General features: G+C 40.4%; 1 protein-coding gene across 1 annotated transcript; it reads left to right on the top strand.

Moving 5' to 3' along the window:
* The first annotated feature begins 30247 nt into the window (after window positions 1–30247).
* Window positions 30248–141643, top strand: LOC136866556 (ETS-related transcription factor Elf-5). Its single transcript, XM_067143635.2, has 9 exons — window positions 30248–30267; window positions 56930–57129; window positions 107720–107754; window positions 114492–114675; window positions 120110–120412; window positions 123467–123577; window positions 123665–123787; window positions 126145–126340; window positions 138467–141643. The coding sequence occupies exons 2-9, from the start codon at window positions 57024–57026 to the stop codon at window positions 138591–138593; spliced, it is 1185 nt and encodes a 394-aa protein (XP_066999736.2). The 5' UTR covers window positions 30248–30267; window positions 56930–57023; the 3' UTR covers window positions 138594–141643.
* The last annotated feature ends 2536 nt before the right edge of the window (window positions 141644–144179 follow it).

Raw genomic sequence — 144179 nt, 5'->3', positions numbered from 1 at the left:
TTTTTATTATCATGGCATTTAGATACATAGCAGAACTTACCACAATACTTTTGTCTTCTGATGTTAATATTGAGATCAAGAGTCACTGTTCAATTAGAGTTTTAAAATTCTTCAAGCGCTGCTCTCAGGAAGGGGGCTGGACAAAACATAAGAGTCTTACTTTTTCCGCATTCGTTGTATGCAGAACATAAATATTTTGACTCAAACATGTTTAAATGATAATTTCAATATATATAGTTTCAGATTACATTTCATTCATATTAAATACCGGGCAAGCTAGCCATGCTAAATTCAGAAAATAAATTTTACTTGACATGCAGTAGGGTGGAACAAGTTGGCCGCGCGGCGTGCAGCTGTGAGTTTGCATCCGGGAGATAGTGGGTTCGAACCCCACTGTCGGCAGCTCTGGAGATGGTTTTCCGTGGTTTCCCATTTTCACGTCAGGCTGTACCTCAATTAAGGCCACGGCCGATTCCTTCCCCCTGCTAGCCCTTTCCTATTCCACCGGCGCCATAAGACCTATCTGTGTCGGTGCGACGTAAAACAAATAGCGAAAGAAGAAGAAGATTTTTAAATAAAAATTCAGTGAGAGAAAAGTATTTTGAGTAAATAAATTGTAAACTGTTCTCTGCTCGATGATGAAGCTTGTTGTCTAAAGGGGTCTAACATCTAGGTCATCGGCCCCATTGCTCAGGTAACAACACTTCATACGTTGGCCTTACCGTCATAGCAGTAGTGATTCTTACTTGTCAATGTTTAAATGTTAAAGTTCAGATTATCTTGAACAAAAATGTGTTGTGTTGCTGTCATATGGCAAATGCGACACCGCCTAAAGGATTATTCTATGAAAGAAAATTCATGGGTAGAAATACCTGATTAGCGTGATTAGCGGCCACTTACGGAGGCCCGGGTTCGATTCCTGGCCCTGCCACGAAATTTCAAAAGTGGTACGAAGGCTGGAACGGGGTCCACTCAGCCTTGGGAGGTCAATTGTGTAGAGGGGGGTATCGATTTCCACCTCAGACATCCTCGAAGTGGTTTTCCATAGCTTCCCACTTCTCCTCCAAGCAAATGCCTGGATGGTGACTAACTTAAGGCCAAAGCTGCTTCCTTCCCTCTTCCTTGGCTATGCCTTCCAATCTTCCCATCCCCAACACAAGGCCCCTGTTCAGCATAGAAGTTGCGGCCGCCTGGGCGTGGTACTGGTCATCCTTCCCAGTTGTATCCCCCGACCCGCAGTCTCACGCTCCAGGATACTACCCTTGAGGTGGTAGAGGTGGGATCCCTCACTGAGTCCGAGAGAAAAGCCAACGCTGGAGGGGTAAGCAGAGTAAGAAAAAAGAAAGTACGAAGGTAAATACCCGACATAGAAACGGAAAAATAAGACGAGAGTGTTACCTGCTTTTAGCCACTCCCTAGTTTTGTCGTGGTCTACAGAGAATTCGTGAAATGATAGTGTCCCTTTGCTTTTTTTCCTGTTCGGAATACAAAAAAAGGCACACAGCAATATGTATTCGAATATTTCTTAACACAGTTAAAGAAAAGCAAATCAACACACCATTAAAAAACGAATTAGCACATAAATTAAAATCCTTGTTCAGGACGAAGTTACAGCGAGAAATCACTTTGTTCTTGTTTCCATAAAATTTGTGCTCGAAGTACGAAAAGGTGCACAAGAATGTCTTAAATTCCAAGATTTGTAAACACAATTTAAAAAATATAATCACCACACTACACAATAAAAAATCTACTCACTAGCGCATAACTATCAGATCTCATTATCAAGCCAACAAGTACCTCATTGCGAACACATTGCCAACATTTACGACAGAAAAACCAAAAAATAAAACTGGAAATGCGACAATTTGCTATATACAGCTTCCTGTCAGTGGGTAGTAGGCCAGCGCTCCAGTGGCATTATGGTGAAACTTTCCAATTACAGCTTTATGCTGGGCTTCACAAGCGATTGTCAAGGCCGGTATAAGGAGCGCAGCGAGGTATCCAGTCGGCCGTGTTCCAATTAAAAGTCACTGCATTCACCTAAATCACGGCCATTTGGATTCCGTTGGTCTGTACTTTCTTACTTCACGTTTACGGCCTGTTTGATTCTATATGCTTGTATATTATAATTCGTATTTTCTGCCGCATGATTTCCGACACTTTATCGCGCTATTCACGGCAAAACGACGATTTTAACACCATGATTCGAAATTATCAGGGCAATGAAATGGTACAGTAGACTAGTGGCTATGAGACATCCCCTTATACATTGCTAGGAATAACGTCTTGATCAGAAATTCCGTGCATTAACTCATTAACACTGCTGAAAAAATAATTATTGCGGTTTCTTTGTTTGAGTTGTGTGTAAGATGAAGGGTTCTTAAACCATTTTAATGACCGGGCGAGTTGGCCGTGCGCGTAGAGGCGCGCGGCTGTGAGCTTGCATCCGGGAGATAGTAGGTTCGAATCCCACTATCGGCAGCCCTGAAGATGGTTTTCCGTGGTTTCCCATTTTCACACCAGGCAAATGCTGGGGCTGTACCTTAATTAAGGCTACGGCCGCTTCCTTCCAACTCCTAGGCCTTTCCTATCCCATCGTCGCCATAAGACCTATCTGTGTCGGTGCGACGTAAAGCCCCTAGCAAAAAAAAAAAAAACCATTTTAATGTTGAAAACATTTCTTAGCACACAAAGTAGGGGTCCTCGTACTACAAAAAAGGGACAAAGCAACCCTGGAGAGTGTTGTATGTCCAGCGCTCCCTTATCGCTCCGACAGCCAGCTGCTCGCGCGCCTGTGTATCATTCTGCTAGCTTCGACGCGCAGCCCTCAGTGCGCGTGCCTGACCATCGAGTGTACTATAAATAGGAGCTCCCGGCCTGCTCACTAGCCCACTTGCCCCGGTGTCCAGCTCCAGAATACACCCTACGTCGAGCACGGAGGCTACTCCTCTTGAAAATGTGCTTCGACCAGGTGGACTGAATTTCTGGCAGTACGAGGTTTCACCTCTGGTCACCGCTCCCTTACCTGTTTCCACTGCCTATGTTCCGTAATTCTTTTACAAGCCATTTTCATTCCCTAACTTATGCAAGCTCCCTTAGTTTCGCTAGGTGGAATTTCTTCAATCAATTGAACGTGCTTTTTAGGAATTCAGGCACTTCAATAAACAAGGACTCTCATGAACATTTATGTTAGTGTGCCAGATAGTTCTCGACTATCAACGTGTCAATTCACAAAGACTATCTTTTCAAGATAGAAGTGTATATAAAGACTGCAAACCTGTACATATTGTATAAAGACAGACTTTTTTTAAGATTCAATATTCCTTTTTGCTTCAAAATAAATTTCAGTTATTTGTGTAAATATCATAAAGTGAAGTAATAAAAGTTGTGTTCTGTAAACTTCAACCTTGGTTACAACACAACTCTATGGCGACGAGGTAAAAACGCGACACTCCAATTCATCGGCCCCAGTCGCCAACTCTATGGCGACGAGGTAAAAAAGCGACACTCCAATTCATCGGCCCCAGTCGCCAACTCTAGGGCGACGAGGTAAAAACAGCAACAAACTACAATTCTTCGGCCCCAGTTGACAACTCTATAGCGACGAGGTACACACGACACCAACACTACAATTCAACGGGCTCAGTTGTCAACTCTACGGCGACGTGCTAAACAACAACGACACTCCAACCAGTTCTGACACACAGCTTACCTTACTCTTTCTTGCACGCATCTCGCAATGGCTACTGCGGAACAACTCGCTACGATCTTCCAAGCCTTACAGCAGCAACAACAACAGTTTATGCAACAACAACAGGCAGCATTAATTCAGGCTATTCAAGCTATTTCTGTCTCTACACAGCCATCAGCTATTCCTCCGTTCTCTGCTTTTGATCCGGCTAAGGAAGAATGGTCAGTTTATTTAGCCCGCTTGCAACAGCATTTCATCTGCCATTCTGTCACAGATGATCAACGCCGCCGCGCACTATTTCTTAGTTCGGTTGGCAATGCTACGTGTGAATTACTACGTAAATTAAGTCCAGAAGAACACTTATCTGAGGTACCCTTCACGCAACTCTTGGCCCGTCTCACGGAACACTATGCCAAAGCTCCTCACATAGTGGCTGCTCGCTATAAATTTTTTCAGAGCAGAAAGCAACCCCATCAGACACATACTGAATGGATAACTGAATTGCGTGGTCTAGCTAAACCCTGCCAGTTCATCTGCTCCAAGGACGGTTGTGGTTCATCCTACACTGATTCTCTCATTCGGGACATGATAATTTTACATACTCCTGAAGACAAAATACGTTTTGACGCTGTCAAACAGAGTAACCCTTCTTTAGAAGACGTCCAGCGTATTGCTACGGTTTATGAGCTTACTACCAAGACTGCCGCAGCCATAGCTTCTCCACACGAAGTTGCACAAGTCTCGCCTCAGGCCCGCAAGTCCTCTGCTACAGTGAACCGTACGGATCAGGCGCTCTCCACCAAGCATTCTCGCCAGGTTCCCTCTCGTAATGCTACACGGAAGCCCAATTCTAAAAGCACCTCGAAACTCCTGCCTTCCTGCCGAGGTTGTTTCAAGCATCATGAACGTCGTGACTGTCGTTTTTTCAAAGCTACTTGTCAACGATGTAATAAACTTGGACACATTCAGACTGTCGGTCAAAGTTCGCCCCGCCCTGCTAAGACTACTGCAGCGCGCCGGAAGCATATACAGCCCCGCCAAGACATGGAAGTTGATCAGATCAATCTTATTCTTCCCACAAAGGATTCTCACAAGATCATCATTCCTCTATCATTCTCTGATCGATCTGTCGATTTTCAATTAGACACTGGATCACCTGTCTCTATTATTAACCTGACTACCTACCACGACTTAGGTTCACCTTCATGCTCTCCAGCTGACATCCAGCTCGTGACATTTAACAAGAAGAAAATTGACATCAAAGGTCAAATTCAGCTTCAGGCTAGTTATAAAGGAATTCAGAAGGCCATTCCTCTTCTCGTAGTTAACAACTACACTGCATCAAACATTATGGGCATGGATCTATTTAACTTATTTGGTTTCCAGATACATGACAACATTAACGTCGTATCTACATTGCATCCTACTTCTGACGTTACCGCTCTCCTAGCGCAGTTTCCTGAAGTCTTCGACTCTCAGCTCGGAACAGCAAAAGACTATACAGCTCACATACAGCTGAAATCCGGAGCTAAGCCTCGCTTTCTCAAAGCACGTCCAGTACCCCTAGCACTTCAAGACCAGGTCACGAAAGAATTAGAAAGATGGATACAAACTGGAATTGTAGTACCAGTTACTTCTAGTCAATGGGCTACTCCACTCGTGGTAATCAAGAAACCTGATGGTAATGTTCGACTTTGTGGCGATTTTCGATCTACAGTCAACGCACAACTCGAAACCGATATCTTTCCTATTCCACGTCCAGAAGACTTATTCCGTCGTCTCTCTGGTGGACAATTCTTCTCTCGAGTTGATCTTAAAGAAGCATATCTCCAGCTACTTTTAGACGAAGAATCTAAGAAATTTCTCACACTCAACACTCCTCTCGGACTGCTCCAGCTCCAGCGGCTCCCATTCGGTATTTCATCCTCAGCGGCTATTTTTCAGCGCTATTTGGCTCAACTCACCGCCTCAATTCCCGGTTGTGCTAACTACCTGGATGATATTATTGTTACTGGAAAAGATCATCAGGAACATCTCACCAATCTCCGCCTTCTTCTCCAGAAATTGAAAGACAATGGCCTACGAGCGAATCTCGCTAAATGTACCTTCTTTCAGCCTCAAGTTCACTACCTCGGACATATACTTGATAAGAATGGAATTCGTCCTAGTATGCAGAATGTCTCCGCGATAGTAAACATGCCAGCACCTCAGAACCTCAAGCAGCTTCAGTCCTTCATAGGCAAAGCGAACTATTATAATAAGTTCATTCCACGCTTCGCTACAGTGGCAGCTCCATTAAACGCTCTACGTAAAAAAGGTGTTAAGTTTCAGTGGACTCCGCAATGCCAACAGGCATGGAAAACAATCAACGACGCCTTAATTCAAGCTATACAACTCACTCATTTTCAGCCCGACAAGATCATCACGCTAGCTACTGACGCTTCAGACTACGGTGTCGGTGCTGTTCTCTCCCAGAAGGATCGTCATGGACAAGAACGCCCCATCGCCTTCGCTTCGAAAACACTTAATGACCATCAACGTCGATACTCACAGATAGAGAAAGAAGCTTTAGCCATCATCTTTGGTATTCGCCGTTTCAATGAATATCTTTATGGCAACCATTTCCTGATCATTACCGATCATAAGCCTCTCGTACACTTATTCCATCCTGGTAATAAGATCCCAGAGAATTCCCTCAGAAAGCTTCAAAGATGGTCCATGTTCCTTTCTGATTATTCCTATCAGATTGTATATCGAGCCACATCCCAGCATTGTAATGCTGATGCCCTCTCCCGCTTACCCGTTGGTCCTGATACTGCCTTCGATTCTCAAGAATCTGAATGTCTTCAGTTGGACATAGAACTTGAAGATACTGTATCCAGTTTTCCTATTGATGCTACCTGCATAGCTAAAGCTACGGATAAGGATAGTACACTTGCTACTGTACGTACTTACATCCGCAACGGTTGGCCTCTTCAGAGCACACTTCCTGCCCACCTGGCACCTTATCATCGTATGCAGCATCGTCTTACGACTCGTGCCGGAGTTGTACTACTAGAAGCAGGAACCATCTTCCGAGTGGTTATCCCACTTAGCCTACAGAAACAAGTTCTCGAATTATTACACCAAAGTCATTGGGGTATCTCCAGAACAAAGCAACTCGCCCGTCAACACTGCTACTGGCCCGGTATTGATGCCGCCATCGAAAAGCTAATACGTCATTGTGAGCAATGTCAAACGAATCAGAACGCCCCGTCTTCTGATCTTGCTTCATGGCCTCCTGCTACTACTCCATGGGAACGAGTTCACATCGATTTCGCAGGTCCTTTCCTCAATTCCATGTGGTTAATAGTCATCGATTCACTGTCAAACTTTCCATATGTCGTGGATATGCATTCGACTACTACAACCGAAGCTACCATTCGTGCTCTCCAGAAAATCTTTACTACAGAAGGTTTACCGCAAGTACTCATTTCGGACAACGGACCTCAATTTACAGCTACTGCTTTTCAGAACTTTTGTACACATAATGGCATTCGTCATATCCTAGCACCACCTTTTCACCCTCAATCTAATGGTGAAGCTGAACGCTTCGTACAAACATTTAAAAGAAGTATGAAGAAAGCTGTCTCTTCAGGCTTAACTAAAGACCAAGCCTTGCTCCAACTCTTAAACACCTACAGAACTCTACCCGGCGCTGATAATATCACTCCTGCACAGAAGCTCCATGGACGACCTCACAGAACTTTACTTTCTCTGTTACAGCCTCTTCCGGCCCAGCATAAGACCTCACCAACGAAGTTCTCCCTCAACGACAAGGTCTACACCAGGACATTCAAATCCAACCCACTCTGGATACCTGGAGTCATCTGCAGATCTTTGGGTCATCGTCTCTACGAGATACAGACTACGGAGAAACGTATCTGCCGCCATCAAGATCAGATACGTCTGCGCTACCGCCCCTGTCCAGCTATTGATGCTATTGCTAAACCAGATAAATCTATTGCTGAACGCGCTTTAGATCACTTAATAACAATGGGTTCCTTTCAGGACGAGACAGCGCCACTCCGCCCAGTTCCAGCTCCGGACAATACAACAGAGATATCAGCAGCTCCGCCCCAGCATCGCAGTCGCCGCCAGCGCCGCCGCCGTTTCACGCCGTACCGGCGTATTTAGGAGGGGAGGGTGTTGTATGTCCGGCGCTCCCTTATCGCTCCGACAGCCAGCTGCTCGCGCGCCTGTGTATCATTCTGCTAGCTTCGACGCGCAGCCCTCAGTGCGCGTGCCTGACCATCGAGTGTACTATAAATAGGAGCTCCCGGCCTGCTCACTAGCCCACTTGCCCCGGTGTCCAGCTCCAGAATACACCCTACGTCGAGCACGGAGGCTACTCCTCTTGAAAATGTGCTTCGACCAGGTGGACTGAATTTCTGGCAGTACGAGGTTTCACCTCTGGTCACCGCTCCCTTACCTGTTTCCACTGCCTATGTTCCGTAATTCTTTTACAAGCCATTTTCATTCCCTAACTTATGCAAGCTCCCTTAGTTTCGCTAGGTGGAATTTCTTCAATCAATTGAACGTGCTTTTTAGGAATTCAGGCACTTCAACAAACAAGGACTCTCATGAACATTTATGTTAGTGTGCCAGATAGTTCTCGACTATCAACGTGTCAATTCACAAAGACTATCTTTTCAAGATAGAAGTGTATATAAAGACTGCAAACCTGTACATATTGTATAAAGACAGACTTTTTTTAAGATTCAATATTCCTTTTTGCTTCAAAATAAATTTCAGTTATTTGTGTAAATATCATAAAGTGAAGTAATAAAAGTTGTGTTCTGTAAACTTCAACCTTGGTTACAACAGAGAGAGTCTTGGATAGCTCTATCAAATTTGTTTTTAAAAATTCGAAAGTCACTTACGGCCTAAATGCAGTTCCGGAAAAACAGCCTAAAATTGCTTGTTTCTTTACTCGTTTTCTTTTTTATTCAAATCGTAGCCAAATTACACAATTATTTCCGTAATGTGTTCCTTGGTCCAATACCCTCAGGCATTTTTTGATTTTTGAAAAATACCTTAACTCTCATTAGCGCTCGTAGTGGTGTTTAAGTGAAACAATATATTGACTCACTTCTTTTAAATCACATGTTTCATGAGTGGGTCGAAAGAAACCATGGAGATTTTATATGGTAATAATGGAAAAACAAGCACATTATTGATTATGTTTTACTTAAATTAATTAGAATCTTGATTTTAACATATATGCAATTGGTTATCTTACTCGGATTTGGTGGGCAACATATTTTAAAAACAGTAAATGATACAATGAGACATGAATGAGACATGACAAGAACAGCTGTTCTCCTTCACCTTACTCAATGCAATGTGTGCAATACACATTGACATGCTCCTGACACAAGAAAGCTTTGCAACAGCACATTTCGTTGTTGTTTTTCGGTCCTTCGTTGATCCACATACAGTGCAACTAGGTCGTTTTTTGTTGGTTACATCTTGAGAACTGGTCTCACCTTCACTGCTTGTGGAACATCTCTCTTGATTCTTTCTCTGCGTAGTTCCATCATTGATTTTCCTAGGTCTTTCAGGAACAAATGCCTTTTATAAAGTTCCTTTGCATTGTAATTTGGATTCACATGCATGTAGAGCACATGATCATTTATTGCTGCAAGGTCGATTAAATTGTAAAATAAAGCAGCAGGCCACCTTCTAGTCCCCCTCTTGCAAGTGTATGTGCTAGCTAATTTGTCTGCCGCGTCCACACCACCTTTCGAGGCGTTATAGTCCGATATCATGTTTGGCATCTTGTGGGGTGCATTAGAGATTCTGTTTTCATGGTACTTGGTAGACAGAAGTATCACAGCCTTGTTCTTCTTAGGCACATAAGACACTATGGCAATGTCTTACTGGAACCCAAAAGTTGATGGCAATGGAGATCGTGATGGCATAAATTCGCACGGAATTTCAGGCTTGTTCGTGCGGAGTGTACCAACCAGTGTTAGTTTCTTTTTCAGAAGCTCGCTAGCCAGAGTAACGTCGGTGAAGAAATTGTCTGTAGTGAAGTTTCTTCCTGTTACCTCAATATCATTGACTAGTCTCAATACCACATTCCTTCCCTGGCAATTCTCATTATGTTACCCAATCTGAAATACACATAATTGAAATTTACGTTTCTCTGAAGTATCATAAATATGTCCGGCTCCATGGCTAAATGGTTAGCGTGCTGGCCTTTGGTCACAGGAGTCCCGGGTTCGATTCCCGGCAGGGTCGGGAATTTTAACCTTAATTGGTTAATTTCGCTGGCACGGGGGCTGGGTGTATGTGTCGTCTTCATCATCATTTCATCGTCATCACGACGCGCAGGTCGCCTACGGGTGTCAGATCAAAAGACCTGCATCTGGCGAGCCGAACTTGTCCTCGGACACTACCGCCACTAAAAGCCATACGCCATTTCATTTCATCATAAATATGATCTACTGAAAGCTTGATGAGGTTATAGGTTGTAGGCCTATACATACAGGTATTATATCATGTAAATGGAGCAGTAACATAGCTCATATTATATGCTGAACGTACCTTACATGTGATTGTGAATAGGGTTGTATTCTCCACTCTGTCCCATTTCGAGATATGTACACTTCTTGTTGTACAGAGTCAACCTCATCTTGTAGTTCATTATCAGATACTTGAAGCTCGTCATTTTCTTCTCCTCCGAGAGAAACGTGATCTTCGTCATCAGTTTCGTCAGGAAACACAAAATCAGGATCAGCAAATATGTCATCAGCTTCCTCTTTATGTTCACTCTCACTAATTTCATGCAATATATTTCGTATAGAATTCTCACATAACCGCTGATGACCAGCCATATTTGAACGCGGAAACAATAAAGTGAACATCTTTTTACTTTCTTTACTGCAGCACTCCCTAGTGGTGGAGGTAGTCAACATTGTTTCTATAGTGACCGGCAGGTAGTGCAGCATTGAAAATGGATGGATCGATTAGACCCATTCATCATATATGTAATTTTTTTAACAGATCGAGTAGTCAGCAACCGAAGAATATTTTTAAAACATGTCAATAACTACTAAATGAGATGAACAAATACACACGATTTTGTGGATATACAGTCCATATTTTATCAGTTACAAGCAATTGAAAATGAAATCTGGGCCGATTAGACCCATTCAGAGTAGAAGAGTTAAGAAAAGGATTATAACATTTAGAAATAAATAAACAATATATTCTCATACTTTATTACATTTTATTACCTAAAACATACAAAATCCTCCGTTGTTCAGGCGGCCGCGCGCCGGCCTCTCATCGCTGGGTTCCGTGGTTCAAATCCCGGTCACCCCATGTGAGAATGGTGCTGGACAAAGCGGAGGCGGGACAGGTTTTTCTCCGGGTACTCCGGTTTTCCCTGTCATCTTTCATTCCAGCAACACTCTCGAATATCATTTCATTTCATCTGTCAGTCATTACTCGTTGCCCCAGAGGAGTGCGAAAGGCTTCAGCCGTCAGAATTCCTATCCTCACCGCTAGATGGGGGCTTCATTCATTCCATTCCTGACCCGGTCAAATGACTGGAAACAGGATTTGGATTTTCATTTTTTCGCCTAAAACTCGTAGATCATACCGCTAGGATGTAGGGGTAGAACTGTGGATTTGTGTTTATTTTTGTCACGGACCCCTTTCAAAATATAATGAAATTTATGGATGATTTTCCCTGTAAAAATGGGCATAAGCACAGCATTGGGCAATGAATATATTCTATTTTATTGATAACAGGTTGTTTTATACAGCGCATGACACACACACACAAAGTATGAATACAGTAAACAAACATAATAAGAAAATAAAACTTTGGAATAGTCGCTCACAGGGCAACATGGATGTTATTTCAACTATTTTCGCGGCAAACTTCCAGCGATGCCAGACTCACATTTCATGCTGATGATGTTTGTTGTTTAAAGGGACCTAACAGCTAGGTCACCGGCCTCTCATAATGGTCCTTGATCTGGGGTTTCCGTGGATCACAGAAGGATAAGAAGGGCCTGGAATGAATGGGTGGACAAGGAATTAACTAGAGCTGGACTGTCTTTCTTTCGTAACCTGTTCACCCTCTAGGGTAGGTTTTCCCTCGAACTCAGCGAGGGATCCCACCTCTACCGCCTCAAGGGCAGTGTCCTATACAGCGTGACACGTTGGGTCTGGGGATACAACAGTACCTCGCCCAGGCGGCCTCACCTGCTATGCTGAACAGGGGCCTTGCGGAGGTATGGGACCAAGGACCAAGGGGAATGTTTTCATTCGCCTTCCCGAAGGGAAGGGGCGGGTCACCTAGAAGGTTACGCCTTCTCTCTGGCCACGAGATTTGGTGGGGTTTGGGGATTTATGGAGTTGGAAGATGAAAAGGAGGAGCCTGTGTGTTTTTTAAGGAGATGTGAAGGTTGGGCCTCTTGACTAAGAGTGTATTCTGCTCTTGTGCTTTTTATTGAAAAATTACATTGTTTTCTTATGCACTTGTTACATACATTGTTTTACAAATACAATTGTTTACAGATTTGGTTTGCGATTGTGATTACATAGATGCTAGAAATAACGAATGTTTTGGAGGCTGGGAAAGGTGTGCGGGGTGATGTGAAGTGCTAGGATATGGAAAAGTGAGGAGAAATTCATCAGTGAGGTGAGGAGTAGACGGAGAAGTTGGGAGTTTGGTGGGTAGTGGTGAGGTGGACTGGTTAATGGTGGTTGGGGGAGCCGGGGACGTCGTCTGGATGTGGGAGGACGAGTTATATTGCGGATAGGGGAGCGAGAGTGTTGCACTCGGTGGTGGCGGCCGTTTAGCTGTATTCCGTGATTCACTAGGCTCGGGAGGTGGAGGCGTGCCAGGAAGGTGGGTCCATCTGCATTTCGTATCCTGAAGGCGCGTTGTACGGGGATGCCTGTTTTTTGTAGGTCTTCTATGATGTCAGCTGGTGAGAGACTGGGATCTACTCCCCGTATAACGCAGCTATAGGTGGCTCCATTGTCTGGTATTGTTGAGGGTGACGGTGATCTTCCTGTGTCAGCGGTATTTTCTTCTCTCGGGAGTTGCAGGGTTTCTTGCTGGGGATTCGGTGGCTGGGGGGTGGGGGGTACGGGGTGCCAGGAAGTCATGAGGGAGGATGGGTGGGTCGTGACCATGGTGGTGCTGTGAACAGGATAGGAGATTTATGCAGTGGAAGTAGTGGTGGTTAGGGTGGTAGTAGTGGTTGTTGTGATAGGAGGCGGGGGGGGGGGGGAGGGGGGGCTGTAGTTGCGGCTGTACCCAAGGTTAATAGAGAACAGTAGCTGTACCTGCACTGGCTGTGTCGCTTCTTGAGGTGGTGAGGTGTCCATTAGTTGAGCTTGGATGTGCGGTGGAGTCCTTTCGGTCCTGTGGAAGTTGCCGCGGAGCCTTGCTCCGTGACTTATAAGATATTGGTATTGCTGGGGGTCGGAGATGTGTATTTCTTCCTCAAGTACTTGTCTGGTTGGTTCTGTGCCTGCGAGGAGCCTGCCAGCATTGTATACACCGTACTTGCGTAGCTCTCTTTCCAATTCTTCGTTAGAAATTGAGAGGGGAATGTCGTGGACTGCCTACTTGGCGTCTGGCCTATATGCTTTGTTGTAGCTGTCTAGGCACAAAATATAGTTGAGGCGTCACCCGGCCAGCGAATAAAAATGTGATGTTGGTGTGTGACGAGAGAGGTGTGGAAGCGGCCGTAACCTTAAGTTAGGTACTATCCCGGCATTCGCCTGGAGGAGAAGTGGGAAACCACGGAAAACCACTTCCAGGATGGCTGAAGTAGTAATCGAACCCACCTCTACTCACTTGACCTCCCGAGGCTGAGTGGACCCCGTTCCAGTCCTCGTACCACTTAAATTTTGTGGCAGAGCCGGGAATCGAACCCGGGCCTCCGGGGATGGCAGCTAATCATGCTAACCACTACACCACAGAGGCGGACGAGCAGAACATAACACAACAAATTTTGAAACTTTATTTCTTTCCTTTTTTTTTTCCTGAGTTTAAAATTGGAGAAATATAAAATCTGATTGAATAATAACAATATTAGTGAGCCCGTCAGCTCTATCAATAACAAGGATTCAAAAGTTTGAAAATCAGTAATAAAATTGACAATTGTTAACCGTTCGGTTGATTTTCATAGAAAAGAGCGTTATTGCTCTTGACAGGAGCAATATTTTACAAAGAGCATGTTTTACTCCGACCATTTACACAACATAGGAGTCTGCGCTCCGAAAGGTACCATAGTCCAGCCTCGCACAGGCATCAATCAGTAGCGTATACGACTACAACACTCGGCCACCTGGATTCCTCGCTGCACATCCTCTTATCTGCACAACTTGTAAGCAAAGAGAATGCTTGTAAGGAGCGGTAAGGAGTCTCGATTTCAGTAATAGCCGTGTGAGCTCTAAAGGTGTGGTTTGTATGTGCCATCTGTCGGTTCAGTATTCAACTAAACTATTGAAATGGTTGCAATAGCCAGTAAGAATATATATGTATTATATTATCCAGTCCAACTCTAAGAATACGATTAATATAATGAAACCAAGGCAACAGACATCTACAATAAAGGCTGTACACTTTTCAAAAATAACAGTAAAATGCTGTATTTACCATACTTCGTGTACGTTTGAACGAAATAAGTGTTTTTTGTGGTTACGTTTTCTTGGTGGTGGGCGCTTCATTTCCTTTATTTGTAAATGTGAATGAAAATTAAATAGGGCTGGAAATGTACAGAGCATAAGCAACTGAATTGAGTGGGATACCATTTATCTCTTTTCGCCCTCACAACGCATTGTTCGGTTAATTCCTTGTTCATTAAACGAAATCTGAAACAAAATTCGACAAATAATTACCGTGGCTATCCGTACTTTCGCTAAGTAAACAATAAAATGGATTTAATTACAAACAGAAATTAAAAAAAGGAATCTCGGCTATAATTCAGTAATACTTACTTAAAGTACGATATATCCTTGGTTTTATTACTCCGATTAGTACAACCATACGCTGAGCTTACGGCTGGCATTCTTGAAAGCGAGAATCTATGTTTCCACTTCTTAAAACTTAGGGAATTAAACTGGCATGCACGATCTCCCTGTCACCTCAACATATGCTCTCGCGCCAATTCGCTTTGTTTTGACAACCGTTAACATGGCTACCCCTTATCAACTTGCTTCAAGCAGGGAGCGCTGATGTCAGGTATACAGCCCCTCTATGTTATTCTAGCTCGTTGAGTACGTCCCTCTAAAAATTCAAATCATCGACCCTTGCCGCCAAACGGTAGGAGGTAGAACGCGGCGAACATCCAAATTCGCTAGGAAGTAATACGCGACAGAAATGCAAATCGCCGGCTATTACCGCCATTCTAATAGTTTAGTTTTAGTTGAATGCTGACAGACGGCACATACAAAACACATCTTTAGGGCTCACACGCCTATTACTGAAATCGAGACTCCTTACCGCTCCTTACAAGCATTTTCTTTGCCTACAAGTTGTGCAGATAAGAGGACGTGCAGCGAGGAATCCAGGTGGCCGAGTGTTGGAGTCGTATACGCTACTCATCAAATCTCCTATGCAGTGTTGCCAACACTGTAAGCCTGAAATCAGCTAATTGACTGTGCCTTTTCCGCTAGAATTTTCACACTTATTTTAATTTTTTTTTTTTTTTTTGCTATGGGCTTTACGTCGCACCGACACAGATAGGTCTTATGGCGACGATGGGATAGGAAAGGCCTAGGAGTTGGAAGGAAGCGGCCGTGGCCTTAATTAAGGTACAGCCCCAGCATTTGCCTGGTGTGAAAATGGGAAACCACGGAAAACCATTTTCAGGGCTGCCGATAGTGTTATTTTAATTTAATCATAGATAAGTACCGTGCATTTCTTAACTTAAAAACACAGAATGCATGCACAACACACTGATGAAAGTCATTAAAAGGTAAATAATGGCCCCTGTGGTGCTGCAGTAGGAAGACTCAGCCCCGCAGAGACGCCAGTGAATAACTGAACTAATATACACACTCACAAAGGAAAACACATCTCATCCGGTAAAAAAAAAAAACTATACTTCCTAATTACATGAGAGGATTTACAGTCTCGGCCAAACACAACTGAGAAACAGGAGTAGTGGTACTTCCACCAGGAACAAGGTGCATTCTAATTTGCCCCGCTTATTTGATTCGGTGGTATTTATGCCATAAATGTGTGACATTTCATTTACATTTTACAAAGCCACTAGAAACTTCTTTGACATAGCAAAATTCAGCCAAAAATACCGCTAGCCGCTCAGTGGATTATTTCGCCGCTTGAAGGGTTTACAATCCGCCATATTTAGCGAGAAATCCGCTAAGTTGGCAACACTGCTCTTATGGCGCTCTTAAGTTACACCTGACAACCTATCGGTTGTCCTCAATTGAAGTATTTACACACAGTTGCCTCGGTGTGGGCTTATCTATTGCTCAACAGTAATAGGGGTCACTGTTCGCAAAGGGAACTAAAAACTCTACACACACACACACACCAATAAATGTAGGAGGGCATAACTGCCCATAATAAGTGGCCTTAGTGTATAAGAACAAGGTCCGACTCGTTGGCTGAATGGTCAGAGTACTGGTCTTCGGTTCAGATGGTCCCGGGTTCGATTCCCGGTCGGGTCGGAGATTTTAATCGCTTCTGATTAATTATTCTGGCTCGAGGACTTGGTTTTGTGTCCGTCCCAACACTCTCTTCTTCATATTCACACAACACACTACACTACCGACAGAGGGTCATCACTCTTTGTTCCCAGTAGGGAATAGGATAGAGTCCTCAGACTTGTCGAAAATTCTAGATTTAAACCACCAAATTTAGAAATTTACATTAGATAAAAGAGGTTGAAACCTTCCCCTCAAGCTATCGGCAGGAGCTATCACACAGCTATGAAAATTCTGCCATTACCTGGGTCTTTCTAACGCTGCCCGCGCCCCTGCCTCCTGGTTCACGTCAATTCACCCTCTTCACACTAGAGCAATTCAGAACATACGACCCTAAAGCGTCCTGCTTTTATAGTATTTTTAAGGGGAAGCTTCCAGAACGTTTTACTGATAAGCTAGATAGTACACATCCCGAATTTTAATTGGCTAGAGAAATATACATACAAGTTTCTGATACGTAGATTACGATTGCAGAAGGAACCAACTGAAGTGTTGACAAGTTCGATACAGAAAGAAAACTATCCTCAAAACCTAAGGTTTGCCAACTGCAAAAATAAATATTCCTTTATGAAATAATTAGAGTTCATCCCGCTAGAGGGAGCAATTAAACCGATGATGAAGACATCTAGCAGTTGAAGTCCAAAATATCTTGTAGTATAGCAGTTCAAGTTCGTTTGTATAGATGGTCTTATAGAAGGCACGCAGTTTAACTGTCCGGGGAAGGCGTACCCTGGTACAGTACTAATCACTAGTAGTGTAGACCCATGGTACGTCACATACAATGGCACCACTCAATGGTAACACAAACCCATGGTGTTTCGCACATGAAGGTACTAGTCACAAACAACGCAGATCCGTTGCGTTCTTCACATAGTGGTACTAACGACGGGCGTGGTGTTTCTCTCATAGCGGTACTAATCACAGGCAACGTAGACCCATGGTGTTCCTCAGAAAGTAGTACAACTCATAGGTAGCGCAGACCCATTCCGAAACAAGGGAACCCATACATTCCAGTGCAAAGTACGGCACATGGACAGTAGTTCGCTCCCCCACGCCAGGGTGGAATACACACGAAGTTACTAGCCACAGACCCGTGGTGTTCCTCACGTAATGGTACTAATCACAAGTAGTCTCATGGTTCTAATTTCATCATTCCTTGTTGCCCCCCATTAGGCCGCCTCTTACGACAGAAAGGATATACCGTGAGGATATTCTTCGTCTGCGTCTCCCATCCACAGGGGGTAGATTCACATTTCACGCATTTATAAAGTCCGTAGGTTGCTCTGACCTTAATATGTAAATTAATGGGCAGTCCATTCAAAAATTAAATATAATTGAACATAACAAAACAAACATTTTAATTTCAAACCAAACCCCATGGCGCAACAGCCCCGAAAGTCCATGGCCTACCAAGCGACCGCTGCTCAGCCCGAAGACCTGCAGATTACGACGTGTCGTGTGGTCAGCACGACGAATCTTCTCGGCCGTTATTCTGGGCTTTCTACACCGGGGCCGCTATCTCACCTTCAGGGGAAGTTGCGACGGCGAACGTATCTCCAGGCGACAACTTTTGATCACAAAACGTGCCCCGCCCTTGTCATAAGGAGGGATGTCAGTCGGTTTCTTTCCTCTGGACACAAGGGGCGCGTGTCGTTTAAAAGGCAAGTGAATCCTGTCTAGAGCAGGGCTGTCATATTTTGCGTCGATTATTTAAACATGTTAGCATTAAGAAAAGTATAAATACCTGATCATTCATGAAATACAACACAGACCAATATCACAGAATATTTTGTTTCGCGCATAACCCATGCGTTGGTCGCGCATGTTAGGAGGAAGGAAGGAAGAAAAAAGAAAGAAAGAAAGAAAGAAAGAAAGAAAGAAAGAAAGAAAAAGAAAGACAGGCACACAGAAGAAACTGACAAATAAACTCGACAAGGAATTTACAAATAGCCTTAAATTATCTCCATGAGCTATTAACGCATACAAAAAGCAGTTCTCCTTTTAAAAATACTAAAGTTAAATACACACCAAAGAAGGCCTATTAAAATATTACTTCAATGCTGCTCATATCAGTGTCTCGCTTTCAGTAAAGAAAGTAAAATCACGACTAGAGACTGGAATAATAATAATAATAATAATAATAATAATAATAATAATAATAATAATAATAATAATAATAATAATAATAATAATAATATGCCCCCATGTTGAAAAGGGGTAAGCAGATAATTTCCCAGCGGCTCAATTTCTTCTCAGGGTATCCATCTCTCGATGTAAAATCTTCAGATTTTACATTAGGTCTCGCTTAACGTGAGTTCGAAGAGAATGCCGGTTCACGAGGATGTAATACCAAATAATTAATTCACCTGACTAAAGTACCAACGATGTAAGTCCTTGATAAATTCAAATCGGGCATCAACTCAGTCAATTACTTTCTTGGCCTACCAACTAGCTTATCAACTACGTAAAAAGGGAAAGAATTCATCACACACAAATTCTAGAAAACATAATAATAATATTTATTTGAATAAACGATTGCCCTAGGAAAACGTAATGTGATTTAGGGTAGTATTCGCGTTGTTACTATGTACAGATAATAATTCAGAGTCACCGGTGGCTCGTAGAAAAGAAAAATAAATGCAATGTTAAGCTATTTACACCAATTCCGAAATGAAGTCAAAAATGAATATTACTATTTACAAATGAATATAAATATTAATCTGCTCATAAATCTGAACATAAGTTTGAACATAAATTTGAACGTAAATCTGAACTCATTTAATTTGGTCTTTCTTCTATGATGCGCTTCGGTAACGACTTACGGGCTAAGGCATATTTCCCTAATGCCTGTTAAATCTGGCTCCTAGCCTATCATTTCCCTATCCATTATTCTCTTAAAGAATGTAAATTCAAATAAACTCTGTGTCAGAATAAATAAGTTATCTATCTAGCTTTCCACATAATTTTTGATTCACATACACATCTATTTCAGGCTCTATGTGCTCTCCCTTTGTCATATTCCATAACATTTCTCATCTTCGCAAGTTACTCAATTAATTTGGGCAGTCAGAATGTAAATACTACGCATTTATGCTCGGAAATATATTACCGCATTTATAAATATCATATTTGCATTTGGCCATGAACACCGTTATAAAATACATCATAATATTCTCGTACTTGAAATACAGCATCTACTATTGTCATATAATCCCATCAAAATCTCAATTCTACTTCAATGTATATCACTCATACCTTAGTTTAGGTCATTCCCGCGGTGTGCTCAGTTTCATGCACATGTATCATTTCACACAAATCCTTCCTCTTATAAATGTGACATGGCATTTCCTCAGATGCAGGCAATCCTTGCCCTCTCCGTAACACATAAATAAACATCCGCATTTCATTATACATTGACTCTTTTCGCCGAGTTACTAATACTGTAACATGATTTAAACATTCAACTAACAACTTCATTATCATAACCTCCACTACAACATGTCGCGATTACTCTTATATTACCATGCCAAATATGTCACAGTTGCCTTTCTTATAAACACATCTCAATAACGTTATATATCATAACCCCAAACTGAGTTCCATACTCTTATGTTGCGGAGTAAAGAGTACGTGATTCTACACATTCATCTCAGACGCGCGGACCAAACATGACGTAAACATTTAGTATAACCAATACGAGATTTATCAAAATTCCACAATATGTCAAATCATTGCTATCAGCTGTTATAAAAGACACTTCCTTCAAATTCTCGTAACTCATTAGTTATTCTGACCAAAAAAATGCGGTGGCGTATATGTAATGTACTAGAATCTTATTCTACACTGCTCGATCGTATTACTATAGACTTAAATATCTCACACTTCACTTCCATTATTCACTTGCACTCTTAATTAAATGGTTTTTATCACCAACTTATCAGCACATGCTACAAGTAAATGTATACGCAAATCAAAAACTACGTAATTAAAAATGTAAAGACTTAGCTCGCTTGTCGTTACATTTGGTCCAGTTGTTCCGCCTCCACTCGGATGTCGTTAGCTCTGCGGTCAGGATGTGGGTTAGTCATCTGGTTGGCCGTTGCCTTCCTCATTGTGGGTTGGTCTTCTGGTGAGCCGTTGCCTTCCTCATCATGGGTTGGTCATCTCGTTGGCCGTTGCCTTCCTCATTATGGGTTGGTCATCTGGTTGGCCGTTGCCTTCCTCATTATGGGTTGGTCATCTGGTTGGGCGTTGCCTTCCTCATCATGGGTTGGTCATCTGGTTGGCCGTTGCCTTCCTCATTATGGGTTGGTCATCTGGTTAGCCGTTGCCTTCCACATCATGGGTTGGTCATTTGGTTGGCCGTTGCCTTCCTCATGGGTTGGTCATCTGGTTGGCCGTTGCCTTCCTCATTATGGGTTGGTCATCTGGTTAGCCGTTGCCTTCCTCATCATGGGTTGGTCATCTGGTTGGCCGTTGCCTTCCTCATTATGGGTTGGTCATCTGGTTAGGATGTACCGCTCCCCAGTTTGGTCCATCATGCATGCTTAGCAGGCACACATCATATTACTTCTGCTGATAACAAAAATATACATTTCGGAGCAGAAAATTGTCATGATATGATCCATCTGACAATAATAATTCTCCAGTTGTTATTCCTTTTTCTTGCTCTCTGAGATATAACTTTGATCTCGTCGGGATTAACTTCTCCGTACATATATATATATAGGCTCTTTCTGGGAAAATCTCGAAAGTTTATTCTTCTTCTTTCTTGAATTAGACCAAGGTAGTCTTCTTGCCGTATGAAAGTATTTCTCTTGGGTTTCAATTGGTCCGTCCTTACAGAATGCGACGCGATTGCCCTTGGGATCCTTCTAGGCGTATATCACCGTATCTTGCTTATTTTTTATATTTCAATTAACTCTGGTTCGTCGGCCGGTGAATTATATTATTTGTTTCACAACGACGATCCCTTTCTTTAAGAATCTCGTCTAAATTCTTGTATCTTCTTTCAATATATAGCTCGTTTACCGGTTACGTCTTCACTCTTGCGATGCAGATTTTTAAGTGAAGTTTTTTTAACAATCCCTTCACTTCTATTTTTTTGTAAAACAATTCACTTGACTCTCTACTGTCCCGTAGTGCCTTCAATATTTGTCCGTTCCCAGACATGCATGGCCTTCTATAATATCGCACTACATATATATTCCTTGTATCTCATAGATCGGATGGGCCATACCTTCCTTCGGCGCCATTTTGAATGCTGTCCACGAGATGTAAACGGGCACAATAATAATAATAATAATAATAATAATAATAATAATAATAATAATAATCATAATAATAATTGTTACGGGGTTACCCGTGGAGCAGAAAGAGGTTAAAGAAGGTGCCGGGGTGAATGGGTCAAACTACAATGTCAAGAATTAGATTAAAACTTTAACAAATGTTATATTTCTTTTAGGACTTCAAACTGAACAATTTTTCATAACAATGAAAGAACAGGTACAACGACAAATTTTAAACAAGACAAGGAAATCCAAAATTTAGTGATTTTTAAAAATCCTGAGCTTCACGCCCCTCGCCTTACAATTCCTCAGCTCCTAGCTCAAATTTACAAAAGAGCACAATTTTATTCCAGGAAAGAAACCCCCTAATTCATGGAGCACTTGTTCCCAAAATCGAATATCTAGCCTTCCGGAGGCACTCTTTACAATTACAAAATTTGGAAAAGAGCTAACAGTCTCTCAATTTCTTACTGCCTACTCAAGGCAACATTACGTTAATCTCGGGTCTCTCAAACCACCATTTACAAATGGAACACTATTTTTACAGGGGTATTAAATACCCAACCTACTGGGCCTACGTGGAATAAGAATAACAGGTTAAATTAATGGCCCGAACACAAAATAAGTGGAGGCGTGTACTTGCACTCATAGGTATGAACACTGAAAAAAACCTGAGGGGCTCTAGGCCAATGAAAACAGGGGCTAATCCCAAGCTACTGAAGTGACTCGTATAGGAATTGGTTTAACACCTTACAGAAGAAAAGTTACAAAACGTAGTCGCCTCAAACCAAGATGAAGGGGAGCTCGAAGGGATACATCACTCTCTATCCCCGATTTACAGTTAAAGATTTTATGAAGTTTTTACATTAGCCGGCAGAAAGTTACATTTTTAGAAAAGTAGGTTACATAGTTGACGATTCGGACCATTCCTTCGGATTAAACAGCGGAGGTAACAAGAAAGAAAGAAGTTATGTGGCAATTACCTTGTAGATGTTCTGTTGACCGATGAAAGAGGCCGCCCGCCTCCTGCTTTGACACAGACACTCAGTAAGATGACGATCAATTTGCCAAGAAACGAGAAAAGCCGCAGTTTATAAACCCTCAGGGAAGGTTCGAGATCATTCAAGAATAAACTAGCCACACTCTCTCAATTTTATTGGTAGGTTTCAAAAGTAACACTCAGAATCGAACAAGAAGCCTGTGATAGGTGGAAAATTAATTACAGAAATTAGGGATTGGTTAGATTCAAAACTGGTGGAAAGAAAAAAAGAAAATATTGCCAACCCAAAAATAAATGAACATCATTCAGTTACAAAAACCTAGAAATACAAAACTTCTTTAAATTAAAACTTCTTAGACCTCGCACCAGGGTGCATGATCATAGTTTTTAGTAGTGTCATCTGTGGAAGAATGTCCAAACTTCTTGATGAATGGCAAACAAAACAAGAATAAATTCACTCAGTTTAGGCAACTGCACAATAACAAAATTACATCATATTTTTGTGGTGACATCTTCTGAGTAAAGTTCTAAGTAGGTGTAGTCTCAGTTTCACTGTTTTACCAATAGAGGAGTTCATTTAGGCGCTGAATTTGAATGCGCGGCTTTGGGCTGTACCTCCCTGTACAATAATAATAATAATAATAATAATAATAATAATAATAATAATAATAATAATAATAATAATAATAGGGGATCCAATCCAACTTCGTTCTGAGTACTCAACATGCATACGGAATAAGAAAAAATAATCTAGTGCCGGAATTTAGTCCCGCAGGAGTTCGCGGCTTATCACGCATTTCAACATGTCTGGTATGCAACCTAATGATTTCCGAAAAATTGATGAATCGCCCAATTCCAATGAAACGCATATATACTTGGAGAGTTACAACACTGGCAAGCGGAGCGGTGGTCGCGGCGCTTGTCTACGAACGTTGATGACGTCAGTTCGAGTCCCATCATAGCTATTTGTTTGTGTAATATAAATAATTACTTGAGGGAACGTGAAGATAAAAATACCAATAAAAATATTAGGCGAACTGCAGTTAACTTTATTTTCTACCTCATATTAATATACAATCCGCCTCTGTGGTGTAGTGGTTAGCCAACCCCGGAGGCCCGGGTTGGTTTCCCGGCTCTGCCACGAAATTTGAAAAGTGGTACGAGGACTGGAACGGGATCCACTCAGCCTTGGTGGGTCAATTGAATAGTGGTGGGTTCGATTCCCACCTCAGCCATCCTCGAAGTGTTTTCCCGTGGTTTCCCATTTCTCTTCCAGGCAAATGCCGGGATGGTACCTAACTTAAGGCCACGGTCGCTTCCTTCCGTCTTCCTTGTCTATCCCTTCCAATCTTCCCATCCCCCCGCAAGGCCCCTGTTCAGCATAGCAGGTAAGGCCGCCTGGGCGAGGTACTGGTCATTCTCCCCAGTTTCATCCCCCGACCCAATGTCTCACGCTCCAGGACACTGTCCTTGAGGCGGTAGAGGTGGGATCCCTCGCTGAGTCCGAGGGAAAAATCCAACCCTGGAGGGTAAACAGATTAAGAAGAAGAAGAAAAATAAATATACACACGCACATGTATATATATCTATATATATAAAATAGCTTGTCCTGACTGACTGACTGACTGACTGACTGACTGACTGACTGATTCATCATCGCCGAGCCAAAACTACTGAACATAAAGAAATTAAATTTGGGGGATATATTCACATTATGATGTAGGTGCTCGCTAAGAGAGGATTTTTGGATATTCCTTCGGTAAGGGGGAGAAAAGGGGGGGTGAAATTTTAAAATGAGTGTATCTATATCTCAAAACTTTAAACGTTTATAGATGTGAAAATTGTGTATTTAGAATCTTCTTTAAAAATAAGGAAACACGTATTTTTTTGTTTTCAGAAAATCCCAATAGGAGGGGTGAAAAAGGGTGAAAATGGGGGAAAATGGGTTGAATGCCTTTAATTAGGATACCGGTACTTATATATCAGAAACTGAAGATATTACAGACCTCAAAATTGGTACTTATGATCTCTTTTAAAAATAAAGAAACACGTATTTTTTGTTTTTGGAAAATCAATTAATGGGAGGGTGAAAAGGGGGTGAATTTTTAAAATGAGTGAATCTATATCTCGAAACTTTTATAGTTTGCTGATGTAAAAATTGGTATTTAGAATCTTCATTAAATTCGGAAAATCGCAATAGGAGGAGTGAAAAGGGGTGGAAAATGGGTTGAATGCCTTTAATGAGGCTACATATATTTCAGAACCTGAAGATATTACAGACCTGAAAATTGGTGTTTGGGATCTCCTTTAAAAATAAAGAAACACGTATTTTTTTGTTTGTGGAAAATCCTATTAATGGGGGGGGTGAAAAGGGGGTGATTTTTTAAAATGAGTGTATCTATATCTCAAAACTTTTAAAGTTTATAGATGTAAAAATTGGTATTTAGAATCTCCTTTAAAAATAAAGAAACATGTATTCTTTTGTTTTCTGAAAATCCCAATAGGAAGGGTGTAAAAGGGTGAAAAATGGGTTGAATGCCTTTAATGAGGCTACTTATATTTCAGAACCTGAAGATATTACAGACCTGAAAATTGGTATTTTGGATCTACTTTAAAAGTAAAGAAACACGTATTTCTTTCGTTTTTGGAAAATCCAAATATTGGGGGGGGGGGTGAAAAGGGGGTGAATTATTTAAAATGAGTGCGTCTACATCTTCAAACTTTAAAATTTACAGATGTAAAAATTGGTAGTTAGAATCTCCTCTAAAAATAAAGGAACACGTATTTTTCTGTTTCCTGTAAATCCTAATAGGAGGGGTGTAAAAGGGGTGAAAAATGGGTTGAATGCCTTTAATGGGGATACATATATATCAGAAACGAAAGATATTACAGAACTGAAAATTTGTATATGGGATCTCCTTTAAAAATAAAGAAACACGTAATTCTTAGTTTTGGGGAAATCCAATTAATGGCGGTTAAACAGGAGTGACAAATTGGGGTGAATTTTTTTGAAAGACTATATCTACAGAATATCTTGGAAACGTAAAATGTTACAGACGTAAAAAGTGGGTGTTTGGAATCTCCTGTAAATGTAAATAAACATAGGTGATTTGTTTTTGGAAACTCCACTTAAGGGGAACTCAAAAGGGGTGAAATTTTAAAATGAGAATTTTTACAGTATATCTAAAAAAAACTTAACGTTGCAGAAGTTAAGGTATTTCTTTATCTCTATTAAACATAAAGAAACGTGTGTTTTTAGTTTTCGGAAATACCACTTGGGTGGAGCGGGGGGGGGGGGGGGGTAAAAGTGACTGAAAATGGTGTTGAATTCTTTTAATTAGGCTACTGATATCACAAAGATGAAGACGTTACAGACGTGAAATTTGATATTTGCAATCTGCTTTAAAAGTAAAGAAACACGTATTCTCGAAAAGTCCAATGAAGGGGGGGGGGGGGGGAAGAAGTGAAAAATTAATTAGCTTAATTGTATGAGAATACATACATCTAATAAAAACTAAAGTTGTTACAGACGTGAAAATTCGTATTTGGATTTCCTTTAAGAACAAAGAAAAGCGCGTTTTGGTGGGGAAACCATCTTGGAGGGCGGGAGTGTAAAGGAGTTGAATTCCTTTCATGAGGACACATAAATCAAAAACTGAAGAAGTTAGAGTCGTGATCATTGGTATTTAAGAAGATCCTTTACTATTAAAGAAACAAGTATTTTTTGCGGGAAAATTCACTTAGGGGGGGGGGGGGTATTGTGATATGAAGTGCAGAAAGTAAATTATTTTTATTGGGATACTTATATCTCAAAACTGAAGGTAATAGACGTGAACATTGGTGTTTGGAATCTCCCTTAAACATAAAGAAACAAGCATTCTTTCAATTTGGGGGGGGGGGGGGGGTGGCGGTAAATAAACTTAACGGCGGTGGGGTGTAGAAGGAGGTGAGACCAATTGATTTTACTGTTATTAAAGTACTTATAAGGATCCTCCGTTGCTCAGGCGGCAGCGCGCCGGCCTCTCACAGCTGGGTTCCGTGGTTCAAATCCCGGTCACTCCATGTGACATTCGTGCTGGACAAAACGGTGGCGGGACAGGTTTTTCTCCGGATACTCCGGTTTTCCCTGTCATCAGCCATTCCAGCAACACATAATAATAATAATAATATTCCGGACCGTCGTCAAATGTGCGGACCGCGCTGGAAACGGCTCCTGGACGGGTAATGACTAAGAATGCAGTCCGGCCGCGGGTTCAGTGCCGCCAAGGCACCCAATATGACACCACGCCGGATCTCCTGAAGGATTTTATCCTTATTAAAAATGATTATAGGAAAATATGGCAAAGATTTAGGGACCCAACTGACCGGGAGGAATACCTGAGCCTAGCTCGGGAAGTACGAAATCGACTGCTGGAAAGGAAGATTGAAAAATGGGAGGAGACATGCCGTAATCTAATAGAAAACGAGTCAGATCGGGAATATTGGTGGATTCTCGCTGAAAACGTGTCAGATCGCAAATTTCGGCGGATTATATATCTAAAACAATAAGCATTCAATTATAAATTTCAGTATAATACCGTAGCGAAGCACGGGTATCTTGCTAGTGTATATATATATATATATATAGAGAGAGAGAGAGAGAGAGAGAACTGTGGGAACGTTTAAACCGTCATTAATTCCATTAAAATTGTACTGCAATTTGCGTAATATGTTTGTTCCCATTTTTATCTTCACGTTCCCTCAAATATTAATATATTTTGTACAAGAAATATAGCTGCGACGAGACTCGAACTCCCGTCGTTGACGTTCGTAGAATAGTACGGTGACCACTAGGCCACCACTCCGGTTGACTGTGATATGACTCTCCAAATATATGTATACGTTGCATTGGAGGAGATTCATATATTTTTCGGAAATTGTTAGTTTCGGTCCTGACATGTTTAAGTAAAATTTGTTCGCTTTTAGTGTCGTATCACCTCCATTTTGTCCAGAGCGGTTCCTGCGTCATGGCATTTGACCATTAAAAAAAAACGAATTCGTATTAACGTAAACCCTTATACACGAGTTTCTGTTGAACAACCCCTCCCCCCACCCCCCACCCCCGCCACCCCGCGAGGTACACTGAAGCTCGTTGAAATCGGTTGGCCGCAAGGTGTGGCCTCTCCTTTTAAGTCTTGAAATGCACCATTAGCGATGTCAGAGGAAGTGACTGAGATGGAAATACCTTTGGTAAACTTCACTTATATCGGAAATTTCTTACGTAAGTTTGAATTTACGTACCGTATATCGAATGTACGTAACTCGAGGGACTTATTTTTCAAACTCTGTAGTTCAACTTAACAATGGTTTATGACGAATTTATGACCATGGCAGACTACACGCATGCGCTATACTGCTGTTGATTACGCTGTCGCTTTTTACCAATCAGGCCTTCAAAAAAAAAATTCTAGGTTAAAAGCCCTCTTGTGGCACGCACCGCAGGGCGTAGAGCTACGATGGTGATAAAATAATGATTTAACAAGTGAGCCTCATGGAGAGGTGAGATAGTTTAATAACATGATGTCCGCTCATAATGCATCTCTGGGGAAATAACTTCATCAGCATATCACATGAGCTCATTATTTCATTAGCTAATTGAGGCGTGTTATTTTATCTGCTGCCAACACGTCAAGGTGATCTACTGCCATAGGAACTCGTGAAGTGTCAACTTATCTTTCCCGGTAAATGTCTCAGAAGACGGCATTTAGGATTGGCAGATTTCAGAGAAGACAGATAGGAGCACCTGTATGTGGTACCGCAATGAATCAGTACGACAAAAGTTGCATTAACTGTTATACATACAGGGTCTCTCTTATAAATCCACCGGGCGAGTTGGCCGTGCGCGTAGAGGCGCGCGGCTGTGAGCTTGCATCCGGGAGATAGTAGGTTCGAGCCCCACTATCGGCAGCCCTGAAGATGGTTTTCCGTGGTTTCCCATTTTCACACCAGGCAAATGCTGAGGCTGTACCTTAATTAAGGCCACGGCCACTTCCTTCCAACTCCTAGGCCTTTCCTATCCCATCGTCGCCATAAGACCTATCTGTGTCGGTGCGACGTAAAGCCCCTAGCTTATAAATCCAGACCGTCCTGCGGCGTTTCTGCTCTCCGAGGCCTGACCAGCTGTACGGGAGGTGCGCGCATAGTTCTTGGCTTTGTAAGGAACATGCACGTTTTGGTTTTGTTTTGTTTTGCTAGTTGCTCTACGTCCCACTGACACAGATAGGTCTTACGGCGACGATGGGACGGGAAGGGGATAGGAGTGGGAAGGAACCGGCCGTGGCCTTTATTAAGGTACAGCCCCAGCATTTGCCTGGTGTGAAAATGGGAAGCCACGGAAAACCATCTTCAGGGCTATCGACAGTGGGGTCCGAACCTACTATCTCCCGAATACTGTCCGCACTTAAGCGACTGCAGCTATCAAGCTCGGTCGTGCACGTATTCGACCTGAATCTCAGCTGTTAACATGATGAGACACTTATCATTGCAACACCGCATTTTCGTGTGAACAGTCATAACTCTCGTTATTGGTGTTCATGAAGTTCCTCATTTTGAAGGACGACACCTCCAGCATCTTTTATAAGGTAAAATAAAATAAATGTCCGCCTCTGTCGTATAGTGTTTAGTGTGATTAGCTGCCACCCCCAAAGGCCCGGGATCGATTCCCGGCTCTGCCACGAAATTTTAAAAGTGGTACGAAGGCTGGATCAGGGTTCACTCAGCGTCGGGAGGTCAACTAGATAGAAGGGGTTCGATTCCCTCCTCAGCCATCCTGGAAGTGGTTTTCCGTGGTTTCCCAATTCTCCGGGATGGTGGCTAACTTAAGGCCACGGCCACTTCCTTCCCTCTTCCTTGTCTATCCCTTCCAAATTTCCCATCCCCTCACCAGGCCCCTGTTCAGCATAGCAGGTGAGGCCGCCTGGGCGAGGTACTGGTCATTCTCCCCAGTTGTATCTCCTGACCCAGAATCTGAAGTTCCACGACACGGCCCTTGAGGCGGTAGAGGTGGGATCCCTCGCTGAGTCCGAGGTAAAAACCGACCCTGCATCATTGCATCATTAACACTTTCCTTTCTTATTTTAATGATATTTATTTTTAACTGATTTTATGAAGTCGTTTATCAGTGACTGAACGTCAAAAAAATGCAAACCGAAGGCATTTTTACTAACCATTTCCTTTGAAATTGTAGTAAATAACTACAATATTTGCCCATATTTTCCTGTTTGAACGATTTCGTATCGTCTCGCAACATATTCTTGTAAGATGAAAAGGTCATTTCAACGAAACATGACGTCATTAGAGCATACCTCACTCCAGCCAACGTTGAAGATTCCAGCGTCAAATTTCCTTTAAACGTGTCTCCCTCTAGTACATGCTGTGCGTGTCCTCATTTCCAGGATGACATTGAATAATGTTCAGCGTTGAATCACATGCAGCTCCCACTGCTCCGGGTTCATCTTTTCTGAAGACACAGCGTGTGACATCGAGGACGTCTGTAATTGGTGAGGTTGTACTTTCCTAGTGGTGGTAGTATATTATAGCTAATATTCTGGTGTAGAATATGTTTTTAGCGCGGGAGCAGTCGTGCATGACTGAACAACATTAATAGGTGCATCATGTGTGAGTATTAAAAGATATCAAACCTTTGTGGATTAAATTAATTCCTATTACTATAACCATAGAAACACAAGTTTACATTTTTATTTTAAACTGGTAATCACGCACTCTTAAGCCCCATTCGCAATGCAAACGGAACGTAAACTTAAAATAATAGAAGTTTGCTGTCATGGTATCTGATGGAACCATTCACAATGTGCCGACGTAAACTTAAAATAATAGAAGGTTGCTGCCATGGTATCTGATGGAACCATTCACAATGTGCCGACGTAAACTTAAAATAATAGAAGGTTGCTGCCATGGTATCTGATGGAACCATTCACAATGTGCCGACGTAAACTTAAAATAATAGAAGGTTGCTGCCATGGTATCTGATGGAACCATTCACAAGTGCCGGCGTAAACTTAAAATAATAGAAGGTTGCTGCCATGGTATCTGATGGAACCATTCACAATGTGCCGACGTAAACTTAAAATAATAGAAGGTTGCTGCCATGGTATCTGCTGGAACCATTCACAACTTAACTGCTAGTCTGTGAAATTAAGGGATTGCAAACTCCAAGCTGGTCTCCTGTGCTCCAAGCTCTTGCTGTTAAAGAACCAATCAATCAGAACAGACGTAAACATTGTATTTTGTGCGCGATATAATGACTTCTTTCGATGAAACACTTGTAATTCTCTTTCAAAACAATCCTTGTTTGTATGTATGATAAAAGGAATAATAATTACAAAGACGCTGTGTTGAAAGGGAATACGAGGGGATAAATACGCTGTAGCAATGAAATCCGACGGTAAATGCTGGGAGACAAGCTCGCAGCGCTGGCGGCCGGGCGAGTGACAATCCCCGTCATAGATAAAACAGTGTCCCTGTATATTCCTTAACATTATGACAGACTACCAGTTTAAGAAAACCAATTCATACAAAAACACTTCATCTGAATGTGATAGCTAGGCGCACAGATGTCGGCAAATGAGACCTTACAATTCGTTTTATTAGAAACAAGCTATTGTACCCGTGCTTCGCTACGGAATTCTAGATGAAGTCGTGTACACGTTGTGAATAGGATTTTACTAAATTGATGTTCTTGTTTAAAGGGGCCTAACAGTTGAACTGCATAATGAAACAGGCATTTAAAAATTAAATTATAGGCGCCTTCCTCTAAACTAAACTTTCGTATAACATGAATGAAGTTATTTATAGCCTGTACTGTAGTGCCTTATTCCCAGACTTAACATACCGACTTTCATTACATTATGTTCACCCATTTTCTCGTCGCTCCACATTGCTATGGACTTAGTAACAAAAATCCAAATTCGTAAATATCTCTGTTATCATAGCCGATAGGGTAAAAATATGACATAAATGATCGGAAATTTAACTGTATATAACTTAAGTCATGTATTATTTATCGACAGACCATAATAACATAAATATTTGAGAATTGAATGTTAGGCGGTGCTCTAAACTACCATTTCACTCAGCGTGGATAAAATTATTTATAGCCTAGACCACAGTGCCTCACTCTCCGACTTTACATACTGATTTTCATTCAATTGTCTTCAGCCATTTTCTCGTGATGCGTGTATAATACGCGCACTTTATCTTGAGCCCTAGTTCCCATTCGTTACTATGGAGATCCGGGCTCATGATAAAGTGCGACCGACGAACAGATAGACAAAAATGGCGGAAAATAAAAAGTGCATTTCCTTGTTACTGTGGACACGATCGATACAGAAATACAATTCTTTTTTAAATTCTGAGCAATGTACAGACAAAACTCTTATTTTATAATATAGATGGGGACACAAATCGTAAGATATTGTCACACAGTTCAGGTGTCATCAGCATGTACAAAACGAACTGATGAGGGTCAGTCATTTCTTGAGCAGATTACTGAAATCGCCCTGAGATACAAGGGATGAACCCATTTTCTGCGCCGTTGTTTACCTCGCATTTCAGGTACACAGTTCCCAGGAGCAAAGCATGAGATGTTTCAAGTAACATGAATTCCGCTACCACGTCGTTTGATTCAAACGAGGTATTAAAATATAAAACTGCGAGATAGCCTAAAACCGGACTTCCGTGTTAATAACATGGCACCGGGCGAGTTGGCCGTGCGCGTAGAGGCGCGCGGCTGTGAGCTTGCATCCGGGAGATAGTAGGTTCGAATCCCACTATCGGCAGCCCTGAAAATGGTTTTCCGTGGTTTCCCATTTTCACACCAGGCAAATGCTGGGGCTGTACCTTAATTAAGGCCACGGCCGCTTCCTTCCAATTCCTAGGCCTTTCCTATCCCATCGTCGCCATAAGACCTATCTGTGTCGGTGCGACGTAAAATCCCCTAGCAAAAAAAATAACATGGCAGTGTTTTGATTGACTGCTGCGTACTCTTTACGTACATGTTACGTTCCACCATTGTGGATACCTCAAATATTCCGTTAATTTTACGGTTACGTTCGCATCGTGATTGGGGCTTAATGCATTAATAATGATAAAATTCAAGTATAGTACACAAGTTCAAAAAATATTGTTGTTGATGTTGTTTGAGTCATCAGTCCATAGACTGGTTTGATGCCACCCTTTCATTTCTACGTAACTATTGCATCCTACATCTGTTCTAATCTGGTTGTCATATTCATACCTTGGTCTGCCCCGACTGTTCTTACCACCTAGGCCTACACTTCCTCCAAAACCCAACTGTACAAGTCCTGGGTGTCTCAAGATGTGTCCTATCATTCTATCTCTTCTTCTCGTCAAATTTAGCCAAATCGATCTCCTCTCATCAATTCGATTCAGTGGAGGGACAGATATTTCAAGATTTCCAAACATAATGCAAAAAAAAAAAACCATTTAATATAACACATGTTTAATGGTTTTTTTATTCTCTGCAAGACACCCCCGCCTCTGTGGTGTAGTGGTTAGTGTGATTAGCTGCCACCCCCGGAGGTCCGGGTTCGATTCCCGCCTCTGCCACGAAATTTGAAAAAGTGGTACGAGGGCTGGAACGGGGTCCGCTCAACCTCGGGAGGTCAATTGAGTAGAGGTGGGTTCGATTCCCACCTCAGCCATCCTGGAAGTGGTTTTCCGTGGTTTCCCGGCAAATGCCGGGATAGTACCTGACTTAAGGATACGGCCGCTTCCTTCTCTCTTCCTTGTATATCCCTTCCAATCCCCCTGCAAAGCCCCTGTTCAGCATAGCAGGTGAGGCTGCCTGGGCGAGGTACTGGTCATCCTCCGCAGTTGTATCCCCCGGCCCAACGTCTCACGCTCCAGGACACTGCCCTTGGGGCGGTAGAGGCGGGATCGCTCGCTAATGTTGCTATCGATAAATACTACATAACTTAAATTATTTAGAATTAAATTTCCGATCATTTATATCAGTCATTTTTACCGCACCGGCTATGATAACAGTGATAACAGAGATTTTTTTTTCTTTTCTTTTTTGCTAAGACCATTATCGACGTCGAACGACGAGAAAATGGGTGAACAGAATTTAAGGAAAATTAGTATGTAAAGTCCGGGAAAAAGGCACTGCATTGTAAGCTGAAAATAATTTTTAATCACGCTGGATGAAATGGTAGTTTAAGGAAAGGTGCCTAAAATTTATATTTTTAATACTTATGTTATTGGTCCGCCGGCTCCGTGGTATAGGGATAACGTGCGTGCATTTCACCCGGAGGCCCCAGGTTCGATTCCCGGACAGGCCAGGGATTTTTACCTAGACCTGAGGGCTGGTTCGAGGTCCGCTCAGCCTACGTGATTACAATTGAGGAGCTATCTGACGGTCAGATAGCGGTCCCGGTCTAGAATGCCGAAAATAACGGCCGAAGATTCGTCGTGTTGACCACACGACACCTCGTAATTTGCAGGCCTTATGGCTGAGCAGCGGTCGCTTGGTAGGCCAAGGCCCTTCAGTGCTGTAGTGCCATGGGATTCGGTTTTTTTATGTTGTCCTATCAGAAAATACCACTTATAAGAAAAGTTCTACAGAATACAAGTTCCAGTCACTTATGTTTTAGACAGTGGTTATCGGTCCGTATCGACAAGGAAAATTGTGAAGATCATTATAAAAAATGAGAAAGAAACGTAAAGTAACGACCGCCTGAAGAATAAGACAAACTATCCCAGAGTAGGGGGGGAAAAAAACTAAATGTGAAGGCAGACAATACCGAAAGCTCATAAAACTGGTCAACAATAGCATTACACTGACCATTCTTGTGATGTGATTTGTCTCTTCTGCTGCCACTCTTCTCCGATAGATGGGATTACTGCTGCGTCCCGAGTACGTCCGAACATTGGCGGGAAGTAACTGGGGAAGTTAGATGGCTTTGCATATGCTGCTATGTGATTGTCGATGGCCAGACTACACTGGTCATGGATTGTCCCTTCAACGACAGCTACTACAGCAAGTTTTTTATACATTTCAGAATTTTACTAGAAGTTTCCCGCTGGCTCCGCCCATAATGTAGAAAGTATGGTGTTGTACGTTACTACCCTCACGGATGTATTTGCAAAGCTTCGAGTTAATGAAATAAAGCACATGATCTGCTGTGGTAATAGACTGTAATATTATGTCAACAAAACACTTGAAAATACATCAGGGCCGATGACCTTCGATGTTAGGCCCCTTAAAACAACAAGCATCATCAAAATACATCACACAAAGAAATTGAATTAAACGTTCCTTGGAACAACACTACGCGCCGAACTGTTAAAAAGTCCTTCAAAGATCTTCGTCATGGAGACAAATGTACTCATAACTATTCTCAGAATCTACCAATTTAAGTAGCTATTGCCTCAAAAGAAAGCGCTTGATCCACTGAGTGTTTTTAGACCAAAACGAACTGTGTACGTCAAATTGAATGTGCACTCATAACTTTCCTCAGAATCAACCAATTTGAATAGTTAAGAGCTGAAATAATATATATAATGGCGTATGGCCTCCGGAGAGGCCTGGTGCAGGTCTTTTTCTAGTAGACGGCCTATTAGGCGACCTGCATGTCTGTGAAGATGAGGGCCCTACCTAGGATGATTTCTAATGTGGAATACGCCACACACGCCCAGCCGCCGAGCCATTGGAATTAACCAATTAAGATTAAAATCCCCGACCCGGCCGGGAATCGAACCCGGGATCTCTGAACCGAAGGCCAGGACGCAGACCATTCAGACAGCGAGTAGGACAAGAGCTGAAATGAAGCACAGGAGAGCGAGCGAGTGGCTACTTGGTATGTGTCGTTTAGCTGAGAGCTTGCACTCGGGAGACGGTGGGAATGAACCCCACTGTCAGCAACCTTGACATAGTTCTTTACGCAATAGCAACGGGAGGGATCTTTTGCGTTATGAGTGAGATGTTTACGTCCTCGCCGCCGAAACGAGCAACGTAAACTTTTCACTTTATTGGCCATTGTGTACAATATTTTATTTCTTACTTACTTTTACATATTCTAAATGTCTTTCTTCCTTTCTTTCTTTCTTTCTTTCTTTCTTGCTTTCTTTCTTTCTTTCTTTCTTAATCCGTTTACCCTCCAGGGTTGGTTTTTCCCTCGGACTCAGCGAGGGATCCAACCTCTACCGCCTCAAGGGCAGTGTCCTGGAGCTTCAGACTCTGGGTCGGGGATAAAACTGGGGAGGAGGACCAGTATCTCGCTCAGGCGGCCTCACCTCACAGGGGCCTTGTGGGGGGGTATGGGAAGAATGGAAGGGACTGACAAGGAAAAGGAAAGGAAGCGGCCGGGGCCTTAAGTTAGGTACCATCCCGTCATTTGCGTGGAGGAGAAGTGGGAAACCACGGAAAACCACTTGGAGGATGGCTGAAGTGGGAAGCGAACCCTCCTCTACTCAGTTGGCCTCCGGAGGCTGAGTGGAGTCCTGTTCCAGCCCTCGTGCCACGTTTCAAATTTCGTAGCGGAGCCGGGAATTGAACCCGGGCCTCCGGGAAGCATGTTTGCTCCACTCACATCGTCTAGGAGTTTGAGCTCCAAAAGTTAATATAGTCCAGCCTCTGAGAGGCACCTATTTCTTACAAGGTTATGCATAACAAACTTCAACAGTTTGTTTCACATTGGTCAATAAATAATTACAGTTTAAACAGGGGCAGTGAGTGCCCATTCTAAATGGCCTTAATGAAAAAAGAAAGGGTTTAACATGATCGGCCATGAACAAAAGGCTAGGACGCGAAACTCTTGCAAAAACCCTCAAAACCCTAAGAGGGGATATGGTGTAACTTATTTGATGAATATGATAAATAAAATCATGAATAAAATATATATAAATAAAATTACTCAAAAACTTAATAAAATTAATAAGCATAATTAACCGAAATGTCCGTAGTATGGGCGCCAGAGTTCACCAGAATGGATCCCTCGAATTTAGATAAGAGCATGATAAACTGTATATCCCAGGGCGTGTACATAATGCTGCGTACTGGTACATCTGCTGCAGGCCTTACCTAACCTCCTGAAAACGACTAATTAGGTAGGAACTGCACCTAGGTTCATCAATAACACTGATTCTAAAATAGCTAACTATATTCTTAACAAATTCTGTGCATGAGCACCTCATCAACATACAACATTATACATATAATACACACATAAAATATTGCTGGAAGACTCCATATTTACAACAACAATAATAATGAAAATCGTGGGAAAACGAAAGCGAGAACTAAGCTACCATTTGTAGATAGTCCGATGAACAATGTACATGTATGAAGATAAATACCCTTCACTGTCTCTATATCAATTCGACTTACCGATTCTCATAATCGGCAGTTATCACATTACACAGATACTGTACCTTGTACTACTGTGTTCACATTTTTAACACTTGTTGTAAAGATATATACACACGTCTGTCGATCCTCAACATAAATTATGGAAAGTCTAAGATAGCTTTCACCAACATATAATGCTAGGCCGCCACAAGTGCTAACATACTTAATGCGCAAGCACTCTCCACAATCAGCCACTTTCCACGAACATAACAAGACTACGCTCCACGAACGTTTGAAGTCCAGTCCATTGCTGCCGTGTCGCTCCAGTACCGTGTATCAGCACTACTTCCTTCTCGTACAGTGTGTCAGTTGTCGTTCCTTCATACAGTGTTACTGCTTGTAGTTGTAGTAGTTGTCTTCCTTCTCGTTCCTTTACCATCACCCATACAATGTCCCATACAATGTTTCAGGTTGCCGCCGTATGATCAACCTTTATAGACATCAACATCCCCCTCCTCTCAGATGATACGTCTGGATTGGTGCTTGCCAGCCAATCATGGGTGGTCCTCTTCTCAAGCCCAAGCCCTGAACTACTTCTTCCTCCCAAGACAATAACAAACTCTGGGGTATATTCCATGAGTCACCAAATTTTCCTAATACAACAACAAGCTCATCTAATCAGGCTGGGATATATACATGACTCATGAATTTCCCGACACAAGTACATCACAACAAACACTGGGGTAGCCATATGACTCATTCAAATTACCAGAGTTATTAAAGCAATGTTTTCCCACTCGTGCAAAACAAATTACTCGTACCTACATATGTGGATATCTTCCAGCTTACCAATACAAATGGCAAAATATACAAATGAAATACTGATAATAATAATGATGATAATAATAATAAATCAAATACTGACAATAATATCTCTAACTTCTACATATAATTCTGGGGTGTGATATATGTACTATCACAATGGCCCAAAGTTGCAGAGGCTACACCTATTCTATAGAGGGGTGACTAAACGAGAAATATTAAATGCCAAAATGTGTTAAGGATTTAGAGGTTTAGAAAATTTTAGTCACCCCATACCAAGTTAAATGGGAATCAACAGAGTGTGAATACTCTTTGTTCCCTTTGTTTTCATGTTTCCCAGCAGGGATTTCAACAGAGTCCTCAGACTTGCCGAAAATCTACATTGAAACTATTGAATTGGAACTTTACATAAAATGAAAGAGGTTTGAAACCTTCCCCTCAAGTTATCTGTCGGAGCGATCACATGTTAAGAAAACTCTGCCATTACCTTGTTTAGCTGGGCCTTCCGAACGCCGAATAACACGCCACACTCGCTGAACTGGAGCGATGAAGATGACAATACGGCCTTAAAGAGCACAGCTTTTATAGCATTTCGAGGGGAAGTTTCCAGAACTATTTACAGATAGGCTGGATGCCTATACACACCCCCATTGTAATTGCCTAGAGAAAATTTCTGATTGGTTGCTAAGTAAGGAAGAAGGAAACAGTAGTAGTGTTGACAACTATGATACATGAACAAAACAATCTTCACAAACTAAGGTTATCCAACCTTAAAAAGATACTTTTTCCTTAAGAATTAGTTGTTCTTAACCTCACCAGAGGGGGCACTTACGCCGATGGTAGAGACATCTAAGTTCGTCGCCATAAGACATATCTGTGTCGGTGCGACGTAAAGCAAAAAAAAAAAAAAAAAAAAAAAAAAATAGATATCTAAAAGTTGCAACTCCAAGTATCTTACATCACATTAGTTCAAGTTCAGTTACATAGATGGCCTTATACGCACAGTTTAACTGGACGGAGAAGGTGTGCCCCTAGTATAATAATAATAATAATAATAATAATAATAATAATAATAATAATAATAATAATAATAATAATAATAATAATAATAATAATAATAGTGAAATGAAATGGCGTATGGCTTTTAGTGCCGGGAGTGTCCGAGGACATGTTCGGTTCACCAGGTGCAGGTCCTTTGATTTGACGCATGTAGGCGACTGCGCGTCGTGATGAGGATGAAATGATTATGAAGACGACACATACACCCAGTCCCCGTGCCAGCAAAATTAATCAATGATGGTTAAAATTCCCGACCCTGCCGGGAATCGAACCCGGGAACCCTGTAACCAAAGGCCAGAACGCTAACCATTTAGCCATGGAGCAACAATAATAATAATAATAATAATAATAATAATAATAATAATAATAATAATAATAATAATAATAATAATAATAATAATAATAATAATAATAATAATAATAATATGTTACTGCAACACTTGGTTATAGGTCGAGTTTTTGTTTTGGTTATATTAGTAATGAAATAATAGTGGTCTTGGTCTCCTTTATTCTTTAAGGACATATGGCAAGGACGTCAAAATTACAGTTAAAATTAGAGTGGAAGGATTAGTAAGTTTTCAAAAATCGATAGGTGTTACATTTATTATCACAGAATATTATTTAATATACACTGACTGACAGAGCAAATGCAACACCAAGAAGGAGTGGTCAGAACTTTATGCCAATTGCAGGGTAGACTGACGTCACTGAGGTATGCTCATGATGTGAAATGCGCCGCTGTGCTGCGCACGTAGCGAACGATAAATGGGACACGGCGTTGGCGAATGGCCCACTTCGTACCGTGATTTCTCAGCCGACAGTCATTGTAGAACGTGTTGTCGTGTGCCACAGGACACGTGTATAGCTAAGAATGCCAGGCCGCCGTCAACGGAGGCATTTCCAGCAGACAGACGACTTTACGAGGAGTATGGTGATCGGGCTGAGAAGGGCAGGTTGGTCGCTTCGTCAAATCGCAGCCGATACCCATAGGGATGTGTCCACGGTGCAGCGCCTGTGGCGAAGATGGTTGGCGCAGGGACATGTGGCACGTGCGAGGGGTCCAGGCGCAGCCCGAGTGACGTCAGCACGCGAGGATCGGCGCATCCGCCGCCAAGCGGTGGCAGCCCCGCACGCCACGTCAACCGCCATTCTTCAGCATGTGCAAGACACCCTGGCTGTTCCAATATCGACCAGAACAATTTCCCGTCGATTGGTTGAAGGAGGCCTGCACTCCCGGCGCCCGCTCAGAAGACTACCATTGACTCCACAGTATAGACGTGCACGCCTGGGATAGTGCCGGGCTAGAGCGACTTGGATGAGGGAATGGCGGAACGTCGTGTTCTCCGATGAGTCACGCTTCTGTTCTGTCAGTGATAGTCACCGCAGACGAGTGTGGCGTCGGCGTGGAGAAAGGTCAAATCCGGCAGTAACTGTGGAGCGCCCTACCGCTAGACAACGCGGCATCATGGTTTGGGGCGCTATTGCGTATGATTCCACGTCACCTCTAGTGCGTATTCAAGGCACGTTAAATGCCCACTGCTACGTGCAGCATGTGCTGCGGCCGGTGGCACTCCCGTACCTTCAGGGGCTGCACAATGCTCTGTTTCAGCAGGATAATGCCCGCCCACACACTGCTCGCATCTCCCAACAGGCTCTACGAGGTGTACAGATGCTTCCGTGGCCAGCGTACTCTCCGGATCTCTCACCAATCGAACACGTGTGGGATCTCATTGGACGCCGTTTGCAAACTCTGCCCCAGCCTCGTACGGACGACCAATTGTGGCAAATGGTTGACAGAGAATGGAGAACCATCCCTCAGGACACCATCTGCACTCTTATTGACTCTGTACCTCGACGTGTTTCTGCGTGCATCGCCGCTCTCGGTGGTCCTACATCCTACTGAGTCGACGCCGTGCGCATTGTGTAACCTGCATATCGGTTTGAAATAAACATCAATTATTCGTCCGTGCCGTCTCTGTGTTTTCCCCAACTTTCATCCCTTTCGAACCACTCCTTCTTGGTGTTGCATTTGCTCTGTCAGTCAGTGTATCTCAGAATTTTTGGTAAAGGTGTTAGTCAATTCCCTACAATGTGATACTTGTAAGGAAGCTGCTGTACAGAAGAAAAAATCCTTATCTATTCATTTCTTTGATGAATAGGGGTAATATCTATGTTCCTACTAAAGATGTTGTTCACGTGTAAAAATTTACTGAGATGTATTTTAGAGAGAATACATATGATTTAAGCTCAGTGAATAAATGAAACATACCTAATGAAGCCACAACTCATTTGTATGAAATAAATTTGTTTTCAAGTTTAGGCTCACAGAGATAAGTGTCTGTGTATTGAAATATTTCAATGTGTATCCACAATAGTTTTGATTATTATGTCATTGCTTATATATTTGTGATTTATTTTATGTCTGATGATGACATTTTAAGTGTCGAAACCGGTCCCATGTTAAATAAAAGTTATTAGACATCAATACGTAATTAGTTTTGAATAGGTTGAACCTAATACATATCTCATCTCTGTGATCTCAGTTCAGTACGGAAACATCAATGAAGCTCATATATTTGAACAAGGTTAAGCTCACACGCAGTGGACTCGCATATTTATCGCCTTGTTAGCATAATTTCATCACCGTTCTTGTCAATATGCGTGAATCATGCTGTAAGAGAGTTGGATGGAAACAGAACCATAGATCGGTCTTAAGAGCTTGGCTATTTTCAAGCATTTGTAAATTGACATATCAATGATAATTTTTTGACAGTAAAATAAAGGACCTAATAGGTCCAATTAACCAGCATTATTGTTATAATTTAGATGTGCTTTTAATTCTTTTAATTGTCTCCTGTCCAATATTCCCGTTTGGGATATTATTTTATGTACCGGTAGATACACCCCTACGCCGCACTTTTAAATCTTGCGCCAATAAAACCTCCTCTATAGGAGAAACACTGAACTTAAAACTAGACCTCCTTTAACTTTTGCTCAGATGATGTCACTACCTTAATCTTGTGATTATGTAGTTGGCGGTACTGTGTGAATTTCAACTTGTTTTGTTTTCCGTTATTCAAGAAGTGTGGACATTCTCTCATAGATGTCTCTGCTAAAAAACTATGATCGTTCACCCTGGTGCGAAGTAAAGGAACTTTGTTGAAGAAATTTCGTACTCATAAGTTTTTTTTTCGTTCATTCTTTTGTGGGTTGGCAATATTTAGCTTTTCCTTCCGCGTGTTTTGAATTTAGCCAATCCAGAATTTCTGTAATTAATTTCCTACCAATCACAGGCTTCTTCTTCGATTTGGTGTGTAACTTTAAGCTAGCCAATAAAATTGAGAGGGTGTGGCTGTTTTATTCATGAAAGGTCTCGAACTTTCCCCGAGGGTTTATAAACTGCTGATTTTCACGTCTCTTGGCCCTTTGATCAACATCTATGTAAGTATGTGGATGTGAAGCAGGAGGCGGGTGGTGCCTCTTTCGTCAGGCAGCATATCTTCAGTAAGGTAATGGCCATTTAACATTTTTTATTTCTTGCTAGCTCAGCAGTTTAACCCGCGGGAAAGGTACGAAACCTTAATATGTAACCAACATCTCTAAAATGTAAGTTCTGCCGGCTAATTTGCAAATATCATAAAATCTGTAACTGTAATTCGGGGATAGAGAGTGATTTACCCTCTTGAGCTCCCCTTCATTTTGATTTGAGGAGACTATGTTTTGGTAACTGATTTTCTTCTCTTCCTTAGTGTTTTAAAATTTCTTTCTTATACGGGTCACCTCCATAGTTTGGGAATAGCCCCTGTTTCTTCGGCCTGGTGCCCTTTAGGTTTTAGGAAGCTACATAGAGGAGTGCAAGTATTCGCCTCCTTCCTTTTGTTCGGGCCATTTATTTAACGGTTATTTGTTTTACTCGAAAGCCCTGTAGGTTGGGTACGAGATACCCCTGTTTCAATTTGTAAGCTGGGCCATGGAAGACCAGAAAGTGTAAGATATTTTTGGTGTTGCCTTGACTAGGCTTGTAAAACTGAGAGCGGGTCTGCTATTTTCAGGTATTGTAAAAGTGCCTCTAGGAGGCTTGACATTGTAAATTACGGAGCTAGTGCTCCATGTATTGAGGGGTGTTCTGCCCTTACATAATATTGTGATCTTTGTAAAAATTAGTGCGAAGCTCAGGAATTGTTAAATGAGGACGTAAAGCACAAGTTCTGTTTATACCAACAATCTTGTCTTAACTAGGCTTGTCTTTTGCTACTAGTACCTGTGATTTTGTTACTTCTTGTAATTTTTAAAAAAGAAAAAAATTATAACCTTTGTTAAAATTTTAAATTAACTTTGACTCCGTAGTTAGACCCATTCATCCCGGCACCTTCTTTCACCTCTGCTGATCCACCAACCTCGGTAACATTTTACATTAATGCAACGTGATAGTGTAGTGACGTAAGATGGCGGCGACCGCACGCTTCCGGCTTCAGAATCCTGCTGCTCATTGTCAGTCTAAATCTAATGTCTGTGTTTGACACTGTCTGGTGCGAAAATTTAATAGTAAAACTACTGGAAACGTATAAAGTACCCACTCAATCTTATTTAACTAACAGGAACTTTTATGCCTCCTGTGAGGAGGAGAAATCCACCCCACGGGCCCTCCGAGCTGGAGGCCTATCTGAGAATGATCTTCCAACCCATCAAGTAGTAGACGTCCAACGGTACGCTGATGACATAGCCATTTATACCTCTCACAGGAGAAATGACTATGCCGTCAGAGAGCTGCAAAAATGGATTTCTGATTCATGATCCCTATATCCGTGTTTATATCACTGGAAAGCTGAGTGTAAAGTAAAGTGTCTTTTTCCATACTGTATTGAATACGGGAAGAAGGCAATTACGTCCATAGTATGAAATAAAAATGTCCGTGGTTTCCAATTTTCTCACCAGGCAAATGTTTGGGTTGTACTTCACTCAAAACCATGGTCGCTTCCTTCTCAGTCCTAGACCTGCCCTGTCACATCGTCGCCATAAGACCTGTGTGAGTGGGTGCCACGATAAGACCACTAGCAAAAATCAATTAATGGGCCTACCGGCAATTTAATTCATGGTAGAACTTATGAGCCTTGTTTTTACTCTTGTTTTGCCATAAATGGGAATGTCAAAACGACTAAGCGAGAGAAAATGGGCTCTTGTGCAACATTCCTTGAAGCGTTGCTGGGAGAAATAACGGCATCTCGTCTTGTTGTCTGTCCTATTAATAGAAATTAATTGCTTTTTACTACCAGTGGTCATATGCAGTCTAACAGCTCTCTGTCACTGAAGAAACCTAGGACTGCAAATAAATAAATAAATAAATAAATAAATAAATAAATAAATAAATAAATAAATAAATAAATAAATAAATAAATAAATAAATAAATAAATAGGTCCGCCTCTGTGATGCAGTGGTTAATGTGATTAGTTGCCACCCCCGGGGGCCCGGGTTCGATTCCCAGCTCTGACACGAAATTTGAAAAGTGGTACGAGGGCTGCAACGGGGTCCACTCAGCCTCAGGAGGTCAGCTGAGTAGACGGGGGTTCAATTCCCCCTTCAGCCATCCTCGAAGTGGTTTTCCGTGGTTTCCCCACTTCTCCAGGCAAACGCTGGGATAGTACCTAAATTAAGGTCACGGCCGCTTCCTTCCCTAGTCCTTGTCTATCATTTCCAATCTTCCCATCCCCACCACAAGGCCCCTGTTCAGCATAGCAGATGAGAAGGCCTTAGCGATATACTGGTCCTCCTCCCCGATTGTATCCCTGACCCAAAGTCTCACGCTCCAGAATACTGCCCTTGAGGCGGTATAGGTGGGATCCCTTGCTGAGTCCGAGGGGAAAAACAACCCCGAGTTATAAATAAATAAATAAATAAATAAATAAATAAATAAATAAATAAATAAATAAATGCATTGTTAACACAATAAGTAAACACTTCGTTGATAGTGAAACGTGGGCAGCAGACGAGCAATAATTCCAATGCAGTTTGTTTGCAGCATTCGTACAAGCCAGTGTAAAGAAAATTAATATGATAGATGGACAAGACCAGGGGCAAATTCTGTAAGTGGCAGGAGGAAGTGTTTACGGGTAGGACCTGGCGGAACTCCTGATAACTCTCGGAAGGATGTGGTTCGCACTTTTAGTGGTTAGGTAGTGAAGGTGATGTTATGGCCGTGTCCAATTACATATACTTTCATGTTCATAAGAAACAGAACACGTTGAAAGACTGGAGATAGGAAGTCCATATCCATAGGACATGTTCATTAGTATGTGCTGCAGTAACGATTAGCATTTCAGTCAGCTATGTTCAGCATGTGTCCTGTTGCCTAGTAGGCGCTGGGTACTCTATGGGCACTGATAACTTGTTCCATGCGTGATGGCATCGACACGTATAAGGCGCGAATGGCGTCCTGGGGTACAGCCATCCATGCTGCATTCACCTGGTTCCACAGCTCATCTTTGGTGGTCGGGATTGGGTCATAGCGCCACACCCGTCATTTCACCATGTCCCACACATTTTCGTTTGGCGACAAGTCCGGTTATAGGGCGGGCCAGGGCAACAGTCTGACATCCTGTGACAACAAGAAGGCACGTGTTCGTGCAGCAACATGTGGTCGCGCATTGTCCTGCTGAAATATGGCGTCTGGGGTGTCGTGCGGAAAGGGTATGGCTACGGGTCGCAGGATGACATTCACGTCATAGTGCCCTAGACACGCACCAACTATGATTTGTGGCTGTACCCAATAGCACCCCCCACCATAAGGAATTCACTTGGCGCTGTATGTCTTTTGCGAATGCAGTCAATGTGATGCCTCTCCCCCTGTCTGCGACGAACCAAAATGCGGCCAACATTTTCAAACAAACAGAACCTGGATTCGTCCGCAAACACTATCTGCTGCCATTCCTGTCCTCTGTGACATCGTTCCATACACCATTGCAGTCTAGCAAGTTTATGCACATTAGTCAAAGATAGGCGGAGAAGTGGACGACGCGCCGGTAACCCAGACCGTAATAAACGGCGACGGACTGTCACTCCTGATAGTGTACGATGTGTTCCACTGTTGCGCCAGAGCCGAGGCCGCAGATCTGTCCTGCAATGCCATACGGATGAGATGTCGATCTTCTCAGTGGATGGTCTGGGTGGTGCGACCAGACCTATCTCGTCGTATTCTACGGCCTTCTGTGAACCATTCTGTACACACCCGTTGCCCTGCCGACACACTTCGTCCCACACGAGCAGCAATTTTCGCGGGTGAATGCATCACGTTCTCTCATGCCAATAATGCGCCCTCTTTCAAACTCACTCATTTGGCGGTACGGTTCTCGCATACGTCTGCAAGGCATCCTGCACGTCTGCTCAAGTCACACTGATGTATTATTTTCGGTTTATAGCGACAACAAGAGCCGCAGGCACATTTCACTAGTCGGTGGTGGTGCGCAGAGATATCGATGTGGACCTTGACACTGAGGGACGACATGGTTCAAATGCTAATCATTTCTTCAGAACATACTAATACACATGTCCTGTGAATATGGACTTCCTATCTCTAGTCTTTCAAGGTGTTCTGGTTTTTATGAACATGAGACTATATATCGGGAAGCAGTAGGCTTGCTGAATGTTCAGAAGGTCAATAAGGGACACTATTCTAAATATCTTTTACTCTCATATTTAAGGGAGACTTTTTTTTTTGCTATGGGCTTTACGTCGCACCGACGGATAGGTCTTATGGCGACGATGGGATAGGAAAGGCCTAGGAGTTGGAAGGAAGCGGCCATGGCCTTAATTAAGGCACAGCCCCAGCATTTGCCTGGTGTGAAAATGGGAAACCACGGAAAACCATTTTCAGGGCTGCCGATAGTGGGATTCGAACCTACTATCTCCCGGATGCAAGCTCACAGCTGCGCCCCTCTACGCGCACGGCCAACTCGCCCGGTTTAAGGGAGACTTTACATATTATAACTATAACATAGATATGTTTTTGGTCTGTCTGAAATTCATCAATTTTGCGTCATCATTGTAACCATAGCATCCAGTGTTCGTCAGTAGGTCAGTAGCGTCATCTTCTCACTGTGCGCTTTCTTCTGTAACTAATAGCTTGAGAAAATCTTGTATCAAGAAACCCCGATCTACTCCTCACTCCAGAATTGAAATATTTGAAATGGCGGAAAAACGAACCCAGGGCCTTGGAATAAGAGACAAGCACGCCACCTCAACATCAAAGGACTAGCTAATAATAACAATAGTACGAAAAAAACAGTTCATGGAAAATCTACATCAACACAGCAAAAATACTCCGCTAGAAATGGAAAACGGCACAATTTCACAGGTGTCCTTCATATACCTTGAAGAAATAATACTACCATCGGGACTAGACAGTACGGCCAACACAGAAAAAGCCACTAAATTCCATAACGCATACAGACTAACGTGAAATTTCTACAACAAAAGAGCCATATCGCGTAATGCAAATTTAGGACACTACAAGATTGTTGTTTTGGCGGGAGCTTTATATGCCTCAGAAACTTTGTTCCTTGGAGGTCACTCTAAAATTATAGAAATTGAAAAGGAAGAAAGGAAAATTCTTCGGAAAATTTATGGTCCCACGAGAGAAAATGGAATGTGGATTAAGAGGAGAACAGCGGAGCTGTACTCATTAACTGTCAGAGTCACTGATGCCGTACGCAAGAGACGCCTGAACTTCTGAGCCCACATCTAGGTAGAATGTATAGCGACAGACTCACCAAAACATAAATTAACGTTAACAACTCAACAAGGTCAAAATAAACTGGCTAGAAGAAACTAATGGATATCACGGACAATATCATAGAAGATCGTGGAGCTTTCAGCACAATACTGTAGTAGTTAAGCACAAATTCGTGGAGATATCTAAAAAGAAAACTGGTAGGAAGTGGTCAGCTGAACGCAAGATGCAACGCAGTGCATTCACGGACAGATTTTGGGAGGATAAGAAGGCGAAAACCATCAAGTCAACGAACAAGTTCAAAAGCGCTCTTTGAATAGACATAACTAAGAAAGAAGACGAATGAATACTCTTCTCTGCCAATCGCGGATGTCCACCAACTGGAGAGAGAGAGAGAGAGCGAGAGTATTCATGTATTGTAAGCATGAGTTTGTTTTGTTAGTACTACAAAATACCAAAGATATTCCAGTTATCAAAATGTTACAAGAAATAATTAATATCTATGATACGTATCCACTAAGTATTACTTAGACTTATCTTAAAAGTTAGACACCATCAGCCTTATGAGTTAGGAGGTATTTCCTAGAATTCAACAAAGTTAGCCTATATAGTTCAGGATACCTCCTCATGCATATTTTTAATACATATGAAAGAATTAGAACAGGTCAAGCTTTATCTAATCCTGAAACTATTAAGAGGGAAATACCTCAAGGCAGTATTAGGCCTATTGGACCTTCTTATTTTCGTACATATACATGGGAGCCCACAGGATCTTTTCCAGTGGGGGGGGGGGGCACATTAACAATTTTCTTAAATATAAAAACCAATATAACGTCAGCAACATTAAATTGTTTACAGATATTTCCGGTTATAACAGATGCTAGATGACTGTCGGTAAGTTCAGTCTATGAAATAATCTGGTATGAACATCAACCTTTTTCGAATTCCAGAGGGGAGGTCAGTGCCCCCCTTGCCCACCCCCCTTGCGGGCGCCATGTATATACCTTATGATTCAGCCGCCCCTTCCAACATGCAACAACGTGCAACATTGTTGTAAGGTGGCTATTCCCTTGCAGGCGTATTGTATGGTACTACAGTAATGTCCAGTGAGCATATTTTGCACACGATTCTGAACCCTACTGACAGGTTATATCGTCCGCTCGCAAATCATGACGCCTTGAAGTCCTATGATCATGTAACTATATTAATGACTGGGTGTAACGAAGAGGCGGATCATTGCCTAAAACTAGGTAACAGTGCAGCAATTAATGTACTCGACTCCCATCGTACTACCAGCGTGCGCACAGAACCAACCTCGCCATAGGCAAGAGGTGGCAACGCCACACCAATATTTTGAAGGAAGCCTAATTTTCGTAATATTATAGACAAACAAAATGATCATTGAAATATTGTTTAGGGTACTTGTATAATGTTAATAGAAATAATTTATATTATTGTTCAATTGTATCTTCTCCCCATTATTCTAATTAAAATGACGCTAATAAGTTCCGAAGAGTGCTGACGGGTGGACGCTGAACGCCACGGACAGCGGGAGGTTCTCCTGTTGCTATATTCAATGGCTGTTCTGTTTTTCTGCATTCCTTAATATTTTTAATAGCTAAATGGTAAGCAAACTTCTTCTTTGTACAGAGTGATCCACAATTATATCCCTATTTTTTCACTATTATTCTGTCATTAACAACGTTACGTGGTTGCATTCAATTCTGTTAAGTACTATGGCCCTTGCCATTTCATATTTCAATGCAGGCACCAGCATTAGCAGCACACCGTTTCAGTCAGGGCCCAATGTTCCTAACAGACCGTTGCAACATGTCGTTTGGTACCTAATGACTGCTTCCAAAGTGTCCAAGTTACGCGGTTTTCTGACATACACCTTCTCTTTCAAATATCCCCAGAGGAAAAATTCCAATGGGGTCAAGTCTTGACTTCTCGGTGGCCACTCAACATTTCCGCGACGTCCAATAACGCAGCCCGGAAAAGCATTGTCAAGCCATTCTCGCGAAATCAATGCAAAATGGGGAGGTGCCCCATCGTGCATAAAGTGAACATAGTCCACTTCGTTCCAGGTTGAAACAGTGGGATAAACAAAAGTTTGTAGCGCGTTACAACAGTCAGTCAGGAACATTGGGCCCCGACTGCAACGTTGTGCTGCTAATGAAGGTGCCTACGTTGAAATATGAAATGGCAAGGACCACAGTATATAACAGAATTGAAAGAAACCATGTAACATTGTTAATGACAGAATGATAGTGAAATAAAAATAGGGATACAATAGTGGATCATCCTGCATTATTAGGTTTAATATCATCTGTGTGATGTAGTGTACGCTGCCATCCCCCGGAGGCCCGGGTTCGATTCCTGGCTTTGCCACGAAATTTGAAAAGTAGTACGAGGACTGGAACGCGGTTCAATTAGCCTTGAAGTGGTTTTCCGTGGTTTCCCACTTCTTCTCCAGGCAAATGCCGGGATAGTACATAACTTAAGGCCACGGTCACTTCCTTCCCTCTTACCCTTCTAATCTTCCATCCACCACAATAAATGTATTTAATTCGTTTATCCTCCAAGTTTGGCTTCTCTCTCGGACTCAGCGAAGGATACCACCTCTACCGCCTCAAGGGCAATGTCCTGGAGAGTAAGATATTTGGTCGGGATACAACTGCGGTGGAGGACCAGTACCTCGCCCAGGCTGCCTCACCTGCTATGCTCAACAGAGGGCTTGTTAACACGTATTAACTTCGACTCTTAGGGAGTATGTTACCAGCAAACTCTTCGCTTTAAGGTAGGTATCAGAGTTTTTTGATCAGATATCGTAGGCAAATTTATTAATATTATGGCCTGGGCATTTTATTTGGGATTTATTTTCTTCTATTCTTAAACATTAGATAGTAAAGGTTAGGCCTGTACTACTGCCTCTACCCTCACCTTCAGTATTAAATCTGGTCAAGTTCCCACGTGTCATTGAAAGATGCCGGGCTGAGTGGCTCAGACGGTTGAGGCGCTTGACCTTCTGATCCCAAATTGCCAGGTTCGATCCTGGCTCAGTCCGGTGGTATTTGAAGGTGCTCAAATACGTCAGTCTTGTGTCGGTAGATTTACTGGCACATAAAAGAACTCCTGGTGGACTAAATTCCGGCGTCTCCGAAACCCGTGGGACGAAACGCCAATAACAGAAAAACTGAAAGATGCACTCGTTCTTTCGCTTCACCGATACGGCGACCTTAAATTTGAGGAATCTATATATTAACAAAGTTTTTAGTAAACTCTTTTGCTTTGGCAAATCCGTCCGTCCGCTCTATTGGACCGATTTGCTTCATTTCTGTCTTATTCTCTCCGGAATTACCTGTCGGTGAATTGTGAGACATTGATAGGCCTCTATGTTCAGCCAACTTCGAGTAATCATAAAATCAATCATTAAATCATCACTCCAATAATTGCAGGTGAAGGTTTACCCTAAGGCTGATTCTCCACGAGCAGATAAAACGCCGCTGTTCGCCCGCTACAAGCACGGGCGGTTTGCACGCCGCGGGTGGACACGTCCATGAGCGGGCAGACGGGTCTAACGCCAGCAGAGGCGTTATTCCCGCTAGCGGTAGAACAGCGAATCATACTCCACTTGGCGGCAGTGAGCAGTTCACCCGCTGAAGTGTAGTATATTCTTTACTATAGAGCGTTCCAACCTTAAATTGCAGTACAGCGTAGATGGAGCGCGCTGTTGCGAAATCGACTCATGGAGATCACGCTCGAGTGTGACTCAAACAGGGCGTCACAGTTCCACATTTTTCCTTTGTCATTTTGTAATTTTAAGTTCCTTCATTCATACATTAATATTTTTAGGCACTGGCGTTGCTCTCAGACATTGGACGTACACCTTCTATCATTACTGCAAGGCCTGATGTTCCCGCTTTGGATGAACTGGGTTCGGGAAATGAACTTGAGGATGATCCGGACGATGAAGAAGGTCGTATTAAAAACTTTTCATCACCGACATCGTCCTGTAATTCGTCTGCTTTCCACAAACCGCATTTTTCTTTTTCTTTACTTCGTTCACGTAATTTGCCCAATTGTCTTATGTTTTTATGGCATAAAAATGTTAGTTCAGCATTTGAAACAAAGCCATGTTCATTACCCGCGTAGACGGGTCCTCACGGTCCTCGGCTTTTCGGTGGCCTAAGTCCCGAACTCGCCCCTTCAATGGCGCCTGGCGTGCACTTTTCACTGCCCTATCCTTCCATTCTTTTGTCACTGTCTGCCCAATATTTACCCACGATTAATCTGTGTAAATTATAGCTTTATTTTGTGCCCTCAAACGTTTTATCTCCCGGAGATATCTGTGCCTCCGATTAATCATTTCATCGGTTTCAATGAAAGCTGCTTTATTACCCCTATATCATGCAAGAAGCGATACAACGTAGTTTTGGAAAATCGTGGCAAAGAATCTTCTCCATTTACCCGACTCAAAATCACGTTCAATGTCGGTGGTATGTTAGCAAATAAGAGAGAGTGAACGACCCGACGCACTCCACTTCGCATAATTTCATCATATTTAGTTTTCCTTGCATTTTTCTGCCGTCCTTCTCTTTTTTGCGGGAGTTCGCTAAGGACCATGTGTGTGTTCCTTCCTTATAACATAGATTGTTCTTTCGGAACAACTTGTAGCTTTAGCTGTTTCACTGATTGCGCTGCTTAAAAATAATCCAGGATACTCGTTATAATATTGCGTTCTTTTCCCCTTACCTACGGAACGTTTCTTTTTAATTTGACGATCCATTGTACATCCTTCTGCACTTTTTCTTCGAACTAAGAACACCCTGCACGAGCACGAACTGACAACTACACAGACTACACAAACACAACAAACACAATCCACTTGTCCTCAAGAACTATACATTTATCACTGATCATGTCCGGATCCATGGCTAAATGGTTAGCGTGCTGGCCTTTGCTCCAGAGGGCCTCGGGTTCGATTCCCGGCCGGGTCGGGGATTTTAACCTTCGTTGGTTAATTCCAGTGGCTCGGGGGCTGGGTGTGTGTGCCGTCTTCAGAATTAGAATTCATCACAGGTAGGGCCCCAGCGAAGGTCGCCTATGCAGCGTCAACTCGAAAGACCTGAACTCGGCCTCTTCGGAGGCCACACACTATAAAATATTATTGATATATATATCACCGATCTTTATTTAATGAATCTTATAATACTGATTAAATGAACACCACTGCACACGGCTGTCAGTATATTTAAAAGACCAGCCAGTCGAGTCACTCGTGAAACGTAAACAAACGAGACGTTCTCCCTGTCATAAATTAAGAGATAACGAGATAAGGACTCGAGGTATGATTTAAAAATAACTTCCATATTCGAAGACCGTTTGCTTTGCTTTAACCACGCCATGATCCTTCTGCACTTTTTCTTCGAAATTAGATCCCCACGCACGAGCACGAACTCACGAACCACACAAACGAAATACACTTTCCCTCAAGAATTGTACAAATGTCACTGATATGTATTTAATCACTATTATACATACTACTGACGAAATGGGTACTGCACTGAATGCGACTGTCTGGAAATGTTAAAAGCGCATGTTTGGGAGATCACTACCGGTACTTCAGCCAGCCAGCCAACCAGACAGCCGAGTCACGCGCGAAACCAAAATCCAAGGAGATATTCTTCCTGTCACAAATTAAGAACTAAGCAAGATAAGAACTTCGGGATTATTTTAAAAATAACTTCCATGTCTGAAGAACATTTGCCTCGCTTTGACCCCCCACGCAAATTCAATAGGAAAGACGCTGGCCAGAGACTGACTTTTTCGTGCCTGCACATAAAATTCCCTGAACATGACTGAAAATAAACGCATATACTGCATTTTGTTATCATTTAAATTTAAAAATAAACTTACCTACATCGAGCTGAAATGCTTCTTTACCAGCAGTGAAAAAATTAGGAAAATAATGAATATAAAATAAGAGTTATGACATGATAAGTTCTATGCAATGAAGATTTTGCATTTGGCGAAACTTTCCATTATATTACCATTTTCACCCTAAATGAATTTTTTTACATTTTTTTTTGTTAACGGCATCAAATGCGCCTTGAAATTCTGTACATAACACGATATTCATCCATTTTAACCGATAACATTCTGATTTACGGATATTTGGCAAACCCGCTGCATTAGAGTAGGACAGCGCTACCCGCAAAACATGGGAGAAGGAAAGAGACGGAATTATCCCATTACTGCTGTACTGCAATTTAAGGTTGGAACGCTCTATAGCTGACGTATCCGTGCTTCGCTACGGAATTCTACATTGTATACAGAAATCTGGCGGGGAAAGAAACTATCTGACTTGGAGGCAAATTCTTCCTCAAAGCCAGAGGTGAAAGCCCCTCTTCACTGCTAATTTGGAATAAAATGAATATAGATTTAATAAAAGAGAAGTGGAAGAAACGTTTCTTAAGAAACAGCTCTTTTCAGGGTTGAATTTTGAATTATTTAGTGAATTGTGGTGCTATAAACGGAGTAAGACTAAATTGTAATTCTAGACTAGGTCATAATACTACTACTACTAAGTGAGCCCCTGCCTTAAATGTGCACACTGCTCATTCAAAACAGTGGGTCAGAGTAGGGTTCGAATAGCTGGAATACTATGATGAACCGGTGTGTTACGTACTTGCAGTATCAGGAAATGTATGAACCAGAGGAATGGCATGCCAAAGAAGAAAGTTTTCTAACTCCCCAGCTATTTCCCGCCATTATTCAGTCAGGCTGTTATACTCTGTACGCAGCAGTAATCCAATCTATCGGAGTTGAGTGGCAGCATAAGAGACAAAGAACATCACAACAAACAATGGTCAATATAATATTATTGTTGATGAATGTTATGCGCTTTCGATGTTGTATGCCTTCATATTTACTTTTCTTCCGACTCTGAAATACCACTCTTATCATAGTCGGTGTGGTAAAACTGAATAAAACATAAAGGTGAGGGTGTATTCTGCCCGAAGACAGGTCCGAACCTCCGCAGAGGTGTGCCTGAACCGGAGTTTACGTGCGGTAGAGTGGCCAGTTCCTTTCCGCTCCTCCATTCCTTTACCCCCCACCAACAGCGCGTGGCAACCCATCCAAATCTTGATCACGTCCAATGTTGCTTAACTTCGAAGATCTCACGGGATCCGGTGTTTCACCACGGCTACGGCTGTTGGCAATAAAACATAAATGATAGGAAATGGTATTCTCTTTAACATTTGTTATGCAGTACTTTTCGATAGGACCAATAACTTATTGTAGGTATTTAAAACTAAATTTTAGGAGCCTTTTCCCTAAACTGCAATTTCATCCAGGGTGAATAAAATTGTATATAGCTTAGACTGTAGTTTCTTATTCCCCGACTCTATGTACCGATTTTCATTATATTCTGTTAACCCATTTTCTCCTGTGGTGCAGCGTTGATATGGACTTGGCAACAAAAATACAAATTCATGAATGTCTCTGTTATCATAGCCGATACGGTAAACATGCATGAGACATAAATGACCGGAAATTTAATTCTATATAACTTGAGTTATGTAATATTTATCGATAAGACCACTAATAATATCGTCCCTGTTCTGCCAAAACGGCGAATGTGGCAATGCTCTTCCTATCCATTATTTCCCTTAAGACTGGTCACGCCTCCGGGCCACATATGGATATGCATTCCATCAGAACAATTTTCGTTGAGTTCATTTTCCTATGCGGGTGTGTAAAGGAAAATGAACCTTAAATACATCACACTCTAGAAGCGGGTAAATGTCATGCAAATATACATTCCTTCAGTATGGTACAGTAAAGTTCATTTTCCTTTACACACGCACATAGGAAACTGAACTCAACGAAAATTGTTCTGATGGACTGCATATAAATAAATATATGGCTTGAAGGCGTGACCAGTCTTAAGGGAAATAATGCATACGAAGAGCACTGTAACATTCGCCGTTTTGGCAGAACAGGGACGATATAAATATTTGAGAATTAATTTTCAGGCCTTCCCCTAAACTAGCATTTCACTCGTTTAGTAATATGCACCTTAATAAGTTCAAACAGCTCATCGAATGAAGCAACTGACATTCTATAATATTGAAAAAACGTTTCCGGGTAGCTCATGTGTTCGCAAAACGTTAAATGAAATTGTCCAGTGGTGAGCCGATTCGATAACGCAGAGTGAGTCCAGCAACGTCTTTTCTTACCAGGTTTATTTTTCAATATTGCTAATAATTGTAATTGAACAGCTCCGACAACAAAACCTATTTGTACGACGTCCATCATTATAGTATGGCATGTTTATCGCTGGTGGAGAATGGCTGCGCGTGTCGCTGGCGTTTTTGGCGCTGTTTACAGGCGTCAGTTCAAACGCTCGTGTAGAAAAGGCTAAAAGTTTGAGCGGTCAGGCGGGCGAACGGCGGCGTTTTACCTGCTCGTGGAGAATCAGCCTAACCCGCAATACATTCTGTACTTTGCAGGTTGCTAAGCGACCAACACTTTCATTAATATTCTGATATGTAATTTTCATCCTTAGTAATGTCATTGCATGCAGCCAAGTTTGATTATTACCTGTCATGCCAGAGAGTATACACTTCCTCTGATCACAGAACAATACTATTCCTTGCTAGGCACTCTTTGATTGTCTAACCTTCCCCAGCTTCCAAATATATTCAACAGATGGCAGAGCGTTCTTAGTAAGTTAAATGCTGCTGAGAGAAAAAGTCTACGTATAAACAGACCCCGTCATGACATACCTTGTATGCCTTAGACGTTATCTGGGAACACCTATCAAAGGATAACCTAGCTACTCTAGAAAAACTGAAGGTCATGTGTCTTAAAAGTTCTCTGCCTGGCAAAAACCGTTCCTTCGAGTCTAACCTATGAGCTCACAAGACAACCGTTCTATATAGAAGAAATGCGATTAAAAATACCATACCTTCTACGACAGAATACCAAGATTTATATCAGGATAAAAAGAAAGCTAGTATATGGATAGATTTTTACCAAACAGACGGCATGATGACGACAAAATGGGCGATTCTGACGAGGAGCTGTGGTATACCATAACGCGCTTGTTATTAAAGGTTCATAAAAACCAAAAGAGCGGACTTATCAAGACGAGTTATCTGATCTGCGGAGCAGCATGGGTTTTCTAGTATTTACATTATGTTCCTTTCCGTGTTACAGGTATGGAGGCGATGTGACCATAGAGACATTCGTTTTCTCATTGGAAGAAAGGGGATTTTATCTTGGTAGAAAAGAGGATAGCTTCATCGTCAAGATGAACACAGGAAGTTTTCATCACCCGGGAGGATCTCATTACTGTGCTAATGCATGTCGAGGAACAGTGTTCGCTCCATCTTATCAACATTGTACGCCAAGAACAGGTAAGGAAGGCTCTGCATGTACTTCATGGTAGTGGGTTTGGGTCACAAGTTTATCTTTGTGTATTCACTTCGGAACAAATTATCATAGCTCACTATCAGTCTTCTTAGTGGTTTTACGTCGCGCTTGTATGTTTGTCCAACCCTTGTCCCATTTCTGTACGAGGTAGGTATAGGTAAGGGTTATTCTGCCCGAAGGCAGGTCCGAACCTCCGCAGAGGTTTTCCTGAGCCGGAGTTTACGTGCGGTAGGGTGGCCAGTTCCTTTCCGCTCCTCCATTCCCTTACCCCCCACCAACAGCGCGTGGCAACCCATCCAACTCCTGACCACGCCCACTTCGGAGATCTCACGGGATCCGGTGTTTCAACACGGCTACGGCCGTTGGCTAGGTAGGTATGAGGTGACATAAATATGTTGTGACGAGTTTTTATGACCGCATGCCCTTCCTGACGCCAGCCTCACCAGAGGAGTTAATGTGATGGTGGTGGTGGTGGTGATTATTGTTTTAAGAGGAAGTACAACTGGAAAATCATCCTCTATATAATCAGCAGAGCCCGGATTATATGTAACATAAAAATGAGAAATAGGTAAATAAATATGTAGCTAAAATTGACAAAATATGTAGTTAAATATATAGCAAAGAAAAAAATGTAACAATACCTAAGCTTTATTTGATGTATTCTTGTACACAGGTCCGCCTCTGTGGTGTAGTGGTTAGCGTGATTAGCTGCCACCCCCGGAGGTCCGGGTTCGATTCCCGGCTCTGCCACGAAAATTTGAAAAGTGGTACGAGGGCTGGAACGGGGTCCACTCAGCCTCGGGAGGTCAATTGAGTAGAGGTGGGTTCGATTCGCACCTCAGCCATCCTCGAAGTGGTTTTCCGTGGTTTCCCACTTCTCCTCCAGGCGAATACCGGGATGGTACCTAACTTAAGGCCACGGCCGCTTCCTTCCCTCTTCCTTGTTATCCCTTCCAATCTTCCCATCCCTCCACAAGGCCCCTGTTCAGCAAAGCAGGTGAGGCCGCCTGGGCGAGGTACTGGTCATACTCCCCAGTTGTATCCCCCGACCAAGAGTCTGAAGCTCCAGGACACTGCCCTTGAGGCGGTAGAGGTGGGATCCCTCGCTGTGTCCGAGGGAAAAGCCGAACCTGGAGGGTTAACAGATGATGATGATGATGATTCTTGTACACAGAAAAGGAAACAAAACCGAAAAAAAGTTAAAAGTGCAGATGTTATTCAACCGCCAATTTTCATTTGGAGACTCAATTAATAACAAAATATTGTTCCACATTTTCTGCGGTCATGAAATGCCTTCTTTATGTTAGGATGTTCTTATATAAAGAAAAAGACCTTTCAACTTCGCATGAAATCACTGGTGCGTATTTCAAATGAGGAATGATACTGGAAGATACGTAGGCCTACTCATTTGGTGTCGTAAAACTTGCGCCGTGTTAAAATCAGTAAAACCTGCGCCGAGTAAAAGTTGCGCCGTGTTAAAATCAGTAAAACTTGCGCCGTGGTCATTAATCATTCTAGGATCTCATTAGCGAGAGGTCTTGTTTGGGAATTCCACAGGGAAGTGTCGTATTTCAGAATGTGACAGTGTCCACTCCCTACTTACCCTTTATCAGGGTTTTCCAGCCTCGTCACAAATCCTCGTCCCGCATGCATAAAACTATTCCTAATTTCTGATTTCTTCATCTTTATTTTTTTTTTCTAGGGGCTTTACGTCGCACCGACACAGATAGGTCTTATGGCGACGATGGGATAGGAAAGGCTTAGGAGTTGGAAGGAAGCGGCCGTGGCCTTAATTAAGGTACAGTCCCAGCATTTGCCTGGTGTGAAAATGGGAAACCACGGAAAACCATTTTCAGGGCTGCCGATAGTGGGATTCGAATCTACTATCTCCCGGATGCAAGCTCACAGCCGCACGTCTCTACGCGTACGGCTCTTCATCTTTATATCAGCATCACTGTTTGAAACAATTTAATTTGTCATTTATTAATCTTTTATACCCAGGCGAATGCGACAGGCCTCGCCAGGGCACACAATTTCCTTGCCTTGGCAGTAGCTATGGTTCATTCTTGAGCCCTATCACTTCATAAGGAGTGCATGTTGGGGAAACATAGGGTAAGACAGGTTTTTTTTTCCCCCCTGTTTTCACTGGTCATTCTTTATTCAGCAAATTCCCTACATTTAATTTGCCATCCATTAATCTTTGTCCAGAAAAGCACGTCAGATCTCGCATTCGGCAGCATTTTCTTCCTTTAGCGGTATTTCATCCTTCATTCATTCTATTCCTGACCCTGTCAGTTAGCTACAAACAGGCTGTGGATATTCTTCATAAGACTGAAAGACTGATTCCATGTTTTCACACGTGGTTTGTAAATTAAGTCAAACTACGTAGTTATACACATTTCACCCACTGATATAAATACGATGCAGATTTTCTAAATGTGCAAGAAACCAACATTGATAAAGTGAATTACATTTTTTATATATTAATTTAAAAATCTTAGTACTACAGATATTCACAGACATTCCTTGAACTTGGAAATAAGCCCCTGCGGTGCAGCGCTTAAGACAGCTGTCAAACCACTTCTACTCCCGGCGGGGAATCTCCACGGCGCAAATTTTACATGGGGCAACTTTTACAGAACCACTCATTGTCAGGGAGTTCTTTGTAAGAACTTGTTTCTTCAACGGGGCACTCTGGGGCTAGTTTGGATGTGACTGGTGCCATAGCGATGAATCAGAATATGGTTCGAGCAAGTATTTTGTTTCACGAGTTGTTTTTGCCAAGCGGTCATTCCAGCCGCAGTGTAACTTTCACTTTGCGTCTTTCCCCGTAGTAATGGTTACCGTGCCGGCCTTTGGTCACAGGGGTCCCGGGTTCGATTCCCGACAGGGTCGGTAATTTTAACCTTAATTGATTAATTTTACTGGCACAGGGGCTGGGTGTATGTGTTGTCTTCATCATCATTTCATCCTCATCACGACGCGCAGGTCGCCTAACGGCGTCGAATCAAAAGACCTGCATCTGACGAACCCATAGAGTTAGTAAATGATACACTAGATGTAGCATTGGCGCTGCAGTCGCGTGCGAAGTTGAACGAGCGCGCTGTTTGGCAAAAGCTGGATTGTTTGGCACTGTCACTACTGGAGCTTCCCGATAAATTGAAGTATATACTTCTCTGAAGGAAAATGCCAGTCTCCAGTGCAGGTTATGGCTGCATAGAGAGGTTCACAAAGGGCCATGGCATATCATTTCACAGGTATTTTCCTTGAACTTACTTTCCGTACATATAAAATAATACTTTGCGTATTTGAGAATTGGCCTACTTGGACTGACTTCGCCACCGATTCCCGTGTCGGCGTGAATGAAATTCTTTGGATCTTACCTTGAAGACTGAAATTAATGTTTTACGAAATATAAGGGATGACATTTTCTTTTCACTGAATGACCATGCCTTTGAAAGTGAATATCCAGAAAAATCTTGTGAATGATACCAAGCGAGTGGCAGAAGGTTTTAGTTCACGTAGCTGCCAGCTTGCTTTCGGGAAATAGTCGGTTCAAACCCCACTCTCGGCAGCCCCGAAGATGGTTTTCCGTGGTTTCTCATTTTCACACCACGCAAATGCTGGGGATGTACCTTAATTAAGCCCACGGGTGCTTCTTCCCACTCCTAGTCCTTTCCTATCCCATCATCGCCATAAGGCCTATCTGTGTCGATGCAATGTAAATCAAATTGTAAAAAATATTGTATTTGTTCATTTCTCTTCAATCAAATAATTTTATCACTCTCCCTTTCCATTACCGGAAATCATTTTAAAAGTTAAAATCTTAAAGCAAATTATACATTTCAGGAAAAGCTAAATAAAAACTCCATAATAGACTGAAACCACAACCGAGTGTCATATTTCCACTTGTAATCACGTTTAGAAAACATCGACAGTAATAATAATTGTTACCGTGGTTTGGTGGATCAGCAGGGGTGAAAGAAGGTGCTGAGATGAACAGGTCTCAACTTACGAAATTAAAGTTAATTTAAAATTTTACAAGGTTATATTTTCTTTTCAAGATCAAGAAATAACAAGTATAACAGGAACTCATTTGTATATCCACAAGTGAAGAAAGTACAATTACAGTTTATTAATGGATTTTGGGCTTCGAGCCCCAGATTCACAATTCTTGAGCAATTAGCCCCACTTTACTCAAATACAAGGTTTGACAAAGGGGCAGAAAACCCCAATCATGCCCAGGAGCACTTGCTCCCTATTACTCAGTAAAGCCTGCTCGAGGCACACAGAAACCAACATAAGAAAGAGCAACCCGCTCTCAAAGTTCAAGCCTATCAAAGGCCACACCAAACTCCACCTTCAAGCTGACCTCCAAGCACAAGAAAACAGGGGTAAAAATACCCAACCTACTGAGGCCTATTCCATAAAGAAACAGGGCAATTACATGGCCCCAAAAATACCAACTTGAGAGGAGGCGTAACTGCACTCCTAATACATTTCTTTAAAACCTATTTGGCACTAGGTCGCTTATGCAAGGGCTAATCCCATACTACGGAGGTGACACGATTGAAAGATGTTATGACATTACGAGTGGAAGGGAAACAATTATAAAAATGTAGTCACCTCAAAACAAAATGAATGGGAGCTCGAGAGGGTTAGGCACTCTCTATCCCAATTTGTAGTTAAAGAGACAGACTTTATACCAAGTGTCTTTTACATTTTAAATATAGATTACATGAGGAAAGTCTCGAACCCGCCCCGAGGGTTAAACTGCTGAGCTAGCAAACAAAGAAGTTATTAAAAGGCCATTACCTGATGGATGAACTGCCGCCGGAAGAAAGGGGCGCTTCCCGCCCCCTGCTATATAATCACACTAGGAAAGATGTTACTGAAGTGGCCCCGAGACCAGAAAATCAGCAGTTTATATATCCTCGTGGAAGATTCGAGACGTTTCATGAATGATTACAACCCGCCCACAAAATTTTATTGGTTACCGAACACAGTTACAGAGTAGGTTGGGGAAGAAAGCCCCGATTGGTCGAAAATTAATTTAAGAAATTCGGGATTGGCTAATTTGAAAACTGGCGGAACGAACAGATTAACATTGCCAACTCATACAATGACAGAAAGAAATTTAACAAAGAGCAAACTTATGACTACAAAATTTCTTCAAAGAAAAGTTCCTTCACTTTGCACTAGGGTGCAATTGTAGTTCTTAAGTGGTGCCATCTAGAAGAGAATGTTCACACTTCTTGCTACAGAGAAAACAAATATAAATCGAAAAAGACACAGTTCAGAACTCTTCAAAATTTACAATAGCGACATCTTCTGAGAAACTTTAGAATTAACATGGTTGTTAAAGTTCAGGCTTCCTCCAGTAGAGGAGTTTCAACAGGCGCAAATTTTGAATTAGCGGCGTGGAGGTGTACCGCCCGGTACAATAATAATAATAATAATAATAATAATAATAATAATAATAATAATAATAATAATAATAATAATAATAATAATAATGGCTTTAAGTACCATTAAGTACTTGCATGGTTTTCGGAGACGCTGAGGTGTCAGAATTTTTTCCCACGAGAGTTCTTCCATGTGCCGCTAAATCTATCTACAAGAGGCTGACTTATTTGAGCACCTTCAAGTATCACCGGACTGAGCCAGGCTCGAACCTGCCAACTTGGGCTCAGAATGTTAGGGTCTAAACTGGCGATGATAATATTTTGTCTACTTTACCCCAAAATCTCGCCAACACTTTTAGGCCTAAACATTCGCTCATCCGCTTCGTACTTTTCTGTCGTTGGGCAGAATTATACAAAATTTCTGGTCATTTACACAAAAAATAGCGAAATATACGAGCCGTCCTTCCAAACGTATGTTGTTAGAAGACTTGATATGAACAGTAAATTGATTCTGTGTTCATTAACTGCACCTGAACAACGTCCTCTTAAATTACGCATTTAGTCGTGTATTCATACTTTTGGGCTTTCTGTTTTACTGGAGAGAAGCATCGCAAGTATACTGTAGTATCTGAGAATATTTCCATGTAAGAATTTTAAACCTTATGTATATCCACACAGTTTTAAAAGGCCTCAATTTACATTGATGAGTACAGCGGAGTAAGCTTTTTTGCCAAACAGCTGCGATTTCAACATGCTCCGCCCGCTACAGTGATTCTCTCGTAGACGGTGGCGCCAATGCTACCTCTAGTGAATCATTTTCTAACTCTATGGGCGAACCGAACTTTTTTTTTTTTTTTTAGTTTATTTATTGTCGCTTTAACTTAGAAAGTCATATCGCGACATTCACAGTTATACATATAGGATTATTACATTGATTACATAGAGTTACAATTGTAAAAATAACAACAGTACATATTGATCAGATAGTAATTATATGTCATTGAATAGATTTGTTTGTCTAAAAAACTTAATTATGTTTTTACACTGAGTATCTTTGTTGAAGATGTCACATACTCTATTATTCTTGTTTAAATTACACAACTGTCTTTGTTGATCGTATAGATGACCTTCTAGTAAAATGTGGTCAACAGTCTTTCTTTTTTGACAGGTGTCACATATTGGTGGAGGTTTATTAGAGAAGATATGAGCATGAGTCAGTTTGCTATGGCCTATACGTATTCTAGTAATGAGCACTTGTTCTCGACGCTGAAGGAATGAAACATCAAATTTATCTGTAGATCCACGCCTGATATCATGGAGTCTTGTGGGTTGTTCCCTTGTCCACTCAGTTAACCACTGTTTTCGGATCTTTGTAGTAAGAAAAGGAGCAACGTCGGTGTAGGGGATTAGAAAGTTTGGATCATGTACAGGAAGACGAGTTGCTTCTTTAGCTGATATATCAGCTTGTTCATTGCCTTTTATTCCCTTATGTGAGGGAATCCATATTATGGTAACTTGCTGTCCTTTATTTTTCACGGTATTGTAAGTTTGCAGTATGTCTTGTGCTAATGTATTTGAGGATGATGCATTTTGAATGAGTTTTACTGTTGATAAAGAATCACTAAGGATTAGAAAAGGTTCTTTTTTGGGGGAACTCTTTTTGTATTCCATAGCTTTTAGGATAGCATACAGTTCACATGTGAATATGGAGCATGTAGCTGGTAGTGTATACTTCATTGTATGATCGGGGTGGACAACAGCACAGCCGCTACCATATTCGGTTTTTGAGCCATCAATGTATATAGGAGTGTGTCTGGGCAGACTTTCACACTTTTCAGATAACATTTGTTTAAATACGGTACTATCTGTTGTTTCTTTATTGAATTCACTTAAATCTAATATTGTTGGTGGTGGTTCAGCTTTCCATGGGGGGAATGTGATGTCTTTTTTAGTTCTTGAAGCAATCGGGGGAACTGAAGAATTAATTTCCTGTAAGTATTGCGTAAACCTAACGTGGAAAGGTATATGTCTCTTTTGTTGTGAGGAATAGCGTTGAGGCTGATAGCGTGGGAAAACATACTCGTGTGCTCTGGAGTGAGGAGAGGCCGCTATCTTCACTGCGTAGTTGATAGTTAGTTTTCTACGAGTCCGAAGCGGGGGTTCATTAGCTTCTATTAATAAACTTGAGATCGGGCTAGTTTTGAATGCTCCCAGGACAATCCTGAGAGACGTGTTTTGAATCGGGTCAAGCATTTTCAATGAGGATGCTGTAGCTGAATTATATATAATAGAACCATAATCCAGTTTGGTGCGAATTATAGATTTGTAAGTGCACATTAATACATGAAGATCTGCTCCCCAGTTGTTAGCTGCCAATGATTTGAGTACATTAATTCGATGTAGGCAATCTTTTTTTACAGTTTTTAGATGGGAGTTCCATATTAATTTTCTGTCAAAGGTCATTCCTAGTATTTTTATTTCATTTACTATCTCAATTTTATTTCCCTTGAGGTATAATTCTGGGCAGTTACTATCACTCTTTTGTTTGGAAAATAAGATGCATTTGGTTTTGGTTGAAGAAAACGTAAAGCCTGTGTGTTTTCCCCATTTGGCAATATCTTCAAGGGAATTCTGTATTATTGTTTGGGTGGTTGACAGGTTGCGACCTCTGCAAAAAATAGTCATGTCATCAGCAAAGAGGCAAGTTTTTACAGGAGGGTTAACGCATGACGTGGTGCCATTTATAGCTACTAAGAACAGATAAAACTGATCATATTTCCCTTAATATTATGTTGCAGTAGAGTTTTAATAACGTGAGTTTTGCACACCATATCATATGCTTTATGAATATCCAGGCAGACAGCAAGGAGATGTTGTCCATAATGAAAGGCATCCAGGATTTCTGACTCTAATACTACTAAGGTGTCAGCTGTTGAGTGACACTGTCGGAAGACACACTGTTCTGCAGTGAAGAAATTCTGTTGTTCTAGAACCCATTTTAGTCTTTTGTTTATTATTTTTTCCATTAATTTGCACATAGTGCAGGTTAGAGCTATTGGTCGATAGTTATCGGGTAACATGTGGTCGCAGCCAGGTTTAGGTATTGGAATTACTATAGCTTTCCTCCAAGCTACAGGAAAGACTTTCTGTGCCCAAATGAAATTAAATATTTCAGTGAGGAATGCTAGGCCTTCAGGAGGAAGTTCTTTCAAGAAGTCATATATAATATCGTCAGGACCTGGGCTTGTACTTCGACAGCTACTAAGTTCAAATAGTACTTCATTAATACTGATATTATCGTTGTAGCATCGGTCAGCACTTAAGTGGATGTGTGACTGTAAATCAGGACAATCTTCACGAGAGGATAAAAATTCTTGTTCATAGTTGGAATCACTTGAAATTTTTGCAAAGTTCTCTGCTAATGCATTTGCAATATCGTGATGTGTAGTTGTAACTGGTCCAGTCGTTTTATTGAGGGCTATGATACGTGAGGGTTTTTTAAGCCCTCTTATTTTTCGTAGGTGTTCCCAGATTGTGTTTTGTGGGGTCTGATGAGAAAGAGATGACACATACTTCAGCCAAGATGCTCGTTTACTCTCTTTTATGACTTTTCGGGCTGCAGCGCGACTTTCTTGGAACCGTAATTTGTTTTGTAAAGTGGGATGGCGTTTATACTTGCAGAATGCTTGGTTTTTCTTTTTAATTGCAACTTTACAGGAATCATTCCACCAAGGAACTGATTTTCTGTAAGTTGTATTGTTGGTCCTTGGAACAGAATTTTCTGCGGCTTTAAGTATGATATTGGTGAATTCTCTTACAATATAGTCAATCTTGTAATTTTTTAAATGGGTAGGTGGTGGTAATCTATATAACTCTGCCTTAATATTTTCTTTATGTTCTTGCCAATTGGCATGTTTAGTATTCCATTTATTTGGGCATACACTTGGGTGGGGCTTGTTGTTTCCATTTATTATGATAGGAAAGTGATCACTTCAAAAAGGGTTTTGCTAGCTGATGATGTATATATCGTTGCTGCATCTGGAGTGCTCAGACACAGATCTATAGTACTAAAAGTACCGTGCTGGATATCATAATGTGTAGGACCATTCGAGTCTATTAGGATCAAATTTTCAGAATCTAGCAACGATTCAATTGTTCTTCCTCTTGTGTTAGTGTAGAGACAGTTCCATAGGGTGTTATGGGAGTTGAAGTCTCCTAAGATGAGGAATGGTTTAGGAAGTTGATTTGTCAGATCTACTAATTCATTTAAATCCATTTTCTGGCTGCTGGGCAAATAAATATTACAGATGCATAGGGAAAATGTTAGAAAGACTGTAACAGCTACTGCTTCCAAATGGGTTTTTAGTGGTATTTCTTTTTGAGGAACATTGTCACGGATGTAAGTGGCAACCCCTTCACTTGCATGAATGGGATTGTTGCGGTTTTTGTGATATGCTGTGAATTGTCTCATGTTAGCTACGTAGTTATCTCGAAAATTGGTTTCTTGTAAACAAATGATTTCGGGTTGGTGTTCATTAATAAGTTGTTGTAGATATTCGTATTGAGAGTAAAATCCGTTCATATTCCACTGCAGTATCCAAGAATTCATGATGGCTTTTTAAAGATGTATTTACTAGATTTGATCCTTACCAGTTATTGGGATTGTCTGTTCTGGGGCAGGCCTATTGCTTTCTCCGTTTATGGCAGTAAGTAGTTTCTTAACAAGTCTGGTACTCTGGTTTTTAATTTTTTTTTTGTCCTGATAGTAGGGGTATAGTTTATTCAGGGTCTCTATGAGATCTTCAACATGGGAAGTGTAAGATAATGCAATAGGTAAGATATTTGTTGCTGATGTTCCTTTAGTATTTTCAAATAAACTTTTGAGTTGTATGAAATTAAGAATAAAATTTGAGGGATTAGCTTCTATTACTTCCTTAACAGGAAATAGTTGTTCTTCAAGACTGAGGGGATTTAATACCATTAGTTTCTTCTTAGGCTGTTTAATGTCTTGGGTTTTAAGTGACCCTAGAACAGAAAATTCATCATCTGTTTTATCATCTCCCGAGATAGAAGAATTATCTAAGAGGGAATTATTATCAGCCTTGGAAGTGTTATTAGAAGAGTCACTTGAAAGGAAGGGTCGTTTTATTCCTTGAGGCTTAGTTATGAGTGATTCTTTATTTACTTCATATATTGGGACTGAAGTGTTCAATTTCAAGGAGATGTCCTGTTCAGAGAGGTTTTTAGAGGAAGATGATGTGTCATTAGAATATTCAATGATTTGCTGAGGGTCAGTAGTTGGCTGAGGATTCATAGTGGCATTTGCTGGGTTGGAGGTGTCCTCCTTGGAAGAAATTGAATGTTGATCAGGTGGCTGGTTGTTTTCTTCTAGAGTCTCTGGTAGTGAGGGACATACTCGGGCCAGGTGGCCTTCTTCTTTGCAAATAAAACAGGTGGGAACGTCTGACGAAGTGTAGATCCAATAACTGGTTCCTTCGAAACATATTTGTAGTGCATTCGGTAGTTTATTGAAAACGTCGGGTTTAACATATAGTTGTCGGCGGAAGCTAAGAATGTGTGTGAATCCCGGAATATTAATGATGACATTGGTTTAATACCCAGTTGTTGTAAATGTTCTTCAATGACTGTGTTTGGTAAAATAGGACATACATTGGATAATATCACTCTCTTGTTTGCGACAATTAACGGTCTGAGAGTGAGATCAATATTATTGATTTTAATTACGGGGTGACTGAGTGATAATTCCTGAACAATTTTTGTGTTCGATAGGAATATGCAAATTCTTGAGTTTGAAATACGAGATATATAACGTATGTTAGCTGGATCTGTTATTTTTCCTACAGCAAGGACGTAGTCTCTTATTGGGATTCCGTCGTGAGCATCAATAATAATAGCCTGTTCTTTTTTTGGTGTTAACTGCATTACAGAAGCATAACTTTTTTGAGATTGTTTTGGAACATTATGGGTAGAGCTGTCGGTAAGGTTATGTACGGTCTGATTTCCTTGGTAAGAAGCCATTTCTTTGAGGGTGGAAGGCTTTGAAGCCTCCCTGAGTTACGATGTTCAACTGTTGATTATTGATATCCTAACGGTTTTCTACACGTAGAACAGAAAAGAGTCAATTTCACTCATTAAATAAAATTATGTCGAGTCCAGTCCTCGAAGTTTACACTGAGTCGTAATACTCACATTTAGTCCAGTATTTGCATTGAGAAAGAACTTGAAGTATGTTTATTTACGTAAAAACTGGCACACATCAATAACACGTTTGTACACATTCACTACCACCTCGATCCCCGAACTAGAGATGGCAACGATTTATCGGTTTTTATGAAATACCGATATTTTCCTTTCGATTTATCGGTATATCGATATCGAAATTTTGATTCGATTTATCGAATAATATATCGGTTTTTCCATAAATATATCGTTTTTCTTTGAATTATTATTTTCATTAATAACATCCGCACTAGAGAACGCCGATAATTCTGCAAGAGATGGTGCTAGTGAAGGTGGAATTGCAACCTGGAAATATCCAATCTAATCAATACCTTGCTCTGAGCCTCTGGTAGGCCGGACTATAATTCGAATACAAACGGTGGAATATGTAACACAGTTACCTCCGCATGGAAGTTTACACAGCGCGAAATACGTTCTAGTTCCAGAGTCACCGCTAGACTTCGTGTTAGCCCTCCACTGTTTAACAACACAGACGTATATGGAAGCTGTGAAGGAAAAAGGTAAGTTAGTGAGTTTTTAGGTGAGATAAGCCTTAAAATTCATTATAAAAGGCGTTGATTTGTGTATTCAGCTTGTGATGAGTATATGGTTTATATTTAAACGTAAAGTTAAGAAAATAGAAGCCTCCGCGAGTCAGGTGGCAGCGCGCCAACCTCTCGCCGCTGGGTTTCGTGGTTCAAATCCCGGTCACTCCATATGAGATTTGTGCTGGTCCGGTTTTTCTCCGGGTACTCCGGTTTTCCCTGCCGTCTTTCATTCCAGCAACTCTCTCAAATATCATTTCATTTGTCAGTCACTAATCATTGCCCCAGAGGAGTGCGACAGGCTTCGGCAGCCGGGAAATTTCTCATTCTCGCCGCTAGATGGGATTAATTCGTTCCATTGCTGATCCGGTCAAATGACTCTAAACAGGCACTGCCTTCGTGATGTCCAGGCCGTACTGTAACGAGCGCGGGAAAGCAATCAGCTGGTCGTTAGGGGGGAAGTTTAGCACATGAATTAGTAGAGTTAAACATAGATTTTCGCAGTTTTATTGAAATTTTTAACGATGGCCACGTGTTCACTCAGATATATGTGAGAATGAGTCGTCATCGACTGCATTATTAAGTGGAAAGTCGTTAATTAGTGAAGAAAACTTAGTGTGAGCGTGTATTTATGTGAAGCTATAGGTTAAGAAGATCGTTCTTCAGTGTTTTAATTTCGTAGTTTATTTGTGTAAAGTTATATTTATAGTGTAAAATTAATTGAGTTAGTGCATTCTGTGTTTTATTATTAACCACGAATTGTATATACTTAAATTAAGATGATCAGTGAGGGAAATCACCATGCCTAAGAGTTGCTGTGTGCCTGGCTGCAAAGCTAATTATAAACAAGGAGAGTACACTCCGGTATTAGTGTTTCCTTCTGATGAAGAACGAGTTATGTTATGGAAGAAGGACTATTCCCAGGGAGAATTTAATAGTTAATCACAACACAGTTGTGTGAAAACACATCCTGAGAGAAATAAGAGTGTCCCGTCCAGATGGTGAGTTAATTTTTTTTATTATGTCATAAACATGGGTAACATTAGGTAGGCCCTATATTTTTATGTAATCAGACCTACGGCTTATCTGAATTTGGTGTATTTGAAAATGCAAGTCTTTTTTATGAGTATCACCGAGCTCGAAAGCTGCATTCGCTTAACTGCGGCCAGTATCCAGTATTCGGCAGACAATGGGTTCGAACCCCACTGTCGGCAGCCCTGAAGATGGTTTTCCGTGGTTTCCCATTTTCACGCCAGGCAAATGCTGGGGCTCTACCTTAATTAAGGCCATGGCTGCTTCCTTCCCATTCCTAGACCTTTCCTGTCCCATCCTCACCGTAAGACCTATCTGTGTCGGTGCGACGAAAAGCAAATAGAAAAAATATTAGTATCAAACAGCAGTGTGATTTATGTAAATCTTATCTTCTGACAGATTCAGATCTTATTTATGAACTGTCTCCAGAAGTAAGATATCTGAATTTCCTAAATCGAGGGGGCTTAAAGTATCCATGAAATGAAGTGAAATGTCGTATGGCTTTTAGTGCTTCGGCTCGCCAGGTGCAGGTCTTTCTATTTGACTCCCGTAGGCGACCTGCGCGTCGTGATGAGGATGAAATGATGATGAAGACAACACGTACACCAGCCCCCGTGCCATTGGAATTAACCAATTAACGTTATAATCCCCGACCCGGCCGGGAATGGAACCCGGGACCCTCTGAACCGAAGGCCAGTACGCTGACAGTTCAGCCATCGAGAAGGACAAAGTATCCATCAGACATGTTAATAGAACTTGGAATTGAGGTGTACAAAGTATTTTGTGTGTTGGTGTCGGATATATATATAAGATGGTATTTCTAAATTCAGACGATCCTAAGGCCGCGTGCACACCGAGCGCGCTTCGCATAGTGTGTCGCGTGTAGCGTGAAATGCTATGCATAGCGCAAGGCGTGCTTGCTGTTCACACCGAAAACTCTACGCCATGCTCTCAGCTTAGTTTGTTGCGAGGCGCTTTAGGGTCCTCACAAACTAATGCCGTTATCCAAGTACACTAGAAACAGTTTACTGATGGATAACAGTTACCTAAAATTTAAAATAAAAAGAATCGAAAGTGGGTTCATGAATTTAATGAAGAACGAATTACGGTACTTTCAGAGAATTCCATCGTTTGCACAGAGATGCAAGACTTTATCGCGATAAATTTTATGATTACTTAAGAATGACAAAAAATACCTTTGACCTTCCAAACCCTGCAACTTAAATATGGCGTCAAGTGGCAGAGAAGTATTGGGAGAAATTCAATTTTCCGAATTATCTAGGAGCACCGTGCAGCAAACACGTGGAAATTAAATTTCCGGCTAAATCACGCTCTTTATATAATAATTATAAATAGTATTTTGCAATATTGTTACAGTTAGCATACACAATTAATCATCGTAACAAAAGTGGAGTAAATGTGCGACAAATATAATTAATAAACAGAAATATTTACTTCCAAGCCCACTACTAGCCTGCAGAGTGATATTCTTCATGTTACCACCCTCCATTGGCAAAATTATAAACCGATATGAGAGAGTCTGGGAGATTATTTGCACTTGTTCACAAAGTGTCCGGCTACATGGCTAAATGGTTACCGTACTGGCCTTTGGTCACAGAGTCCCGGATTCGATTCCCGGCAGAGTCGGGAATTGTAATCATAATTAGTAAATTGTATTGGCAAGGGGGTTGGGTGTATGTAATTATAATCATTTCATCCTCATCATGATGCAGGTCATCTACGGGCGTCAATTCAAAAGACCTGCACCTGGCAAGCCGAACTTCTCCTCGGACACTTCCGACACTAAAATCCATACCCAATTTCATCCTGTCACAATGCTAAGCCCAGTAAAGTGTGACAGTAGAAGTAATATAACTGTATATGTTTACTGTAGGAATGCGATACAACTGTTGTAGATACTTAAGTCCACTTATTTTGCAAAACAGTTACATTTTAATAGTTTTTGTGTTTTGGGTTCCATATTTCTTCTCTTTGAAACACTGCATGAATAAATTCTTCTTCCATAGATTCAGAACCAGCTAGGTAACGCTAAGCAATTAACCAACACTGCGCGTTGTCTGGCGCTTCGCTTAGCTGTAAGGGTACGTCCATAGTGCACCGCTTCCCGCTTCTCGCTTTGTCGCGTAAACCGCGCCAGTTGCAAGCAGCGAGGTGAACCCGCGCGATTCTAGCTGGTGGTGGTTATAGTGCACCGCTCGCGGAAGGTCGGAAGCATCTGTCAGTAGGCAAGATAGACGTGTCACGCGAGGATCTAATGTGTATGTTGTTGACAACAGATATTATTTATCATAAAATTAAACAAGAAAGAATTAAAAACGTCCACGAAATGAACATTTTTTTGCTAGTGGCTTTACGTTACACCGACACAAATAGGTCTTATGGCGACGATGGGATAGGAAAGGCCTAGGAGTTGGAAGGAAGCGGCCGTAGCCTTAATTAAGGATGCAAGCTCACAGCCGCGCGCCCCTAACCGCACGGCCAACTCGCGCGGTACGAAATGAACAGAACTCGCCTTAAAGTAGGGGAATAACGTAATTTGTTACCTCAACTGAAAGCTCACCCCGTTAAATTTTACGAATATTTCTGAATGGATGAACAGACTACATCTTGAACAAAATTGAGTACCGGATAAGAAAAAGATGGTGTAACTATCACCAACAGAAAATTCTTCCAGAAGAACGTCTTACGGTAACTTTGAGGAAAGTAGTTTTGAATTATTAGTTTTGATTGTTTTATTAATACAAAAGGGAAAATGAGATGATGTGGTAATTTTGAACAGGATTTTATAACAATAGTTGGGCTATAAACACTTAATTACCGAGCTCGATAGCTGCAGTCGCTTAAGTGCGACCAGTATCCAGTATTCGGGAGATAGTGGGTTCGAACCCCACTGTCGGCAGCCCTGAAGATGGTTTTCCGTGGTTACCCCTTTTTACATCAGGCAAATGCTGGAGCTGTAGCTTAATTAAGGCCACGGCCGCTTCCTTCCCACTCCTAGACCTTTCCTGTCCCATTGTCGCCATAAGACCTATCTGTGTCGGTGCGACGTAAATCGTCTTATAAAATAAAATAAAAACATTTAAGCTATGAAGTACCACCATGACTGGAATTAGGGCTGGGAATGTGTGGAATATCCTGGAAATTCGGATAAACGAACTCGTCAACTAATTGCTGAACTCTATTTCTGAGTTGCAGTTTCTAATGGTGCGGTATTTTGCTTACATAAGCCAAAACACTTCGAAAGAACAAGGCATCATCATTGTCGTCACATCAGTCACATCTGCGTTCTTGTATGACGCGTTCCAACAAAGAAGCCTTTTTTTTCTCAATCAGTATCATTTTCTGGTTATACTTTGAACTTAGTTCGTCTCGCTTCCTTTTTCTTGGCAAGCCTATGGTTTCATCCTGCTGTGTTTCCTGAGCTGTGCGTTTTTTTCCACTTCCTGAATACTCTCCACACCCAGCTGCAGTGTGAGCAACCATTTCAGAATGCTCATTTTCCTGATGAGCTGGAGTTTTACTGTTTTTCAAGTTGCTCGATGTAGTTCTTGGTGCCCACTAAAAACGTCAGTGATTTAGAATATGGCCATTTGGATTCTGGATGACTGCCAGCATCACCTGAACGACAGGGAGGGAACTTTCCCATTCCTATGGCGAATTGTTCTCTCAGATACTTCCACTTTTTCCGCAGAACCCCATCTGAGAAAACAAACAGAATTATTAGTTTATCCATTGATTATTTACTTAGTTTTACACTGTTAATAACTCGCTGATCATCTGAAGTCCCGTTCAAAACTATTCAAGTATTAGGAAATATCTGAAAACACATTACTGGGAAATGTAGTAATGTTTAGTGACTACTAATGTAGTTGTTTGATATAATAATGACGATTTAATTTTTGTTGATAATAATAATAATAATAATAATAATAATAATAATAATAATAATAATAATAATAATAATAATAATAATAATAATAATAATAATAATAATAAAAGTACTGTCTATTTCTCACTTACCGTCTTCAACACCCATTTCAGCAGCTCTTTCCTTCCATGCTTTGTCAACAACGTAGGCATGGGCTTGCAACCTTTTGTCCCAAATTACACTTTTCATACAATTAAACAAGAAAGAATTAAAAACGTCCACGAAATGAACATTTTTTTGCTAGTGGCTTTACGTTACACCGACACAAATAGGTCTTATGGCGACGATGGGATAGGAAAGGCCTAGGAGTTGGAAGGAAGCGGCCGTAGCCTTAATTAACGATGCAAGCTCACAGCCGCGCGCCCCTAACCGCACAGCCAACTCGCGCGGTACGAAATGAACAGAACTCGCCTTAAAGTAGGGGAATAACGTACTTTGTTACCTCAACTGAAAGCTCACCCCGAGAAATTTTACGAATATTTCCGAATGGATGAACAGACTACATCTTGAATAAAATCGAATACCGGATAAGAAAAGGATGGTGTAACTTTCACCAACAGAAAATTCTTCCAGAAGAACGTCTTACGGTAACTTTGAGGAAAGTAGTTTTGAATTATTAGTTTTGATTGTTTTATTTATACAAAAGGGAAAATGAGATGATGTGGTAATTTTGAACAGGATTTTATAACAATAGTTGGGCTATAAACATTTAATTACCGAGCTCGATAGCTGCAGTCGCTTAAGTGCGACCAGTATCCACTATTCGGGAGATAGTGGGTTCGAACCCCACTGTCGGCAGCCTTGAAGATGGTTTTACGTGGTTACCCCTTTTTACATCAGGCAAATGCTGGAGCTGTAGCTTAATTAAGGCCACGGTCGCTTCCTTCCCACTCCTAGACCTTTCCTGTCCCATTGTCGCCATAAGACCTATCTGTGTCGGTGCGACGTAAATCGTCTTATAAAACAAAATAAAAACATTTAATTTCAACGATAAATTAATGGCGGAAGTGTTAAAAGTACACTTTTTCAAAACTAATTTTATTAGAGAATGAATACGAAGTAAATATTCATGAAAATGTTTAGCATTACACTTTTTAACGTAACACAAATTCACCTAACAGTTGCACAATGTCTCAAATGCATCACCATGAAGTGCGGTCTGAACGGTCTGTTCATTTGAGTATGAAGTACCACCATGACTGGAATTAGGGCTGGGAATGTGTGGAATATCCTGGAAATTCGGATAAACGAACTCGTCAACTAATTGCTTAACTCTATTTCTGAGTTGCGGTTTCTAATGGTGCGGTATTTTGCTTACATAAGCCAAAACACATCGAAAGAACAATGCATCATCATTGTCGTCACATCGGTCACATCTGCGTTCTTGTATGACGCGTTCCAACAAAAAAGCCTTTTTTTCTCAATCAGTATCATTTTCTGGTTATAATTTGAACTTAGTTCGTCTCGCTTCCTCTTTCTTGGCAAGCCTGTGGTTTCATCCTGCTGTGTTTCCTGAGCTGTGCGTTTTTTTTCCACTTCCTGAATACTCTCCACACCCAGCTGCAGTGTGAGCAACCATTTCAGAATGCTCATTTTTCTGATGAGCTGGAGTTTTACTGTTTTTCAAGTTGCTCGATGTAGTTCTTGGTGCCCACTAAAAACGTCAGTGATTTAGAATATGGCCATTTGGATTCTGGATGACTGCCAGCATCACCTGAACGACAGGGAGGGAACTTTCCCATTCCTATGGCGAATTGTTCTCTCAGATACTTCCACTTTTTCCGCAGAACCCCATCTCAGAAAACAAACAGAATTATTAGTTTATCCATTGATTATTTACTTAGTTTTACACTGTTAATAACTCGCTGATCATCTGAAGTCCCGTTCAAAACTATTCAAGTATTAGGAAATATCTGAAAACACATTACTGGGAAATGTAGTAATGTTTAGTGACTACTAATGTAGTTGTTTGATATAATAATGACGATTTAATTTTTGTTGATAATAATAATAATAATAATAATAATAATAATAATAAAAGTACTGTCTATTTCTCACTTACCGTCTTCAACACCCATTTCAGCAGCTCTTTCCTTCCATGCTTTGTCAACAACGTAGGCATGGGCTTGCAACCTTTTGTCCCAAATTACACTTTTCATACAATTAAACAAGAAAGAATTAAAAACGTCCACGAAATGAACATTTTTTTGCTAGTGGCTTTACGTTACACCGACACAAATAGGTCTTATGGCGACGATGGGATAGGAAAGGCCTAGGAGTTGGAAGGAAGCGGCCGTAGCCTTAATTAACGATGCAAGCTCACAGCCGCGCGCCCCTAACCGCACAGCCAACTCGCGCGGTACGAAATGAACAGAACTCGCCTTAAAGTAGGGGAATAACGTACTTTGTTACCTCAACTGAAAGCTCACCCCGAGAAATTTTACGAATATTTCCGAATGGATGAACAGACTACATCTTGAATAAAATCGAATACCGGATAAGAAAAGGATGGTGTAACTTTCACCAACAGAAAATTCTTCCAGAAGAACGTCTTACGGTAACTTTGAGGAAAGTAGTTTTGAATTATTAGTTTTGATTGTTTTATTTATACAAAAGGGAAAATGAGATGATGTGGTAATTTTGAACAGGATTTTATAACAATAGTTGGGCTATAAACATTTAATTACCGAGCTCGATAGCTGCAGTCGCTTAAGTGCGACCAGTATCCACTATTCGGGAGATAGTGGGTTCGAACCCCACTGTCGGCAGCCTTGAAGATGGTTTTACGTGGTTACCCCTTTTTACATCAGGCAAATGCTGGAGCTGTAGCTTAATTAAGGCCACGGTCGCTTCCTTCCCACTCCTAGACCTTTCCTGTCCCATTGTCGCCATAAGACCTATCTGTGTCGGTGCGACGTAAATCGTCTTATAAAACAAAATAAAAACATTTAATTTCAACGATAAATTAATGGCGGAAGTGTTAAAAGTACACTTTTTCAAAACTAATTTTATTAGAGAATGAATACGAAGTAAATATTCATGAAAATGTTTAGCATTACACTTTTTAACGTAACACAAATTCACCTAACAGTTGCACAATGTCTCAAATGCATCACCATGAAGTGCGGTCTGAACGGTCTGTTCATTTGAGTATGAAGTACCACCATGACTGGAATTAGGGCTGGGAATGTGTGGAATATCCTGGAAATTCGGATAAACGAACTCGTCAACTAATTGCTTAACTCTATTTCTGAGTTGCGGTTTCTAATGGTGCGGTATTTTGCTTACATAAGCCAAAACACATCGAAAGAACAATGCATCATCATTGTCGTCACATCGGTCACATCTGCGTTCTTGTATGACGCGTTCCAACAAAAAAGCCTTTTTTTCTCAATCAGTATCATTTTCTGGTTATAATTTGAACTTAGTTCGTCTCGCTTCCTCTTTCTTGGCAAGCCTGTGGTTTCATCCTGCTGTGTTTCCTGAGCTGTGCGTTTTTTTTCCACTTCCTGAATACTCTCCACACCCAGCTGCAGTGTGAGCAACCATTTCAGAATGCTCATTTTTCTGATGAGCTGGAGTTTTACTGTTTTTCAAGTTGCTCGATGTAGTTCTTGGTGCCCACTAAAAACGTCAGTGATTTAGAATATGGCCATTTGGATTCTGGATGACTGCCAGCATCACCTGAACGACAGGGAGGGAACTTTCCCATTCCTATGGCGAATTGTTCTCTCAGATACTTCCACTTTTTCCGCAGAACCCCATCTCAGAAAACAAACAGAATTATTAGTTTATCCATTGATTATTTACTTAGTTTTACACTGTTAATAACTCGCTGATCATCTGAAGTCCCGTTCAAAACTATTCAAGTATTAGGAAATATCTGAAAACACATTACTGGGAAATGTAGTAATGTTTAGTGACTACTAATGTAGTTGTTTGATATAATAATGACGATTTAATTTTTGTTGATAATAATAATAATAATAATAATAATAATAATAATAATAATAAAAGTACTGTCTATTTCTCACTTACCGTCTTCAACACCCATTTCAGCAGCTCTTTCCTTCCATGCTTTGTCAACAACGTAGGCATGGGCTTGCAACCTTTTGTCCCAAATTACACTTTTCATACAATTAAACAAGAAAGAATTAAAAACGTCCACGAAATGAACATTTTTTTGCTAGTGGCTTTACGTTACACCGACACAAATAGGTCTTATGGCGACGATGGGATAGGAAAGGCCTAGGAGTTGGAAGGAAGCGGCCGTAGCCTTAATTAACGATGCAAGCTCACAGCCGCGCGCCCCTAACCGCACAGCCAACTCGCGCGGTACGAAATGAACAGAACTCGCCTTAAAGTAGGGGAATAACGTACTTTGTTACCTCAACTGAAAGCTCACCCCGAGAAATTTTACGAATATTTCCGAATGGATGAACAGACTACATCTTGAATAAAATCGAATACCGGATAAGAAAAGGATGGTGTAACTTTCACCAACAGAAAATTCTTCCAGAAGAACGTCTTACGGTAACTTTGAGGAAAGTAGTTTTGAATTATTAGTTTTGATTGTTTTATTTATACAAAAGGGAAAATGAGATGATGTGGTAATTTTGAACAGGATTTTATAACAATAGTTGGGCTATAAACATTTAATTACCGAGCTCGATAGCTGCAGTCGCTTAAGTGCGACCAGTATCCACTATTCGGGAGATAGTGGGTTCGAACCCCACTGTCGGCAGCCTTGAAGATGGTTTTACGTGGTTACCCCTTTTTACATCAGGCAAATGCTGGAGCTGTAGCTTAATTAAGGCCACGGTCGCTTCCTTCCCACTCCTAGACCTTTCCTGTCCCATTGTCGCCATAAGACCTATCTGTGTCGGTGCGACGTAAATCGTCTTATAAAACAAAATAAAAACATTTAATTTCAACGATAAATTAATGGCGGAAGTGTTAAAAGTACACTTTTTCAAAACTAATTTTATTAGAGAATGAATACGAAGTAAATATTCATGAAAATGTTTAGCATTACACTTTTTAACGTAACACAAATTCACCTAACAGTTGCACAATGTCTCAAATGCATCACCATGAAGTGCGGTCTGAACGGTCTGTTCATTTGAGTATGAAGTACCACCATGACTGGAATTAGGGCTGGGAATGTGTGGAATATCCTGGAAATTCGGATAAACGAACTCGTCAACTAATTGCTTAACTCTATTTCTGAGTTGCGGTTTCTAATGGTGCGGTATTTTGCTTACATAAGCCAAAACACATCGAAAGAACAATGCATCATCATTGTCGTCACATCGGTCACATCTGCGTTCTTGTATGACGCGTTCCAACAAAGAAGCCTTTTTTTCTCAATCAGTATCATTTTCTGGTTATACTTTGAACTTAGTTCGTCTCGCTTCCTCTTTCTTGGCAAGCCTGTGGTTTCATCCTGCTGTGTTTCCTGAGCTGTGCGTTTTTTTTCCACTTCCTGAATACTCTCCACACCCAGCTGCAGTGTGAGCAACCATTTCAGAATGCTCATTTTTCTGATGAGCTGGAGTTTTACTGTTTTTCAAGTTGCTCGATGTAGTTCTTGGTGCCCACTAAAAACGTCAGTGATTTAGAATATGGCCATTTGGATTCTGGATGACCGCCAGCATCACCTGAACGACAGGGAGGGAAATTTCCCATTTCTATGGCGAATTGTTCTCTCAGATACTTCTACTTTTTCCGCAGAACCCCATCTGAGAAAACAAACAGAATTATTAGTTTATCGATTGATTATTTACTTATTACTTATTACTTATTACACTGTTAATAACTCGCTGATCAGCTGAAGTCCCGTTCAAAACTATTCAACCATTAGGAAAAATCTGAAAACACATTACTCGGAAATGTAGTAATGTTTAGTGACTACTAATGTAGTTGTTTGATATAATAATGACGATTTAATTTTTGTTGATAATAATAATAATAATAATAATAATAATAATAATAATAATAATAATAATAATAATAATAATAATAATAATAATAATAATAATAATAATAATAATAAAAGTACTGTCTATTTCTCACTTACCGTCTTCAACACCCATTTCAGCAGCTCTTTCCTTCCATGCTTTGTCAACAACGTTGGCATGGGCTTGCAACCTTTTGTCCCAAATTACACTTTTCATAAATACTTTGGAGATTAAAATATCTTTATCCGCTTCCATTTTATAAAAGCAAGAGTGAGAACAACGTGCGCAGTCGGAAGATAAACAGCAGACTGACCGGGCGTGTTGGGCGGTAAAGCGGTTCAAGCGGGGAAAAGAAATAAAAATTATTTCCTGTTAAAGCGGGTAGAAGCGGTTTGAGCTGGTTAACGCAGGCAGGCGGGTGCACTATGGCCGCCCCAATCAGTTTTCACTATCTTTTCTTTCCCGCTCGCCCGCCGCGATAAAGCAGGAAGCGGGAAGCGGTGCACTATGGCCGTACCCTAAGACAGGCGTTCAGCGCAGCAGAGCGCGGGCGGTGTGAACACCTGGATTACGAACAAAGCTCTGGTTATGTTTAGGGTGACGCTTAACGTTGAGCAACACGTGACACACTATGCGAAGCGCGCTCGGTGTGCACGCGGCCTAAGTGTGTCACAAAATCCCTGGCTTTGGAGTCAATGCAGTTGGCTGATTCCCTAGTCATTTGTGACTGCGGGAAGAAATTGGAAGACCTGGCCGGACCGTGTAGGCCTATATATATTTGGGTGAATATATTTTTAAATAACTTTTCCAAAATTCACACCGACTTGTGTATTCAACAAAGTGCTTCAAAGAGAGCAGACCTACTCCATACTGGTGTAACTTCCTGTAAGAGGTCCAGGAAAGCTGCAGTGTTCATGGAGTGGAAACAGTGAGGTACAGAAATAATTTATATTTGTAATAAATAGTAATGGTAATTGGCTGCATGTTTTCTGTCAGTGTGTATGATGTGAATGTTCCAGTTGACCAGAAAATGGATAAAATCGCAAGAATATGGCTCAAAGTGTTAGGCTGTACTCACGCAAACGAACGTATATACGCGAGAAATAGAACGTTACGGAGAAGGATATGTATTGTATGTCAGAATTAACAAATATTTGAGGATAGGTTTCGGTTTTATTAGGTGTTAACAGTTCTTGAAGTAATTTAAACGAGTGTGTTATTCAAGCGGAGCGTATGCGTATCGCCTTCAAGTCCCCCCCAAAGCGTGACGTCATCAGAGGTACAGTACGGCCTGGACATTACGAAGGCAGTGAAACAGGCTGTGGATTTACATTAAGAAAATGTTTTGTGCATATTGATAAATATACAAGAGCCGAGAGAGTATTTATTGTAAACATTCTATTCACAAGATGTTTATTGTGCGTGATAAACAATGGTTTATTGCTGTGCACCATTCTGCAAAAGTAAACTTCAGAAAGATAGTGGCATTTATTTCCACGAGCAAATGTGGAACTACGAGAAAAATGGGTCTTAATTATGTCATGTGGCGGTGACGAGAAAAATAGCATGTGGCAACCTTCCACGATGTCTGTAGTATGTAGCGAACATTTTGAAAGCACGTGTTTTAGCATTTCTACTAAAACTAGCCGCAATCAATGCCAACACTTTTTTTCAGGGTATCCATCGTATTTGCATGGCAAGACTAGGTTACGTACTAATACTAAAATGTTTTAATTCCTCCCCTGAAGGAGGAGGCGGGCCTCTTAGATGGTGACGCCGTCTCTGAGGCCGGGAGATTTGTTAAGGCGAAGGAGATGCTCGGAGATGGTGAGGGGTTTGGCGGCCGTGGCCTATACTAGGAACCCTCCCAGCATTCGCCTTATTGCAGGAGAATGGAAAACCACGGAAAACCATTCTCAGGAAAACCGACAGTGGGGACCAGCCGTGAGGTCCAGCCCTGTCCAGTCTCCCGAATACAGAGACGAAGAGCCACCCTTCCTCTGCTCGGTTGGCCGGTCGGAGTGCAGAGCTGTTGGACCACGGACCAGCCGTGGCCACTTGTGGCCCGAGACCCACTCTGCATTCATCGACGTAGGCTAAGTGAATACTGCAGTGTTTTAAAATATACTATGGAGTATTTTCATTTTTATTAGGATGTGTACTTTCCGGTTGCAATTATACTACCTGATTCGTATGAGCTCATCTTGAATTACTCGGTGATACATTTATTTTTCTTCATTAAACGTCATAGAAATATCACTTTCCTACTCAAAACGCAATGTTTTATATTTGTAATGTGCTTTTATGTGCACGTTATTATCGTAATGCCAATTGGAATCGTGCTGAGGAATAGAGGGAAAACCTGACATCCAGCGGCGCTATTTGAACTGCTGCTACTCTGTCAATTTAGTACTTGAAGAGACCGTGCATGCTGAGGCCTTTACTTATCTCGTAGGCATCGATAAGACCTAGGGACGTTGCGATATAATAAATATCGATATTTCATTCGATATCGACATGCCGATATTATCCTACTATCAAAACAAAATAGCGATATATCTCGATATCAAATTATTTCTTTTCCAACATACAAGGATTTGAAATTATATTGAAGTTCTATAAAACGGGGATCTATTAACAATATGCAACTTGTTTGAAGCCATCAATAAATATTTAATTTGTTTGAATCTATCTGTACATAATACTGAATGATTAAACATTTTAATTTGTTTGTATATAATTCCGAATTTGATTGATTCCTTACTTTATAAGGTAAGGCGGCAGCTAAGAATTTAAGTCCCTTAAAATGTGCAGCATGCTTGAAGCCATCAACAATGATTTGATTTGTTCGAATCTGCTTCTATGTATCACTAAATGATTGGAAAATTTCATTTGATTTTATATCATTCTGAATCTGGTTTGCACGTAAATTTGAATGTTTCAACAAAACAGTTAACCAAGAGACGTAAGCGTGGTAAGACCTCTGTGGTGTAGTGGTTAGTGTGGTTAGCTGCCACCTCCGGAGGCCCGGGTTCGATCCCGGCTCTGCCACGAAATTTGAAAAGTGGTACGAGGGCTGGAACGGGGTCCACTCAGCCTCGGGAGGTCAAATGCGTAGAGGTGGGTTCGATTCCCACCTCAGCCATCCTCGAAGTGGTTTTCCGTGGTTTCCCACTTCTCCTCCAGTCAAATGCCGGAATGGTACCTAACTTAAGGCCACGGCCGCTTCCTTTCCTCTTCCTTGTTTATTCTATCAATGCAATGATAAAACCATAAATACTTGCACGGTAGATGCTGCATCATATTCTTAACTATTTTCAGCCATTTCTACTAATTTACGAGGTTTATATGAACTTCATCAAGCATTACTGACACTACTTCTTTCACTCTATTTTACGTGTGTATTTATCTCTTAAAAAAGCTATTTATTCAGGATCTATGCCTCGACTGCTATCTTGTGGCTGCGGGTGAATGAAAATTTGAATTATGGAAGTATAACCCTAGCAACCGTGCAGGCTAGTGGTTATCTGAAATTAGCAGCCGTTGATGGATAATTTCCATGGATAATTAAACCGCGAATTCCAGTAGCAAGATAAACTCAACCAACCAGTCGCGTGCACAGGCAGAATAAACCAATATTGATATACCGGTATATATGCATTGAGGTCTGGTGGTGATATTGTAGTTACTCTTGGGTTACGATATATCGATATCGCTTGAATATACCGATATATTATGCGCAATAAATATCGATTATCGAAAATAAGTTTTCAATATATCGAAATATCGATATATCGGTATTTTTTAAAAAACTGCCATCCCTACCCCGAACCGAACTTGTCCTCGGACACTCCCGGCACTAAAAGTCATACACCACTTTTCTCCCGTAGTAGTAGTGACAGGTCAATGACCCACCCTTCACACTACCGTTACTTAGTCAACATAGCTAAGGGATGCGATTCTTTGACAGAATACTTCACTTTAAATCATTATTATTATTATTTTTTTTTTTTTTAGATGTTAGAAACGTACAGACTTATACTATTTTCAAGAGTTTTAAATCGATGTAAAATTAGTGAAAAAATTGTGTTTTCTTTCAAATGCGCAAGATCCTTTAAAATATTTAAAATAAGTAATATTTATCAAAATATATATTATGCATCGAAATATGTAAAAATATGTAAATTTAAGCTACTGGAATAAGGGTCGTTTTAATGTGATTCGCCGACATTTTAGTTCTTCTTGTAGCTACATACAGTAGGCCTACATGGGAGCAGAATATGTAATTACATATAATCTGGGCTCTACTAATCAGAGAGAGAAATGGAAGGGATCCTACACTTCGAAAAATGAAGGTATCGGCCAAAGAAAGACAAGGACCACGAAGGACGTGACATTTTTATTTTTTGCTATTTGCTTTACGTCACAAACGACATAGATAGGTCTTATGACGACGATGGGACAGGAAAGGCCTAGGAATGGGGAGGAAGCGGCCGTGACCTTAATTAAGGTACAGCCCCAGCATTTGGCTGCTGTGAAAATGGGAAACCACGGAAAACCATCATCAGGGCTGCCGAGAGTGGGGTTCGAACCCACTATCTCGCAAATGCGAGCTCACAGCTGCGCGCCCCTAACTGCACGGATTGGATTAGAAGAATTTTCAGAAGATTTTTTTTTCGTTCTTTTTGGTGTGTTGTAAAAAAATCGATAGATCTCCTGAAATTTCGGGAGACCTGGCAACACCGTGTAGAGGTAGCGTGTCTGTCTCTTATTCCAAGGCCCTGGGTTCGTATTCCGGCCAGTTCGAGAATTATAATTCTGAGCTGAAGAGTGGAAAGGGATTCACTTAATACGAGATTTTCTCAAGCTCTTAGTTACAAGAAGAAAGCGCACAGTAGCCGCTACTGACCCAGTGTATAGTGGTTGTCGTGGTTACAATGGTTTAGTGAAACTGATAAGTAGAACCCGGAATTCCATGCAAATACATGTTTTCTAATAAGCTAGTTACACTTCTCAAATTTTGCAAATATTCGTTTCATGACTTAACGATTCCAAATAACCGTTCTTTTCCCGTGCATGTTTGCATGTTTTGGCCTTTTTTAGGAGAAAATTCAAGCATAATGCATATTTTGAATTAGCTGCAGCAGCTAGAGATAAGCTGAACAAAGTCATCCTGTCAAATCCTGATTTTTAATTCATCAGGCTTATAAAAGACATATTGTGTGGGGAAAATGCAAAAAATGTACAATTTGACCTCACTTTGTCCCAAATGTCCTCGTTTAAGTATGCACTTGTCACTTCATGCGACGTAGAAAGATCATTTTCTGTGTTTAAGGACGTATTGACAGATAAACGGATGAGCTTAAGTGAAGACAATTTGGAGAAATTAGTTGTCGTACAATGTTTCAAAAGGAACTGAAAATGTAACCATGTTGAACTGAATTTTGATAGTGCACATTTTCCACTTTATTGTGCATGTTTTGCTATATGACAGGGCATGAATGCATGCATATTTTGAGATTTGATAGTGCATGGAAATCCGGCATCTACTGATAAGATAGACCCCGAGCACAAGAAGATATTCATACAACAAGCAGGGACTATATATATATACATACGAATTTTAGTTATTTGAAGTATGATAAATAAGATTTCAGTAGTTATATCGATAACAGTCGTTTCTAACGGCTCATATCGCACTTAGATATTAAGTTGACACTTGAGATTACGCCCACCTACTCGACAACGCACGCATATTTTAAAAATAAAGTTCGTATTTTCAAACTTCGCGATATAGCAGTGCCGTGTCGTCTCAAAACTCAGGAGTCCCAAAACTCACGAAATCCAGGAAGAGGATTAGTAAGAACAAGTTTCTCTACCTGGGCCAGTGTCAAAACTCACGAGCAGGGCCAGTTCTTCTTTGAATGGATAAATGTCCACCCTACTACTGATGGGATAATGGAATACTTTTAATAATCGAATAACTTCCATCCGATTATTTAAATAATCGAATGAGTTTCAAATATCATTCAGTTATATCGCACAGAATAATCGGATGCGACATGAGTAATTTTTTTTTCGGTTTAAGTGTGTCAGATAGACAATCTATTGAAATAAGCGAATAGATTAACTCTTACGAAAAATAGAAATACGCCTTTTTTTCAAATTAATCTCCAAGTGTTGAAACTAAATGAGTGAATTAACTTTCTTGATCTTTAATATCTCTAAATAAAACTCCTCACTCAAGTAAATGCTGCCTTCTGGCTGCATAATGGAACTAAGCCCCAGTACTACCAAGTGACAGTTTCTTTCAACTAGCAGCGGGCAATATACCTACTTTAATTTTATGTCGTCCGGCTACATGCATAAATTGTTAGCATGCTGGCATTTGGTCCAAGAGGGTCCCGGGTTCGATTTCCGGTCGGGTCGGAGATTTTAACTTTCATTAGTTAATTCCTATGGCTCAGCATTAGACTTCATCTTAAGTAGGGTCTCATTCTTACACATGTGCAGATCACCTCTACGGCGTCAACTCTAAAGACCTGCACCAGACCTCCTCGGAGGCCACACGTCATTATTATAAATTTATGTGAAAGGTAAAAAATGCATTATATTAGCTTTAGGACAACAGCAAAATATTTTATTAATAATAATAATAATAATACACCTTGGTCTCTTTCATTCTCCAGCCATTATTTTCCCCTGTGGCTTGGGGTGGCAGAATAACATCCACAGTATCCCCTGTCTGTCGTATGGGAAGCGTGAGTCACCGGGCACCTCATCCCTCATGCGGTCATCGCAAGCACCTGCTGTCCGGAGTCGTGAATTTTGAGACTCATTAGAATGTTTACTTCAGCTACCAATTTGTAGTCGTGAGTTTTGATACTATTTGTAACTAATTTTAGCCCGTGAGTTTTGAGACGTAACCTAGCAGTGCGATACGGTGGCAGATCTTTGTTTCTACAGTGCGCAGCAAATGTTTCCTCTTGGCAATTTTTTGTCTGGCCATGTTTGGAGTTGTTTACTGAAATCACATGTGTTAAGTTTGTTTTGGTAGTGAATCGAACATACTTTTAGAATGCCTCGTTCTAACATAATTTTCAAGAAACCTACTGGAATGGGCGGAAGGAAAGGGCGTGTGCCAACATGTGAAATAGTTGGTTATCAGGAGGCCGGTAGTGAAAATGATGCAGTTTTGACATAAAATGAAGGGTGTGCAGGCCGATTGAGGGTTATGCGGGCTTTAGGCATTGAACCAGGTCAAAACATGCAAAAGATTTGCAATGAAATTTAAGCTACGAAAAAGTTAAAGATGAGGCACATGAAATTCATTTCTAAAGATAATAGGCAACTTGATATGTTTGGAGTGTACAGATCGGGAAAGGGTAGCACTGACGCGGATTCGGAATTATTTGATAGGATAGTCAGCTATGTGGGAAACGACATGGAAAGAAATGTGATTGTAGCGGGAGATCTGAATTTGCCAGATGTAAATTGGGAAGGAAATGCGAACGACAGGAAGCATGACCAACAAATGGCAAATAGTTAATATGGGAAGGACAGCTGATTCAGAAAGTGATGGAACCAACCAGAGGGAAAAATATCCTGGATGTCGTGCTGATAAAACCAGATGAGCTCTATAGGGAAACTGAAGTAATAGATGGTATTAGTGATCATGAAGCTGTTTTTGTGGTAGTTAAAAATAAATGTGATAGAAAGGAAAGTCTTAAAAGTAGGAGTGTTAGGCAGTACCATATGCCTGATAAAGCAGGCATGAGGCAGTTTCTAAAAAGTAACTATGATCGGTGGAAAACGGTAAATAAAAATGTAAACAGACTCTGGGATGGGTTTAAAGAAATTGTTGAGGAATGCGAAAACAGGTTTGTACCATTAAGGGTGGTAAGGAATGGTAAAGACCCACCTTATTATAATAGAGAAATAAAGAGACTAAGAAGGAGGTGCAGACTGGAAAGAAATAGAGTTAGAAATGGCTGTGGAAGTAAGGAGAAATTGAAGGAACTTACTAGAAAATTGAATCTAGCAAAGAAGGCAGCTAAGGATAACATGATGGCAAGCATAATTGGCAGTCATACGAATTTTAGTGAAAAATGGAAGGGTATGTATAGGTATTTTAAGGCAGAAACAGGTTCCAAGAAGGACATTCCAGGAATAATTAATGAACAAGGGGAGTGTGTATGTGAGGATCTTCAAAAGGCAGAAGTACTCAGTCAGCAGTATGTAAAGATTGTTGGTTACAAGGATAATGTCGAGGTAGAGGAGGAGACTAAGGCCAAAGAAGTAATAAAATGTACATATGATAACAATGGCATTTACAATAAGATACAAAAGTTGAAAACTAGAAAAGCGGCTGGAATTGATCAGATTTCTGGGGATATAGTACCATATAGTACCATATCTGAAGTAGTTATTTGATTATTGTTTGGTCGGAGGAGCTATACTAGATGAATGGAGAGTTACTATAGTAGCCCCTGTGTATAAAGGAAAGGGTGATAGACATAAAGCTGAAAATTACAGGCCAGTAAGTTTGACATGCATTGTATGTAAGCTTTGGGAAGGCATTCGTTCTGATTATATTAGACATGTTTGTGAAATTAATAACTGGTTCGATAGTAGGCAATTCGGTATTAGGAAAGGTTATTCCACTGAAGCTCAACTTGTAGGATTCCAGCAAGATATAGCAGATATCTTGGATTCTGGAGGTCAAATGGACTGTATCGCGATTGACCTGTCTAAAGCATTTGATAGGGTGGATCATGGGAGACTACTGGCAAAAATGAGTGCAATTGGACTAGACAAAAGAGTGACTGAATGGGTTGCTATATTTCTAGAAAATAGATCTCAGAGAATTAGAGTAGGTGAAGCTTTATCTGACCCTGTAAAAATTAAGAAGGGAATTCCTCAAGGCAGTATTATCGGACCTTTATGTTTTCTTATATATATATATATATATATATATATATATATATATATATATATATATATATTGTGCCATTTCACCGTTCTATAGTTGCCGTATTTGGAACAAAAATGGCGCTCTAGCCATTAAAGAATTAAGATAAAGCAATTAGTAGCGGTACGAGCTGAAGAGACAATAAATTCAACCGGCAATCACAGAAAGAACCACTTTTAGAAGGCGGTGCGAAAGAATGACGAGAGCGGATTATTTAAATTGATTATTGAAAAAAAAGTCTTCCATTGGAACAAATCTCAATTCAGCACGGCAACGAAGTAAGACGGCATCGCATAAAGAAACCAGTACTTATCGGATTCTTTGATCAGTTATTGAAGATAAGATCAAATCTACGATAACCTGCTAAACATCAGCTGTGATTGACGTATACGCAAGATTAAAGACCAGCTGTTAAGAAACGTCAAGTTGGATCTGTACTACGTCACGGTTGGGTTCGGAACATTTTCTTTGCCCGATACTGCAAAAAGTTAAGAGAGCTGAATTAAAGGGAAAATAGAGTGCAATTCTAAAAGCACGCAAATCTCACATCGATTCGGCGAGCGAAGCAGCTGAAATAAGACGATATTTAAAGCTCATATAAACAAATTAGACGGACCAGGAAACAAATATATTTTCGCATTAGCACTACTGAGCAATTTACAGCATGCACAAATCAACTAATGCCTTGTGTTTTTCTGTCCTTGACGCAATGAAGACCGTCATGATGTTCTAAGAAGCTGAGGCAAAGACTACTCTGGCTATGGTGACGCTTCACGAGATGGATGATCCAGGAGGGCAGTAATCAGCTGTGATGACTAGATGTACCCGATTACTTAAGCCGAACCATGGAGCGAGGTCTACCATCCCATGACGATCAACAGCGAGATGGAATTCAACATCCAATAAGCAAAGTTAAGTCCCCACTTGAGTCGTGTCGTAAGTAGAAAACCTTATTCTTTGGTCATAGTATTTTGTGTGTGCGTAGTTAATATACGAGTGTACTTACAAGGAGATAGGTATTCATCTGAAGATACCGTAAATCCCAGACATAGGCGTTAAAATACCAGTGAATGCCGTTCGTAAGTTTGTCAATATAATAGTGGAGAAGTGATTGATATTTTTCATAATTCGCTGTCAGTGAAGTGTTAGAATATTAAGAGGAAGTTAATATTCATATGCGTGATGGCTTTAACAAATAATATGCGTAAAGATCGTATTTAGGGAGTGTTACGATAAAATATAGTGGCACAATTTTAAGGTTACGATGTGCTGATCTTTGATACTATGACAGTAATGATAATGATTTATATATGTGTAGGTTATGGCACATATGTGGCGCATTTTGATGAAACAAGTGCTTTGATTGTGAATGCTACGCGTTAATTGAAATGTTAGATGGTGAATATAATGAGTATATGAGTTGATAATATATTTTGATGGTGATAGTTATTGATATTTAGGAAGTTGGTTATAGTATTCTTCGAGAGATGGTAGTATGTGTTTGTTGCACATGCTAAGGTATAGGTATTGAAGCACACTATTTTCGATTGCTATTTGATTCCCTAGTATATATATTATGCAGATTAGAATACGATCTAAATGCCATCAGAATAGAATTAATTGAGTAAGTAGGATCATCAGAAGAGCCGAGAGGCCACCTACGTCAATATTTAGGCCTTCACTGACATACCTACGATTGTTTTCATGCATTCCCACAGACGGAAATTTAACTTGTGATTTTATGAGAGCAACTTAACCCATCACTGGTAACATAGTCTTTCATATGTGGATTTTAGATGAAGTTAGAGTCTTCCTATGTGTCAATTTTTTTCTACCTATGGTATTATTCGTTGGAAGATTAATTATATACACTTGGTAATGCTATATTAAGTCATATACGCACTTTAATTGAATTTCAACCATGAAATAAAATAATAATTGAATGATTTTAGTCACATGAACCTTACAATGAAATTAATTTGAGAATTGCTTACGACTTAAAGTGGACTTAGATTTGCTTATGTGGAGGTTACTGGAAAACGAAATATGAAACATGTGAAATTTTGAAGCCTTAACTAGAAAAATTCCCTAATGAACTGATATTAATTTTCTCACACGATTTTTTTTTACTGTGCGGACATTGATGTGAAGTGTTCAGCCGAGTGATATACGTTTCTTTAATTATATGTGAATGTAGGTTCACACGATTGAATTTTGGTAATTTTGGGAAGCAATTTAACTTAATATGGAAAGATTCCAGATCTTAATTAACTAATTAATTAATTAATTGATTAATTATTGGCCACCTTCTTTGCGTTTTCACATTTTCAATTGAAACCCAACTAGAACTTTGTATATAGTAGGAAGTATAGCTTGTTTTATTTAAACCTTAAGGATGCATCCAATTTTTACAATTATATAGAATAATTTTTCTTGATTATATAATTTATTTATTTTTCTTTTCATTTAATTCCCTTGAATACTACTTAGTTAGGATATAATTCTTTGACAGGCCAGGACTAGAATTCAGATGAAGGAGGCCTAAGTTCATTTATTTATTAGAGGTTTTCCTAAACCTAGTTTCTCCGATGCAACATAAATACATCATTGAGAAGATGATTGCGTAGGAAACCAACTACAGTATGAATAATTTTTCAAGACATTTTATTCTAACTTCAACTTATTCTTAGACCAATTTATGAATAAAGCTGAGTAGTAGAAACATTTTATTTCTTTCAATGCCTACTTAGAATAAGTATTAGATATAAGCTTACCATGAATATTTCTGATTGCGATTATGATGATGACATGTACGGAATCCTTGACAAACCATGATAATCTGATTTTTACAATAAAATGCGGTATCATACAAATACGGTAACCGACTGATAGCGTGTTGAAGACGTTCATCTACGTAGGTTGGGGTCTACCGTAGTCCATCGGTGTTCTTTCTCACTCGGAACTCACAACCCAGCAACATTTGGCAGATGAAATTATTATTAAGAGCTAGTCTGGAACTCGTGCATCCCACCTGGACGCGGGAGCGGTGCAATATATATAAATGATATGAGTAAAGGAGTGGAATCGGAGGTAAGGCTTTTTGCGGATGATGTTACAAGATTGTGAGGAACTGCAACGTGACCTCGAAAATGTTGTGAGATGGACAGCAGGCAATGGTATGTTGATAAACGGGGTTAAAAGTCAGGTTGTGAGTTTCACAAATAGGAAAAGTCCTCTCAGTTTTAATTACTGCGTTGATGGGGTGAAAGTTCCTTTTGGGGATCATTGTAAGTATCTAGGTGTTAATATAAGGAAAGATCTTCATTGGGGTAATCACATAAATGGGATTATAAATAAAGTGTACAGATCTCTGCACATGCTTATGAGGGTGTTTAGGGGTTGTAGTAAGGATGTAAAGGAGAGTGCATATAAGTCTCTGGTAAGTCCCCAACTAGAGTATGGTTCCAGTGTATGGGACCCTCACCAGGATTACCTGATTCAAGAACTGGAAAAAAATCCAAAGAAAAGCAGCTCGATTTGTTCTGGGTGATTTCCGACAAAAGAGTAGCGTTACAAAAATGTTGCAAAGTTTGGGTTGGGAAGAATTGAGAGAAAGAAGAAGAGCTGCTCGACTAAGTGGTATGTTCCGAGCTGTCAGCGGAGAGATGGCGTGGAATGACATTAGTAGACGAATAAGTTTGAATGGCGTTTATAAAAGTAGGAAAGATCACAATATGAAGATAAAGTTGGAATTCAAGAGGACAAACTGGGGCAAATATTCATTTGTAGGAAGGGGAGTTAGGGATTGGAATAACTTTCCAAGGGAGATGTTCAATAAATTTCCAATTTCTTTGAAATCATTTAGGAAAAGGCTAGGAAAGCAACAGATAGGGAATCTGCCACCTGGGCGACTGCCCTAAATGCAGATCAGTATTGACTGATTGATTGATTGATTGATTGATTGATTGATTGATTGATTGATTGATTGATTGATTGAGTGATTGATTGATTGATTGATTGATTGATTGATTGATTGATTGATTGATTGATTGATTGATTGATTGATTGATTGATTGATTGATTGATTGATACCTAAGGATTAAATAAATCAGGCATACAGGCTCAGGTGGTAACCACAAAGCAACAGAGAAAGGTGAAGAGAGCATGGCAAGATAATGAAATTGACCCAGATAATCCATATTATGTCGCCGCCATAAGACATATCTGTGTTGGTGCGACGTAAAGCAAATAGAAAAAAAAATCCATATTATGGGCCAGGAATGCACTGAGGTATCATCTTTGTTTCAATTTATCTCAAAACACACATCTTTAAATTTATGTTGCTTTCTCTTTAGAACCACTAGAGTTAGGAATATGAAACTTGCACCGCGTCATATTCTTGGAGTTGAAAGTAAACTGAGTTCATATAATACTTCTGACTTTTATATTTTCAAAATTATGCTTATTCAAATTATTACTTTTTAAAAGAAAAAAGACCTCTAAGAAAATAACATAAAAAATTAATTGTGGGTTAATACTTATAAAACTAAACTTAACGTCGGCACTAAGCTTCATTCTTTAAGTTTGGTAAATCCTATTAACTTCTATGCAATGGTCTTTGAGAAAAAGGAACATGAATTTCGAAAATTTAACATTGTGAAGATAGGGTGCACCAAGACGTTAAGGGCATGATCTATCCCCCTGTACGAGTGTTCACGGAGCACATTCGCACGCCTTACAATCGCAGGCCCGGTATCTCTACAACAGCAACGCCAGCAGTACGAACTCGTGTTATCTCCTCTAACCAGACGAATGGAGAATCCGAAATAGCGATTATGTTCGCAGAAAGCGTTCTGCTTCTCATTCGAAATACAACAGCCATGACAGTGCTTCCGCCATTGCTCATTGCAATACCCACTTGGTGACCTTGTTGGTAGGAACACATGGCAGTGAATCTGTGGAATAATAATAATAATAATAATAATAATAATAATAATAATAATAATAATAATAATAATAATAATAATAATAATAATGTTATTTTATCTGAGTCTGCAGATGAATTGGAGAAATTGCTGAATTGGGGAAGGAGTAGAAGATAAAAATAAATAAGTCCAAAACAAAAGTAATGGAGTGTAGTCGAATGAAGTCAGGCGATGCAGGGAATATTAGATTAGGAAATGAAGTCTTAAGGCAAGTAGATGAATATTGTTACATGGGTAGTAAAATAACTAATGATGGCAGAAGTAACGTGACATAAAATGCAGACTAGCACAAGCAAGGAAGGCCTTTCTTAAGAAAATAAATTTGCTCACTTCGAATATTCATTGAGGAATTAGAAAAACTTTCGTATGGAGCGTAAGTGAAACATGGACAATAACTAGCTCAGAAAGAAAGAGAATAGAAGTCTTTGAAATAATGTGTTACAGAAAAATGCTCAAGGTGAGATGGGTAGACCGAGTCACGAATTAAAAAATACTGAATCGAATTGGTGAGAGGAGATCGATTTGCCTAAATTTGACGAGAAGAGGTAGAATGATAGAACACATCTTAAGACACCCAGATCTTGTTCAGTTGGTTTTTTGAGGGAGTGTAGACGATAAGAACGGTCGGGGTAGACCAAGATGTGAATATGACTAGCAGGTTAGAGCAGACTAGCTGATGTACCCGTGCTTCGCTACGGAATTCTACATTCTGTACTGAATTCCAGGTTAAGTATTGTACACGTTGTGAGTAAGATTGTATTATATTGCATAGCTCTTAGCGTTACCCCAGAAACGCAACGGAGAAGTCACCATACGGCTCTTCTCATGTGAAGACTGGGTTAGGGAATTTTCATTATAAAGGCAGGCCCTTTTCCCTACTATGAGATCGGGAAGTTTTCATAATGATGGCAGTCACAATCGAGTTGGACAGTTTTCATTGTAATGGCACACACTCACTGTCTACCCTTTTTACATCCTCAGAAAGACTGTCTTTGTGGTTTTCACAATTGAAATCAACATAGGTCATTGCAATGACGTCAGTAGGAAAGTCGCGGTTGATTGCAATGCTATCAAATGAAATACTCGGTCGAACGAAAAACCGCACATTTTCTCAATTTTAACGAACACTAGACTGCCGATGTAACAGCCCAAAATTCCAAAGCTGGAATGACCAGGCCGCAGACAGCCATGAACACTCCTCTGCCATTATTCCATTAAGTTTGCACACAACTCATTCCAATCAGCGCTTCAGAGTAGGGATCGAATAGCTGGAATGGTATGATGAACCAGTGTGTTACGTACCAGTAGTATCAGAAAATTTATGAACCAGAGGAATGGCATGCAAAAGAAGAAACTTATCTAGCTCCCCGGCTACTTCCCGCCAATATTCAGGCAAGGTGTTATGGTCGGTACGCAGCAGTAATCCCATCTATCAGAGATGAGTGGCAGCAAAAGAGACAAAGCACATCACAACAAACAATGGTCAATGTATTGTTATTGTTGATCACTTTTATGAACTTTCGATATTGCAGGCCTTCACATTTAGTTTTCTTCCGACTCTGTGATATTAGGACATCCAACGTAAAGAGGGTCCTTCTTTCTTTCAACTCTCCCTCTTGTCTTATTTTTCAAGCGATCGTTCCTTTACGTTTTTTTTTCTCATTTCGACCGATGGCCATGCGTTTTTACACCTTAAAACAGGGCCTGTCACCCGCCCAAAATCTCACGCGTTCAAACTGAGGCGCAGAGGTCCTCTGCACAATGCATCGGTCCCACTCGGCTCGGCTTGGACTAGCGTGTCGTCTCGGGGAGACTCGGCTAAGCTCGGCCCGTATTTCGAGCGCTACGGAGCAAGTGAGGAAGAGGGAGACAGGCGTGGGGAAAGAGAGAGACAGCGCTATTACTCCAAATCGAGGAGTTGGGGTCTGCATTCTGGTCAACCAAGCGAAGTATTCCTTTGGACCGTGCACCGCGCAATGCACTGGTGCATTGCGCCCTAAGAGGCCCTCCCTTAAAACAACCATCCCCAGTTAACTCGATTGAAGAATACTTCCATGCAGGGGCGATTTCTCCGAACATGCTACGCTTGCTGCGCAAGTGCAATATTTTTCTAAAGCAGGCGAGTTAATAGATCTGCATTATTTATTTATTTATTTATTGCACACTACAGGACTTAGTGTCCCAATTACAGTGGCAACTACGACAGATAAGCTCGCATGTTGCATATATCTTGGCGAGTCCAGCGAGGCCTATTAGGAGCTTCAGCGGAGCTGTCGACACAGCAAGAAATGTATGCGCGCGCAGGTTTCTTCTCTCCAAGGCCGGTTGCAAGCTGTCACGTTTGTAATGTGTTGTTGGAAGCTCTGGTCTGAGAGCTACAGATCTGGTGTGTTGTGTCAGTGAGTAGTGTACTGTAAGTTCCTGATCATCTATTCTGAATGATTTGACGTCCTGCAATGGGTTCCGAACCGTGCATTATTGACAGCTTATTATCAAATCCATTTTCTCGGAGGACTATCCATGAGAAAACAGACATTATTAAGAATGGCAGACCCTGTCCGGCGCTGCCAGATTTAAAGACACAGCACAGGGAGAAAAATAGAGAATATGTACGTTCGTTCTCTGTATCTCAATATAATAATACGCACTGCTTGACAGGGTCCAATAAACTGAATAGACTGCTTTGTTGGCTGTGTTTACTATTTTCTGCTGATAACGGTGTATGGTGTAAAAGTGGCTTTGACAATTTGAACACCTTGACACTGTCCATTACAAGACATGAAAATCTGCAAACCATATGAAGTGTTTCTTGCAGTTAAATAGCTTTGGGCGTACAAGGATCGACCACCAGCTGGATGAACAGAAACGCATCAGTGACCAACTTCATAATGAAAAGGTAAAGAAAAATCGTGACATACTTAAACGACTGATCGAAGCAGTGCCTTTTTCTTTTAGCAAAACAGGAACTACCATTTCGCGGACATGACGAGTCTGCAACTTCCGTAAACAGAGGGAATTACATCGAACTTCTACAAATTATAAGTGAGTATGATCCTCTTCTGGCAGCTCATCTGAAAGACTCCACCATTTTTAGAGGGACGTCGTCTGCAATCCAAAATTATTTAATAGCAGAATAAGTTCAGTAATTGTGAGAAGAATAAAGGAGGAGCTTAAACAAGCAACTTTTGTGACAATAATGTTGGACGAAACGTCCGATATTATTAATAAGTCACAACTCTCTACTTTACTCCGTTTTGTAGATGAAAGTGGTGAAATTCAAGAGAGGTTTCTTGGTTTTGCTGACATTAGTAAAGATCGCACTGCTAGAGCCCTCTTAAATCATGTTCGTGCTATTTTAAAAGAGTTCAGTTATGAGGAAAAGATTGTGGCTCAAACATATGACGGTGCTGCTGTTTTAGCCGGTCATGTGAATGGGCTTAATAAACTACTTCAAGACCAGTATCCATATGCGAAATTTGTGCATTGTTATAGCCACCGATTGAATTTAACACTACATCAGTCTGCTTCAAAAATCAAAAAATGTACAATATTCTTCCAAACAATGTCAGGACTTGCTGCTTTTTTTTTTCAAAGTCTACAAAGAGAACAGCTGGTCTTCAAGATTTTGTTAGAAAGAAGTTGCCAACAGTAGCACCAAGGAGATGGAATTTTGTTCCACGTCTTGTTAATACTGTGAAGGAATATTATGATACGCTGGTGAAATTCTTTCAACATGTACAGGATACTTCAGACGACTGGGATGAAGACATTACATTGAAAGCACAAGGATTTTTATTCTTCTTACTTAAGTTCAACACTAGATGTCTGCTGGCATTGTTCTCCAAGATTTTTTCATTCTCCGATACTGTGTTCAATATTTTACAAACAAAAAGTCTGGATATTCAGTACTGTGGCAAGAAGGTTGAAGAGCTCTTTTTAAATATCCAGTGTATGAGAGATGAAGATTTTCATAGTTTGTATGGACATGTTGATACTGAAATTGATGTTTATGGAGGACAGCCGTGCTCTAAAAATCGAAGAATTAGTGATAAACCAGAAAAATCAAAATACAAACGTCTATTCAATGAAATTATTGACAATGTACTTGTCCAAATAGGAGAGCGTTTTAAATGCATAAAGAAATTTGTGTTCTTCTCGCTGTTGGATAGTGATTTGTTTGAGAAGCACAGAAATAGGTTTCCAGACAGTGATGTTACTGCCCTAGAAAAGACCTATGGGTCATTTTTCGACATTGTTCGCTTAAAAACCTAATTAAGTGTGATTTATTCATATTCTGATTTTAAAGAGAAAAGTGTTTCAGGCTTAATGCAGTTTATGCACACGAATAAAGTGTACATGGGTAGGGCCTATGCCAGAAATTTTCAAGCTCATCAAACTTGTAGCAACAATTCCTGCTACTACATCCTCTGCAGAACGTTCTTTTTCAACACTGAGACGCATTGCAGATCGACTCAAGGTCAGGAGAGGCTATCATCATTAGCTATGTTTTCGATTGAAAAAGGATTGCTTGCAAAAATTAGATTACAGTCCTCTTTCTATGATGAAGTTATTGATGGTTTTGTAAAGAGAAGCCGCAGAGTAGAGTTTGTTTTCAAGTAGGAAGATCTAATAAATAGTTGCAATTTTTCTGTGTACATAGTTTGACGTTTACTTGTTTAAATTATATAATCACTGGCTTGTCATGATTTGTTAATAATTATAAAATGTGTCTGATTGTTATTCTTATGGCCATTCTTGAAGGTGTGACGTAACCAGTTTGAATGCATGTTCATGTAACCGATGATTAAAATGTTCATGTGGTTTAGCGATTATTGGGTTTATAAATTTTATTCATTCAGAACTATGCATGTCCCACCCCACCAACTTTCACGAATGGAAGACCAAGCCTAACTTTCATGACCAGCATTCACCCCTGCTTCCATGTCAGCAATGTTCGGCGTTGATACGGGCTAAGCAACGAAAGTATAAATTCATCTAAATCCATTAATTCTCTTATCATAATCGCCCCCCTGTGGGTGGGGGTAAAATAACACCTACGTTATCCTCTGCCTGTCGTTAGAGGCGACTAAAAAGGGCCCCAGGGGCTCTGACATGGGAGTGTGGGTTGGCGAACACGGGGCCCTTAGTCGTGTCCTGGCATTGCTTTCACTTACTTGTGGCAGGCTCCTCACTTTCATCTATGATATCCGACCTCCCTTGGTCAACTCTTGTTCTTTTCTGATCCCAACATTATTGCGTATGGAGGCTTAGGTAGTTTTCACTTTTACTCCCCTCGTAGCCCTTGTCTTTCTTAGGCCGATATCTTCATTTTTCTCTATGGTTAGTGTTACACAGAAGATGGTTTTCTATTTGTACTTCCTCTTAAAACAAAAATCATCACCACAACCACTATTCTTATCATAGTCCGCACGGTAAAACTGAATAAGACATAAATGATCGGAAATAAGGTTCTCTATAACTATTGTTAGGGGCTGCCTGGCCGAGGCGGTAAAGGCGTATTCGGTTCACCCGGAAGGACGTGGGTTCGAATCCCCGTCAGGAAGTCGTAAAATTTAAGAAATGAGATTTCCACTTCCAGAGGTGCATATGGCCCTGAGGTTCACTCAGCCTACACCAAAAATGAGTGCCAGGTTAGTTCCTGGGGGCAAAGGCGGCCGGGCGTAGAGCTAACCACTCCACCCCATCAAGTGCCGAGGTTACGAATAGTGGAAGCCTTCCACCACTCCCAGGTCCTTCATGGCCTTTTTTTACATATATAACTTTTGTTTTGTAGTACTTTCGATAGGACCAATAACATAGGTAAGTTATTTAAAAATGACATTTTAGGAGCCTTCCCCTAAACTACAATTTCATCAAGGGTAAATAACATTATTTATAGCCTAGACTGTGGTTCCTTATTCCCCGACTTTATATACCTATTTTAATTAAATGCTGCTTATCCATTTTCTCGTGGCTCGGCGCTGATACGGACTTAGCAACAAGAATCCAAATTCATGAAATTCTCTGTTATCACAGCCGGTGCGGTAAAAATGCATGACATAAATAATGATCGAAAATTTAATTCTATGAAACTTCAGTTATGTAGTAGCCTATTTATCGATAGGACCACTAATAACATCAATATTTGTTAATTACATTTTAGGCCTTCCCCTAAACTACCATTCCACTCAGCATGAATACAATTAGATTGTAGTGGCTCTTTCCCCGACTTAACATTCCGATCTTCATTCAATTTGCGTCAGCTATTTTCTAGTGATGCGCGTACATGCATACAGACAGACAAGACGGAAATTTAAAAAGTGAATTTCCTTGTTACTGTGGACACGGCCGATACAGAAATACCATTCTCTTTTTAAATTCTGAGCAATGTACTGACAAAACTCTTATTTTATAATTATAGATGTAGGATGTATAATTATAGATGTAACGTAGAAATGAAAAGATTAGCACAGAATGAGGTGGCATGGACGCTGCATCAAAGCAATGATCATCATCATCATCATCATCTGTTTACCCTCCAGGTTCGGTTTTTCCCTCGGACTTAGCGAGGGATCCCACCTCTACCGCCTCAAGGGCAGTGTCCTGGAGCTTCAGACTCTTGGTCGGGGGATACAACTGGGGAGTATGACCAGTACCTCGCCCAGGCGGCCTCACCTGCTATGCTGAACAGGGGCCTTGTGGAGGGATGGGAAGATTGGAAAGGATAGGCAAGGAATAGGGAAGGAAGCGGCCGTGGCCTTAAGTTAGGTACCATCCCGGCATTCGCCTGGAGGAGAAGTGGGAAACCACGGAAAACCACTTCCAGGATGGCTGAGGTGGGAATCGAACCCACCTCTACTCAGTTGACCTCCCGAGGCTGAGTGGACCCCGTTCCAGCCCTCGTACCACTTTTCAAATTTCGTGGCAGAGCCGGGAATCGAACCCGGGCCTCCGGGGGTGGCAGCTAATCACGCTAACCACTACACCACAGAGGCGGACCAAAGCAATGATAATAATAATAATAATAATAATAATAATAATAATAATAATAATAATAACATGGCTTCAGCTGCTGTGTTGCAGATATTTTCACTTGATGCAATTTATGCTGCCTGCCTGTCAATTTCTTTCTTAATCTGCTTACCCTGCAGGGTTGGATTTTTCCTCGGACTCAGCGAGGGATCCCACATCTACCGTCTCAAGGGCAGTGTCCTGGAGCGTGAGTCACTGGGTCGGGGGATACAACTAGGGAGAATGACCAGTACCTCGCCCAGGCGGCCTCACCTGCTATGCTGAACAGGGGCCTTGCGGGGGGATGGGAAGATTGGAAGGGACAGACAAAGAAGAGGGAAGGAAGCGGCCGTTGCCTTAAGTTAGGTACCATCCCGGCATTTGCCTGGAGGAGAAGTAGGAAACCATGGAAAACCACTTCCAGGATGGCTGAGGGGGGGGGGGGGGAATCGAACCCACCTCTACTCAGTTAACCTCCCGAGGCTGAGTGTACCCCGTTCCAGCTCTCGTACCACTTTTCAAATTTCGTGGCAGAGCCGGTAATCGAATCCGGGCCTCCGGGGGTGGCAGCTAATCACACTAACCACTACACCTGTCAGTTTCAATGTTCCTTTTTTGCTCTGCCAGATGGCACACACACGGATCTCTGTTGGGCAATCTATAGAAGAGGCTTAATTAATTTTACAGGGTAAAACACCAAATTTGTCACCGTAGATCTTTGAACCCACAGAGAGAGAGAACCGACACGAGACTGACGTATTTGAGCACCTTCAAATACCATCGGACTGAGCCAGAATCAAATCTGTCAAGCTGAGGAGAGAAAGCCAGCGCCTTAACTGTCCGAGCCACTCAACCCGGCGGTTTCCCATTTTCATACCACGCAAATGCCTGGGGCTGTACCTTAATTAAGGCCATGCTGCTTCCTTCTCACTCCTAGCCCTTTCCTATCACATCGTCCCCATAAGACCTATCTGTGTCGGTGCGACGTAAAACAACTTGAAAAAATCATCATCATGGACCGAAGTTCCTCAAAACAGAGATAGACGGATCGAAAGGGGCAAGAACTACCGCTTCCTTCCCTCTTCCTTGAGTCCCTTCCGATACCCCCTCCCCCAACAACCCAAGTCTCATGCTACAGGACACTGCCCTTGAGGCGTAGAGGTGGGATCCCTCGCTGATGGTGGTGGTGATTACTGTTTTAAGGGGAAGTACAACTAGGCAACCATCATCTATATAACACTAATCAGAGAGAAAAATGGAAGGGATCCGAACACTTAGAAAAATGAAGGTATCGGCCAAAAAATGGCAAGGGCCACGAAGGGCATGAAAATAAAAGACTCCTTAGGCCTCCGTATGTAACACCGTCGGGGTCGGAAAAAGAACAAGAGTTGACCAAGAGAGGTCGGATAGGATAGATGAAAGTGAGGAGCCTGACACCAGTAAGTGGAAGCAATGCCAGGACTCAGCTAAACGCCCCGAGGTCGCCAACCCACGCTCCAAAGTTCAGAGCCCTTGAGGCCCCTTTCAGTCACCTCTTACGACAGGCAGGGAATACCGTGGGTGTTATTCTGCCGCCCCCAGCCACAGGGGGATCCCTCGTTGAGTCCGAGGGAAAAACCAACCCTGGAGAGTAATCGGATTACTTTTCAGCGTTCAGTCTGCAAGCTTCTGTGAATTTACTAAACGTCGCCACAATCCTCTATTTGCAACTAGTGCTGTGGCCTCATTTAGTTCTGTACCTCTTATCTTTAAATTCTTAGAAACTGAGTCTAACCATCGTCGTCTTAGTAGTCTCCCTCTATTTCTCTTACCCTCCATAACAGAGTCCATTGTTCTCCTAGGTAACCTATCCTCCTCCATTCACCTCACATGACCCCATCACCGAAGCTGGTTTATGCGTACAGCTTCATCCATCGAGTTCATTCCAAACTTAGCCTTTCTCAATAATAATAATAATAATAATAATAATAATAATAATAATAATAATAATAATAATAATAATAATACAGTACTATAAGACCTACGCGACAAAGATTAGACTCAGTTTCTACTGATTTAATGGTAAGGAGTGTGGGAGTAACTGAGACTTTTTTTTTTGCAAATGGCTTTAGGTCTTACCGACACAGATATATCTTACGGCGACGATGGGCCAGGAAAGGGCTAGGAGTGGGAAGGAAGTGGGCGCGGCGTTAATTTGCTTGGTGTGAAAATGGGAAACCACTGTAAACCATCTTCAGGGCTGCTACAGTGAGGTTCGAACCCACTATCTCCCGAATGTAGGCGCACGGCTGCGCGCCCCTATCCGTACGGCCAACTCGCTCGGTCTAAATGAGACTATGGAGCTAATTGGCAACAGAGGCGCGAGGCTAATTCACAGATACTTGCAGATTGAATGCCGAAAGGCACAACGGCCTATATTTATATATCTTCCCTTGGAGTTCTAAGAAAAAAAAAGGAGCAATCGCGTATCATCCTATTTCGCTGGAGAAGCGTATTAAAATCCTCATCAGCTAAACTCTGTTTACTGGGTACATAGGTAACGAAGGTAAAAGAGCCTTCCTCAACACGAATATGAATCAAACTTTTAGCTTCAAATCGTGATGTTTGGCTCTTATTGCGCAATTCATCATACCTTATGTCACTTTCAGCGCCCAACTTCCAGGAACTCGTCGGTCACCACGTGATACTTCGATTCTGACCAATCAGAACGATGTGCTCACTTTTCCTCCTTTGTCTCTCTCGCACCAGCGTTCGTTCTCTGTCTTCCACGCACTGAAGGTCACCCGCACGAAAATAATACGAGTGATAGGCAAGACAAACTTACCGTGTTGACGTCAGCGTTGCTATGGCAATAGCGAATGCCAGCCCGCGATTGGTCACTTTCCAAAGCTGGGAAGTCCCGCCAGAGGCCTGTTTTCTACCACGGAACGGGGATTGACCACACAGATTGAGTCACTCGTCAGGCGTAGCTTTGACTGGTTGTGACAGTGTTGGAAGCGCCAAATGTGCAGGGACTTTCGTAGAGTAAGCGCTGTGTCGGTGATTTTCATTTAGTGTGTCTGTCATCGGCTCAGCCGTACTGAACAACTTTTGTTCAGCAAGCACCATCCCCGTGCATAAAGTTTTAATAAACAATAATTTGTGAACATTGAAAAAAGGTGTGCAACTTGTGGATATTTAATATTTAGTGTTATTATTGTGTGTTTGCCATGGATAAGGACGGGTCTGTTAATAATCACTGTGATAGTAGTTTGTTTTACTTCTTTTATGAAGCATCACTTCGAATGTGAATGCAAGTGTTGTTGTGACAGTTCATACTTTGCAGTCTGTTTGAACTATCTTATCAGGTGTCAGCAATTATACTTTCACGACTGAAAAACTACCTAGAGGTTTAGACTTGGCTCTGCTTCAGTGATAGAACGAATTATTCGCGGTTGTAGGACGTGACAGCAGAGCTAGTTTCTCACACAAGTAGCCGCGGTAATAAATCCGTCAATACATGCGAAATTTTCTGTGATTCGGATTCCATGAATAACTGTAGGTCCGGTGACTAGGTCGCAATATCGATAGGCTTGTAACTTGAAGTTTGCTAAATAACCTGCAGAACAGGGAACGGACTTCACATTTTTGACAGTATTTTGTCTTGCCGATTACTTTAACATACAGTACAGTACTTTCTTTTTGTATCGATTGTCCGTTTCCTTCTTTATAGTACCATAACTAGTTCAGTGGGCGTGTTTTAAACTGGTGGAAGACTCCTATGTGGACAGCTATTATCTTGTGTCATTGCATCGAGTGCAAGGCCTTTCGTAATAATTACGCATCAGCTACCCATGACGTTTTTCATGTAGGTAAAGCAGGCGTGCAGATACTGTACTGATACAGTACCGATACATAATTCGTTTGAGGAATACTTGTTCGTGGATTTTTCATCTATTTCCCCATAAACACATACTGGTATTCAATCTATGTAATGAATGTGGTTTATTTTAGGAAAGGGCTAGTGATACAGTAGACACGCACCGTATCCTCTAACGAAATCCTTGAGAGCAGCGGTCTAAGATTGTCTACAGAAGTAATTGTGCATTTTCTGTTTGTCAGTTTAATCACGTGTAATAACAGTAGGTTATGTTTTCCCCTCAGTATTTTAAATCTGTGTTTTGAGTTGCCGATCGCGTTTGTATAATAACGAAAGCTGGTTTGTAGAATGTGGATATTGGGATGTAGTTCCCATTTCTATGTTTACTATCAGTTGATTTACTTTATCGCTTCGACACAGATACGTAGGTCTTACAGCGACGATGGGATATGAAAGGCCTAGGAGCGGGAAGGAAGCGGTTATGACCTTAATTAAGGTACAGCCCCAGCATTTGCCTGGTGTGAAAATAGGAAACCACGGAAACCCCTCTAGGTCTGTCGACAGTGCAGTTCAAATACAAGCTGATTTCAAAATCTTAAGAATCTTACGTTTGTGATGCATGTGTGTTTGTATTTTGAGTTTTTCTTAGGATTGCCAATAATTTGGAGAATTTGTCGAGCGAATATCGGTAAGTGTGACAAAGTCCGTATAGGCCTTTAGGTAACTACATTTGTTGTATTTGCTGTGTGTTTTCCGTTCTCGGCACTAAGTTTGTGTTGAATTTTCAATTATTAACACGTTTGGACAACTAGAGGACCAGAGTATCGAGAAAGACATTTTCTTCGTGTGATTCAATTTTAAAAAACTTACGTAGATGGCCAGTTCATTTGCTCAATGAAAGTGCTTAAGAGTCGTTTGTATGGACTGTGATACTAAGTTAGAAGTGCTGTAATTAAAATACGGTATAAACACTTTACGTATATTTTCTTAGATAACTGTTCAATTACGACGGATTGTTGTTTACGTTTAGTTTAGAGGGGGGGGGGGGGGGGGGCGACAAAGTTTCTTTCTCCACTTGCCCCGCCAGCTCTTCCGTCACTAGGAAACGCCCATGGCTCGTCGTAGTGGGGGCCTGGGGGGCAGTCATGTTTTCCTCGTTGTCTTCTCAGAAGACAATCTTTCTTCCCGGAATTGAAGATATTTGATTCACATGCTTTAGAATGACAATAAAGGTCCCTATGCTAGGTTTGCCAGTGTTGTTATACAGTAGTTAAAATATCGTGCTTGTTTGGAGCATTTTCAGTTAGTTTTCTATCAGGTAGGTATTGGATATTTTACCATAACGTGCCAGTTTCAGGTTGTTTAGTGAAACAAGTCCTTTCAGATGTGTTGCCTTGGTAAGATTTGTATCCCCACTCCACAGTTGCTTTCGTATTGAATGACAGATTATGATCGAGCGAGTTGACCGTGGGGTTAGGGTCGCGCAGGTATGAGCTTGCATTCGGGAGATAGTGGGTTCGAGCCACACTGTCGGCAGTCCTGAAGGTGGTTTTCTGTGGTTTCCCTTTTTCACACCAGCCCGTCGTTGTCATAAGACCTGTCTGTGTCGGTGCGACGTAAAAAAAGGAAACCGATTATATATATTCTGCACATGGGCGTCGGCAGGGTTGTGGGGAACGCTTTACGGCCTCATTAATGTTTTTATACTATTTTTTTTAACTGTCAACCTACAGTTGTAGGGAGACTGAAATCATAATTCATTCGTAATATTACAGACTACTATATAGTTTAACCTAATAAATACGAATCTTTGTGTTTGGAATTATGTTGAGTTTGCCCCCGTCCCTGATTCTACATCGTCCATTTAAATGTAAGACTATAGTTTTGCTCCGTTTATCCGTATTCTATGGTCTTGCCTAGTTTTTATTACGGACTGTCGTAATATACTATCATTTTCGGAGGGGATTTCAATTCTGAACTTAACGCCCTTGGCGTTGCCTTGAGCAATGAATGTCCCTGTTCAGTCTGGCACGCGCAACGGGCGGCGAAGTGGACGGAGCCTTCGCTTGGCTTTTAAGTGGAACATGTTATCTTCTCTACCCAGCTGTCGCGGATCAAGAGACGGTTGTGGTGTGATATGTTCATTGGTTCTCACGTAGCCTATTTTACCCGCATGCGGTTCGACAGTTAGATGTTCTGAAAAATAACACGGCTTCGCCGGGGTACGAATTTATTTTTCCTTTGCTATGTTGGCCTTCTGTGTTAGTTACTTGTCTTCAGTTACTCATGTGGTTTAACACTTCAGAATGTTTACACTGGCAGTCTTATGTTAGGTCTTGATTCCCCAGTCTTGTTTTTAGATCCCTTGAATTTGGTCCTACCAAGAAGTATGGGGTGAGGGTAAAATCTAATTTTTCAGCAGTAGGCCTATAATTGGGTAGATCAATTATAAGCACCTAAAAACTTCACACTTATGTAAACAAAATTGAAACTGTCCTACTCAATCAATTTCATCTTCAGTTTTAAAAATGTTTGAATTGTTGACAGATTTGTTTACTATGTACTTCAGATTTTCCACAGTTGTAATTACAATGATTGTTTTTTTTTTCTTTTACAGGCAGTATGCCTCAACGAACCTCATTTTTGTCTGAGGTGAGTGTTCTTCCCTAATTCTTTATACATAACTTTTGACAAGAGTTGTTAATCTTTCGTTAGTTAAAACACAAAAAGATGCTCTTGTTACACATGTGCTTCAAAACTTCCAACTTCTCTTCTTTTGCATGCCCTTAATGTTTCATCTATACTAATATTATAAAGAGGAAAAATTTGTATGTTTGCTTGTAACGAATAGACTCAAAAACTACTGAACCGATTTAAAAAATGAGTTCACCTATAAAAAGCTATATTGCCAGTGAGTAACATGGGCTGTATTATTTTCAAAACAATTCGAGGTGGGGGGCACGGGGGGGAAGATATAAAAATAATAGGCTAATATAGGCAAAATATCGAATTTGTCGTATAAGGACGAGACAAGGCTTAGTTTAATCCTCTTGACGCAAAGAACAAAACTCGGTAAATGGTTTTCAGGCCCTAAAACCAACCGTTACGGAGATATTGGCACCACACTACCCCTGCTCTAGGAATCGGATAAAGTAATGAACTGCCTTAAGCATGGTAACGTCGGCTCCAGGATTCTACAGCAGTGAAATTATCTACAATAAATCACAAAAACCTAACATGTTACAGACATGAAAATTGATATTTGGAATCTCCTTTAAAAAGAAAAGAACACAAATATTTGTTTCCAGAAAATCCACTTAAGGCAGGGGGGGGGGGGGGGGAATGAAGTGAGAAAGGATTTGAATTATTTATATGAGGATACATATATCCCAAAAAATGAAGATGTTACAGACTTTAAAATTGTTACTTGGAATCTCCTTTAAAAATGAAAGCACTCTTTTTTGGAAAATCCACTTATGGGTGTGAAAAGAATAAAAAAGCGGGTGAATTCTTAAAATGAGTATCTTCTTCTTCTATCGCTTTACTCACACCTGTGGGGTCGCGGGTGCGAACTGTGCCGCACATGTGGATTTGACCTTGTTTTACGGCTGGATGCCCTTTCTGATGGCAACCGTATGTGTAGGGATGTAATCTATACTTCTATACTAATATTATAAAGAGGAAAAGTGTGTATATTTGTTTGTAACGGATAGACTCAAAAACTACTGAACCAATTTTAAAAATTACTTCATCTATAGAAAGCTACATTGCCAGTGAGTAACATGGGCTGTATTTTATTTTCAAAACAATTCGTGGGGGACTACAGGGGGGATATATAAAAATATTAAAATAATAGGCTAATATAGGCGGAGTCTGTTACCTATAGTTTAAACTATTTTCTATTAAATCATGGAGCAGTAGGATCACTGATGTTATTAGTGCCGATATTTTCATCCACTTTTACGATCATTGTAACCATGAAAACAACCTATGTACTGTACACAATATTGTCAAAATGGTGCGCCCATGACTTGAAAAATTTTCTCAACATTTATACTCAGATTCATTATATAATGTGCGACATGAGTGACAAGCCCTGAGAATTATAATTCTCGATAATTATAGTAGTTTCTTTTATGCATCACGTATTTCCTTACAAAATGTCGGATCAAATATTCAATAATATTTATATTTGTGGTACTATCTAGCGGAAGTATACTTACAATAAACCTGCAGCTTTGTGAAGGGAGCAGGTATACACTATAATTCCAAATATGACAAATAATTTCTACGTACTTAAGTAAATACACCAGTGATATAAATATCTAATGAAGTCAGTCACACCGATAATATGAGTAACTAAAGCCAGTTTCTGAAACCCGTACGAAGAACGGGTACTTCTGCTAGTATCTTATAATTTACCTTTTAAGGTACATGACACTTTGGAGAGACGCTCTTTTGTCCTCATGGCTGTATGCTAAAAGTTACGAATTAAAGGGTGATGAACATAAAACAGATAATTACAAGCTGGTCAGCTTGACGACATATCGTGTTGAATTTCAGCTCTGGGAAAGCATAGCCTACTTTATGATAATATTTAGACTTGTTTGTGAAATTACCAACTGTTTTGATACAAGGCAGTTCAGATTTGACAAAGGTTATTTCAGTGAGGATTCCTGCAAGATATTTGATTCAGGAGATCAAGGCTTTTGAAAGGGTCGAGCATGGAAAACTGCGGACAAAATCAAGAGCTGTTGGACTTGAACAAGAGTGGTTGAATGGATCGTTACATTTCTAGAAAATAATTAAGAGAATAAGAATGATTAAGTGGAAGGGTTCTGCAAGGCAGTATTACTGGATCATTATGTTTATATGATATGCAGGGGCAGTGCGTCATTAAGGGGTAAAGTTACAGCCCCACCAGATGTTTTGACACAAAGAGTTTGTTATATTATTTATATTTTAGATAATTAATTTAATGAGACCAAATTAACATCTGAGTTCTGAAGTAATTCATGATATGAGAAAAAAGTTTGATTGTAATATATATTTCCTACGTTTATCCTGACATTGGGGCTAATTCGCTCTCAGTCCGCACAGTGAGTATTGGTAACTGTTTAGCGGTGGGAGTTATGGTGATGTTATTGCAAACTCTCTCATATTCTTTTAACATCATGTAACATGTTCTTGTGATAATTCACAGAGTGAAGCTTGTAACTTTTTTGATGATAATAATAAATAAAATCATGAATAAAAATATATAAATAAAATTACTCAAAAACTTAATAAAATTAATAAGCATAATTAACCGAAATGTCCGTAGTATGGGCGCCAGAGTTCACCAGAATGGATCCCTCGAATTTAGATAAGAGCATGATAAACTATATATCCCAGGGCGTGTACATAATGCTGCATACTGGTACATCTGCTGCAGGCCTTACCTAACCTCCTGAAAACGACTAATTAGGTAGGAACTGCACCTAGGTTCATCAATAACACTGATTCTAAAATAGCTAACTATATTCTTAACAAATTCCGTGCATGAGCACCTCATCAACATACAACATTATACATATAATATACACATAAAATATTGCTGGAAGACTCCATATTTACAACAACAACAATAATAATGAAAATCGTGGGAAAACGAAAGTGAGAACTAAGCTACCATTTGTAGATAGTCCGATGAACAATGTACATGTATGAAGATAAATACCCTTCACTGTCTCTATATCAATTCGACTTACAGATTCTCATAATCGGCAGTTATCACATCACACAGATACTGTACCTTGTACTACTGTGTTCACATATTTTAACACTTGTTGTAAAGACATATACACACGTCTGTCGATCCTCAACATAAATTTATGGAAAGTCTGAGATAGCTTTCACCAACATATAATGCTAGGCCGCCACAAGTGCTACAATACTTAATGCGCAAGCACTCTCCACAATCAGCCACTTTCCACGAACATAACAAGACTACGCTCCACGAACGTTTGAAGTCCAGTCCATTGCAGCCGTGTCACTCCAGTACCGTGTATCAGCACCACTTCCTTCCCGTACATTGCGTCAGTTCTAGTTGTAGTTATCTTCCTTCTCGTTCCTTTACAATCACCTCTACAATCACCCTTACAATGTTTCAGGTTGCCGCCGTATGATCCACCTTTATATACATCAACATCCCCCTCCTCTCAGATGGGGTATATTCCATGAGTCACCAAATTTTCCTAATACAACAACAAGCTCATCTCATCAGGCTGGGATATATACATGACTCATGAATTTCCCGACACAAGTACATCACAACAAACACTGGGGTAGCCATATGACTCAGTCAAATTACCAGAGTTATTAAAGCAATGTTTTTCCACTCGTGCAAAACAAATTACTCATACCTACATATGTGGATATCTTCCAGCTTACCAGTATAAATGGCAAAATATACATATGAAATACTGATAATAATAATAATAATAATAATAATAATAATAATAATAATAATAATAATAATAATAATAAGAATAATAATAATAAATAATCGAATACTGACAATAATATCTCTAACTTCTACATATAATTCTGGGGTGTGATATATGTACTATCACAAGCTTTTGACACGTTTCGAATTTTAGTTTACAGTTCCCTTTTAGCAGTTGGGAAGTGGAGAGCGTAAGTTATGGATAGTTTTTGTTCAACAGTGATTAGTATGTAGCATCTAAAATAGTGAATAGTTTGCACAGCAGAAGAATCATCAAGCGCAGTTCCTTTATAAATAAGGTAGGCCCTCACTTTAAAAGTATTTTATTATTAACATGCATTAGAATCAAGCATGCTTAACTGTATTGATGTAATTACAAAGTTTAATATGGGTGTAGGTGTATACAACTGTAGGAGAAACAAAAACTACATTAAAAATAATAATAATAATAAATACCCACATTAGCTCCACCTGCCATTTGAGCCACAAGCCGCTACTGATGATACGAGTAAAGAACTAGAATCACAAATAATAATTTTTACAGACTTGTAAGGATGTAAAAGAGAAGGCATAAAAGTCCCTGGTGAGACTCCAATTAGAGTATAGTTTTAGTGTACGGGACACTCGCCAGGATTACCCGATTCGAGAACTGGAAAAGATACAAAGGAAAGCAGCACAATTTATTCTGGGTGTATGTATGTCCAACAAAAGCACAAGACAGTACAACACAAAGAACGAAACTGATGATGGCTTCTAAACTGGAAATGTTACTTAACAGCACCGCCAATATTTGGAATAGAAATGAGCAAGAGTATATAAAATAAATAGAACAAAAATGACTTCTGTCCACTACCATGAAGGTCAAGAAATTGTGTATTCTAAAATGGCAGATATTTCAACATATATTTAAATGCCTGGAGGGCAAGGTCTAAATGGAGGACGTCTTGCAAAAGCCAGACATCTAGTCAGCCTGATTATAGTGATACAAGTTATTATTTGTTACTGTATATTACACTCGGAATTGATCCAAGAATTTGTTACTCAATTTAGTCATTTCTGCTAGAACACTGTCCTTTACACATAGCTAGCAAGTCTCTGTTTGGAATGATTTTGCTGATGTTGGTTCTAGAAGTCTTTCCTGTTTCCTTAATAATAATAATAATAATAATAATAATATTTAATTAATGTCCCACTAACTACGTTTACAGTTTTCGGAGACGCCGAGGTGCCGGAATTTAGTCCCGCAGGAGTTCTTTTACGTGCCAGTAAATCTACTGACGCAAGGCTGACCTATTTGAGCACCCTCAGGTGAAGAGTTGAGGTGCTGGCCTTCTGACCTCAACTGTCCGAGCCACTCGGCCCGGCCCTGTTTCCTTTACAACCTGATAACTAGTTGGAATGGATGGGTACAGACTGTCCACATTCTTGAATTCCTAGGCTATTATTCACCGGCAGAAGAATTCCCCAGTACTAAAGTTATTTTATGTGCATATTAAGCCTGATAACAGGTGCCACATACAGAGTGGGATACAATTTCTTTCTCATTGTGTGTTTAAAAAAATAAGATTGCACTCAGTCATGCCGGGAATTACTGCTTCTTTATATTTATATACTCCTGTCATTCAGCTCTGTTTCCAGGTTCAGTAGCACTCCTAATATATGACCACTCAGTTGGTCAATCCTTGGTGATTCAGTGGTTTCTTTCTTTGTTCTTTTTACAGTCCAATCTTGATCAAAAAGTCACAATGCCCTGGACGGTCATTACAGATTCCATTCTGAATTTGTTTTATTGTTTTTTTTTGTAGTACTTGCCATTTATTCTCTAAAGTTTATCTTCTCCTGACGGTAATGCAAAACTCGTGGCCATTGTATTCAGCCTACTGACGTGCATGCTACTCTACCCTGCTGTTGTCTTTTTAGGGAGACAAACACCAGCACCACTTTCTCCGTCCGGCTCCATGGCTAAATGGTTAGCATGCTGGCCTTTGGTCACAGGGGTCCTGGGTTCAAATCCCGGCAGGGTCAGGAATTGCAACCATAATTGGTTAATTTCGCTGGCACGGGGGCTGGGTGTATGTGTCGTCTTCATCATAATTTCATCCTCATAACGATGCGGAGGTCGCTAACGGGCGTCATATCAAAAGACCTGCATCTGGCGAGCTAAACTTGTCCTCGGACACTCCCGGCTCTAAAAGCCGTATGCCATTTCCATTTCATTTTTACTGCTTTCTCCAAGTGCGTTCTTATTTGGAATAAGTAATACTTTTGACCTACTTCCAGTCCTCCTCGTAAGAATTCTTGAGAATTACCTATATTTATAAGGTCTTATACAGGGATATTGTTTAATCTGTCACGGGTATTGTCACTCGCCCGGTCGCCAGTGCTGTAAGATTATCTTCTGCCAAGCACTTTGCCGTAATGCGCTTCTCGGTGCCACAAGTTCCCCTCCTTTGCAGTCTCGCAGTCTACTGAGAGCTTTATGAGCATAAGGTTCAGTTTGGTCAAGTGTTTAGTGCTCAGTGTGTTTTTCCAATGCTATTTTCTCTGCGTGAGCGTGTGTATATACATAATACCTTCATAAAGTACAGGAAGTCTTGTGCAAAAACTTTATGATTCAGTGCCGGGCGAGCGCTGGCAACATTACGGCAAAGTGCTTGGCGGTGGACAGGCTCCTAGTGCAGATGACTGGCGAGCGACAATTCCCTGCAAAGACAAAACAATGTCCCTGTATTTATAAAATTTAATAAACTTTATGCGACAGTGCCAGAAAGATCTTTGGTGTTGTTATGAAGGAATTTGTTGTATATTACGATAGTATAATTAACATGGTGTGCAAATATTGTGTTCTTGAAGATGGGCTTTACTTTTATAATTCATTTCCCATTTCTTTTTTTTTTTGCAGCCTCCAGCATGGGATGCTTTTGACCCTGCAGGTGATACTTATTATTGTGAAGATATCTTTCCATCGTATTTGTCATCTTCTGGTGATCCGTACAGACTTAATTCATTTGCTGACAGTATGGATACGTATCCGTATGGGCCTATGTTTTCGACTGCTGCCTTGAAACATGAGACAATTTATTCAGGTATTTCCCTTATTCAGTAAAATAGTAGACAATTAATTATCTTGTTACGGAATTGGTATTTCTTACAACCATCAAAAAAAAAAAAAAGATTTTTCAAACTATTTCTCAAATTTATTACACAACTATGGCTGTACTTTTAACTCTTTTACTGCCTTAGTCAGACTGCCTTGCTTTCTCCACAGTGTTCTAAAAACTCATGCACATAAACAAGAAATACAGACAGGAAAAAAATTCTTAACTCAATCACTTCGGGTTTAATGGTCCCGTGCGCTTGCTTAGAAATCAGATTTAAATCGTCTACAACACGAGTAAACCATGCAGTCAGAACTAATGTGCACTGGTCTCAAATAAATGCCATAAATGGAAGAGTAACCAGAATTTTCACGCACAGTTTTCAGTGAAGCATTCACAATAATTGTACTCAAGAATAGTGATGTTAAAACGAATCTTTTTTGTGGTAAATTCAAAATATTTGCATATATAACGAGGCAGTTCACACTACTCATTGTCTCTTGAAAAATTGGGGTCTCATTACATTTGTCTTTGCTGCAATGTAATTGGATGCGAGGCTTATGAACCCAGGACATCAGAATGAATGCAAAGGGTAAAGTAGGCCTTAATTTCATCCTCATTAGTGTCAAACCACTTTTCACCGCCTGTTTTCATGTAGGTCTGATAATTGTTCCATGTCTGTGTGTCTGTTAGGTCATCAGTCCAGAGGCTGGTTGGATCCTCAAATAGCACCACCAAAGGTTATGCGGTTATAAGGAAACCCCAAAAACCAATGGCAGCGCCAAAATGAGGCGTACTAGGCAAGATGAGGAGTGAGGTAGTTTGCCATTGCTTTCCTCACTGGGTCAGAAAGTACTATTGCAGCATGACTGACCCTTTGAGCAGCACCTTTCATAACACTCAGATGCACTAGTCATGCTCTGAACGTCATTACTCAGCACTACCCATACCCCAGCAACTTCCATATTGTCACAGCCATGGATGTTGACTGGCACTTAGGTGGAAGCTACACTTTACTCTGGCCTGTGCCAATAGCGCAAATATTTGTTTCCCGCGCATTGTGGGAAACAACGGGTCCATAATCTCCGAGAATACAGACAACTTGGATACAGAATTATCTATATATTTCTCTCTGTTTTCCTGATACCTCTGGAGAAACTGCGATTGATAATTGGTTCACCCGTATCAGATGAAATATCACTTTCACTTCATATCTCTTCTTCAATATTATCATAATCACCATGGTCTTCTGAATCTAAAACACTTCCAATTAACTCAGCAGTAGCATTGCTGTCACTTGCTTATATTACGTGTCTGGAGCTGAGAATGACTGAGCTTGATGAAATGTTTGTGCTTTCAGAGGCTACAATTAGGCAATAAATAACAGTGCAAGTTTTTAGAAGGAGAGCTGTAAACAAGCCACTTTTCTGTTCTGTTCATAGAAGTTCATAAAAGGGAAACCCTTGCAGGGGTGACCGAAATATAAGCTAGTACATACTTCTCGGCGTGGCACATGAATGTTTCTTCATTTTGAGTTTAAGGCCCGGCCAATGCTCGGGTGAACGTCACATCAAATTAGTCGAATGATTAAAAACCATAAAAGTAATTCGAAAAAATAAATTTGAAGTAGTTCAGTCTGGCAAAATTGTCAGGAATATCTATTTTTAAACCTGCCTGCCTAGTAAATTGTAGTTCATGGGGACAGGAACAGAATCTGCAAACTTGGGAGGAATTTACGATAGTGTGAAGTCCTGTTTACCTATTGCCAGTTAAACAATATCGAGAATACCCCTATTGTCTTCAATACGATTGATATTTTATCATCAGTAGGTTCACGTGAACTCTCATTTTCTCCAAATAAATTATTGTCACAAAACAATTCTTGTTCAATATCATTTAATAAAGAACATGAAACACCACGCGATGAGGAAGCCCTAGTTTAAACAAACGGTGGCTAGCATCATTCTTTTGCCTCTAGTTCGGCCATGCAAGAAGGATAAATACTTAGAGTAGGGCTGTTGCAAAGAGAATATCTTTGTGATTCCAACGATGTGCAACAGATGACGATTGCATTCATTTTTGGCTAAATTTGCAGCAATTAAGGCAAAGCTGCACAAACCCGAGTACATACTCGGGCAGACAGCGAAGACTCGTTTCCTGTAAAACTTATAAACTGTGAGGTAAATCTTCTTAGGTACAACGTCTACAAAACTGACCAGAATCGTGTACCTAAGGTTGATAGATTTTTGGACAGAAATTATCTGCAAGGAAAAAATGACCAAAATAATGCAGCAACATAATTACTCATTTTGAAAATGCATTTCTCAAAGTGATCCGTTTTGTAGTTGTGACTTTAAACAACACAATTAGAAATGCAAGGTGCAAATATATTACTAAACAGCCCAGCTGTGAAGGACATGGTGAATATCAAGCAGGTCTATGTCAGTTCAGAACTATGTGATTCTATTGTAAACATGTAATACTCTTCATTTAAAAAGTTTCATTCCTTTAAGTAAGAGCTGAAGTAAGGAGTAAGAAATATGTAACATGACCAATTTGAGAAGGTTGTTACATACACCTGTTCCCAAAGTTTGTGATACCCACTCACATAACTGTTCATCAGTACAGTACTATAATGATGATGATGATGATGATGATAATAATATTATTTAGTGTGGCTATTCTAGCCTGGTGCAGCCCTTGTAAGGTAGACCCTCTGACGAGGGTGGGGTGGCATCTGCCATGTGTAGGAACTGCATGTATTTGTGGTGGAGAATAGTGTTGTGTGCAGGTTGCAGGGATGTTGGCGATGGTACAAACACCCAGTCTCCAAGCCAAGGAAATTAACCATTTACGGTTAAAATCCCCAACCCCACCAGGAATCAAACCTGGGGCGCTCTAAACCAAAGGTGACTATGCCAAAGAGTCGAACAGTACAGTACTAGTATTGTTATACAGAGATACTATGAACTTTGAACCGAATGGCACTCGTTGCCATCTGCAGGTATCATAGAGTGGAACTGACACAACTACACTGATCACCGTCGTTGTCCAGACATTTTTGGCATCTCTTTAAAACGACTATCCATCACGTCGAGTAATGTTGGCAGTTTCCTGGTGGATAGTCTGTTCAATTCTTCCAAGGGTATGAACGTGTTTTTTTATTTTTTAAATTATGCCCCAGAGATAAAATTTGTTATAAAGATTATTGTACAGACTGGAACTTTTGTACCAGGGAACGCATATCATCTCTGATATTGACCGGCTGTCTAAGTTAACACACATTGTGCAGGGACTGATCCATATTTCACTTTGTGATGAAATACAGAACAAAATATGCCCTGCTCAATAACCGAACTGAACTCCGTTGCTTACAGATCCATCACTAACAGTGAGCAGCCAGCATGACCTTGCCCCTGTCACCAGCTGTGCGCTCAGTGGGTAAACACCACCAGCTGCTTCCTAATTCCTTGGATTTTGCTGTAGTTCACAATATCTTTCACACTGATATAAACATATTGGGTAGTCAATTAAATTCTGAAATGTTTGAACTTTTCAAGGTTTAGTACAGGGGCCTATTCCACGAACGAACTTTGCAACTTTGCACTTTGCACTTTTCAGTTCAGATTTTGTTCCATCACTTTTCAGATTTAGCTTGCAAAGTAAAAAGTTAGGAATCTTTTCACTTTTCAAGCCTGGTATGTTCCTCCATTGGTACAGAAATGCAAAGTGCAAAGAAATGAAGTGAAAAGTTTTCATAAATCTTGCAAAGAGACGATTCCCTTTTCATCTGTTAATTAACAAGTATGTACACTAGTTTCTCGGTGTAGAATTTGGTTTAGTGACATAAACACATTATGACGAGAGCTTTTGTTAGCATTAAGTGAGGACAGTGATAAAAAATCCAATAAGAGAACGTACGAAGACAGGATTCATTTTCATAACCTCACTTCGGCGGACTTTCGCGAGTGATATCGTATTACCCCAACACAATATTCTTGAAATGATCGGTCATTTATAGAAATATGCAACAAAAAGAAGTAAATTCCTTTCCATAAAAGAACAAAGTCTTATATGCTTACATTGGTTAGTAAATGGTGCCCAGCTGCACGGTGTAGCAGCAATGCATGGGACATCAAAATCAATTATTTGCAGAACTTTTACCAAAGTCGTAGATATTATAGTAAATGTAATATTTCCTAACAGTACGTTGGCCTGATAATCCACATAATATAGCGACGGGATTTCTAATGAAGGGTGAATTTCCTTCTGTGTGTGGATGTGTTGACGGTACTCTCGTTAACATTGATGTTTGTCATCATTTGAGAGGCTATTTTTAAAGTTGCCAAAAAGGATGTCACGTTTCTCCTTGACAACTTCCATCACAGCCAGCTTCTTGTAATAACCTTTCTTTCCCATGATAAAATACTTTTAACGGTACCACAATTATACCGTCAACTTCGCCGCGAAAAGTAAAGCATTAAAAATCATAGAGTATTAGGCCTAAACAGTTTGCTCATGGAATAAACTCGATTGAATCACTCATTCGCAAAGACTTTTCACTTTGCGAAAAAATTGTAAAGTACAACCTAGATCATGGTGGAACAGGAAGACTTTGCACTTTGCAAGAATTGAAAAGTGAAAAGTGCGAAGTTGAAAAGTTGCAAAGTTCGCTCGTGGAACAGGCCCCAGATTTTATTAATACAATATGAAAGGTATGTCTTTTTTCTATTTTAAAAAAGTTTTTAGTGATTCTTGCCAGAAAGAATGGATTGGGAAGCCAACATTAGATAATTGTTTACCAGCTCAATTTTAGTACCATATATGAACTCTTTACAGGACTCTGGGCATAACATGAATGGTTTGAACCTTTAATGCTTTTATTGTATTGTTCTTTTTTATCATTTTTATGTTAGGACTTTTTTAAAAAAAAAAGGTCTTTTAAATGCATGGGATTTTAATCTGTAAGCTGAAGAAGAGAATATTAATTCTCGAAACATGTACCTACATATACTTATGTATTTGATGTATTAGTAAAATATACTAGATTTTGAATTATATTGACAAGATAGACCTTTAAATAATTAATAATAGTAAGTGGGAAGTGAGCATAAAGTTTCATTTTAAGAATAATGAGAATCTTAAAAGTATTATAGTGTAGTTCATCTTGAAACACCAGTGTATGCAAGATGAAAGTTTAGTTCTGTGTCAGTCTGGTTTTCTGATTTCTTCTTCTAGATTTGCCATTGCTGGTGGTATGTGATATTACCTAGTTTTGTGCGAGCTTACCATTTTGTTTCTGTCTCCGTTTCGTTCTTCTGTTCTACTTAATTTCGCTAGTCATTCCATTACACTTTTATTTCCATTTACGTATTCTGTTCAAATCATTATCAAAATGTGTTTTTTGTTTTGTTTTTTCCAGCTTTCAGCGATCCTTGCCAGAAAGAATGGATTGGAAAGCCAGTGAAGCAGTGGTCTAATAAAGATGTCATGAACTGGGCATTGAATGTGATCGATGACCTCGTAAATAGCGAGTATGAGGATCTGAATTTGGAAAGATTTAACGTGGAAGGCATTACGTTATGCAGTTGGTCTGAAGGTGACTTCATTGATAAGGACCCGGTCTTTGGTTCAAGGTTATACGAAGCCCTGAAAAGTCAGCTGGATGATGAAAATAAATCTGCTTACGACAGGCTGTTTGATGACAAGGCTGACACTAGATATTGTAAGTGAAGTCATATTTTTAAACTAAATATAGATTGTTGCAATTTTGTTCTGAAGTTTTTTCTCATATGCACATTTTTAGTAGGAGGATAACAAGGGAGTTACCATTACTGGACTGTTTTACAGGCTGTCATGTCATTTCATGTTGGGTAAAATGGTCTAACTAAAGAGCCATTATACTCTTTTCGATAGAACACATAATAAGAGAAGTTATTTTTTTTTTGCTAGGGCTTTACGTCGCACCGACACAGATAGGTCTTATGGCGACGATGGGATAGGAAAGGCTTGGGAGTTGGAAGGAAGCGGCCGTGGCCTTAATTAAGGTACAGCCCCAGCATTTGCCTGGTGTGAAAATGGGAAACCACGGAAAACCATTTTCAGGGCTGCCGATAGTGGGATTCGAACCTACTATCTCCTGGATGCAAGCTCACAGCCGCGCGCCTCTACGCGCACGGCCAACTCGCCCGGTAGAGAAGTTATCATCAACGATTGGTTTCATGATTCTTCAGGCACAGTATCACTCCCGGTTTCAGATGAACAACAATATGTAACCGAGAAATAGGGAGAATTACGCACAACTTTAGACCAGGAACTGTATCGTTCAATAAACTCTGTGATCTACCCCTGTCTTTCTCCACTTTGTTCAGCTTTATCATACTTCACATTACTGCCATGTGCTTTCATAGCAGAATATCAGTTTAACATGCTGTATTAAACATAAGAATACAGGCATGTAACTTTGCATGAATTCATTAAGGAATCGTGAAATCGATTACCAATTTCCCTGCAAAAAATGGGTACATATGCTAGTGTTAATATAATGTGTTATGTAATCATAATCAGGAATATCATAAAATAATATTGGATGTTTATTAGTACTTTTACATTCGAGGCTTGTTTGTTTTTGAAAGCAGCGAACTCATCAACTCTGTTGAGCTGACTTGCTAGGCTTAACACTGTAGAGGATTATCTGTTGGGGTAATCTCCCTAAGCCTTTGGCAGTCCCCTGCCACTTTTGCAAAGCAGCAGCGTTTTGGTGAATTTGTGTGTCATTTCCTACACGAAGGCTTCACCAGGCCTCCTAAGGGAGAACCCCTCCGCCCTTAGCCATTGGTTCTCCTTTAGTTTGTCGGGTTTGGTACTGGCCGCCCAACCCCCGACCAGACAGTCGCAGGTAGTACCGTCTACTGTCACATACGGTAGCAGGGTGTTCCTGACTTAACATACCATATTTTATACCTACTTCATTCCATTTCTCACATATGGGCTCAACACATTTACCCTGCATAACAGGGCAAATAGTAAAATCCAGTCAACAGAAATTACATTTATCAGAACAGTGAACAAAAGACCAGGAAAGACAAGATTAGAAATGAGGCAAACAGGAAGGAGTCTGGCATCAAAATACCTGCTACCGAGTTTTTAGGAACACTCAGGCTACAATGATTTGGACATGTTATGAGGATGGACGGAACAAGAACAGTAAGGAATTACTTTGACAGGAGGAAGTGGCGAGCATGTGTACACCACAGCCGGGAAACTGGATCTGGAAAATGATGATTATTAGTAATTTATACATCTATCATTCATATAAATCATTCAGAACCACAATAATGAAACCTTTAAAGATTGATTTGAGAATTTCATTAAAGCAATAAGGTGAAATCTATGAAGGTTGCAACTTCAATAGTGGCAACTATTAGTTACAACTGATACAAATGTGATACATGTTACGAAGTTTTACTGTTCTTCAGAGTAATCATCAGCATCGTGTACAACCCATTGCCAGCGACGTGGAAGTCATAGGATACCTTTTCGTCGCGCCTGTTGTGTTGATAGTTCGATTGGAGTGGTCTACTGCCTGACGAATCTCTAGAACAGCCACGAAGTAGTTCCTTCATCTTAGCAATCAAGTCGAAGTCACAAGGGCTTAAGTCTGGAGAGTATGGTGGATGATAGAGTAATTTCCAGCCCCATTGACTGCACAAATCAGCCACAGCCTGCGCTGTATGCGGTTGAACGTTGGCATGCAAAATGGGCGAGTTCTGAAGAAAGTGTCGCCGTTTCTTTCTCACAGTTGGTTGCAGGTTGTGTTCCATTCGATTGTCGTTTCAGTTGTGGCTCATACGATTTGGCCCATGTCCTATCCAGTGTAATGTTACGGTGTAAGAAAGCCTCTTCTTCACGTTCATAATGCTCCAAATGATTATGTGCAGCGTCGTGTTGTAACCATTTCCAAATTTCTGTGAAATCGGGTGGAAACCATCGTGTTGCAATTTTTCTCATGCCCATGCATTCCTTCAGAATGTAAAGCACAGTTGTATGCGCTAATCTGGTGTCTCAGGCCAGCTCACGAATTGTATGGCGTCGATCAGTGTCCGGTAACGTGGCAAGAGCATGCACTACTTCACTAATGCTAGGACGACCTGGCCGATGCATGTCTTCCACAGTTTGGTGTCCCTTGTTGAAGCCTTTTACCCACCGTGCCACTGTCTGTAGGGCAATGTAGATTCCCCACAAGCCTCTTGAAGATCTTGATGACACTGTCATGTTGTACAACCGCTGGCACATTCAATTTTTATCCACCTCCATTGTTCCTATTTTGAAAACATTGTGACAAACACTACCTTAGACTGCCAGCTAACACGAGGCTCTGTTCCTCTCACCAGTTCACATGTGCGTGATGTGGGAAGGGAGGGTACATGTGCTCTGATTTAAGGTAAGTAGGTATGTAACTAACGCGAGCTATCAGCAACGTTGTTAGGTTCCGTTACATGGCGTGTCTACAGAAGTGTTGACACTATTTAAGTTCCAACCTTTGTGTTTTTGTAAAATAATGTGAAAATTGGTAATCTTCTTGCAAAATCATACAGAAATCAGTGCAAAAATCATGTTTCTCAAGATAGTATAGAAACTCTCACTGGATTTATAGTGATTTGAATAAGACCTCTATGGATGTTTCTCATACTGCATTCATTCAGATTTCTTACTTTTAATTTTGCACATGTTGAAATGGGGTGCATTGGAGCTTAATTACATACTTTCCTTGTTGCAGTACCACCCTTCCCAACCCTCAAGATGAGCGACAGATTATCTCCCACTATGGTAGACAGCGTCTCAAGTACTTTCACAGAATTGAAAGTAGCAAGAGACCATTTTCATCCTGGTAAGCAAATCATCGAATGTGTCGTGAATCAAGGTTGTCTGCTACAGAGCTAGAGTTTTAAATTTATTGTATCATATTTCTTCCTAGATTCTGGATCAGAACAAAGTGAAACCTTCATTTCCATACGCTCGCAGGATGGTGTTCAAGACCAAACCTCGATAAAGAAGAAACGTGGTCGACCTGTAGGAAATAGGAGCAAGAGGAAGGCTGGTAATTATCATTCCTCTCTTTCATAAGCATCATTATAACTAATTTTAAGACTAAATGTGTTTCATACATTTGAGAATTTTTTGCATAAATATTGTAGTGTCTTAGTGATTCTAAGGCCATTTGTAATGAAGGGTTCCTGGCTACTACTCATTTTTCCACTCAATATCTCTTTTCTCTTGAAGAAATCCCCAAACTAATAAAAGGCTGGGGCAGAAACCGCCAGCCAGTTCCGCTGAGCCTCTGCCATTTTTGTTCTGTTCTTAACACCTCTTCAACACGTACTATGTACGTATAACACGATCTAATAGGTTGAAAGTCGATTTTGATTGCAATGCGGTTGTGAAAATTCAATATTCATTGACTTGGCACACAACGGGCAACTAGCACACATTCTACAGTGTGATAGCAGTCATTCTAGACCTGTAGCTTAGATCCTTCCCAACCGAATATGACCTAGGCAACCATTCCTCAATTGGTAGAACAACCGATGCATAATTGGGAGGTTGTGGGTTCGGATCCCACTGGTGTCCAGTTGGTCATTTTTGTTCTGTACTTAACATCTCTTCAACACATGCTATGTATGTATTAACACGACCTAATAGGTTGAAAGTCAGTTTCAATTAAAAAAATAGTTCTTGAAAAATTTATGGGTTAACAACATTTTTCTACTGTCTTTGACCTTGAACATACCATTCTATGATGGATAAAAATTTTCAGCATATGTGCTACATTTCTGTTCTGTTAACTCGAATTTAATAATGAGCTGCTTCCAGTGATTTTTATACCCGTTGCGTGCTTTTGTTGTGAAGTGATGCCATCTAGTGCAAGAGTCTATTTCGGTGAAGTGAAGAAGGACATTAACAAGAAGATGTAGAACAGAGTGTCCATGGGAATAAGAATAATTTGCAGAAAGTCAGTATTACAGAAAGCAAAGTACAGAAAAGTTTTCATGCCTAAGGCTATCGAAATTTCACATGCAAGCGTGATTTTCCATTTAAACATAGAGGATGCAATGTTTGCCTTCACCATGTGAAAAAAAAACAAAAACATGAAAAGTATGGATGCATCACTGGGACAGTGTTACTGTAGACGCTCTTGTCTTTTTTCTTTACTACAAGTTTTACATGGTCTGAATGTTATGTCGTACATTCTTTGGTTTAATGCAACCTTCCCTTATTGGTAGCAGGCCATGACACTACGGAAAACCTCCTTTTGAAGGTTGGCATCTCTGCGAACTGTTAAATATTTGTTCCTAAAGACTCTTTGGGATAGTCACCCAAAATGCCACCGCTTTACGCTTCCTTCTTTCAGATTAAGGCCCTCACACTCTTGTAAAATTGCATTTCCCTGTTGTATCCATTTACTGATCTCCGTGTCCAATCCTGCTTCGGTTTGCTTTCTAAGTACTTGAAACTTTCTACAGTTTCAAGGTCTTAAGTAAAATTCTTTCTTGAATAAAATTACTGTGTCCACCTATTCAATAAAATTATATTTTGTAGTGATTAAAATCTACATGTATTATAAACACTAGTTAGGGACATCTTTCGCCCTAGTTTCGGGCATCTTCAGCCTAATACTAATCTTAAGGTCAAGTATACTAAACTTAAATTAATACCAAATACATACTAAATACAATGGTCTTATGCTTATTACAAAGTTGTGATATTTACATATTTTACAATATGTACATTAACTAAAAGTCATAATTTGTGAAGAAAGAATCAAATAAAATATTTTATTTTACAATGACAGCATGAATCAATCTGTAGCCAATATGTACACTTTTACATATACCTTCATCCATACAGTAGGATAAATCCAATCTACACTTTGGACATTTTCTAGTCTTCACAAATTATGACTTTTAGTTAATGTACATATTGTAAACTATGTAAATATCACAACTTTGTAATAAGCATAAGACCATTGTATTTAGTATGTATTTGGTATTAATTTAAGTTTAGTATTAAGTTCCAATGTTAATAGTTTTTATACTTGACCTTAAGATTAGTATTAGGCTGAAGATGCCCAATACTAGGGCGAAAGATGTCCCTAACTAGTGTTTATAATACATGTAGATTTTAATCACTACAAAGTATAATTGTATTGAATAGGTGGACACAGTCATTTTATTCAGGAAAGAATTTTACTTATTGTATTTTCAATACAGAACAAAATGAGATTAGTTACTTGTAATTTCAAGGTCTTGTCGTCCAATTTTTACAGTACCTTTCCTTTTTCTTTTTATTCCTCCTCTACTTAATACCAGTCTTTCTTTTCTCTGGATTTTTAATTTGTTCTTTTGCGGTTGGTAATGGTCACTTGTTAAACATATTTTCATATTGTAAATTTTCCAGAAAAGAAATGTGGTCGTTTATGGGAATTCATCAGGGATCTTCTTCTGAAACCAGAGTACTGTCCTAGTTTGATCTGCTGGGAGAACCACGAGGAAGGTGTGTTCAGATTTGTTCGAAGTGATAAAGTAGCGGAATTGTGGGGTTCAATAAAGGAGAACCCCAAAATGACGTACGAGAAGCTGAGTCGTGCCATGAGGTTGGTACACATTATGTTATCGCATGCTGGGTTTCTTTCTCTTCTTTTTAGAATTATACCCTGGATTGTCTGGTGTGGGATTTTAGAAGCTTTATAATAGCATTTCTTTCTCAGAGTTTTCAATCAGAAACTCCATTTAAAGAGAAAGAGAAATATGCTTCTTAATAAGCAGAAATGAACTACATGGTATGAAATTGTTTGCAAATTTTCAGTGGGGAGAATTGTACAAGAATGTAATGGCATTTGGCTCTTTCTTCATAGGATGTCTTTCAGATTTTTATAGGTTTTAGTTCTGTTTGTTTTATGGAGAGCAGAAGTGCATGAGGTCTGGTGGGTTTGGCTGATTTTTTTCTGGATAGCAATTATACTGCGATTTTAGGATGGGTAATAATTCTGAGGGTCTGCCTCTGTGGTGTAGTGTTAGTGTGATTAGCTGTCACTCCTGGAGACCTGGGTTCAATTCCTAACTCTGCCTCGAAATTTGGAAAGTGGTATGAGGAATGGAACGGTGTCCACAGCCTCGGGAGGTCAACTGAATAGAGGAGGGTTCGATTCCTGCCAAAGCCATCCTCCAAAGTGGTTTTCAGTGTTTTTCTGTGGTTTCCCACTTCGTCAAGCAAATGCCAAGATGGTACCTATGGCCACGGCCGCTTCCTTCCCTCTTCCTTGTCTCCCTTCCAATTATCCCATCGCTCAACAAGGCCCCTGTTCAGCATAACAGGTAAGGCCACATGGGCAAGGTATAGGTCCTCCTGCCCATTTGTATCCCAAACCAAATGTCTCACGTTCGAGGACACTGCCTTTGAGGCGGTAGAGGTGGGATCCGTCACCGAGTTTGGGGAGGGGGGGAACCAACCCTTGGCAGAAACGGATTAAATAATAGTATAATACGAGGGGGGATCAAATATAAATGGGATTTTATTTTTTATTTAAATTCATTTATTGAAAAACACAAGGCAATTACAATTTATTTTTCCACATAGTTTCTTGTTTTGGAAATGCATTTGTCCCAGCGTATGGGCAGCTTCTTGATGCCCTCATCGTAAAAAGAATGGTCGTTTACCAGCCAGTTGCGCACGGAGTCTTCCACATTCGTCATCTTGAAATTGTTGCCCTCCTAGAGCTTCTTTAAGTGGTCTGAACAAATGGAAATTGCAGGGTGATAAGTCTGGGCTGTAAGGAGGATGATCAAGTGTAGTCCAGTGCATTTACTGTAGCTTGGAAACAGTTAGAGATGCAGCATGGGGCCACACATTGTTGTGGAGGAAAATGACTTGGTGAATCGGTTGGTCTCGTCTTTTGCGGCGATATGCAACCCTCGCCTTGTTCAGCAGCTCGCAGTAGTAAGCGGCATTGATTGTGCGTCACTCATGGAAAAAATCAATCAGCAATAATGTCTTTAACCGCACAAATGTTTTTGTCTGTAATGCTGGTCCGAGGACGGCCTTGAACTTTTTATGCCAGGCAAACACACACATCCTTGACAATGTTTGATTACTGAACTGTGCAGTCAATCTCTGGCAAATTTCTGCTGCTGTATCTCCTTTATCTCCTTATAATTATGTGTTGCGCAGTGGAAGGGTGCACCTATTCCGACATTGTGAGCGTTACTAACGAAACAGCAGGAAATATCTAACAGCACGCTCTCCTTACTCCTAATGGTCCCGCCTAAACATGGCATAAGTGTGGGGCCAGTCATACCAACTGTTGATGTTCAGGAACAAAAATCCTGTTTATATTTGATCGACCTTCGTAATAATAATTATGAGGAATTTTATTGATGTTCTGCTTTGAAGGTCAAAAGTCTTTTTTCTAGATTTTCCAAAATATTTTTTGTTGAATTGTTTCATAAATTGAGAAGAATAAAAATCTGTTCATTCTTAAAATCACAAATTCGAGTGCATGGTCAGAGAATCGTGTTATTGAGGAATTATAAATATAATTAGTGGAACGTCAATAAATTAAATTTGTATTTTGGATAAGATGAGTTTTGGACCATTCAATATGAAAATAAAATATTTTACCTTGCAGAACTTACTTAATAAAAGAAAACTTTGTGAATATAATGTTAAGAGTATAATAAAATATATTAGTATAAATTCATCTTATTAGTATAATATATTCACAATAAAATTGTCCCTAGCAGAAGCATATTAATGAAGTTTTTCTGTATTTTAAATGTGGCAATTCTATACTAAAATATTAGGATGTAGCATTCATAGCCCACCTCTTTCTCTCTCTCTTTTCTCCTTTTCTCCTGAAATCCAGTTTACTCATAGTTCTTCTCCCTTTATCTTCCACAACAGGACTAATATTCTGTCATCCTAATACACTGTATTCAGAGCTCTAAATTGCATGAAAGACTAACACATTTCAGGAACAACTCGCATAAATCGCGGGTAAATTGTTGCGTGAAGTTGCGTGCTGAAATTATCCTTTTCTATTGGTTGTATAAGGCAAGTTTTGGAATAACGGCCTAACTTTGGTGACAAATTTCTTTGGGAAAAGGCAAGTTTTGATGCCTACTTTCATGATACAGTTGTTACAAACCTAACCAATAAGGCATTGTTGCCACTAACACACGTTTTTAAAGTGGATAAGACGAGTTTGTCACGTGATAGACTACCTATGTATTAGGAGCATAATCATGTAAAGTTGACAGCACAGCATATTGTGGTAGCCTAGTTATGGATATAGAAAATTCATGAAATTGCTTACTAGTGAAGACAAAATTAAAATCACTGGCAAGCATAACCTCGTGCAACAAAAGAAAAAAAACCCGCATGATTCAAAGACGAGGACAAATTATTCTGGTTCTCCTGCTCAAATGCTTAGGATTTTAGGATGGTTAATAATTCTGAGGGTCTGCCTCTGTGGTGTAGTGTTAGTGTGATTAGCTGTCACTCCTGGAGACCTGGGTTCGATTCCTAACTCTGCCTCGAAATTTGGAAAGTGGTATGAGGAATGGAATGGTGTCCACAGCCTCGGGAGGTCAGCTGAATAGAGGAGAGTTCAATTCCTGCCAAAGCCATCCTCCAAAGTGGTTTTCAGTGTTTTTCTGTGGTTTCCCACTTCTCCAGGCAAATGCCAAGATGGTACCTATGACGACGGCCGCTTCCTTCCCTCTTCCTTGTCTCCCTCCCAATTATCCCATCCCTCAACAAGGCCCCTGTTCGGCATAACAGGTAAGGCCACATGGGCAAGATATAGGTCCTCCTGCCCAGTTGTATCCCAAACCAAATGTCTCACGTTCCAGGACACTGCCCCTGAGGCGGTAGAGGTGGGATCCGTCACCGAGTTGAGGGGGGGGGACCAACCCTTGGCAGAAACGGATTAAATAATTGTATAATACGAGGGGGGATCAAATATAAATGGGATTTTATTTTTTATTTAAATTCATTTATTGAAAAACACAAGGCAATTACAATTTATTTTTCCACATAGTTTCTTGCTTTGGAAATGCATTTGTCCCAGCATATGGGCAGCTTCTTGATGCCCTCATGGTAAAAAGAATGGTCATTTACCAGCGAGTTGCGCACGACTTTTTCCGACATGAGGGCATTTAAAGATAAGAATTTCATAATGTTCCATAATGAACTGAGTTCACAATTAAATCGAAATAAGATATATAATGGTTCAACCTTCTCAATACAAGTAGAATTAGAAATGTAATGTTACATTCCTATTTGATTACAAGCGGTACCGGTTTCGATCACTGTTCCGGGTCATCATCAGACGATCACTTAAAATATAAAGAATAATGCATAGGAAAACAATAGGTGATGTATAAATCTTTCACCATTTGCAGTTCATGAAGCACTGTAACTCTTTAGGGATTAGTACTGTGTGTTGAAAGTTCCCGAAATCCTGAAGAAGTCGAGGATCAATCACATAAATGAAGCAAAATGCAAGTTCTTGGAGAGCAGCAAAACGTACATACTGACCGGCACTGTGCTTCCAAATATTTATGAAAACTCGATTAAAAATTAAGTAGTTCAAGGATCAAGCCTGCACACGCTGCTAGGCGCGAAATCGTAGAGTGCAGTTTAATATACAGTACTTGACATTAGAAGTGTATATTAATGTTTATAGAATTTCGTATGTCAGATTCTCAAAGTTTGGAGATGCAGAACAGTTGACATAAAAAACAATAATGATGGCATTTTAAGTCGTGTATCTGCGGGTACAGTGTAAACTATATCTAGCATATCTAAAGAGGAGAGGAAAGTATTATTAAAAGGTGTAAAAAACACGAGAATAAACATGAAAACCTTTTCTGCTGGGGCTCATAACATAACAAGTGCACTGAAAGTCGTGAAAAACACCAAATATGAAAACATGTCTATGGGGGGCCTATAAAAATATCAAATTATTATTGCAGATCACACTCTTTCTAAAACAAATGTTAGTAGAAGCCTTTTATTTCGGAGCAGAGGTTTATTAAACATTATTCTCTGGGTGCACTCTTTGACAATGAATAGGAGGGTTACACTCGACCATGTGCGACTGGCAGGAATGACTTTGGCCGCCAGTTTGAATCAAACAAAACTTCGACCAACTTAAGTGATCAAGTCAAAGGTGCGAGTTCAACATTTGCGTGCTTCAAGATGCGGATGCCCAGTCCACTTTCTGACAGATTTTAATGTTGTCTTCATTAGTAAGGAAGGGCTGATCTCATACTTCTTTGCTATTTCTCCTTTCTTTCCTCCCTTTTTCCACTTCCCGAAGAATTTTACATTTTTCTTTTAGAGAAAACTGCTTTTGCTTCCTCTAGATCCACACAGGCGAAACAGTTAACTGGCACATTAATACACATGTTGCTTCACGACCGTAAGATAAACAATGAACGTGTCATGAGATGTGAATAACTGAAATGCAGTACTGAGTGTAGAGATGTTAAACCATAATGTTCATTGGTCGATTGTAAATGTGGCGTTCCTACCCAGTCAATAGCATCACTTCTTACGTATTAGTTACTTTGAAATCGATATCCAGCTCGACCAATCGCGTACATGTATGGAAAATGGCTATCTGAACCGTATCCTGTAAACGCGAATACTGTAATCCAATCTGTGCACCCCAATATTTGAAGATTTTTAAAAAATAAAATTAATTAGCATTTAATGTATAAGAAATTAATCCTACATAATGATGTTCAGTACTGGCACACCAAAACTAAATAAGATAATTTTTCACATGCTGTTGGGTAGACGAGGCGCTCGTCAGAATTGTAATGTGTTTGCTTACCTTCCCCTGATTTGTAATCGGGTAGTTTCACCTGTGTGTTGTATAGAGTGTGCCGCCTGGTATTGACTGTATAGAGACATGTTGTGCGAAATACGCGGCAATTAAAACAGGATGAATTTCAATGATATTTTCAAGGAAAAATATGTTAAATATAAGAAAAAAGGCTACATTTTAATTCTTTATAGTGAAATATTAAATAGGGAAAAGAGGAGGGGCCTAAAAATAATTTCGCTATTCTGAACATTTCATTAATCTGGCGTTCGTTTTATAATGGCATTTTACTGCATTTGCATTTTTTAGATGCCTTGTACTTGCACGGAAAGTGCCTGACACCCTTAAAGCATAGTGGCTTATTGAACTTTCGTATGATGAGGGGAAGAAGTCTCTCGCTTCCGTGTGCATTGCAGCGCAGTACAGTGATCCCCACCCTTGTATGATTTTTCTGGTTCGCACTTCTCTCCTTTAAAATCATGAGTCTGTTTGGGCTCGGCATAAAAATGCAGTTTCATCGGTATTGACAATATTATAGACATGATCTAGGCTTTTGGGCTTATGCCTTGTCAAGAAAATAAGGTGAAATTCTTTACGTTTCACAGAGAAGTTTGCTCTGCGTCTTCAGAAGAAAATCTCGAGTGTTCACGAGAAAGGCTTCTCAAACAATAGATTTGAATTTAGACATCTAAATCACATAATCTAAGTTCGTAGAGGGCCGTACGGGCCATGAAAGCATCAGTAGCAATGTTGACAATATTGTTCGGTGCGTATGAATTGATTATATGAGACACGCTTTTTCGCCAACTGTCGGCATCAGCAGTGATCGCGGATTTTGCTTCTCTGCACACTGCCTGCTACATGATGTTGTGGCATTCGTTAGAACGCTGAATACAAAAGAATTACGATTTTACTCAAAATTAGCAAATTTGAAGCACACTGCACACACACCAAAGTGAGTGAAAGTACAGAAAGCTACCTCAGCACATTCCAGAAGACACATTCTATCATGACGCAGATAAATTTTGAATTTAAATTACCCTGTAGTTTTTTTTTTTTTTTTAATATAAAGGTAGTCTGAATTTTGGTAATGAGACTGACATAGTTCCTTGAATTATCCTTATTTTAAATTAAACAATTTAAATAACATACAAAACCGTACCTTATATTTCCGGGAACGAGAGCCTTTTCAAATTAGCGGGATTCTAAATTAACCGATTTTGAATTATCAAGGTTCTACTGTATATGTGGTATTGCGGTAATACTTGTGCGGTGAAGTGAGAGCTTAACCTGAATCCGCCCAGCGTGCCATATATGGCACGGCAAACTACACAGTCTTCTTGGACTCTTATTATTGTAACCGCGCGCACTGTATCCAACGCTAAAAGTTACAATTTTATTCTCAAAAAATTCAATCTTGGGCGGATCCAGGTTAATTGAAATGGAATCTAAGGACAAATTTTCCACAAATTTGGTATTATTCTTCCACATATTTTATGTGAAGTACAGGTAGTTGTAGAATTGGCACCGCAGAGTATAATAAATTGCTTTGGTATGCTAATTACCAGTATTTTAGTGTAGGTTGTTCTTTTATTGACTGAAAATTATCTTTAGCTGTTCTAAGATGTTAGTTGTAATCACACAGTTTGTTCTTTGTATTTTATTCTGGTTCCATCCAGCACAGTAATCTGAGTTTTCTAAATTCTTATTACTAGCTTTTGGAATAATAAGAAATTGGACATTTCAAGTTAATTATGCTTTAACGTGGTTTTTAAAATTGTTGCTGTAGTAAGGTCTTCTTAGCACCATCTTGAGGCTCATCCAATTCTTCTTTCTAGGAATTATTATGACTCTCGTATCCTCGTGCCTGTTCCAAAAACGGGACGTTATCCAAAGAAGCTGGTTTATAAGTTTGGTCCTGCAGCAGTGGGTTGGTGTAAACGTACACAAACCTAAGTTAACTAGGGGCACAGGTGATTTACTAACCAACGTGCACTTCGCTCTCCATGCTTGCATACTCTGTAATCTCATGCTTACTGCTTTTATTACTTGTTGCTACAATACCTGCCTATGGCAAGTCTGGATCATCTTAACTCAACGAGGATGGGCCCGGAACGGAGGCTGCTACCCCATGTGAACTGAATAGTTCAAGCCTCCAAGAAAGAAATTACACTGCTACACTCAAACTAGTGTGACTCGAAAAATATTCAAGATATCAACATCAGACATGGAACATGTCCTCACTGGTTTGCTTAGTACCGGTAGTCTGTTCGGTGTTATAAGAATGCCCTTTTTGTGCCTTTTGTGTCCTTATTATATTTAGGTATGCAAGGATTTCTCTTTACGGTTACTCCGCGTTTAATATCAGCAGTTAATCATTAGAAATATTCAATTCGCTGTCACTTGGTACCTATGATAACTTGTCTGCACATAATTAATCACAAATATCTGTATCCATAGTAACTGAATGCGTCACGCCATGTTGACATGCGCACTGGAGCTCCAGGGAATAGCTGTACAATTCGATATTATTTTGTTAGCTACAGTGAGTTTCTCTCATTGGTTGGCTGGCAGGCACTTCCAGCTTATCTGCCTCTCGTTGACTCATCATCCTGCTCTGCGGCATAGCAGCAAGGATGGCACTTCGTTCACTTTATCTGTGTGCGACATGAGATAATTAAAATTAAGAAAATAAGCTTGTACCGTATGACAGGAGATTTTGGAAATGTTCTCCTCCTGCATCCACACATTTCTGGCATTGTCTTAGAAAACTCCAATTCACGTGTATAAGTTCATCTTCTGTAATTGAGACTATTTCTCTATGGTTTCACACTGAAGAGCCATGCTGAGTTCTTCGAAACCCCAGCTTCTTGTCAGTCGCCTTAAGGATTTTGTAGGTATATGTTCTAATCTTTCTGAGATCTCATTTACTTTTTTCTTTGTTAAGTACATGGTTTTTAACACTTCACTTTTTATTGAGTAAAGGACCAATTCCTCTCAATTTGTTTACGAGTTTCCGCACGGTCTCTCTATGTGGAGGGCGTTCACCTGGAAATTGTGTTACAAATCGCCTAAAGAGTTCCCTGAAAGACTCGGTTTTCGCATAATTATCGTACATAAATACCCTTTCCTCTACCGTGTATTATGAGAATTATATCCCGAAGTAACACTTCACAACTCGAGAACAGTTAGAACAACAGATCAACACTTAATACTTGTTCTAAGAACAGATCCGAACTGTGAAGTGTGGGCATTCCTGTGCTGTCGCTGCTCTTTGTAACGGGATGTGATGAGTCAACCAGAGGCAGATAAGCCGCCGGCCAGTCGATGAGAGAAACTCACTGTATACGAAAGTTTAAAGAAAGAAAATTGCAGTTATAGTTTATATTCCATGACTACAGCATTTGGAACTCTCATTTTCACCCACAGTTGTATCAGTGATCAAAGAAGTACAAGGTGCATAAAAGCGAGAATTCTCATAGCCCTTCACCTACTGTTGCTGTCACTTCCTGTCAGCTGAGAAACTACGAGAATTCTTAGGATTTGTCACCCATGTGGCATATAAATGTTGAAATACTTTGTCGTCACACAAGGTACATTGCTACGACAAATTGTCTCGCCAAAATAATTGGTCCGTTATTGGACATTATAAATTTTCCAGCTAACTCATTCCTGTTGCCAGCGTTTTGCCCCAGTATGCCAATTTGGGTTCATCAGTTGGTAACTAGGACACGTACCAAGATGGATGGATAGTGCTTACCGAAGAGGCCACGACGTGGGCTACTTAAAGCCACTGACAGTGCCAATGCAATATGAGAGACTTTGTCTCTAGACACACGCAAGATCACTCATGTATATAGGTTGTTGTCATGGTTATAATGATCGTAAAAGTGGAAAAATCTATCGTCACTAACATCATTGACCCCATTACTCCATGACATTATGGCAAATAGTTCAAGCTCTAGGGAACAGACAGCGCAATAAGCTGAAAACTAATCCAGTACGTAAAAGCAGAGATCTCCGGGGCCGCTCTTCAGTGTGTTAAGCCAGCCTTCTTATACCATAGAGCTGAAAGTTTGTTTGTCACTGATATAAAAAATGCTGCACAAGTGAAAAACTGCGGAACAGGATGTTCTGTTGAATTGTGTATATAGGTTGTATTACGGTAACTCATCTGTTGTGCTTCATTGTTAGTATTGGACAAAATTATTCTTCAAAACATTGCAGATTATGTTCTTTAATGCATTTAAGTCGTTCATATTTTAGCAGATGGTTTTGTTTTCAAATTGTTAGCCTATGAGAGTAGCTTTGGACTACAAACTTTTGTGCTAGGAAGCTGCACACTGAATGGAATACGGATTTTGTGCACCTCACAGGTCGGAGTGGGATGAGGTTTGACTGGAGTTTGAGGTAGGTTGTTTGGAAATTTCAGGGCATTTTCATTGGCGACATCGAAAGTAAATTTCATCCTTGTGGAAAGCATTCATTCATAAAGGTGTTCTTAACTTTTTCACTAGTCAACATTTTGAAGAATTTAACTGTCAGTAGTTGAACAATGTAACTGGGCTGAATTGGTGATGCCCTAGTTGTTGTTTAATGGCATGTAAATTTGCAAATGGTTTTCCATGTAATGATTCCTGTAGAATTTAGAATGTGTTGCTTCAATATTTGTTTTAACGGTTCAGCAGCCTAGCCCCAAGAGTTTTTCTATAATCACACATAAATTTCAGGTTGGCCTTTATGCATGTGTTGAAGGTCATCTTAGCCCATCATGGCTTCTGAATTGAGATCCTCTGCTCTGAATTTAGGAAACCACCTTTCAAAACTATTGAATCCTCACTACTGCACTGTACGCAAAATAGACTTTCAGTGTATTAGGTCAGAGCGTTCAATAGGGGATTTACAGTAATATCTGCAAAATTGAACTATTTTAGTGTTACTATGACAAACAAGACATACCAGAATATTTTGGAGTTCTAGTGTTCTACTGCTCATTCATAATAATGTAACACTGGAGCTTACCACTCTGTTGTTATCGAGCGCCGTACGGGTTTGTCACATGTGGAATCTGTGCTCGCATGAGACCCCACACTAATCCAGGGATCGCTCGCGCACACTACGCGATAGTCAAGCAAGACTTTCAAACTCTGATGCAATTCCTGCAATTATGCTGATGGTAGTGGAAGATTTATAATTTAAATAAACAGTTTTACAGTATTTAAATTTTGATTTGGAACAAAGAATGACTCAAATATGTATTAACAATACGTAACTAGCACTTATCTAGGTTATGTCAGCTGGGCAGTCTGTAAAAGCGGCGGTGCGCCCAGTAAAGAGAACACTGGGTTAGGCATACAATTACAAATATTGTTAATGTAGTTTAAAAATGCATAAAGTTAATATTAAAGTCATACCTCTATGGCCAAACTTTCAAGACACATTGCTCACACATAGAAGAAGAAAATGTTATATGAATGTGGGCCTGGAATGGTTTATTTCCATGTTAGAACACATTTTCTACAACTCTATATAGCACATTAATCATGCGAAACACTCGGGAACAGATCGTATCAGAATACCACTTGAAAGACCTTAATGTTCAAAATGTCCTCTGTTAACATTGATAACGGCACAAAGAGTCTCTGCATCTTGTACCAAGGATTCAGTGTGACAATGGGTTGAAGGTTCAAATGCATAATTAGTGGACGATAGGACAAATAAAAACATACATCCGACTTAGTGAATTTCATGTTTGTAATGAAGAGATAATAATCATGCTAATATTCTTTTATTTGATGTGGCTTACTTGACAATCGCTGCTAATCTCGGCAGTGTCATTAAAAACAGTAACAAGTCAGAAGAATTCTAAAGTCCTGTTTTTACCGTAAGAGAAAAAAAGTAGGCCTACTTCATTAAGCAAGTCCAAATATCATAAGGTTGAAATACTTTTTGACTCTTTTTTTTTTTTTTTTTTTACAATTTGCTTTGCTATGTAGTACAGAAATATTTAAATAGTTATATTTGAATCAGCACTGATGAAGGGAATGGTTGAATTCCTGAAACGTGTTTGGTTGAATAAATAATTTTCTTCCATTAATAAGTGTATTGACAAGGCTGATTCAAATATAACTATTTTAAATATTTCTGTACTACATTCAACCTAGTCAATACGGATCAAACAATCATTTTAACCTATCATGGTTAAGTTTATCAACAGAAAGTTGCTTTACGTTGCATCGACGCAGGTAGGTCTTATGGTGATGATAGGATCGGAAAGGGCTAGGAGTTGAAAAGGAAGCGGCCGTGGCCTTGATTTAGGTACAGCCTGGTGTGAAAATGGAAAATGAGAAACCACAGAAAACCATCTTCAGGACTGCTGACAGTGGGGTTCGAACCCACTATCTCCCGAATATTGGATACTGGCTGCACTTAAGCAACTGCAGTATCGAGCTCGGTTGACTTATTTCTGTGTGAAAGTTTTAGAAATGTTATATTGTCAGGCCAGAGAGAAACAACTGAATTGTTGCTGTTAGAAGAGAAAACATGTAAATGCTTCTTATGAGAAAACCGTAACAACTGAAGATACGAGAAAGAAATATTTGCAGTCAGTATATGAATTGGAAGAGTCCCCATCTTTAAAGCAGTTTATTTCAAAAATAAAATCTACGACTTGTTACAGTTTTTCTTGACATCGTCAGTATAAATTGCTGTGCACCCCTACCATTTCCTACACTGCTGCAGTTGCTTGGTGAAAACCACAACATGTCTTTTTGTTGCTGGTTTCTGCATGCTTACCTGCTATAAACATATCACATCTAAATGTTCTGGCAGTTCAATATGTAAAAGTGGCTGAAGGTTTCTAAATGATTTTTTTTGTTTAATTTCCAGGTATTACTACAAGAGCAAAGTTCTACAACCTGTGTTTGGAAGAAGGTTAGTGTATAAGTTTGGACCTACTGCCAGAGGCTGGCGAACAAACAACCCCAACTTTAGACAACCTGTATCGTGTGAATGAAGAAGTTGTTGTATTTAAAGCATAAGTTGTCTGTGATTTTGACTTGTGGAAGTGTTCACACTGAGATACTGGATATAGTGGAACATTTACAAGTGCCTATCTGTGATTTCCATTACACGACGGAACAAGAGAGTCCTACGAACTCTTGAAGTGTTTCAAACAATTGTATTATTAATTAAATGACATTTATATAACAGTCAAGCAAGTGTACAAATACTGAGTCTTCATGTGACGAAAGTTCTGACAAAATGCGATGCCTTTTAAATTATTTGACGACTGATGTTACTCAGGTATGCGAGATGAATATACCTGACTAGGTCATAGCTGCGGTGTGTAAAAGACAAGGAAAGACTGTTCGTGCTGCGTACTGAAAATTTTGTCAAAACTAAAACTTACTGGATTACACATTATTTCTTTAAATAGCATACAATTAGAATGGTGGATGCACTGCTTCATACAATGTTGGATGGAAATGTAATGCACAACTTTTTTCTCTTAAATATTAAAAACTATTTTGAGTTTTAATGAATTTGGTCGGGTGGACACCAAATGTGCCACCAGAATCTTTTACATGCTGACATTGTACACCATTGAATGTCACAATAACTTTTTCTACTCTTCAAAAATTTGGCTCCCTCTGTCTGGTATAAATTAAAAAAGCAAAATCATCTCTGTACAGGCCGTAAAGGCCCTTGGAGGGGTTGCAAGTAAAGGCTTCCGTTATCCGTAACCTCGGCACTTGATGGGGTAGAGCAGTCAGCTCCACGCCCGCGTGCCTTTGCTCCCCGGAATTAACCTGGTACTCATTTTTGGTAGGCTGAGAGAACCTTGGAACCATATGCACTTTTGGAAGTGTAAATCTCATTTATGAAATTTTTTGACTTCCTGATGGGGAATCGAACCCATGTCCTTCCGGGTAAACTAAACGTGCGTTTACCGCATCGACCAGGCAGCTCCTCTGGTTTGAATTAATATTAATAATAATAGCCTGGATTTCTAAGCACTGATAGGTTGGAGTGCAAACCTTGAGCAATGACGAAGTGGCATCTGGCTCACTTTGGGGGTTATTTGATAGGAGTAGGCTATATGCAAACAGGTGGTGGTGGTGATTATTGTTTTAAGAGGAAGTACAACTAGGCAACCATCCTCTATATAACACTAATCAGAGAGAAAAAATGGAAGGGGTCCGACACTTCGAAAAATGAACGTATCGGCCAAAGAAAGACAAGGGCCACGAAGGGCATGAAAATGAAAGACTCCCTAGCCCTCACAAACCTAATAGCGTCGGGGTCGGAAAAGAACAAGAGTTGACCAAGTGAGGTCAGACAGGATAGATGAAAGTAAGGAGCCTGGCACAAGTAAGTGGAAGCAATGCCAGGACTCAGCTGAGGACCCCATGGTCGCCAGCCCACGCTCCAAAGTTCAGAGCCCCTGGGGCCCCTTTTAGTCGCCTCTTACGACAGGCAGGGCTTACCGTGGGTGTTATTCTACTGCCCCCACCCACAGGGGGATATATACAAACACGTCCTCTTCCTACCTCACTTGTCTCTCACCCCGACACACTGATTGCCCGTGGGCGTCAAATAGAAAGACCAGCAGTGGGGAAGCTGAACATGTTCATGGATACTCCCGGTATCAAAAGCCAAGAAATAAATAAAATTGAAAGTGAATCTATTGACACCTAATATTGTGAACTGCAAACTAGAGCTTGTGTAGAATTTTCAACAAAGCGACACAAGTGTGCTTTCCGGACCTCAGAGTGGGGCAGAGTTCTTCATGTAGGTGGATTACTTTCTGACTCACTTCAAAAGTGCGAGTCCAAAGTTAGCAGATGGCAAGTTTGAATCTTCTGTTACAGACAACAATGGCTCGATCGGGTGCTCCCCTGCCGGGACGAGCGATAACTAGTGAGCTCAGATGGCACGTACTGGCATGTTGCAACACTTGCAAAGTTGTGGCTTGCTCTTGGAGATGCCCCAACAGAGATGCTGAGAATCTCAGCCCCACTACTTCATGACAATGCTCAACCCCCACATTATGGCTTCTGTTACGTGCAAAAATTGAGAAGTATAGCTTGGAGTTACTCTGTCGTCCTCCATACAGTCCATAACTTTCAGTCAGATTTTCACTTTGTAAAACCACCAAAGAAATTCCTTGGAGGGTTAATGCTTTGGTTCAGGTGAAGGAATATCAGTTGTGCGTAAGTGGCTGTACTCCCATGGCACAAAATTATATGAAGAGACATACTGAAATATGTGTTATGAAATATCTGCAGAGACTCGGTTAGTATGTAAAAAAAAATGTTGTGCATTACTTTTCAATCTGTTCCGATATCTTGATTATTCAGGCATTGCTATGGGGACTCCTTCTTACTTCATTTTAACATCATTCCATTTCAGACCTGACTGTCATTGTGTAGAGAATTTATGCAGTGCATCTTTTATTGGCAGACTTTCAGATTGTCTTTTTGAAAGTTAAAGGAGAGCTTGATCTTGAAATTATTTTTCTTACAAATTAAATCTGAGAGGTTATTTGAGGAGTTTATTTGTTTATATTGATATTTTTAGTTTGTTCGACTGATTTCTGTTTTGTAAGACTGTTTAGATGAAGTTATGTAGTCAAGGCAAAAGACTTGTTGCTCCAGAACTGAACTTAACTAACGGCATGGTTTAGCTCGGCAATTCCAGTCAAAAGAAGAAAATTAAGAGTAATTTGAAGTCAGTAAGTGGGCAGCAAGTACCAACACCACGTGAAGCTTCATGACGAGTTTCACCCCTTCCTTCTGAAGGTATCTACTGTTTCTTGTTACTTGCTGTTCATTGTATATATAAAAATGCTGTTACCACATAAGGTCAATGTATCTCTCCATATTTTTATAGCATTTAACTGGAGGTACTCTGAATCATATAAGAGAACCAGTATTTTCCATTCCTCAGTAAAATCATCACCTGAAGTTGATATGTCTTGTTTTCAGTTTTTATTATATATGTATATAAAAGAAAGCCTTATGAGTATGTTTTATATAAATAATTATACATGTGATGTGAAAATTGTTCTTTTTATTCTTTTATTTTAATGCACCACCCGAAATGTTCTTACTTCATTGTGCATAGATGTACTCCTATAGCTCTATGGAGAGAATATTTGCCATTTCATTGCTGTGTCAGCCATGGGATTACAGTAAGACCTGTCTGAAAGACCACCCCTCTTAAGGACCAATTATTAACTCTTTGTGGGTGGAAACATGAACTGGTGAAGGGAAAGATTCCACTTGACTACTTTTGTAAAATAAAAATAAAAATGCCATAGCAACCAAACGGAAAGTTGGATGAAGAAACTTACAGTTACAAACTTATTTATTATAACTACAATAGCAATATTCAGCTAGTGGTTTGTTTTTCAAATCTTCATTTCAGCTCTGGTATGTTTTGGTGGAAACTTTCCCTTCTTGGTCTCAACTGAGTAAAATAGCAAGGATAATACTCTAATGGAAAAGCAATGGGAGTATGGGAATGATATGGTGATGACATTCATTGACATTGAAAAGACATATGACAGTGTCCCCAGGACTAAAGTTCGGGACAGTCTGGTGCAAACAGGAACTGGACAAGGATTAATAAAAATGATCATGGCAATGTACAAGGAATGTTATCGTTGCGTGCAAACACAAGTAGGCAGGACAAGTTGGTGGGCTGAGACAGAGAAGTCTTCTATCACCAATCCTGTTTACAGTAGTAATGGATGACATCATGAGAGCAACAAAAGTAGCATATGGAGGAAGAGAAATGAACATATAGTTATTTACAAATGATATTGTGATTGCACCTTGCTGCATATGCAACCACCATTATGTATGAGTGGAACGAGTAATCTGAAATACAGGAGTTTGCTCCAATCTTTCGACAGGGTAGCGATGAGCAATGCTCATGAGATATTTACCGGGTTACTGGCACATGGTGATTGATGGAATGTTTTCCTTTGTCAGTTCAACACATGCATTTTAAAACAAAGAACAACTTGGCTATTTAAGATCATTTTGTCAAAAAAGTGGAATATTTCCCTTCTTGGTCTCACCAATTCATATACATATATGCTCAACTTGTCTTCCTCTTAGGGCGGAAATATGTTCTGTTTAAATTCCGCAGCTTTGCAAGCCGAGGAGGTACACGAACATGCTCGTAGATGGCAGAAGCTATTCCTTCAAATCTACTGATGAGGCAGATCCCCTCAATATCTTTCAAAGCTTTTCTTTCTGTAAGAGGGAGTTGCAAAATGCTTATGCTGCGCGACACATTTTTTCATGCGCATACTTATAAATGTATTTTCACAGTGTAGCAAAAACATATTAGTTACACCAATATAGTGTCAATATTGGATTATACATTCAAGTGTCTGATTTTAGTGCATGTGACTGAAGACTCATCTGAGGGCAACAACCGCACAAGTGACACTGGCAGTGAGAGTGGATGGGACAAAGGTAATAACAGCCCTGTAACTATGACTATTATTCTCGTTCGTAATAATGATCAAGGGTCAATATTGCCATCAAACTTTGAAAAACACACCCTGTAGAATATTTATTTTATTTGTGTGGAGTCGACTGCATGCTGATGCAACAAAAAAATACCTCAACTGACGTGTCGCTGTGCCTGTCGTCGAGGGCATTTTATACTTACTGCCAGGGTTTCTTGAGGTTACCGCTAACATGGGGAACAGACGCCTTTTGCAGTCACTCCTAACGAGGAATACAGATGCTGCACGGTGGTTTTCAGTGGCATTTCCTCCAACCGAAGGACCACTGCCCTCCCAAAGAAGCTCCGCTGCCCAACAATCGGCATAGAGACGCTCACTACACATTCTACTCTATTACTGTGGCAGGACGAAACTTGGCCAGATAGGAATGTGGTGACCAAACTGATGGCATGATCTCTGTGAGTGGGGTTCAACTTAATAAAGTGACCCAGTTCAAATACCTTGGGGTCATACAATACCTCAGACTGTAGTACGATTCCTGATGTCAAGACCAGAGTCAGTGCCGCATGGATGGAATGTTGCCAATTTACTGGAGTCCTGTGCGATAACGAAATTCCATTGCATCTAAAATCTAATATCTACCACACAGTGATTAGACTGGTGGCCCTTTATGGATGTGAATGCTGGCCTACAACATTGAAGTATGAACAGGCACTTTATGCAATGGAAATGAAGATGCTGCGGTGGTCCAATGGCTCGACTCGACTAGACCATATCAGGGACGATGCTGTGCGGAAGAAATTCAAGATGGTCCCAATCACAGAGAAAATGCATGAATCACATCTGAGATGGTATGGGCATGTACTCTGTAGCAGTAAAATTTCAGTGCAAAGACTGCCCTTCAACTGAACGTGGAAGGCCGGTGACCTCAAACACTGGCTGGATAGGGTGAGAGATGACATGTGGCTCACCAAATTCAGCCCTCAGGACACTATGGATCAATTGAAATGAAGGAAACACTGCAAGAAAGCAGACCCCACATAAATGGGAAAATGCAAAAAAGAAGACGCTGATGTGTGGAGCGTGGATTCAACTGGTGTGACTATTCTTTGA

Source organism: Anabrus simplex, chromosome 3 (genome assembly GCF_040414725.1).
Source record: "Anabrus simplex isolate iqAnaSimp1 chromosome 3, ASM4041472v1, whole genome shotgun sequence".
NCBI classification, from domain to species: Eukaryota; Metazoa; Arthropoda; class Insecta; order Orthoptera; family Tettigoniidae; genus Anabrus; species Anabrus simplex.
Note: the sequence above shows the minus strand (reverse complement) of the source record. Positions and strands in the feature narration are given on the sequence as shown.

What these genes read in the sequence shown, in the direction of transcription:
- LOC136866556 (XM_067143635.2), top strand. Translation starts at nt 57,024, where the DNA reads ATGAACACAGGAAGTTTTCATCACCCGGGAGGATCTCATTACTGTGCT. An exon ending in ACATTGTACGCCAAGAACAG is followed by an intron (nt 57,130 to 107,719) that starts GTAAGGAAGGCT and finishes TTTCTTTTACAG; the next exon opens with GCAGTATGCCTCAACGAACC. An exon ending in CAAGGCTGACACTAGATATT is followed by an intron (nt 120,413 to 123,466) that starts GTAAGTGAAGTC and finishes TCCTTGTTGCAG; the next exon opens with TACCACCCTTCCCAACCCTC.